We start from the raw sequence: 144179 nt of genomic DNA on the forward strand, positions 1-144179 counted from the left end.
AGGATAGAGGTGGAAAGACTCTTCCCGCTCAAAAAGACAGTAGGACTAGGGGGCACAGCCTCAAGATAAAGGGGGGGCGGTTCAGAACGGAGTTGAGGAGGAACTTCTTCACTCAAAGGGTGGTGAATCTCTGGAATTCTCTGCCCGTTGAAGTGGTGGAGGCTGCCTCGCTAAATATTTTTAAGAAGCGGGGTCGATGGGTTTTTGATAAGAGAAGGGATTAAGGGTTATGGGGAGAGGGCGGGAAAGTGGAACTGAGCCACGACAGATCAGCCATGATCTTATTGAATGGCGGGGCAGGCTCGAAGGGCCAGATGGCCTACTTCTGCTCCTATTTCTTATGTTCTTATGTTCTTATGAAAGCTAGCAGCTTTTGCTACCAAATAAACCTGTTGGACTTTAACCTGGTGTTGTGAGACTTCTCACTGTGTTTACCTCCCCTGTAGCCGGTGAGGATTCAAAGATTTCTCTCAAGGCCCCAGCAATTTCCTCCCTTGCCTCTCTCAGTATTCTGGGATATATCCCATTAGACCCTGGGGACTTGTCTACCTTAATGTTTTTCAAGAACCCCATTACCTCTTCCTTTTTGATCTTAATATGACTCAAACTATCTACACACCCTTTCCCAGACTCATCATCCATCAAGGCCTTCTCTTTGGTGCATACTGATGCAAAGTACTCATTTAATACGTAACCCATTTCCTCTGGCTCCATGCATAGATTCCCTCCCTGTCCTTGAGTGCGCTAACCCTCTCCCTGGCTACCCTCTTGCTCTTTATATATGTATAAAAAGCCTTGCGATTTTCCTTAATCCTGCTGACCAATGATCCTTTTGTGGCCTCCTGGCTCCTTAAGTTTCTTTCTACTTTCCTTGTATTCCACACTTGCTTCATGTGTTCCCAGCCTCCTAGCTTTGATAAATTTCCTTTTTCTCTTTGACTAGGCTCACAATACCTTTCGTTTTCCAAGGTTCCTGAAACTTGCCATACTTATCCTTCATCCTTATAGGAATGTGCCGGTCCTGAATCCCTATCATAGAACCACAGAACATTCCAGCTCAGAAACAGGCCTTTTGGCCCTTCTTATCTGTGCCGAACCATTTTTTGCCTAGTCCCACTGACCTGCTCTTGAACCATATCCCTCCACACCCCTCTCATCCATGAATCTGTCTAAGTTTTTCTTAAAATGTTAAAAGTGACCCCACATTTACCACTTTATCCAGCAGCTCATTCCACACTCCCACCACTCTCTGCATGAAGAATCCCCCCCTATTATTCCCTTTAAACTTTTCTCCTTTCACCCTTAACCCATGCCCTCTGGTTTTATTCTCCCCTAGCCTCAGTGGAAAAAGCCTGCTTGCATTCACTCTATCCATACCCATCAAAATCTTATACACCTCTATCAAATCTCCCCTCATTCTTCTACGCTCCAGGGAATAAAGTCCTAACCTATTCAATCTTTCTCTGTAACTCAGCTTCTCAAGTCCTGGTGACATCCTTGTGAACCTTCTCTGCACTCTTTCAACCTTATTTACATCCTTCCTGTAATTAGGTGACCAAAACTGTACACAATACTCTAAATTCAGCCTCACCAATGCCTTATACAGCCTTACCATAACATTCCAACTCTTATACTCAATACTTTGATTTATAAAGGCCAATGTACCAAAAGCACTCTTTACGACCCTATCCACCTGTGACGCCACTTTTAGGGAATTATGTGCCTATATTCCCAGATCCCTCTGTTCTATCGCACTCTTTAGTGTCCTACCATTTAACTTGTATGTTCTACCTTGGTTTGTCCTTCCAAAGTGCAATACCTCACACTTGTCTGCATTAAATTCCATTTGCCATTTTTCAGCCCATTTTTCTAGTTGGTCCAAATCCCTCTGCAAGCTTTGAAAACCTTCCTCACTGTCCACTACACCTCCAATCTTTGTATCATCAGCAAATTTGCAGATCCAATTTACCACATTATCATCCAGATCATTGATATAGATGACAAACAACAATGGACCCAACACCAATCCCTGTGGCACATCACTCGTCACAGGCCTCCACTCAGAGAAGCAATCCTCCACAACCACTCTCTGGCTTCTTCCATTGAGCCAGTATCTAATCCAACTTACTACCTCCCCATGTATACCAAGCGACTGAACCTTCCTAACTAACCTCCCATGAGGGACCTTATCAAAAGCCTTGCTGAATTCCAGGTAGACAACATCCATCGCCTTCCCTTCATCCACTTTCCTGGTAACCTCCTCGAAAAACTCTTACAGGTTGGTCAAACATGACCTACCATGCACAAAGCCATGTTGACCCTCCCTAATAAGTCCCTGTCTACCCAAATATTTGTAGATCCTATTCCTTATCACACCTTCCAATAACTTGCCAACACCGACGCCAAACTTGCTAGCCTGTAATTTCCCGGATTTTTTTTGGAACCTTTTTTAAACAACGGAACAACATGAGCCACCCTCCAATCACCCAGCACCTCCCCGTGAATACTGACATTTTAAATATGTCTGCCAGGGTCCCTGCAAGTTCAGCACTAGCCTCCCTCAAGGTCCATGGGGATACCCGTCCGGTCCCTGGGGATTTATCCACTCTAATTTGCCTCAATATAGCCAGCACCACTTCCCCTTTAATCTGTAAAGGTTCCATGACCTCTCTATCTGTTTGCCCTATTTCCGTAGACTCCATGTCCGTTTCCTCAGTAAATATGGATGCAAAAAACCTATTTAGTATCTCCCCCATCTCTTTTGGTTCCATACACAGTCTACCACTCTGGTCTTCAAGAGGACCAATTTTATCCCTCACTGTCCTTTCAACTTACACTTGAAAGCCTCCCACATTCCAGATGTTGATTTGCCCTCAAACATCTGCCCCCAATCGACATTCTTCAGTTCCTGTCTAATATTGTTGTAATTAACCTTCCCCCCAGTTTAGCACCTTCACTTGAGGACTACACTTATCTTTATCCATCAGTACCTTAAAGCTTACTGAATGATGAGTGATCCTCCCGAGTGCTCTGGGATTTATTAACAGAGGCGGGTACGAGAGCCAGGAGGTTATTCTGATCTTATAAAAGACACTAGTTAGATCTCAGCTGGAATATTGTGCCCAGTTCTGGGCGACACCATAGGAAAGGAGTGAACACATTGGAGAGAGCGCAGAGAGGGGAACGGCGCAATGTCATTCACAACCCCGCTCGCTCGCCATCCCCCTCCTCCCCCGCTCGCTCGCCATCCCCCTCCTCCCCCGCTCGCTCGCCATCCCCCTCCTCCCCTGCTCGCTCGCCATCCCCCTCCTCCCCCGCTCGCTCGCCATCCCCCTCCTCCCCCGCTCGCTCGCCATCCCCCTCCTCCCCCGCTCGCTTGCCATCCCCCTCCTCCCCCGCTCGCTTGCCATCCCCCTCCTCCCCCGCTCGCTTGCCATCCCCCTCCTCCCCCGCTCGCTCGCCATCCCCCTCCTCCCCGCTCGCTCGCCATCCCCCTCCTCCCCCGCTCGCTCGCCATCCCCCTCCTCCCCCGCTCGCTCGCCATCCCCCTCCTCCCCCGCTCGCTCGCCATCCCCCTCCTCCCCCGCTCGCTCGCCATCCCCCCTCCTCCCCGCTCGCTCGCCATCCCCCTCCTCCCCCGCTCGCTCGCCATCCCCCTCCTCCCCCGCTCGCTCGCCATCCCCTCCTCCCCCGCTCGCTCGCCATCCCCCTCCTCCCCCGCTCGCTCGCCATCCCCCTCCTCCCCCGCTCGCTCGCCATCCCCCTCCTCCCCCGCTCGCTCGCCATCCCCTCCTCCCCGCTCGCTCGCCATCCCCCTCCTCCCCCGCTCGCTCGCCATCCCCTCCTCCCCCGCTCGCTCGCCATCCCCCCTCCTCCCCCGCTCGCTCGCCATCCCCCTCCTCCCCCGCTCGCTCGCCATCCCCCTCCTCCCCCGCTCGCTCGCCATCCCCCTCCTCCCCCGCTCGCTCGCCATCCCCCTCCTCCCCCGCTCGCTCGCCATCCCCTCCTCCCCCGCTCGCTCGCCATCCCCCTCCTCCCCCGCTCGCTCGCCATCCCCCTCCTCCCCGCTCGCTCGCCATCCCCCTCCTCCCCCGCTCGCTCGCCATCCCCTCCTCCCCCGCTCGCTCGCCATCCCCCTCCTCCCCCGCTCGCTCGCCATCCCCCTCCTCCCCCGCTCGCTCGCCATCCCCCTCCTCCCCCGCTCGCTCGCCATCCCCCTCCTCCCCCGCTCGCTCGCCATCCCCCTCCTCCCCCGCTCGCTCGCCATCCCCCTCCTCCCCCGCTCGCTCGCCATCCCCCTCCTCCCCCGCTCGCTCGCCATCCCCCTCCTCCCCCCGCTCGCTCGCCATCCCCCTCCTCCCCCGCTCGCTCGCCATCCCCCTCCTCCCCCGCTCGCTCGCCATCCCCCTCCTCCCCGCTCGCTCGCCATCCCCCTCCTCCCCCGCTCGCTCGCCATCCCCCTCCTCCCCCGCTCGCTCGCCATCCCCCTCCTCCCCCGCTCGCTCGCCATCCCCCTCCTCCCCCGCTCGCTCGCCATCCCCCTCCTCCCCCGCTCGCTCGCCATCCCCCTCCTCCCCCGCTCGCTCGCCATCCCCCTCCTCCCCCGCTCGCTCGCCATCCCCCTCCTCCCCCGCTCGCTCGCCATCCCCCTCCTCCCCCGCTCGCTCGCCATCCCCCTCCTCCCCCGCTCGCTCGCCATCCCCCTCCTCCCCCGCTCGCTCGCCATCCCCTCCTCCCCCGCTCGCTCGCCATCCCCCTCCTCCCCCGCTCGCTCGCCATCCCCCTCCTCCCCCGCTCGCTCGCCATCCCCCTCCTCCCCCGCTCGCTCGCCATCCCCCTCCCCCATTCCCTGGGGGAGAGAGTCGGGCCTCTTAAGGACCAACAAGGTCATTTATGTGCGGATTCACAAGAGATGGGTGATAAATTAATATTTCATAAGAACATAAGAAATAGGAGCAGGAGTAGGCCATCTAGCGCTTCGAGCCTGCCCCGCCATTCAATAAGATCATGGCTGATCTGTCGTGGCTCAGTTCCACTTTCCCGCCCTCTCCCCATAACCCTTAATCCCCTCTCTTATCAAAACCCATCAACCCGCTTCTTGAAAATATTTAGCGAGGCAGCCTCCACCACTTCAACGGGCAGAGAATTCCAGAGATTCACCACCCTTTGAGTGAAGAAGTTCCTCCTCAACTCCGTTCTAAAACACCCCCCCTTTATCTTGAGGCTGTGCCCCCTAGTCCTAGTGTCTTTTTTGAGCGGGAAGAGTATTACTGTCGAGAAAAGCAGTGATGTTAGGGAACTTGGGGAAATAAATAGTGATGTCTTGAGGAGTGTACATATTACAGAGAAGGAGGTGCTGGAAGACTTAAAGCCCATCAAAGTAGATAAATCCCCAGGACCTGATGAAGTGTATCCCAGGACGCTGGGGGAGGCTAGGGAGGAAATTGTGGGTCCCCAAGCAGAGATATTTGAATCATCGATAGTCACGGGTGAGGTGCCTGAAGATCGGAGAGTGGAAAATGTTGTGCCTTTGTTTAAAAAGGCTGCAGGGAAAATCCTGGGAACTAAAGGCCAGTGAGCCTCACATCTGCGGTGGGTAATTTGTTGGAAGGTATTTTGAGAGATAGGATCTACAGGCATTTAGAGACACAAGGACTGATTAGGGACAGTCAGCATGGCTTTGTGAGTGGAAAACCATGTCCCACAAATTTGATTGAGTTTTTTGAAGGGTAACCAAGAAGGTAGATGAGGGCAGTGCAGTTGATGTTGTTGACATGGACTTTAGCAAGGCCTTTGACAAGGTACCACATGGTAGGTTGTTGCATAAGGTTAAATCTCACAGGATCCAGGGTGAGGTATCGAAATGGATACAAATTGGCTTCTTGACAGAAGCCAGAGGGTGGTTGTAGAGAGTTGTTTTTCGAACTGGAGGCCTGTGACCAGCGATGTGCCTCAGGGATCAGTGCTGGGCCCACTGTTATTTCTTATTTATATTAAAGATTTGGGTGAGAATATAGGAAGCATGGTTAGTAAGTTTGCAGATGACACCAAGATTGGTGGCATAGTGGACAGTGAAGAAAGTTATCTCCAATTGCAACGGGATCTTGATCAACTGGGCCAGTGGGCAGACGAATGGCAGATGGAGTTTAATTTAGATAAATTGATAAGGAGTTGATAAGGAGGATGTGCTAGATATTCTTGAGGGTTTGAAATAGATAAGTCCCCTGGGCCGGACGGGATTTGCCCTAGGATTCTCTGGGAGGCAAGAGAGGCGATTGCAGAGCCTCTGGCTCTGATCTTCAGGTCGTCATTGGTCACAGGTATAGTGCCAGAAGATTGGAGGATAGTGAATGTTGTCCCATTGTTTAAGAAGGGGAACAGAGACTTCCCCGGGAATTATAGACCGGTGTGTCTTACTTCTGTTGTGGGCAAGGTTTTAGAAAAAATTATTAGGATAGGATTTACAGTTATTTAGAGAGTAATGAATTGATTGGAGATAGTCAGCATAGTTTTGTGGAGGGTAGGTCGTGCCTTACTAACCTTATTGAGTTTTTTGAGAAAGTGACCAAAGAGGTGGATGGGGGTAAGGCAGTTGACGTGGTATATATGGACTTTAGTAAGGCGTTTGATAAGGTTCACCATGGAAGGCTTCTGCAGAAAATGCAGATGTATGGGATTGAGGGTGATTTAGTTAATTGGATCAGGAATTGGCTAGCAGATAGGAGACAGAGGGTGGTGGTTGATGGTAAATATTCGTCATGGAGTTCGGTTACGAGTGGTGTGCCTCAGGGATCTGTTTTGGGGCCACTGCTGTTTGTAATTTTTATAAATGATCTGGATGAGGGTATAAGAACATAAGAAATAGGAGCAGGAGTAGGCCATCTGGCCCTTCGAGCCTGCCCGCCATTCAATAAGATCATGGCTGATCTGTCGTGGCTCAGTTCCACATTCCCGCCCTCTCCCATAACCCTTAATCCCCTCTCTTATCAAAAACCCGCATCTTAAAAATATTTAGTGAGGTAGCCTCCACCACTTCAACGGGCAGAGAATTCCAGAGATTCACCACCCTTTGAGTGAAGAAGTTCCTCCTCAACTCCGTTCTAAACCGGCCCCCCTTTATCTTGAGGCTGTGCCCTCTAGTCCTACTGTCCTTTCTGAGCGGGAAGAGTCTCTCCACCTCTATCCTATCCATCCCATTCATCATCTTATACGTCTCAATGAGATCTCCCCTCATTCTTCTAAACTCTAACGAGTGCAAGCCTAATTTATTCAGCCTCTCCTCATAGCTCAACCCCCTCAACTCCGGCATCAGCCTAGTACTAGAGAGGCGGTGCTCGACAGACTGGAGGGGCTGATTGTGGACAAGTCCCCAGGACCGGATGGAATGCATCCGAGGGTTCTGAAAGAAATGGCGGAGGTGATAGTGGATGCCTTGGTGGTTATTTTCCAGACGTCGCTGGATTCCGGGGAAGTGCCAGATGATTGGAAAATGGCTAATGTTACGCCGTTGTTTAAGAAGGGTGCCAGGCAAAAGGCGGGGAATTATAGGCCGGTTAGTTTAACGTCTGTGGTAGGTAAAATGTTAGAATCTGTCATTAAGGAGGAAATTGCGAGGCATCTTGAAGGGAATTGCTTGATAGAGCAGAAGCAGCACGGTTTCGTTAAAGGGAAGTCGTGTCTGACAAATTTACTGGAGTTCTATGAGGATGTGTCTTGGGCGGTGGATAAAGGAGAGCAGGTGGATGTGGTCTTTCTAGATTTTCAGAGGGCGTTTGACAAAGTACCTCACAAGAGGTTATTGCAGAAGGTCGAAGGACATGGAGTTGGGGGTAGGGTGTTAGCGTGGATAGAGGATTGGTTGTCAAATAGGAGGCAGAGAGTGGGGGTCAACGGGTGCTATTCGGATTGGCGGATGGTGACTAGTGGAGTGCCCCAGGGGTCGGTGCTGGGGCCTCAGCTTTTTACCATTTATATAGATGATCTGGAGGAGGGAACCGAGTGTAGGGTGTCGAAATTTGCTGATGACACCAAGATTGGGGGAACGGCAAATTGTGCGGAGGGTGTGGAGAGTCTGCAGAAGGATCTAGATAGGCTGGGCGAATGGGCCAGGAACTGGCAAATGGAATTTAATGTTGGCAAGTGTGAGGTGGTCCACTTTGGTAGGAAGAATGGTAGGAAGGACTATTACTTACGTGGCGAAAAACTGCAGCAGGCGACGGTGCAGAGGGACCTCGGGGTCCTTGTGCATGAGTCGCAAAAACCCAGCTTGCAGGTGCAGCAGGTGGTCAGGAAGGCGAATGGGATGCTGGCCTTCATAGCGAGGGGGATTGAATATAAAAGTAGGGAGGTCTTGCTGCAGCAGTATAGGGCATTGGTGAGGCCGCAGCTGGAGTACTGTGTGCAGTTTTGGGCGCCGCACCTGCGCAAAGATATTTTGGCCTTGCGGGGAGTGCAGAGGAGGTTTACTAGGCTGATACCAGAGTTGAGGGGGTTGAGCTATGAGGAGAGGCTGAATAAACTGGGCTTGTACTCGTTAGAGTTTAGAAGAATGAGGGGAGATCTCATTAAGACTTATAAGATAATGAATGGGATGGATAGGATAGAGGTGGAGAGACTCTTCCCGCTCAGAAAGGACAGTAGGACTAGGGGGCACAGCCTCAAGATAAAAGGGAGGCGGTTTAGAACGGAGTTGAGGAGGAACTTCTTCACTCAAAGGGTGGTGAATCTCTGGAATTCTCTGCCCGTTGAAGTGGTGGAGGCTGCCTCGCTAAATATTTTTAAGACGTGGGTTGATGGGTTTTTGATAAGAGAGGGGATTAAGGGTTATGGGGAGAAAGCGGGAAAGTGGAACTGAGCCACGACAGATCAGCCATGATCTTATTGAATGGCGGGGCAGGCTCGAAGGGCTAGATGGCCTACTCCTGCTCCTATTTCTTATGTTCTTATGTAAACCTCCTCTGCACTCCCTCTAAGGCCAAAATATCCTTGCGTAAGTACGGTGCCCAAAACTGCACACAGTACTCCAGCTGTGGCCTCACCAATGCCCTATACAGCCGCAGCAAGACCTCCCTACTTTTATATTCAATCCCCCTCGCTATGAAGGCCAGCATCCCATTTGCCTTCCTGACCACCTGCTGCACCTGCAGGCTCACCTGCAGGCTGGGTTTTTGCGACTCATGCACAAGGACCCCGAGGTCCCTCTGCACCGTCGCCTGCTGCAGTTTTTCTCCACGTAAGTAATAGTCCTTCCTACCGTTACTCCTACCAAAGTGGACCACCTCACACTTGCCAACATTAAATTCCATTTGCCAGTTCCCCGGGTTGAAATGGTCGCTACGAGAGGACACAGATTTAAGGTGCAAGGAGGAAAGTACAGAAGTGATGTTAGGGGTAAGTTTTTCACTCAGAGGGTGGTGAGTGAATGGAATCGGCTGCCGTCAGTGGTGGTGGAGGCGAACTCGCTGGGGTCTTTTAAAAGACTTCTGGATGAGTATATGGGATTTAATGGGATTGGGGGTTATAGATAGGTCTATAGATTGGTAGGTGTTGATGTGATTGGCGCAACTCGTGGGCCGAAGGGCCTGTTTGTGCTGTAGTGTTCTATGTTCTATGTTCCTGGCCCATTCGCCCAGCCTATCTAAATCCTTCTGCAGACTCTCCACACCCTCCGCGCAATTTGCCGTTCCACCAATCTTGGTGTCATCAGCCAATTTCGACACCCTACACTCGGTTCCCTTCTCCAAATCATCTATATAAATGGTAAATAGCTGAGGCCCCAGCACCGACCCCTGAGGCACTCCACTAGTCACCAACCGCCAATCCAAATAGCACCCATTAACCCCCACTCTCTGCCTCCTATTTGACAACCAGTCCTCTATCCACACTAACACCCTACCCCCAACTCCATGTCCCCTGACCTTCTGCAATAACCTCTTGTGAGGTACCTTGTCAAACGCCTTCTGAAAATCAAGAAAGACCACATCCACCGGCTCTCCTCTATCCACCGCCCTAGACACATCCTCGTAGAAGTCCAATAAATTTGTCAGACACGACTTCCCCTTAACGAAACCGTGCTGCGTCTGCTCTATCAAGCAATTCCCCTCAAGATGCCTCACTATTTCCTCCTTGATGACGGATTCTAACATTTTACCTACAACAGACGTTAAACGTATAGTTTAGTTTACATATAGTTTACGTCCAACGTATAGTTGGGTGCATTAGTCAATTTGCTGATGACACCAAAGTCGGAGGTGTGGTAGATAGTGAGGAGGGGTGTCATAGTTTACAGAGAGACTTAGACAGGTTGCAGAGCTGGGCCGCGAGGTGGCGGATGGAGTTTAACGCGGAAAAGTGTGAGGTAATTCACTTTGGCAGGAATAACAGATGTGTAGAGTATAGGGCTAATGGTAGGACTCTGAATAGTGTTGATAAACAGAGGGATCTAGGTGTATGTGTACATAGATCCCTGAAAGTTGGGAATCAAGTAGATAAGGTTGTTAGGAAGGCATACGGTGTCTTGGCGTTTATTGGTAGGGGGATTGAATTTAGGAGTCGCAGCGTCATGTTGCAACTGTACAAAACTCTGGTGCGGCCGCACTTGGAGTATTGTGTGCAGTTCTGGTCCCCACATTACAGGAAGGATGTGGAGGCTTTGGAGAGGGTGCAGAGGAGGTTTACCAGGATGTTGCCTGGTATGGAGGGGAGGTCCTATGAGGAGAGACTGAGGGATTTGAGGTTGTTCTCATTAGAAAGAAGGTGGCTAAGAGGGGACCTTATTGAAACATATAAGATGATTAGAGGTTTGGATAGGGTGGACAGTGATAGCCTTTTTCCTCGGATGGAGAAAGCTAGCACGAGGGGACATAGCTTTAAATTAAGGGGTGGTAGTTATAGGACGGATGTCAGAGGTAGGTTCTTTACCCAGAGGGTGGTGAGGGATTGGAATGCCCTGCCTGCTGCAGTTGTAAATGCGCCTAGTTTGGGGGCGTTTAAGAGATCCGTGGATAGGTTTATGGATGGAAAGGGATTGGTTTAGGTTAGAGGGTCATTGCTTTTTAATTGGTCGGCGCAACATCGTGGGCCGAAGGGCCTGTTCTGCGCTGTAATGTTCTATGTTCTAAATGTGAGGTGATGCATTTTGGTAGATTGAACCAGAGCAGGACTTACTCAGTTAATGGTAGGGCGTTGGGGAGAGTTATAGAACAAAGAGATCTAGGGGTACAGGTTCATAGCTCCTTGAAAGTGGAGTCACAGGTGGACAGAGTGGTGAAGAAGGCATTCGGCATGCTTGGTTTCATTGGTCAGAACATTGAATACAGGAGTTGGGACGTCTTGTTGAAGTTGTATAAGACATTGGTAAGGCCACACTTGGAATACTGTGTGCAATTCTGGTCACCCTATTATAGAAAGGATTCATTAAACTAGAAAGAGTGCAGAAAAGATTTACTAGGATGCTACCAGGACTTGATGGATTGAGTTATAAGGAGAGGCTGGATAGACTGGGACTTTTTTCTCTGGAGCGTAGGAGGCTGAGGGGTGATCTTATAGAGGTCTATAAAATAATGAGGGGCATAGATCAGCTAGATAGTCAATATCTTTTCCCAAAGGTAGGGGAGTCTATAACTAGAGGGCACAGGTTTAAGGTGAGAGGGGAGAGATACAAAAGTGTCCAGAGGGACAATTTTTTCACACAGAGGGTGGTGAGTGTCTGGAACAAGCTGCCAGAGGTAGTAGTAGAGGCGGGTACAATTTTATCTTTTAAAAAGCGTTTAGATAGTTACATGGGTAAGATGGGTATAGAGGGATATGGGCCAAACGTGGGCAATTGGGATTAGCTTAGGGGTTTAAAAAAAAGGGCAACATGGACAGGTTGGGCCGAAGGGCCTGTTTCCATGCTGTAAACCTCGATGAGGGAGTGGGGTAGGGAGATAGTGAGGGAGTGGGGGAGGAGGATTGCGATGGACTGCGGGAGTGAAGTTGTCGGGGAGGGGGATTGCGAGGGCGTGGGGGAGGGAGATTGCGAGGGGGGGATTGGGAGGGAGCGGGGGAGGGGGATTGCGGGGGAGGGGGATTGCGGGGGAGGGGGATTGCGAGGGAGCGGGGGAGGGGGATTGCGGGGGAGGGGGATTGCGAGGGGGGAGGGAAGGTCAGAGGCCACATTGAGAGAAATCTCGGGCTGTGTGAGTGATATTGAGATTGGAAATGAAGAGCTGACTGATTCAGTAACTCTGTGTGTGTGTGTCTCTGTGTAAGTGTGTATGTGTGTCTGTGTCTCTCTCTCTCTCTCTGTGTCTCTCTCTCTGTGTCTGTGTGTGTGTGTGTCACTGTGTCTCTGTCTGTGTGTGTGTGTGTGTCACTGTGTCTCTGTGTCTCTGTGTGTGTGTCACTGTGTCTCTGTGTGTGTGTCACTGTGTCTCTGACTGTGTGTGTCACTGTGTCTCTGTGTGTGTGCGTGTGTGTGTGTGTGTCACTGTGTCTCTGACTGTGTGTGTGTGTCACTGTGTCTCTGTCTGTGTGTGTCACTGTGTCTCTGTGTGTGTGTGTGTGTGTGTCACTGTGTCTCTGTGTCTGTGTGTGTGTCACTGTGTCTCTGTCTGTGTGTGTGTGTGTCACTGTGTCTCTGTGTGTCAGCTTTGGTTTAAAAATCAGACAAAATACCAACAACAAATACAGTCTAACCGATAAGGGAGAGACCCGATTCCATCACAGCTCTGACAGAGAAACAATGTGTGAATAATAGAGAGATCCACAGGATCCGAGAGGATCCAGCCCGGTTCACACGGAATGGACTGGGGCTTCAGGGGATTTCGGGGAGATTCCTGGGGGGGAGGTTTGTGGGGTTCAGAGTGGGATGCAGTGTGTTGGGGGGTGGGGAGTTCAGAGGGGTTTGGGGGGGTTTGTGGGTGTTTTGGGGGATTTGGGGGGTTTGTGGGTGTGGTTGGGTGTGTGGTGGGAGTTTGGGGGGTTTCGGGGGGGGGGGTTTGCAGGTTGGGGACAGTTTTGGTGGGGGCGGTGTGGGGGCGACTCGTGTTGACTGTTTTGGGTGTCCCGCAGCCGCCTCAGTTTAAATTGGACCCTCGGTTGGCGCGGTTACTCGGAATCCACACACAAACCCGATCGGCCATCGTACAGGCTCTCTGGCAATACATCAAAACCAACAAGCTGCAAGATTCACACGACAAAGAGTACGTCAGCTGTGACAAATACTTCCAGCAGGTAGGAGCCCAGAGAACGGAACCGGGGAGGGGCTTTAACACAGAGGGAGGGGGGCAAGAGGGGAAATGTGTGTCATTCACCCAGTGTCGATTCCAGCAGTGGGTAAGAGGCTGTGAGTGCAAACTGACCAAATAACAGCAACTGAACTAAACACACAGACAATCTCTCAGCGCAGGGTTAGATACAGAGTAAAGCTCCCTCTACACTGTCCCCATCAAACACTCCCAGGACAGGTACAGCACGGGGTTAGATACAGAGTAAAGCTCCCTCTACACTGTCCCCCCCATCAAACACTCCCAGGACAGGTACAGCACGGGGTTAGATACAGAGTAAAGCTCCCTCTACACTGTCCCCATCAAACACTCCCAGGACAGGTACAGCACGGGGTTAGATACAGAGTAAAGCTCCCTCTACACTGTCCCCATCAAACACTCCCAGGACAGGTACAGCACGGGGTTAGATACAGAGTAAAGCTCCCTCTACACTGTCCCCATCAAACACTCCCAGGACAGGTACAGCACGGGGTTAGATACAGAGTAAAGCTCCCTCTACACTGTCCCCATCAAACACTCCCAGGACAGGTACAGTACGGGGTTAGATACAGAGTAAATCTCCCTCTACACTGTCGCCCCATCAAACACTCCCAGGACAGGTACAGCACGGGGTTAGATACAGAGTAAAGCTCCCATTACACTGTTCCCCCATCAAATACTCCCAGGACAGGTACAGCACAGGGTTAGATACAGAGTAAAGCTCCCTCTACACTGTCCTTCTGCTGAATTGAGGTAGTTTGGAGTTCCTGGATTTCACTGGGTGGGGGTTGGATGAATCCTTTGATCCTGGGCTGTTTGTCTCTGCTCCTGTTCCAGTTCAGGAGGTAAATCTTCAGTGTGTACTTGTCACTGGAGCAGTCCACACAGGGGATCTGCTGCTCGATTGACCATACAGCATTGAAACAGACCACTCTGTCCATCTAGGAGTATAGTAGCAGGAGGAGGCATTCAGCCCCTCGAGCCTGCTCTGCCATTTAAACCAATTGTGACTGGTTATTTCCCTCTGTCTTTTCCCCACTATCCCATATCCCTTGATGACATTGGTATCCTGAAACCTATCAGTGTTGGTCTTAAACATACTCAGTATCTGAGCCTCCACCATCCTCTGGGATAGAGAATTCCCAACATTCACCACCCTCTGACTCATGAAATTCCTCCTGATTTCAATCCTGAATAGCCGGTCCCTTATTCTGAGACTGTGTCCCCTGGTTCGAGACTCAGCCAGCCCAGGGAACCACCCTGTCCACATCCACAGTAAGGATTAAGGGTGGTACAATGGTTGACACTGCTGCCTCACAGTGCCAAGGACTCAGGTTCGATTCCCGGCCTGGGTCACTGTGTGGACCATGAGACACAGGAGCAGAATGAGGCCACTCGGCCCATTGAGTCTGCTCCGCCATTCAATCATGGCTGATATTTTTCTTATCCCCATTCTCCTGCCTTTTCCCCATAACCCCTAATCCCCTTATTAATCAAGAATCTATCTATCTCTATCTTAAAGACACTCAATGACCTGGCCTCCACAGCCTTCTGCGGCAAAGAGTTCCACAGATTCACCACCCTCTGGTTGAAGAAATTCCTCCTCATCTCTGTTTTAAAGAATCATCCCTTTAGCCTGAGGTTGTGCCCTCTGGTTCTAGTTTTTCCTAAAGGTTGTAACACCCTCTCCATGTCCACTCTATCCATGCCTTGCAGTATCCTGTAAGTTTCAATAAGATTCTCCCCCCCCTCATCCTTCTAAACTCCAACAAGTACAATCCCAGAGTCCTCAACTGTCCCTCATACGAAAGCTCTTCATTCCAGGGATCATTCTTGTGAACTTCCTCCGGACCCTTTCCAAGGCCGCACATCCTTCCTTAGATATGGGGCCCGAAGCTGCTCACAATACTCCAAATGGGGTCTGACCAGAACCTTATACAGCCTCAGAAGTACATCCCTAGTCTTGTATTCTAGTCCTCTCAGCATGAATGCTAACATTGAATTTGTCTTCCTAACTGCCGACCAAATCTGCACGTTAACCTTAAGAGAATCTTGAACAATGATTCCCGAGTCCCTTTGTGTTTCTGATTTCCTAAACATCTTCCCATTTAGAAAGTAGTCTATGCCTCCATTCCTCCTTCCAAAGTGAATAACCTCACACTTTTCCACATTGTATTTCATCTGCCCCTTCTTTGCCCACTCTCCTAACCTGTCCAAGTCCCTCTGCAGCTCCTCTGCTTCCTCAATACTACCTGTCCCTCTACATATCTGTGAATCATCTGCAAACTTAACAACAGTACCTTCAGTTCCTTCCTCCAAATCGTTAATGTATATTGTGAAAGGTTGTGGTCCCAGCACTGAGCCCTGAGGCACACCATTAGTCACCACTAGTCTGCACATTCTCCCCGTGTCTGCATGGGTTTCCTCCGTGTGCTCCAGTTTCCTTCCACAGTCTGAAGGATGTGTGGGTTAGGTGTATTGACCCGAACAGGCACCAGAGTGTGGTGACTAGGGGAATTCCACAGTAACTTCATTGCAGTGTTAATGTAAGCCTTCCCACTAATGTAAGACCAATTAGGGGCAGCATGATAGCAAAGTGATTAGCACTGCTGCTTCACAGCTCCAGGGACCTGGGTTCGATTCCAAACTCGGGTCACTGTCTGTGTGGAGTCTGCACATTCTCCTCGTGTCTGTGTGGGTTTCCTCTGTGTTCTCCGGTTTCCTCCCACAGTAAAAGATGTGCGAGTTAGGTTGATTGGCGGTGCTAAAATTGATCCTAGTGTCAGGGGGATTAGCAGGGTAAATGAGGGTTACGGGAATAAGGCCTGGGTGTGATTGTGGTCGGTGCAGACTCGATGGGCCAAATGGCCGCCTACTGCACGAGGGATTCAATGATCGATGAATAAACTTTAAAAAACTTTAAATGGAGCCTCAGGTACTTTGAGTTTAGTTTTATGACCTGTATTGTTTGGAGGAGAACTGGATAGCAGATCAGGTGACAGCTGCTGTTTCATTTTCAGTTCTGAGCTACAGGTTAGGTTTTAGAAGGGACATCAGGCTGGAAAGAAGTGTTTCTCTCTCTCCCTGTTTTATTTGGAGATTCTGCTGGCTATCTGAAAACAAGCTCTTGCCTTCCTGAAGGGGAGAATCTGCTGTTGTTGGCTTGTCCCAAGTCTACCTGGGGTTCTGGGGAAACTGTTCTGGTTTCAAACTGTTCTGAGTCTATCAACAGAACTGCAGAATTCATCCAAAAAACTCAATTTTAGTATCCCGTGAGCATTAGTTTTTGCTGTGTTGAATTTGGTTAAAGGATTTTGTCTATGGAAAGTTTTGGTTTGTCTGGAACATTCTAGATATCTTTGTTAAAGGTTGGGTGGCACGGTAGCACAGTGCTTAGCACTGCTGCCTCATAGCTCCAGGGTCCTGGGTTCGATTCCCGACTCGGGTCACTGTCTGTGTGGAGTTTGCACATTCTCGTCGTGTCTGCATGGGTTTCCTCCGGGTGCTCCGGTTTCCTCCCATAGTCCAAAGATGTGTAGGTAAGGTGCATTGGCCATGATAAAACTGCCCCTTAGTGTGTCCTGAGATGCGTAGGTTAGAGGGATTAGTGGGTGAAATATGTGGGGATATGGGGGTAGGGCCTGGGTGGGATTGTGGTCGGTGCAGACTCGATGGGCCAAAGGGCCTGTTTCTGCACAGTAGGGTTCTATGGTTATACAGTATCGTGGTTGTTTTGTTGTATGTCATTGGTAAAAGTTATTGCTAATTTTCTTCCTATACATGTTAATGTATTCTTAAACTTTGTTTGATAAAAGCTCCCTTGTGGGTTATTTGAATCATACTCTAGATGGAGCATCTCAAGCTCACCCTAAGCCAAATTCAAGATGCAAAACTCCTGATCCTGTCGAACTTCATAAAACACTTTCGGGTTTCTGTCCTGAACCTTAACACCTATCAAAGGTGATGCTGACTCAATGGGCCAAATGGCCTCCTTCAGCCCTGCAGGAAACTCCTTCCTGGAACCTAGCCAATGAAATCCCCACAGAATCAGATAAGGTATTCAGTAACATCACCGCTCATTCTGCTTTACTCCAGTGGGTACAGGCTTAATATATTCAACCTTACTTCACAGAACAAGCCCCTCGCCCCAGGAATCAGTGGAATGAACCTTCTCTGAACTCCTTCCAACAAATAAGGAGATCAAATTGTATTCCAGATGTGGTCTCTGTACCAAGGCTCTGTACAGCTGCAGTAAAACACTTTTATATTCCATTCCCCTTGCTAACACAAGCTTGAATTATTCTTTTCTACTGAAATACTTGTAGAGATTCTTACCATCTGTCTTTATGGTACTAGCTCATATAAAGACAGATAGTAAGGTAGCTAACTTTCTCTCGTACACTTCGTACTCCCTCTTCCCTGTTTTTAGTCATTCTTCACTGCTTCTTAACATAGAACACTACAGCACAAACAGGCCCTTCGGCCCACAAGTTGCGCCGATCACACCCATACCGACCAAGCCATAGAACTATCTGTAACTCTCAATCCCATTAAATCCCATGTACTCATCCAGAAATCTTTTAAAAGACCCCAGCGAGTTTGCCTCCACCACCACTGACGGCAGCCGATTCCATTCACTCACCACCCTCTGAGTGAAAAACTTTCTCCTAACATCTCCTCTGTACTTGCTTTCCTGCACCTTAAACCTGTGTCCTCTCGTAGCGACCATTTCAGCCCTGGGAAATAGCCTCCGAGAATCCACCCTATCTATTCCTCAACATTTTATAAACCTCTATCAGGTCGCCTCTCAACCTTCGTCTCTCCAGGGGGAAGAGACCTAGCTCCCTCAACCTATCTTCATAAGGCATGCCTCCCAGTCCAGGCAACATCCTTGTAAATCTCCTCTGTACCCTTTCAATAGCTTCCACATCCCTCCTGTAGTGAGGCGACCAGAACTGCGCACAGTACTCCAAGTGGGGTCTGACAAGGGTCTTATAAAGTTGCAGCATTACTTCCCAACTCCTAAACTCAATCCCTTGATTAATGAAGGCCAGTACACCATACGCCTTCTTGACCACATCCTCCACCTGCGAGGCCGATTTAAGAGTCCTGTGGACCCGGACCATAAGGTCATTCTGCTCTTCAACCCAGCTACGACCCTTGATATTGTGCTCCTGCATCCCATTGGTCCTGCCAAAATGGACCACTACACATTTATCCGTTCTTAACATTTATGGTTCTTAACATTTGACAATTGTCTGACCGACCAGCTTACAGTTCCTGCTAAATTACCCAAGTTTTCAAAGATAAGTGAGTAAAACACTCACTAAGCAATCACTTCCCGGTTTTCCTCCTGCCTCACTACGCTGGATCCGGGGGGTTAATGTGTTCAGTGAAAAGCTGCTGTCTTTCTGTTTGCCTGAAACTCTTTTCATGATTGAAGGATCTCTGTCAGGTCACCCCCTCAGTGCTGGATCATAGAGTGAAACCGCACTGGAAAGGCCCTTCAGCCCATCCAGTCTGTACTTTACATGGAGTTTCATTTAGATAACGTGAGGTGATGCATTTTGATAGGTTGAACCAGGATAAGATTTTTCAAAGTTTTTTATTAGATACAAATAAGTCTTACATTAACACTGCAATGAAGTTACTGTGAAATTCCCCCTTACTCACTTAATTGTAGGGCACTGGGGAGAGTTATAGAACAAAGAGATTGGAAGAAGGCACGGTGGCACAGTGGTTAGCCTCAGCGCCAGAGACCCGGGTCCAATTCCAGCCTCACTGCCTGAGTGGAGTCTGCACATTCTCCCCGTGTCTGCGTGGGTTTCCTCCGGGTGCTCCGGTTTCCTCCCACACTCTAAAGATTGGAATTAAGTTGATTGGCCGTGCTGAATTGATCCTAGTGTCAGGGGGATTAGCAGGGTAAATATGTGGGGTTACAGGAATAGGGTGAGATTGTGGTCAGTATAGACCTGATGGGTCAAATGGCCTCCTACTGTATTATAGGGATTTTATGATCCTATCTAGGGGTACAGGATCATAGCTCCTTGAAAGTGGAGTCACAGGTGGACAGAGTGGTGAAGAAGGCATTCGGCATGCTTGGTTTCATTGGTCAGAATATTGAATACAGGAGTTGGGACGTCTTGTTGAAGTTGTACAAGACATTGATAAGGCCACACTTGGAATACTGTGTACAGTTCTGGGCACCCTATTATAGAAAGGATATTATTAAACTAGACAGAGTGCAGAAAAAATTTACTAGGATGCTACCGGGATTTGATGGATTGAGTTATAAGGAGAGTCCTTATAATTTCGGTCCGCCTTGTTGTCCAACAAGGGGCACACGCGATGGGTCATGCGAGGGCTGCTCTTGGATGTTTCGAGAGTAGCCTAGTACTTCACGTTGTTAGTGTACGCTTAAACTGGACCAGCTGATGGGCAACACGACAGCTCAGTGACTATCACTGTTTGCTGTGCAGATACATGGATTTGGGCCAGTGTCTGTGGGAGTTTGCGCATTCTCCCCATGCTTGCGTGGGTTTTCTCCGGGCGCTCCGGTTTCTTCCCACACCCCAAAGATGTGCTTTTAGGCTGATTGATGTAACAAATTGTCCCTAAATTAGTCTCCCCGCAATCTGGTTTCCAATGTAGAGTACCATAAGCATAGACAAAGGTCATGGGTGGAAGAGGGAGCTCACAATGTTAAAATGGAGGTGTGGGCTCATTGGGCCGAAGGGCCTGTTTCCCGTGCTGTGTTGTTCTTTGAGAGGTTGGATAGACTGGGACTTTTTTCTCTGGAGTGTAGGAGGCTGAGGGGTGACCTTATAGAGGTCCATGAAATAATGAGGAGCACAGATCAGCTAGATAGTCAATATCTTTTCCCCAAAGATAGGGGAGTTTAAACTAGAGGCCATAGGTTTAAGGTGAGAAGGGGAGAGATACAAAAATGTCCAGAGGGGCAATTTTTTCACACACAGGGTGGTGAGTGTCTGGAACAAGCTGCCAGAGGTAATAGTAGAGGCGGATACAATTTTAAGAACATAAGAAATAGGAGCAGGAGTAGGCCATCTAGCCCTTCGAGCCTGCCCCACCATTCAATAAGATCATGGCTGATCTGTCATGTCTCAGTTCCACATTCCCGCCCTCTCCCCATAACCCTTAATCCCCTTGCCTATTAAAAACCCATCAACCCGCGTCTTAAAAATATTTAGTGAGGCAGCCTCCACCACTTCAACGGGCAGAGAATTCCAGAGATTCACCACCCTTTGAGTGAAGAAGTTCCTCCTCAACTCCGTTCTAAACCGCCCCCCCTTTATCTTGAGGCTGTGCCCTCTAGTCCTACTGTCCTTTCTGAGCAGGAAGAGCCTCTCCACCTCTATCCTATCCATCCCATTCATCATCTTATACGTCTCAATGAGATCTCCCCTCATTCTTCTAAACTCTAACGAGTACAAGCCTAATTTATTCAGCCTCTCCTCATAGCTCAACCCCCTCAACTCCGGTATCAGCCTAGTGAACCTCCTCTGCACTCCCTCCAAGGCTAAAATATCCTTGCGCAAGTGCGGCGGCCAAAACTGCACACAGTACTCCAGCTGCGGCCTCACCAGTGCCCTGTACAGCCGCAGCAAGACCTCCCTACTTTTATATTCAACCCCCCTCGCTATGAAGGCCAGCATCCCATTCGCCTTCCTGACCACCTGCTGCACCTGCAAGCTGGGTTTTTGCGACTCATGCACAAGGACCCCCAGGTCCTTTTGTCTTTTGAAAAGCATTTAGATAGTTACATGGGTAAGATTGGTATAGAGTTAAAGCTTATTTATTTAGTTAGAGGGATATGGGCCTAATGCGGGCAATTGGGACTAAATGGCAAAAACTGGGAGGCATGGACAAGTTGGGCCGAAGGGCCTGTTTCCCTGCTGTAAACCTCGATGGCTCTGTGATTAATAATAACTCGCACTAACGGCGCACTATTCCATTTCCCAGTATTCGTTTCATATCCTTGAATGTTATAATAGTTGAAGATATTTCAGTCTTGCGTGACAGCTGAAATCTCTGTAAGATTAAGAGTATCTTTACGAGATAGCTTTAATATCATCCCAGCAAAATCATCTTTATTCACATTTCTAGTGGATTTTCACAGTGACTTCATTGCAGTGTTAATAAAGCCTTACTTGTGACACTACTAAATAATGAATAAACTCTGTGTCTGGTTTTTGCTGTTTTTCTCATTTCTGATCCTGAAGATTTTGTTGATCTTGTAGATATTTGACTGCCCGCGGTTAAAGTTTTCCGAGATCCCTCAGCGTCTAACTACCCTGCTGCTGCCGCCAGACCCCATCATCATCAACCACCTCATCAGGTAAGGACCGTGAGCCAGCGATGTGGACCCTCCCACACATGTTCCCCATTGCCGACCGCACGCACACCCCCCCTTTCACACCCAGCCAGAGCGGAGTGAGTTACAGTAACATTGGCTTCTGGTACTGATCTCCTCACATTTAACAGGAGCTTCATTCATTCCATGATTTACCAGGATGCTGCCTGGTTTGGAGGGTAGGTCTTCTGAGGAAAGGATGAGGGAGCTGGGGATTTTCTCTTTAGAGCAGAGGAGGATGAGAGGTGACTGAATGGAGGTTTATAAGATGATGAGGGGGATAGATAGAGTGGATGTTCAGAGACTATTTCCTCGGGTGGATGTAGCCGTTACTGGGGGGCATAACTTTAAGGTTCATGGTGGGAGATATAGGAGGGATGTCCGAGGAAGATTCTTTACTCAGAGAGTGGTTGGGGTGTGGAATGCACTGCCTGCTGTGATAGTGGAGTCGGACACTTTAGGAACTTTCAAGCGGTTATTGGATAGGCACATGGAGCACACCAGAATGATAGGGAGTGGGATAGCTTGATCTTGGGTTTAGACATAGCTCGGCACAACATTGAGGGCCTGTACTGTGCTGTACTGTTCTATGTTCTACGTCTGGCAATAATATTGTCACTATTGTACCTACCAAGTAAAGCAGCGTGTTGAGCTGATAAATCTTTTATCTCTTTGTCCTGACCTGGATCGGTGAGTGGGCAGGAGACAGCGAGTGGAAAATAAGGGGTTCTTTTTCAGGTTGGCGACCTGTAACCAGTGAGTTCCACAGGGATCAGCATCTGTTTACAACATCTATTAATGACTTGGAGGAAGAAAGTGAATGTACTGTAGGCAAAATTGCAGAAGACACAAAGATAGATGGAAAAGGAAGATGTGAGAGGGATATGAACAGCTTACAAAAGGATACTGAACAGTTAAGGTTTTTTTATTCATTCACAGGATGTGGGTGTCGCTGGCTGGGTCAGTATTTGTTACCCATCCCTAATTGCCTTGAACTGATTGCTGAGGGTGCTTCAGACTCACCCTCATTGCTCTGGCCCTGGAGTAACATGTAGGCCAGACCGGGTAAGGATGGCAGATTTCCTTCCCTGAAGGACATTAGTGAACCTGATGGGTTTTTCTAACAATCAGCAATGGTTTCAGGGCCATCTGTGGACCTGTGATTCCAGATTTTTTTAATTGAATTCAAATTTCACCATCTGCTGGGGTGGGATTTAAACCCAGATCCCCAGAACATTACCCTGGATTACTCGCCCAGTGACAATACGGCACTGCGGAACCGCCTGGTAAGAGGGAAAAAGATCGGCATAATGTGGAGTTGTTCATTTTGGAAGGAAAAACAAAAATAACAGATAATTTGATTTGATTTATTATTGTCACCTGTATTAACATAGAGTGAAAAGCATTGTTTCTTGCGCTCTATACAGACAAAGCATACTGTTCATAGAGAAGGAAAGGAGAGAGTACAGAATGTAGTGTTACAGTCATAGCGAGGGTGTAGAGAAAGATCAACTTAATGCAAGATAGGTCCATTCAAAAGTCTGACAGCAGCAGGGAAGAAGCTGTTCTTGAGTAGGTCGGTACGTGACCTCAGACTTTTGTATCCTTTTCCCAATGGAAAAAGGTGGAAGAGAGAATGTCCGGGGTACGTGGGGTCCTTAATTATCCCAGCTGCTTTTCCCGAGGCAGTGGGAAGTGTAGACAGAGTCAATGGATGGGAGGCTGGTTTGCGTGATGGATTGGGCTACAGTCACAACCCTTTGTCATTTTTTGTGATCTTGGGTAGAATAGAAGCCATATCGATCTGTGAAAGAATGCTTCCTATGGGGCATCTGTAAAAGTTGGTGAGAGTCGTAGTGGACGTGCCAAATTTCCTTAGTCTCCTGAGAAAGTAGAGGCGTTGGTGGGGCTTTCTTAACTATAGTGTTGGCAAGGGGGGAACCAGGACAGGTTGTTGGTGATCTGGACACCTAGACACATGAAGATTGGAGTATAACAATAGGGAAGTCTTGCTGTACAAGGCTGTATAAAATACTGGTGAGACCACATCTGCAGCACTGTGAGCAGTTTTGGTTCCCTTATTTAAGACAGGGTATTATTTGATTTGAGGCAGTTCAGAGAAGGTTCACTGCGATGATCCCTGGTACGGAGGGATTGTCTTATGAGGAAAGGTTAAACAGGCTGGAGCTCATTGAGCGAGAGGGGATCTCATTAAAACAGATCGGATTCTTAAGGGGTTTGACAGGTGGGTTTAAAGGGAATATTGGGGGGGATTCTTCATGCAGAGAGTGGTGGGAGTGTGGAACGAGCTGCCGGATGAAGTGGTAAATGTGGGGTCACTTTTAACATTTAAGAAAAACTTGGACGGGTTCATGGATGAGAGGGGTGTGGAGGGATATGGTTCAAGTGCAGGTCAGTGGGACTAGGCAGGAAAATGGTTCAGCACAGACAAGAAGGGCCAAAAGGCCTGTTTCTGAGCTGTAATTTTCTATGGTTTCTCTGATAAATGCTGAGAGGATGTTTCCCCTCATGGGAGAGTCTAGGATCAGAGAGAACAATCCCAGAATAAAGGGACACCAATTTAACACTGAGACGAGGAGAGATTTCTTCTCTCAGAGGGTTGTGAGTCTTTGGAACTCCTTGTTGCTGGGAGGATGGGGGCAGAGGGCTTGGGAATATTTAAGGCTGAGATAGAGAGGTTTTTGATCAGGAAGGGAATCGAGGATTACGGGGAAAGGACAGGAAAATGGATGTGAGGGATGCCGGATCAGCCATGTCCCTATCGAATGGTAGAACAGGCTCGAAGGGCCAAATGGCCTCCTCCTGCTCCTATTTCCTGTTTCGAAGGTATCTTTTTCTCAAAGTCTCCAATGATGTGCAAGGATGTTTTGGCCCTGGAGGGAGTGCAGAGGAGGTTTACTAGGCTGATGCCGGAGTTGAGGGGATTGAGCTATGAGGAGAGGCTGAATAAACTAGGCTTGTACTCGTTAGAGTTTAGAAGAATGAGGGGAGATCTCATTGAGACGTATAAGATGATGAATGGGATGGATAGGATAGAGGTGGAGAGACTCTTCCCGCTCAAAAAAGACAGTAGGACTAGGGGGCACAGCCTCAAGATAAAGGGGAGGCGGTTTAGAACGGAGTTGAGGAGGAACTTCTTCACTCAAAGGGTGGTGAATCTCTGGAATTCTCTGCCCGTTGAAGTGGTGGAGGCTGCCTCACTAAATATTTTTAAGAAGCGGGTTGATGGGTTCTTGATAAGAGAGGGGATTAAGGGTTATGGGGAGAGGGCGGGAAAGTGGAACTGAGCCACAACAGATCAGCCATGATCTTATTGAATGGCGGGGCAGGCTCGAAGGGCTAGATGGCCTACTCCTGCTCCTATTTCTTATGTTCTTATGTTCTTATGTGATTGGTCTGAGCTTGGAGTGGATTTCTGATCCATGGATAAAAACTGAAGTGTAAATTCAGCTTTAAAATCCACAGAATCCCTACAGTGCAGGAGAAGGCCATTCCGCCCATCGAATCTGTAGCTACTCTCTAACAGCACTCTCTACCAAGGCCCACTCTCCCACCTATCCCCATAACCTTGTGTCTTTACCATGGTCCAATCCACCTAACCTGCACATCTTTGGAGTGTGGGAGGAAACCGGAGCACCCGGAGGAAACCCACGCAGACACGGGGAGAATGTACAAATCCTACACAGACAGTGACCCAAGCCGGGAATGGAACTTGGTGCAGTCCGTTCATGGACGTACAATCCATTGCACACATGTGCACTTCATGGCACGGTGACACAGTGGGTTAGCACTGCTGTCTCACAGTGCCAGGGACCCGGGCTCGATTCCCGGGGGGCACGGTGACACAGTGGGTTAGCACTGCTGTCTCACAGTGCCAGGGACCCAGGATCGATTCCCAGGGGCACGGTGACACAGTGGGTTAGCACTGCTGTCTCACAGCGCCAGGGACCCGGGTTCGATTCCTGGGGGGCACGGTGACACAGTGGGTTAGCACTGCTGTCTCACAGCGCCAGGGTTCCGGGTTCGATTCCCGGGGGGCACGGTGACACAGTGGGTTAATGCTGCTGCCTCACAGCGCCAGGGACCCGGGTTCGATTCCCAGGGGCACGGTGACACAGTGGGTTAGCACTGCTGTCTCACAGCGCCAGGGTTCCGGGTTCGATTCCCGGGGGGCACGGTGACACAGTGGGTTAATGCTGCTGCCTCACAGCGCCAGGGACCCGGGTTCGATTCCCGGGGGGCACGGTGACACAGTGGGTTAATGCTGCTGCCTCACAGCGCCAGGGACCCGGGTTCGATTCCCGGGGGGCACGGTGACACAGTGGGTTAGCACTGCTGCCTCACAGCGCCAGGGTTCCGGGTTCGATTCCCGGGGGGCACGGTGACACAGTGGGTTAGCACTGCTGCCTCACAGCGCCAGGGACCCGGGCTCGATTCCCGGGGGCACGGTGACACAGTGGGTTAGCACTGCTGTCTCACAGCGCCAGGGACCCGGGTTCGATTCCCGGGGGCACGGTGACACAGTGGGTTAACACTGCTGCCTCACAGCGCCAGGGACCCGGGTTCGATTCCTGGGGGGCACGGTGACACAGTGGGTTAGCACTGCTGCCTCACAGCGCCAGGGTTCCGGGTTCGATTCCCGGCAGCACGGTGGCACAGTGGGTTAGTGCTGCTGTCTCACAGCGCCAGGGACCCGGGTTCGATTCCCGGGGGCACGGTGACACAGTGGGTTAACACTGCTGCCTCACAGCGCCAGGGACCCGGGTTCGATTCCCGGGGGCACGGTGACACAGTGGGTTAACACTGCTGCCTCACAGCGCCAGGGACCCGGGTTCGATTCCCGGGGGCACGGTGACACAGTGGGTTAATGCTGCTGTCTCACAGCACCAGGGACCCGGGTTCGATTCCCGGGGCACGGTGACACAGTGGGTTAGCACTGCTGCCTCACAGCGCCAGGGTTCCGGGTTCGATTCCCGGGGGGCACAGTGACACAGTGGGTTAGCACTGCTGTCTCACAGCGCCAGGGTTCCGGGTTCGATTCCCGGGGGGCACGGTGACACAGTGGGTTAGCACTGCTGTCTCACAGCGCCAGGGACCCGGGTTCGATTCCCGGGGGCACGGTGACACAGTGGGTTAGCACTGCTGCCTCACAGCGCCAGGGTTCCGGGTTCGTTTCCCGGGGCACGGTGACACAGTGGGTTAGCACTGTTGCCTCACAGTGCCAGGGTTCCAGGTTCAATTCCAACCTCAGGTCACTGTCTGTGTGCAGTTTGCACATTCTCCCCATGTCTGCATGGGTTTCCTTTGGGTGCTCCAGTTTCCTCCCATGGTACAAAGATGTGCGGGTTAGGTTGATTGGCTGGGCTAACTTGACCCTTGTGTCAGGGGGATTAGCGGGGAAATATGTGGGGTTATGGGGGTAGGGTCTGGGTGGGATTGTGGTCAATGTAGACACTTTCTCTTATCCCCAGAGCTGAAATGGTTGCTATGAGAGGACACAGGTTTAAGATGCTGGGGAGTAGGTACAGAGGAGATGTCAGGGATAGGTTTTTCACTCAGAGGGTGGTGGGTGAGTGGAATCGGCTGCCGTCGGTGGTGGTGGAGGCAAATCCGATAAAGAGATTTCTGGATGAGTACATGGGACTTAATGGGATTGAGGGTTATAGGTCAACCTAGTAGGTGGGGATATGATGAGTGCAACTTGTGGGCTGAAGGGCCTGTTTGTGCTGTAGTTTTTCTATGTTCTATGATGGGTCGAATGGCCTCTTTCTGCACTGTAGGGATTCAGTGGCAAGGACGGACCCTCCATGGTTCAGGGTATGATCTCCATGGTCCTCCTGGTACCAGTGACACTGATCCCCAGGGGCACCCCTAATAATGGAGGAGCCTACATCAGGAGAGCGAGCCTGTCCATACAACACTGCCTTGATATCACCCTATTTACTGGGCGTTTGTGAGCTGCGGAGGTTCAAGATGGGGCTGTTTTGTTTGAAGTCTGAGGGATTTCCCGCCCTTGCTGTTTTTAGCAGCTCCCGCGATAACGGAGCCCGAGTTCAGCGTCGAAAACAACGGCTGCTTAGATCGAGAGGCTCCAATTCAGGGTCACAAAAACATCAAATTCTGTCCTTGGCTGGCCCTTAACGCTGATCCTTTCATCCCAATCCTTTCAAATAAATTCATTCACTTCCCTCCCGGAGAGAGACCACAACTCAGGTTTTTCCAATGGAGTTTTCAAATGGCAGTTTCCCTACCCTGAGTTATTTAGAAGTTTCTTGGGGCTTGCTGCATCCTGGATTTTGAAAGGTTTAGCTCACCCCTTGCTGGGGTTCCTCACTCTGGGGCTTGAAACAAATCCATTGCTATTTCCTGCTTCCGGTAAGGAAATTTAAATTTCTGCCTTCAGCTTCCATGCCTTTCTTTGCAGAGATTCCCTTGTGATTTTCCTCTGTGTGTCTGTTCCATGAGTTTCTTCCCAGCTCAGAATGCTGCACCAGTTTTTTCTTTGTTCTTGCATGAATTTAGTCTTTCTGAAAGATTAAAGGTTTTTCCGTTTGCTGCCAGTATATCGCGGGGTGTTGGATACCTTCCAGTGGGTTATATTGAAGACTTTGCAGTGTTAACTCTACGCATGAATTACCTACAAGAACTAATTACAGTTAGAGGTTGAGTTGGTAACTGTCTCCGTGCTTGCTCACGCACACAGCTCTGTCCAATGGGTCACGTGTCCTATTGCATCATAGAGTGGGCGGTGCTGTACTCTGTCCCACTTTAACCCTTCAGGGGCCAAACCTGTGCACCTCGGTGTGTGTGGAAACTGTTAAAGTCAAAACAGGAACCACAGAGCAGCCTCTCACAGAGTCAGTCCACCAAAGTGAATGAAATCACAGTGAGAGTCACAGTCTTAAAGGGCCCAGCACAGCGTTTAAACAAGAGCAGAGATTGGGTACAGTCCCATTTGCTGCCTCTAGATGGGGCCACACGCACTGATTCCCAGCAGCTCAGCAGCGCCATCCACAGATTCTCCACAGCACTGCGGCTGGACATGAGCTGCAAGGGAGCTGACATTGAGACACACACACACACACACACACACACAGACTGTACAGGAGCTGACACTGAGACACACACACACACACACACACACACACACACACACACACAGACCGTACAGGAGCTGACACTGAGACACACAGACAGACTGTACAGGAGCTGACACTGACACACACAGACAGACTGTACAGGAGCTGACACTGAGAGACACAGACAGACTGTACAGGAGCTGACACTGAGACACACAGACAGACTGTACAGGAGCTGACACTGACACACACAGACAGACTGTACAGGAGCTGACACTGAGACACACAGACAGACTGTACAGGAGCTGACACTGAGACACACAGACAGACTGTACAGGAGCTGACACTGACACACACAGACAGACTGTACAGGAGCTGACACTGACACACACAGACTGTACAGGAGCTGACACTGACACACACACATGGACTGTACAGGAGCTGACACACACACACACACACATGGACCATACACGGGCTGACACTGAGACACACACACACACGGACTGTACAGGAGCTGACACTGAGACACACACACACGGACTGTACAGGAGCTGACACTGAGACACACACGGACCGTACAGGAGCTGACACTGAGACACACACACGGACCGTACAGGAACTGACACTGAGACACACACGGATGGACTGTACAGGAGCTGACACTGAGACACACACGGACCGTACAGGAGCTGACACTGAGACACACACGGACCGTACAGGAGCTGACACTGAGACACACACACACGGACTGTACAGGAGCTGACACTGAGACACACACACACACACGGACTGTACAGGAACTGACACTGAGACACACACGGATGGACTGTACAGGAGCTGACACTGAGACACACACGGACCGTACAGGAGCTGACACTGAGACACACACACACACGGACCGTACAGGAGCTGACACTGAGACACACACACACGGACCGTACAGGAGCTGACACTGAGACACACACACACGGACCGTACAGGAACTGACACTGAGACACACACGGATGGACTGTACAGGAGCTGACACTGAGACACACACGGACCGTACAGGAGCTGACACTGAGACACACACGGACCGTACAGGAGCTGACACTGAGACACACACGGACCGTACAGGAGCTGACACTGAGACACACACACACGGACCGTACAGGAGCTGACACTGAGACACACACACACGGACCGTACAGGAGCTGACACTGAGACACACACACACGGACTGTACAGGAGCTGACACTGAGACACACACACACGGACTGTACAGGAGCTGACACTGAGACACACACACACGGACCGTACAGGAACTGACACTGAGACACACACGGATGGACTGTACAGGAGCTGACACTGAGACACACACGGACTGTACAGGAGCTGACACTGAGACACACACGGACTGTACAGGAGCTGACACTGAGACACACACACACGGACTGTACAGGAGCTGACACTGAGACACACACGGACTGTACAGGAGCTGACACTGAGACACACACGGACCGTACAGGAGCTGACACTGAGACACACACGGACCGTACAGGAGCTGACACTGAGACACACACGGACTGTACAGGAGCTGACACTGAGACACACACGGACCGTACAGGAGCTGACACTGAGACACACACACGGACCGTACAGGAACTGACACTGAGACACACACACACGGACTGTACAGGAGCTGACACTGAGACACACACGGATGGACTGTACAGGAGCTGACACTGAGACACACACGGACCGTACAGGAGCTGACACTGAGACACACACGGACCGTACAGGAGCTGACACTGAGACACACACGGACTGTACAGGAGCTGACACTGAGACACACACACACGGACCGTACAGAAGCTGACACTGAGACACACACACGGACTGTACACGGGCTGACACTGAGACACACACACGGACCGTACAGGAGCTGACACTGAGACACACACGGACCGTACAGGAGCTGACACTGAGACACACACGGACCGTACAGGAGCTGACACTGAGACACACACGGACCGTACAGGAGCTGACACTGAGACACACACGGACCGTACAGGAGCTGACACTGAGACACACACGGACCGTACAGGAGCTGACACTGAGACACACACACACGGACCGTACAGGAGCTGACACTGAGACACACACACGGACCGTACAGGAGCTGACACTGAGACACACACACGGACTGTACAGGAGCTGACACTGAGACACACACACGGACTGTACAGGAGCTGACACTGAGACACACACGGACCGTACAGGAGCTGACACTGAGACACACACACACGGACTGTACAGGAGCTGACACTGAGACACACACACACGGACCGTACAGGAACTGACACTGAGACACACACGGATGGACTGTACAGGAGCTGACACTGAGACACACACACACACGGACCGTACAGGAGCTGACACTGAGACACACACGGACCGTACAGGAGCTGACACTGAGACACACACACACGGACTGTACAGGAGCTGACACTGAGACACACACACACGGACTGTACAGGAGCTGACACTGAGACACACACACGGACCGTACAGGAGTTGACACTGAGACACACACGGACTGTACAGGAGCTGACACTGAGACACACACGGACCGTACAGGAGCTGACACTGAGACACACACGGACTGTACAGGAGCTGACACTGAGACACACACGGACTGTACAGGAGCTGACACTGAGACACACACGGACCGTACAGGAGCTGACACTGAGACACACACACAGACTGTACAGGAGCTGACACGGTTGTGATCCGGACTGAATGTTTCCTGCTTCCTGGTGTTTTCTCTTCCCAGTGTGGATCCGAATGATCAGAAGAAGACGGCCTGTTACGATATCGACGTAGAAGTTGACGATCCCCTGAAAGGGCAAATGAGCAGCTTCCTCCTGTCAACAGCCAATCAGCAGGAGATTGCTGCACTGGATAACAAGGTAACAACACGCATAACGCACACAACACGCTCCAGCACGCATAACGCACACAACACGCTCCAACACGCATAACGCACACAACACGCTCCACGCATAACGCACACAACACGCTCCAGCACGCATAACGCACACAACACGCTCCAGCACGCATAACGCAGACAACACGCTCCAACACGCATAACGCAGACAACACGCTCCAACACGCGTAACACACACAACACGCTCCAACACGCGTAACGCAGACAACACGCGTAGCGCGCACAACACGCTCCAACACGCGTAGCGCGCACAACACGCTCCAACACGCGTAGCGCGCACAACACGCTCCAACACGCGTAGCGCGCACAACACGCTCCAACACGCGTAGCGCGCACAACACGCTCCAACACGCGTAGCGCGCACAACACGCTCCAACACGCGTAGCGCGCACAACACGCTCCAACACGCGTAGCGCGCACAACACGCTCCAACACGCGTAGCGCGCACAACACGCTCCAACACGCGTAGCGCGCACAACACGCTCCAACACGCGTAGCGCGCACAACACGCTCCAACACGCGTAGCGCGCACAACACGCTCCAACACGCGTAGCGCGCACAACACGCTCCAACACGCGTAGCGCGCACAACACGCTCCAACACGCGTAGCGCGCACAACACGCTCCAACACGCGTAGCGCGCACAACACGCTCCAACACGCGTAGCGCGCACAACACGCTCCAACACGCGTAGCGCGCACAACACGCTCCAACACGCGTAGCGCGCACAACACGCTCCAACACGCGTAGCGCGCACAACACGCTCCAACACGCGTAGCGCGCACAACACGCTCCAACACGCGTAGCGCGCACAACACGCTCCAACACGCGTAGCGCGCACAACACGCTCCAACACGCGTAGCGCGCACAACACGCTCCAACACGCGTAGCGCGCACAACACGCTCCAACACGCGTAGCGCGCACAACACGCTCCAACACGCGTAGCGCGCACAACACGCTCCAACACGCGTAGCGCGCACAACACGCTCCAACACGCGTAGCGCGCACAACACGCTCCAACACGCGTAGCGCGCACAACACGCTCCAACACGCGTAGCGCGCACAACACGCTCCAACACGCGTAGCGCGCACAACACGCTCCAACACGCGTAGCGCGCACAACACGCTCCAACACGCGTAGCGCGCACAACACGCTCCAACACGCGTAGCGCGCACAACACGCTCCAACACGCGTAGCGCGCACAACACGCTCCAACACGCGTAGCGCGCACAACACGCTCCAACACGCGTAGCGCGCACAACACGCTCCAACACGATTCCAACATGATTCCAACACAGTGGTTAGCACGGCTGCCTCACAGCGTCAGGGACCTGAGTTCGATTCCCAGCTCGGGTCACTGTCTGTGTGGAGTTTGTATGTCCTCCCCGTGTCTGCATGGGTTTCCTCCGGGTGCTCTGGTTTCCCCCCACACTTTAACAGTGTGCGGGTTAGGTGGATTGACCATGTTAAATTCTCCCTCATTGTAGATTGGGGGGATTACTGGGGTAAATGTGTGGGGTAACGATGATAGAGCCGGGGTAAGGTGCTCTGTCGGGGAGTCAGTGCAGACTCGATAGACCAGTGGCCCCTTTTTGCTGCTTTTTTATTCTATAAACATGCTCCAACACGTAGGACACGCTCCAACAGACAACACGCAGCAATTTCAAAAGGAAATTGGATGGAAGCTTCAGGGAAATAAATGTTAACTACCCAGACAGAGCAGCAGCACTGACCCTGACACCAAGAAGCTCGACACCATCCAGGAAAAAGCACCAGATCCACAAACACCCACTCCCTCCAACACACCTGGCAGCCGAGTGTCCCATCTACAAGGTACACGGCAGGAACTCACTGAGGTTCCTTAGGCAGCACCTTCCAAACCCACCACCATTATCGTCTAGAAAGACAGGGACAGCGGATACCTGGGAACGCCACCAGCTAGAGATTCCCCTCCCAGTCACTCACCACCCTGACTTGGAAATATATCACCGTTCCTTCACAGCTGCTGGGTCAAAGGCCCGGTACTCCCTGTCTAACAGCACTGTGGGTGTACCTACACCTCGGGCTGCAGCAGGTTCCATAGAACCATAGAAAATTACAGCTCAGAAACCGGCCTTTTAGAACATAGAACATTACAGCGCAGAACAGGCCCTTCGGCCCACGATGTTGCACCGACCAGTTACAAAACAATGACCCACTAACCTAAACCAAACCCTTTCCATCCATAAACCTATCCACGGATCTCTTAAACGCCCCCAAACTAGGCGCATTTACAACTGCAGCAGGCAGGGCATTCCAATCCCTCACCACCCTCTGGGTAAAGAACCTACCCCTGACATCCGTCCTATAACTACCCCCCCTTAATTTAAAGCTATGCATGTTTTGGCCCTTCTTGTTTGTGCCAAACCACTTTTTTGCCCAGTCCCACTGACCTGCACTTGGACCATATCCCTCCACACCCCTCTCATCCATGAACCTGCCCAAGTTTTTCTTAAATGTTAAAAGTGACCCTGCATTTACCACTTTATCCAGCAGCTCATTCCACACTCCCACCACTCTCTGTGTGAAGAATCCCCCCCTAATATTCCCTTTAAACTTTTCTCCTTTCACCCTGAACCCATGCCCTCTGGTTTTATTCTCCCCTAGCCTCAGTGGAAAAAGCCTGCTTGCATTCACTCTATCTATACCCAACAAAATCTTATACACCTCTATCAAATCTCCCCTCATTCTTCTATGCTCCAGGGAATAAAGTCCTAACCTATTCAATCTCTCTGTAACTCAGCTTCTCAAGTCCCGGTGACATCCTTGTGAACCTTCTCTGCACTCTTTCAACCTTATTTACATCCTTCCTGTAATTAGGTGACCAAAACTGTACACAATACTCTAAATTCAGCCTCACCAATGCCTTATACAACCTCACCATAACACTCCAACTTCCAGACCTTCTCAAAGGGCAACTTGGGAATGGCAACAAATGGTGATCCGGCAACACCCACATTCCATAACGGAATAAAAAAGGGAGGGGCCGGGGATAGGAGAGGGAGGCTGGGGGGGGCACAGGGGAGGGCTGGGGTATTGGAACGGGGGGGGCACAGGGGAGGGCTGGGGTATTGGAACGGGGGGTACAGGGGAGGGCTGGGGTATTGGAATGGGGGGTATAGGGGAGGGCTGGGGTATTGGAACGGGGGGTACAGGGGAGGGCTGGGGTATTGGAACGGGAGGTACAGGGGAGGGCTGGGGTATTGGAACGGGGGGTACAGGGGAGGGCTGGGGTATTGGGGGGTGGGGGATCGGGGGAGGGCTGGGGTATCGAGGGGTGGGGGATCGGGGAGGGCTGGGGTATTGGAACGGGGGGTACAGGGGAAGGCTGGGGTATTGGAACGGGGGGTACAGGGGAAGGCTGGGGTATTGGGGGGTGGGGGATCGGGGGAAGGCTGGGGTATCGGGGGGTGGGGGATCAGGGGGTGGGGTATTGGGGAGGGTGAGAGCGCCTGATGAGCTGGAATGATATGAGGAGTTGGTTAAGAGCGAGAGCAGATTGAAGGAATGCACAGTGACATTGAGGGGATGGGTTTAGAATCTGAGCAGAGATTATCGGGGGGGGAGATGATTTGACTCGAAGCTGATCACAGGATGATTGAAGGGGGGAATCACCCATTCGAGACTGACTGAGCCGCTCCGTGTGACTCTGACCCTTCGTCTCTCCCCCAGATCCACGAAACCATCGAGTCCATCAACCAGCTAAAGATCCAGAGAGATTTTATGCTGAGTTTCTCAAAGGATCCGAAGGGATATATCCAGGACTGGCTGAGATCCCAGAGCCGCGACCTCAAGGTAGGAAGTTTCACCTTGAATTTACTTTCTATCAGGGCAAGGAGGGAGGGTTGAGTTCAGGCATTCCCTAATCCTCCTCGGAGCCAGCGCTGGGGAATCACGGATACTCACATCCTGCTCCAATGGGGAATCACGGATACTCACATCCTGCTCCCCTGGGGAATCACGGATACTCACATCCTGCTCCAATGGGGAATCACGGATACTCACATCCTGCTCCAATGGGGAATCACGGATACTCACATCCTGTTCCAATGGGGAATCACGGATACTCACATCCTGCTCCGCTGGGGAATCACGGATACTCACATCCTGCTCCAATGGGGAATCACGGATACTCACATCCTGCTCCAATGGGGAATCACGGATACTCACATCCTGTTCCAATGGGGAATCACGGATACTCACATCCTGCTCCCCTGGGGAATCACGGATACTCACATCCTGCTCCGCTGGGGAATCACGGATACTCACATCCTGCTCCCCTGGGGAATCACGGATACTCACATCCTGCTCCCCTGGGGAATCACGGATACTCACATCCTGCTCCCCTGGGGAATCACGGATACTCACATCCTGCTCCCCTGGGGAATCACGGATACTCACATCCTGCTCCCCTGGGGAATCACGGACACTCACATCCTGCTCCCCTGGGGAATCACGGACACTCACATCCTGTTCCAATGGGGAATCACGGATACTCACATCCTGCTCCGCTGGGGAATCACGGATACTCACATCCTGCTCCCCTGGGGAATCACGGATACTCACATCCTGCTCCACTGGGGAATCACGGATACTCACATCCTGCTCCAATGGGGAATCACGGATACTCACATCCTGCTCCAATGGGGAATCACGGATACTCACATCCTGTTCCAATGGGGAATCACGGACACTCACATCCTGTTCCAATGGGGAATCACGGATACTCACATCCTGCTCCCCTGGGGAATCACGGATACTCACATCCTGCTCCCCTGGGGAATCACGGATACTCACATCCTGCTCCGCTGGAGATAAACCCCGTCAGCTTAACCTGATTGGTGGGAAAGGTTATTAGAACAATAATTTGGAGCAAGTCACTGAGAGAAAGGTGAAATTATTCAGGAAAATCAGCCAGGATTAGTGAGGGGCAAATCGTGTTGGGGTTTTATTGGTTGCTGAGGGTCAGAGTCATGATGTTACACATTGACCCACACAGTAGGCTGTCAGCAGAGTGGAAGGCCACGGAGTGTGAGTGAGCAGCAGGGTGGATACAGGGCGGGGGCGCGGATACAGGGCGGGGGCGCGGATACAGGGCGGGGGCGCGGATACAGGGCGGGGGCGCGGATACAGGGCGGGGGCGCGGATACAGGGCGGGGGCGCGGATACAGGGCGGGGGCGCGGATACAGGGCGGGGGCGCGGATACAGGGCGGGGGCGCGGATACAGGGTGCCCCCGCTCTGTATCTGTGCCCCCACCCTATATCCGCATCCCCCCGCCGTGTATCCGTGGGTGACAGGAAGCAGAGCGCGGGAGCGAACTGGGTGACGATATACAGTGGGGTTAACTGATTTAGCTGATTTTTATTCATGACCCAGATTTGGATTTACAAAGCTCAGTTTTAGCAATGACACAAAACGTGGAAATATTGTCAACTGTGAGAATTTTAAAAGGACAGAGACAAGTTGTGGGAGTGTTGATAAGTTGATAAAGGAGGGTAGGAGAAACTATGAAGCTGGGCTAGCGCTTAATATAAAAAAGGATAGCAAGAGTTTTTATAAATATATAAAAAGGAAGAGGCTGGCTAGGGTGAACGTTGGACCCTTAGAGGATGAGACGGGGGACTCAGTGGTAGGGGATGGGGATATGGCTCAGGTATTGAATAACTTTTTTGTTTCTGTCTTCACGGAGGAGGACGTGAATAATTTGCCAGGTGTTAGAGATGGAAAGGTGGTCGGACTGGAGGGTCTTAATGACATTACTGTTACTAGAGAGGCGGTGCTCGACAGACTGGAGGGGCTGATTGTGGACAAGTCCCCAGGACCGGATGGAATGCATCCGAGGGTTCTGAAAGAAATGGCGGAGGTGATAGTGGATGCCTTGGTGGTTATTTTCCAAACCTCGCTGGATTCCGGGGAAGTGCCGGAAGATTGGAAAACGGCTAATGTTACGTCGTCATTTAAGAAGGGTGCCAGGCAAAAGGCGGGGAATTATAGGCTGGTTAGTTTAACGTCTGTTGTAGGTAAAATGTTAGAATCCGTCGTCAAGGAGGAAATAGAGAGGCATCTTGAGGGGAATTGCTGGATAGAGCAGACGCAGCACGGTTTCGTTAAGGGGAAGTCATGTCTGACAATTTTACTGGAGTTCTATGAGGATGTGTCTAGGGCGGTGGATAGAGGAGAGCCGGTGGATGTGGTCTTTCTTGATTTTCAGAAGGCGTTTGACAAGGTACCTCACAAGAGGTTATTACAGAAGGTAAGGGGGCATGGAGTTGGGGGTAGGGTGTTAGCGTGGATAGAGGATTGGTTGTCAAATAGGAGGCAGAGAGTGGGGGTTAATGGGTGCTATTCAGATTGGTGGATGGTGACTAGTGGAGTGCCCCAGGGGTCGGTGCTGGGGCCTCAGCTATTTACCATTTATATAGATGATCTGGAGGAGGGAACCGAGTGTATGGTGTCGAAATGTGCTGATGACACCAAGATTGGGGGAAAGGCAAATTGCGCGGAGGGTGTGGAGAGTCTGCAGAAGGATCTAGATAGGCTGGGCGAATGGGCCAGGAACTGGCAAATGGAATTTAATGTTGGCAAGTGTGAGGTGGTCCACTTTGGTAGGAAGAATGGTAGGAAGGACTATTACTTACGGGGCGAAAAACTGCAGCAGGCGACGGTGCAGAGGGACCTCGGGGTCCTTGTGCATGAGTCGCAAAAACCCAGCCTGCAGGTGCAGCAGGTGGTCAGGAAGGCGAATGGGATGCTGGCCTTCATAGCGAGGGGGATTGAATATAAAAGTAGGGAGGTCTTGCTGCAGCTGTATAGGGCATTGGTGAGGCCGCAGCTGGAGTACTGTGTGCAGTTTTGGGCGCCGTACTTACGCAAGGATATTTTGGCCTTGGAGGGAGTGCAGAGGAGGTTTACTAGGCTGATACCGGAGTTGAGGGGGTTGAGCTATGAGGAGAGGCTGAATAAACTAGGCTTGTACTCGTTAGAGTTTAGAAGAATGAGGGGAGATCTCATTGAGACATATAAGATGATTAATGGGATGGATAGGATAGAGGTGGAGAGACTCTTCCCGCTCAGAAAGGACAGTAGGACTAGGGGGCACAGCCTCAAGATAAAAGGGGGTCGGTTTAGAACGGAGTTGAGGAGGAACTTCTTCACTCAAAGGGTGGTGACTCTCTGGAATTCTCTGCCCGTTGAAGTGGTGGAGGCTGCCTCGCTAAATATTTTTAAGACGCGGGTTGATGGGTTTTTGATAAGAGAGGGGATTAAGGGTTATGGGGAGAAAGCGGGAAAGTGGAACTGAGCAGCGACAGATCAGCCATGATCTTATTGAATGGCGGGGCAGGCTCGAAGGGCTAGATGGCCTACTCCTGCTCCTATTTCTTATGTTCTTATGAGTGGGCAGATAGGGTGGGGAAGTGTGAGGTGATGCCTTCCTCCCCATCCCCCCCTCCCTTCCTCCCCATCCCCCCCTCCCTTCCTCCCCATCCCCCCCTCCCTTCCTCCCCATCCCCCCCTCCCTTCCCCCCATCCCCATCCCCCCCTCCCTTCCCCCCATATCCCTCAATCCCTTTAGTGCCAGGAGCTGAGGGGAGGAGATGGCCCAGTGCTATTGTTGTTAATCTAGAAACTCGGCTAATGTTCTGGGGATCCGGGTTCGAATCCCGCTCGGGTAGATGGTGGAATTTAAATTCAATATAAAAAAAAATCTGGAATTAAGAAACCACTGATGACCCTGAAACCATTATCGATTGTTAGAAAAGCCCATCTGGTGCCCTCGTCCTTTAGGGAAGGAAATCTGCTGTCCTTACCCGGCCTGGCCGAGATGTGACTCCAGTCACAGTGATGTGATTGACTCTCGACTGCCCTCTAGTGGATAATGAACGTGTGTAGTGATAGCAGAGCTGGATTGAGGGGCTGAATGGCCTATTCCTGTTTGGAGAAGTTTTGTTTTTGGAATGAACGGTTTGTTTTGTCAGATAATGACGGATGTGGTTGGGAACCCGGAGGATGAACGTCGAGCTGATTTTTACCAGCAGCCGTGGTCACAGGAAGCTGTCAGTCGCTATTTCTACTGTAAGGTAAATATCATAGAACATAGAACACTACAGCACAAACAGGCCCTTCGGCCCACGAGTTGCACCGATCACATCAACACCTACCAATCTATAGACCTATCTATAACCCCCAATCCCATAAAACCCCATATACTCATCCAGAAGTCTTTTAAAAGACCCCAGCGAGTTCGCCTCCACCACCACTGACGGCAGCCGATTCCATTCACTCACCACCCTCTGAGTGAAAAACTTACCCCTAACGTCACTTCTGTACTTTCCTCCCCGCACCTTAAATCTGTGTCCTCTCGTAGCGACCATTTCAAACCGGGGAAATAGCCCCTGAGAATCCACCCTATCTATTCCTCTCAACATTTTATAAACTTCTATCAGGTCGCCTCTCAACCTTCGTCTCTCCAGGGAAAAGAGACCCAGCTCCCTCAACCTATCAGTGAGACAGTCAAACTTCCCGTCTCCATAACACCCACCACCGCCCCCCAGCTCCATAACCGCTCCCCCCCCCCCCACCCCCCACCCCCCCCCACCCCCCGCCCCGGCTCCATAACCCCCCCCACCCTCCCGGTCTCTATAACCCCTGTCCCAGTAACTCCTGCGGTGGGTTCCAGTGTGTGAAGTGTGGTCACTCCACTGAGGAACAGCCCAGGCTGGAGTGGGGGAACGAGGTGCAGAAACCCAACCTCACACCATCTTTACAGTCCGGGAGCCCCTGGGGGAGCGCCCGGTTTAACTGACCAGAGAGAACACGGTCCAGCTGATCGTGGCCTGACCCCCACTTTCATAGAACATAGAACATTACAGCGCAGAACAGGCCCTTCGGCCCACGATGTTAAAAAACAATGACCCTCTAACCTAAACCAATCCCTTTCCATCCATAAACCTATCCACGGATCTCTTAAACGCCCCCAAACTAGGCACATTTACAACTGCAGCAGGTAGGGCATTCCAATCCCTCACCACCCTCTGGGTAAAGAACCTAGCCCTGACATCCGTCCTGTAGCTACCCCCCCTTAATTTAAAGCCATGCCCCCTCGTGCTAGCTTTCTCCATCCGAGGAAAAAGGCTATCACTGTCCACCCTATCCAAACCTCTAATCATCTTATATGTTTCAATAAGGTCCCCTCTTAGCTGCCTTCTTTCTAATGAAAAGAACCTCAAATCCCTCAGTCTCTCCTCATAGGACCTCCCCTCCATACCAGGCAACATCCTGGTAAACCTCCTCTGCACCCTCTCCAAAGCCTCCACATCCTTCCTATAATGTGGGGACCAGAACTGCACACAATACTCCAAGTGCGGCCGCACCAGAGTTGTGTACAGTTGCAACATGACGCTGCGACTCCTAAATTCAATCCCCCTACCAATGAACGCTTTCGTATCTGTCTGACTCCCCCGCCCACACTGCCCACCCTCCCCACCTCCATTCTGCCCTCCCCCACCCCCACCGCTCACCCTCCCCACCCCCACCGCTCACCCTCCCCACCCCCACCGCTCACCCTCCTCACCCTCCCCACCCCCACCGCTCACCCTCCCCACCCCCACCGCTCACCCTCCCCACCCCCACCGCTTATCCTCCCCACCCCCACCCTGCCCTCCCCCTCCACTGCCTGCATTCCCCACTGCCCTCCCCCCTCCACACCCCCACTGCCCTCCCTCCCCCTTCCACCCCCCGACTACCCACCCTTCCTCCCACCATCCTTCTCCCCCACCCCCCTGCCCCACCTCCACACCCCCTCCCCCAGCCCTTGATCCCCTGTTGTTCCGATCTCTGTCTAACTGCTCCCTGTGTATATTCAGTAACTCTGCTGCCGGACGATAAGAATTCCAAACAATCCCGATCTTCCGAGAGGAGACATTTCCTCTCGTTTCCACATTAAAGTTTTAAATTCTGTTCCCTGGTTCCAGTCTCTCTGACGGGGGGGGTGGGGTGGGGGTGGGGGGTGCGGGGGTGGGGGGAGCGCAGTAAGAGGTCTCACAAACACCAGGTTAAAATCCAACAGGTCTATCTGGAATCACCAGCTTTGGGAGCGCTGCTCCTTCAGGTGAGCGGGGCGAAGGGGCAGTGCTCCAAAAGCTGGTGATACCAGATAAACCTGTTGGATTTTAACCTGGTGTTTGTGAGATTCCTTCCTGTCTTGTTAGGGTTTACCCCTTTGTGCTGTGTTTGAAGAACAATGCATGACCAGGGGGATTTCACAGTAACTTCATTGCAGCGTTAATGTAAGCCTTACTTGTGACTAATAAATAAACTTTAAAATGTTTTCTCTCAGTGTGCAAGGTTAATATTTATCTCCAAACCATTTCAATGACCTGTTGCTGATCCCTGTCAGTATCTCGGCGCCAGTCACTGGGATCTTCCTGTGCCCAGTCCATTTTCTTGCAGGAAATGGAGGAGATCCCTGTGACGGCGGGGGGGGGGGAGGTTGCTGGAGGAAATGCAAGTTCTTCCTTTCCTAACGAGTTTCCCCCCTTTTCTCTGTAGATCCAGCAGCGAAGACAGGAACTGGAACAAGCCATGGGAGTGCGCAACACCTAAAGCTCCCACTCAGAGAATCGATCCCACTGGAAAAGACGCGACACTGCCCCCCCATTAAACTGTTACCGTCCCCCCCCCCAAACCCAGTGTCACTCTCGCCCTCCTCGCTCTCGCCCTCCTCGCTCTCGCCCTCCTCGCTCTCGCCCTCCTCGCTCTCGCCTTCACTTTCTCAACTTTTCTCCCTGTATCCCCTCCCCCAATATTCCACTTGCTGCCTCCACATCGGATCTCAGCCCCAGTCACCGGTCAGTGATCTCCGGCCAGTCAGTGATCTCCGGCCGGTCAGTATCTCAGCCCCAGTGACCGGTCCGTGATCTCCGGCCGGTCCGTGATCTCCGGCCGGTCAGTGATCTCCGGCCGGTCAGTATCTCAGCCCCAGTCACCGGTCAGTGATCTCCGGCCGGTCAGTGATCTCCGGCCAGTCAGTGATCTCCGGCCGGTCAGTATCTCAGCCCCAGTGACCGGTCCGTGATCTCCGGCCGGTCAGTGATCTCCGGCCAGTCAGTATCTCAGCCCCAGTCACCGGTCCGTGATCTCCGGCCGGTCCGTGATCTCCGGCCGGTCAGTATCTCAGCCCCAGTGACCGGTCCGTGATCTCCGGCCGGTCCGTGATCTCCGGCCGGTCAGTGATCTCCGGCCAGTCAGTATCTCAGCCCCAGTGACCGGTCAGTGATCTCCGGCCGGTCAGTGATCTCCGGCCAGTCAGTATCTCAGCCCCAGTGACCGGTCAGTGATCTCCGGCCGGTCCGTGATCTCCGGCCGGTCAGTGATCTCCGGCCAGTCAGTATCTCAGCCCCAGTGACCGGTCAGTGATCTCCGGCCGGTCAGTGATCTCCGGCCGGTCAGTGAGCTCCAGCCGGTCAGTTTCTCAGTCCCAGTCACCGGTCAGTGATCTCCGGCCGGTCAGTGATCTCCGGCCGGTCAGTGAGCTCCAGCCGGTCAGTTTCTCAGTCCCAGTCACCGGTCAGTGATCTCCGGCCGGTCAGTATCTCAGCCCCAGTGACTGGTCAGTGATCTCCGGCCGGTCAGTTTCTCAGTCCCAGTCACCGGTCAGTGATCTCCGGCCGGTCAGTATCTCAGCCCCAGTGACCGGTCAGTGATCTCCGGCCGGTCAGTGATCTCCGGCCAGTCAGTATCTCAGCCCCAGTGACCGGTCAGTGATCTCCGGCCGGTCAGTATCTCAGCATTTACCAGTTGTTATAATCAACTTTCTTTTCCCAAAGGTAGGGGAGTCTAAAACCAGAGGGCAAAGGGTTAATGTGAGAGGGGAGAGATACAAGTGTGCAGAGGGGCAATTTTTTCACACAGAGGGTGGTGAGTGTCTGGAACGAGCTGCCAGAGGCAGTAGTAGAGGTGGGTACAATGTTGTCTTTCAGAAGCATTTAGATAGTTACATGGGTAAGATGGGTATAGAGGGATATGGGCCAGAAGTAGGTGATTGGGATTAGTTTAGGGGTTTAAAAAAAAAGATAGCCTGGACTAGTTGGACCGAAGGGCCTGTCTCCCTGCTGTAAACCTCGATAACTCTGAGAGCTGGTGTTTGATCCAATGTTTTTTACTGGTTCCAGCGGCAAAATCCTGGGATCCAGTTCCACAGCTGAGGGCAAACAGGGTGAGAACTGGAAACCTGTACTGACCGGACGGTGCCCTGTACTGACCAGACGGTGCCCTGTACTGACCGGACGGTGCCCTGTACTGACCAGACGGTGCCCTGTACTGACCGGGCGGAGCCCTGTACTGACCAGACAGTGCCCTGTACTGACCAGACAGTGCCCTGTACTGACCGGGCGGAGCCCTGTACTGACCAGACGGTCCCTGTACTGACCATATGGTCCCTGTACTGACCGAGCGGAGCCCTGTACTGACCAGACGGTGCCCTGTACTGACCGGGTGGAGCCCTGTACTGACCAGACGGTCCCTGTACTGACCAGACGGTGCCCTGTACTGACCAGGTCTGGGGGGGGGGGGAGGAGGGGACAGGCAGGGGGAGAGGGGGTGAGGGAGCCTTGCAGTTCTCCCTCCATTCACACTAATCGATTAACACACCCCCCACGAAGCAGTGAGTCGGAGAACAAAAAGGGAACAGATCAGACTTCACACACCGGGTTTTAACTCTGTCAGGTGATGTGGGGGTCACTGGCTACACCAGTAATTACTGCCCATCCCTAATTGCCCATGTGAAGGTGGTGCGGGGGTGGGGGTGGGGGGGGGGGTGGGGGCGGGCTGTCACCTCGAACCTCTGCAGTGTAGGTGCACCCTCAGTGCTGTTAGGGAGGGAGTTCCAGGATATTGACCCAGCGGTCAGGGTGGTGAGTGGGGTAGAGGGGAACCGCCAGGTGCCCCCAGCTATCTGCTGCTCTTCCTGTAGTACAGCTGGTGGGTAAAACACAGACTTTCATCACCTCATCACTGAGTTTAAATAGACACCAACTCCATTCTTCCTGGATCATGTGACCATCAGGATTGTAGAGGGAAAAAGAGAATGAATATTTCACTGACCAAATCCTCTGTATCTAACCCCGTGCTGTACCTGTCCTGGGAGTGTTTGATGGGGACAGTGTAGAAGAAGCTTTACTCTGTATCTAACCCCGTGCTGTACCTGTCCTGGGAGTGTTTGATGGGGACAGTGTAGAGGGAGCTTTACTCTGTATCTAACCCCGTGCTGTACCTGTCCTGGGAGTGTTTGATGGGGGACAGTGTAGAGGGAGCTTTACTCTGTATCTAACCCCGTGCTGTACCTGTCCTGGGAGTGTTTGATGATGGGGGACAGTGTAGAGGGAGCTTTACTCTGTATCTAACCCTGTGCTGTACCTGTCCTGGGAATGTTTGATGGGGGTCAGTGTAGAGGGAGCTTTACTCTGTATCTAACCCCGTGCTGTACCTGTCCTGGGAGTGTTTGATTGGGTCAGTGTAGAGGGAACTTTACTCTGTATCTAACCCCGTGCTGTACCTGTCCTGGGAGTGTTTGATGGGGGACAGTGTAGAGGGAGCTTTACTCTGTATCTAACCCCGTGCTGTACCTGTCCTGGGAGTGTTTGATGGGGACAGTATAGAGGGAGCTTTACTCTGTATCTAACCCTGTGCTGTACCTGTCCTGGGAGTGTTTGATGGGGGACAGTGTAGAGGGAGCTTTACTTTGTATCTAACCCCGTGCTGTACCTGTCCTGGGAGTGTTTGATGGGGACAGTGTAGAGGGAGCTTTACTCTGTATCTAACCCCGTGCTGTACCTGTCCTGGGAGTGTTTGATGGGGGGACAGTGTAGAGGGAGCTTTACTCTGTATCTAATCCCGTGCTGTACCTGTCCTGGGAGTGTTTGATGGGGACAGTGTAGAGAGAGCTTTACTCTGTATCTAACCCCGTGCTGTATCTGTCCTGGGAGTGTTTGATGGGGGGACAGTGTAGAGGGAGCTTTACTCTGTATCTAACCCTGTGCTGTACCTGTCCTGGGAGTGTTTGATGGGGGACAGTGTAGAGGGAGCTTTACTCTGTATCTAACCTCGTGCTGTACCTGTCCTGGGAGTGTTTGATTGGGTCAGTGTAGAGGGAACTTTACTCTGTATCTAACCCTGTGCTGTACCTGTCCTGGGAGTGTTTGATGGGGGACAGTGTAGAGGGAGCTTTACTCTGTATCTAACCCCGTGCTGTCCCTGTCCTGGGAGTGTTTGATGGGGGACAGTGTAGAGGGAGCTTTACTCTGTATCTAACCCCGTGCTGTACCTGTCCTGGGAGTGTTTGATGGGGGACAGTGTAGAGGGAGCTTTACTCTGTATCTAACCCCGTGCTGTACCTGTCCTGGGAGTGTTTGATGGGGACAGTGTAGAGGGAGCTTTACTCTGTATCTAACCCCGTGCTGTCCCTGTCTCTGACACTCTGAGGTCTCAGTTGATGCCACTCTATTTGTGGCTCCACTCTCTGCAGGTACAGAATCCATTTGCTTGCTGAGGAAGTGTTGCCATGGAGACATGGAGAAATGTCTGTAATGTATAGAGCCAACACAAGCCCTGATTTTTGCTGATTTTGGAGATCTGTTGAGGGATTGGTATTGTTCAGGCAGTGTGAGAGTGAATGTGGACACTTTTATGTTAAACACAGGTTACAGTGGGTTATGTAACTCTCCTGATGCTGGTTTGTATGATGGCTGTGTGTGGTGATTCACTGGCTGGGGACTTGCTGAAACAGTGTAGATTCTCTGAAATGGCCTCACAAGCCATTCAGTTCAGGGGCAATTTCAGATGTGCAACAAACACTGACCCAGCCAGGTCCCCCCCCCCCTGTATCCCAGCCAAAACGTACTTGGCCACAGACTGCATCCTGGTTCTGCTCCCTGCAGGTTACCCCAGCACCGACACCAGCTGGTATTTAATTAAATTCATAAGATCTTACAGCACATGAGGACATTCAGCCTATCATATCTGTGCTAGCTCTCTGAACCATCTATCCAGTTAGCTCCTGCTTTTTCCATCTTGCTTTGTCCTGTTTAAAGTATTGGTCCAAATCCCTACTGTTGACTCTGTTACTCTGTTTTCGCTGGCCTGTTGGACGGGGGGTGGGGGGAGACAGTGACATAGTGGTATTGTCATTGGACTAATTACGCAGAGACCCAGGGCACCGCTGCGAGGTCACAGATTCAAACCCCATCACGGCAGATGGGGAAACCTGGAGCCAATAAAAATCTGGAATTAAGAATCTACAGATGACCATGAAACCATCGTCAATTACTGGAAAAACCCAGCTGGTTCACCAATGTCCTTTAGGGAAGGAAATCTGCCGTCCTTATTGGTCTGGCCTACATGTGACTCCGGAGCTACTCTGATCTGCCCCTCCGAGGGCAATTAGGGATGGCCACCAGCTAGCAATGCCCATGTCCCATGAACAAATCCAAAAAAAAGATGAAGGAGCCTAGACCCAGCAAGACATTGGTGGAATGATACAGGGAAGGGTGGGGGGGGTGTCTTTTTAAATTCCACATAATCTCTGAACCCCTTCAGGCATTGTTGGTGAGCTCAGACTTCTGGATGCATTGGGAAATCCCAGAGTGTTTCCGACACATTGCACTAATGGAATGCTGCAGTATAACTCTCAGCCAAAGGTCTTAGACCAGTGCCCGGCAGGGTCACAAATTCAAGTCCAGATAACACAAATTCAACAAAGCTGGGAGCTGCCACCGTGAAAGTGGAGAATCAGTGAGTTATTCTCCCATCTCCTCCCCCCCCCCCCCAACCCCCCGAATGCTCCAATTGAATCTGTCTCCACCACACTCCAGATCCTAACCAATCACTGTTTCCCATGTCCTTTTACCAGTTTATATCTGCCAATGGGAACAGTTACTCTCTGTCTGCTCTATCCGGATTTGTCATGATTTTGAACATCTCGATTAAATTTCCTCTCAACCTTCACTTCTCCGAGGAGAACCATCCCACCTTCTCCAATCTGTCTGTGTAACTGGACATTTCCTCATCCCTGGAACCATTTTCATGAGCTTTCCTGCACTCTCTCTCCAGTGCTCTCACAGTTCTGTGACAGCGCAGTGCCCAGAACGGGATGCGGTACGCCAGCCGAGGGCGAGTGTAACCACCTTGTTCCAATACCTTACACCCCTATTAACGGGGAGGGGGAAGGAGGAGTGAGGAGGACAACAACAGTATATTGGTATTGTTACTGGCCTAAGAGACCCAGATAATGTTCTGGAGACCCACCATGCCACCATGGCAGATAGTGGAATTTGAATTCAATAAAAATCTGGAATTAAAAAAGTGATCACAGAAACACTAATGTCACACAAACGAAAAGCCTCGGATACTATATGTTTTATTGACTGTGCTCTCTACCTGTTCCACCCACTTTCAATGACTTGTGCACATATACACCCTCTGCTCCTGCACGCCCTTAAGAATTTCACTCTTTATTTTATATGGTTTTCCATCCAAAATGAATCATTTGCTGTCGTGAATGTCATCTGCCACTTGTCTGCCCATTTCACCAGCTTGAATACATCTTTCACTCGCCTCCTCTCCGTTAGAAAATAACTCCTCAGGAAATCACTTGGGAAGCTGATATTTATTGCCCATCTCTGGTGCCTGAGAAAGCGCTGGTGAACTGTCCACTTGAACTGTTACACTTCTTACAGAACCATTGATCCCATGATGGTTGTTAGGTCGGGGATCCCAGGATAGCGACCCAGCGACGATGCAAGAAACCTTGCTGAAGGGAATTGGGATCGAGTGGTGCAAGCGCACAGAGCTTTGGGATCTGGGGTCCAGTCCAGCTCCTAACCACGGCAGCTAAACATCAGTGAGTGACCCCAAGCCACACTTGCTAAGTTCCTGTGAGAAACCATGGCTAGCTGATGTAGGAAATGAGATCAGTGTCACAAGGGTTAGATTCTGTGTGCTATTTACAAACTGTAACATCGCCAGAGTACAATATAGCTGTTCTCCTGCTATATTGTCCTCTGCATCCGCCAGGATTCTCCAGCATTGAGATTCCACACCTACAGGTGTTGCATCAAATCCAGACATCTTGCCTTTGGGAACTCCTCATTCCTTCCCACCCTCAGACTGAGCTCTGCACTTGCCCTTCTCCTCACGGAGATCCCTATGCTGGTTCAGCTATTGCTATCATTAAATATCTTTCTGAGAAGCAGTGTGTTGTCTTTGACACGTTTAGTGCCTGAATGTTTTCCTGTCTTGTTTCTAATCTATAAAGCTGTGTTGCTTTTTTTTTAGCTGAGTGCATTGTGCAAGATCCGCAGTGTACAATGTTCGAAATGTAACTGTGAATTTGCTTGACAAACGTTGTTTTGTAATTTGGGGGGGTGGGGGGGGGAAGGGGTACTCTTTTTTTTTGTAGAAGTGGAGATTACGTTCTGTAAACAAGCCGCTGACTTTAATAAAGAAATTCTGATGATATTGAAGACTCTGTGGAAATTGTCAGCCCACCATTCCACTGGCCCCAGTTGTCTGTGAAGCCTCAAAATAACACCTCTGCAAACAGAACTAAGATGACCGTTTGGGGTGAATCATTAACCCAGCCGATCCAGAACGTTGGCCTCATTCACCACTGGAATCGGGAGAATGGGGCTCTGTCTTTCCGGGAGATAGGGATAGGGTCACTCCCAATGGGTGTCAAATAACTCATCAAATCAACACCTTCAGAAAGCTGGAATGGTCCCAGCCTGGCCAAGCTCATCACTCTTCCTCAATGATTAACTGCACAGTTTGCCGTTGATCCAAACCGCAGCTGGAGTCTATGGCAGGGGATTAAATTCAAAGTTAGCACAGAGCAGACACCAGTGAACAGGCTTCCTGTTCCAGACCCTGCCTCGTTCCACAGGAATAAAACATGACATAGCATAAAACAGACTTATGAACATAAGAAATAGGAGCAGGAGTAGGCCATCTAGCCCTTCGAGCCTGCCCCACCATTCAGTAAGATCATGGCTAATCTGAAATGGATCAGTTCCACTTTCCCGCTTTCTCCCCATGACCCTTAATTCCCCTGTCTATCAGAAGGTCGCTTATGGGATACTTGCCTTTATTAACCGAGGCATAGAATGTAAGAGCAGGGAGGTTATAACGGAGTTGTATAAAACACTGGTGAGGCCATAGCTGGAGCACTGTGTGCAGTTCTGGTCACCACATTATAGGAAGGATGTGATTGCACTGGAGGGGGTGCAGAGGAGATTCACCAGGATACTGCCTGGGATGGAGAGTTTCAGCTGTAAAGAGAGGCTGATAGACCACAGTTGACTAACTTAGAGCAGAGAAGGCTGGGGGAGGACCTGATTGTGTACAAAGATTGAGTAGATAGGAAGTTTTCCCCTGAATAGAGAGGACTCAGTGATCAGGGACTTAGATTTAAGAGGCACGAGATTTAGAGGGGATTTGAAGAAATGTTTCTCTCCCGGAGGTTGGGGGGAATCTGGAACACTGCCTGAAATGGGGGCAGAGGCAGGAACCCTCACAATAGTTAACAAGCATTTAAATGAACACTTGAAATACCATAGTATACGAGCTTATGGACCAAATGAAGTGCATTTCATTCAATGCGAGAAGTGTAACAGGTAAGGCAGATGAACTCAGAGCTTGGATTAGTACTTGGAGCTATGATGTTGTTGCCATTACAGAGACTTGGTTAAGGGAAGGACAGGATTGGTGGGATAGAGGGGGGTGTAAAAGAGGAGGCGAAGTTGCAATACTGGCTAAGGAAAATATCACAGCTGTACTCCGGGAGGACACCTCGGAGCGCTCATACAACGAGGCAATACAAGTAGAGCTCAGGAATAGGAAGAGTGCAGTCACAATGTTGAGGGTTTACTACAGGCTGCCCAACTGCCAGCAGGAGATAGAGGAACAGACACGTAGGCAGACTTTGGCATGGTGTAAAAGTAATATGTTTGTTGTGGTAGAAGATTTTAATTTCCCCTAAATTGACTGGGACTCACTTAGTGCGAGGGGCGTGGATGGGGCAGAGTTCATAAGGAGCTTCCAAGGGGACTTCTTGAAACAGTTTGTAGATAGTCCAACTAGGGAAGAGACCGTACTGGACCTGGTATTGGGGAATGGGCTCGGCCAGGGCGTCGATGTTTCAGTAGGGGAGCAGTTCGGGAACAGTGACCATAACTCAGTAAGCTTTAAGGTACTGATGGATAAAGATAAGTGTAGTCCTCAAGTGAAGGTTCTAAATTGAGGGAAGGCTAATTACAACAGTATTAGGCAGGAACTGAAGAATGCAGATTGGGGACAGATGTTTGAGGATACATCAACATCTGGCATGTGGGAGGCTTTTAAGTATAAGTTGATAAGGATTCAGGACCAGCACATTCCTGTAAGGATGAAGGATAAGTATGGCAAGTTTTGGGAACCTTGGATAACGAGAGATATTGACAGCGTGTCAAAGAGAAAAAGGAAGCATTTGTCAAAGCTAGGAGACTGGGAACACATGAAGCAAGTGTGGAATACAAGAAAAGTGGAAAGAAACTTAAGTAAGGAGTAAGAAGGGCTAAAAGAGGTCATGAAAAAGCATTAGCCAGCAAGATTAAGGAAAATCCCAAAGCTTTTTATACATATATAAAGAGCAAGAGGGTAGCCAGGGAGAGGGTTGGCCCACTCAAGGACAAGAGAGGGAATCTATGCATGGAGCCAGAGGAAATGGGTGAGGGATTAAATGAATACTTTACATCAGTATTCACCAAAGAGAAGGATTTGGTAGATGAGGAGTCTTGGGAAGGATGTGTAGGTAATTTGAGTCATGTTGAGATCAAAAAGGAGGTGGTATTGGGGTTCTTGAGAAACATTAAGTGGCCAAGTCCCCAGGGCCTAATAGGATAAATCCCAGAATACTGAGACGCAAGGGAGGAAATCTGCATCCTCACTGGCTACACAGGAGGTCCCAGAGGATTGGAGAATAGCCAACGTTGTTCCTTCATTTAAGAAGGGTAGCAAAAATAATCCAGGTAATTACAGGCCGGTGATCCTGATATCAGTGGTAGGGAAATTATTGGAGAGAGGATTCACGAGACAGGATTTATTCCCACTTGGAAATAAGTGGACGTATTGGTGAGAGGCAACATGGTTTTGTAAAGGGGAGGTCGTGTCTCACTAACTTGATCGAGTTTTTCGAGGAAGTGATGAAGATGATTGATGAGTTTAGGGCAGTGGATGTTGTCTACATGGACTTCAGTAAGGCCTTTGACAAGATCCCTCATGGCAGACTGCTGCAGAGGGTGAAGTCGCAGGGGATCAGAGGTGAGCTGGCAAGGTGGATACAGAACTGGCTCGGTCAAAGACAGAGGGTAGCAGTGGAAGGGTGTGTTTCTGAATGGAGGGCTGTAACAAGTGGCGTTTCTCTGGGATCAGTGCTGGGATCTTTGCTGTTTGTAATATATACATAAATGATTTGGAAGAAAATGGAACTGGATTTATTAGTAAGTTTGCGAACGACACAAAGATTGGTGGATTTGCGGATAGCGATGAGGACCATCAGAGGATACAGCAGGTTATAGATCAGTTGGAGACTTGGCGGAGAGATGGCAGATGGAGTTTAATCCGGACAAATGTGAGGTAATGCATTTTGGAAGGTCTAATACAGATATGAAATACACAGTAAATGTCAGAACCCTGAAGAGTATTGATAGGCAGAGGGATCTGGGTGTACAGGTACACAGGTCACTGAAAGTGGCAATGCAGGTGGAGAAGGTAGTCAAGAACACATACAGCATGCTTGCCTTCATCGGCCGGGGCACTGAGTTTAAAAATTGGCAAGTCATGTTGCAGCTTTATAGAACCTTAGTGAGGCTGCACTTGGAATATAGTGTTCAATTCTGATCGCCACACTACCAGAAGGATGTGGAGGCTTTGGAGAGGGTACAGAAAAGATTTACCAGGATGTTGCCTGGTATGGAGGGCATTAGCTAGAAGGAGAGGTTAGAGAAACTTTGTTTGTTCTCACTGGAACGAAGGAGGTTGAGGGGAGACCTGATAAAATCTACAAGATTATGAAGGGCACGGACAGAGTGGATAGTCAGAAGCTTTTTCCCCAGGTGAAGAGTCAATTCCTAGGGGACACAGGTTTAAGGTGCGAGGGGCAAAGTTTAAAATGGACATATGAGGCAGATTTTTTACACAGAGTAGTGAGTGCCTGGAACTCATTGCCGGGGAGGAAGCGGAAGCGGATACGGTAGTGAGTTTTAAGGGGCATCTTGACAAATACATGAACAGGATGGGAGTAGAGGGATGTGGTCCCTGGAAGGGTAGGGGGTTTTAGTTCAGTCGGGCAGCATGTTTGGTGCAGGCTTGAAGGGCCGAAGGGCCTGTTCCTGTGCAGTAATTTTCTTTGTTCTTTGCTGGAAATTAGGATCACAACAAAAAGGTGCTTGGTGGCCAGCACAGACATGATAGGCTGAAAGGCCTCTTTCCATGGTATAAAGTTCTGTGACTCTATTTCACCTGTTTCCTATCTGTTCAAGATTCCAACTGTTAACTAGGCAGTAATTTCACAGACACTGGGAGCCCTCAACACACAGATTCAGATTGTTAGAATCTGACTGAACCATGGCAGGCGCTGGCTACAGCAGACAGCTCACACAATGTCTCAATCTAGCAGGTGTCGTGAAGGGCGATCCAGAACTTGGAAATCCTAGCTGCTCAATTTTCAGTGAGAGCAGACCATCCCTTAACGTGTTAACCAAAACATTCTTATATTGAATTGTATCTGCAGTCCAGCAGGGTACAGGGGAAAGGAGAGTCTGCAGTCCAGCAGGGTACAGGGGAAAGGAGAGTCTGCAGTCTGGCAGGGTACAGGGGAAAGGAGAGTCTGCAGTCCGGCAGGGTACAGGGGAAAGGAGAGTCTGCAGTCCAGCAGGGTACAGGGGAAAGGAGAGTCTGCAGTCTGGCAGGGTACTGGGGAAAGGAGAGTCTGCAGTCCGGCAGGGTACTGGGGAAAGGAGAGTCTGCAGTCCAGCAGGGTACTGGGGAAAGGAGAGTCTGCAGTCCAGCAGGGTACTGGGGAAAGGAGAGTCTGCAGTCCGGCAGGGTACTGGGGAAAGGAGAGTCTGCAGTCTGGCAGGGTATAGGGGAAAGGAGAGTCTGCAGTCCAGCAGGGTACAGGGGAAACAAGTTTCAGATGACCATTATTAACATACAGCACCTTCAGAGTGTTTTGGAAATTAGTAAAGAATGTTTGCAAAAGAAACCCTCTGATTGTTGCACAGGGTCAACACTAACAGTTTATAGTGGTGTGTCACTGCTCTTAACAGATACAACATATCGTTCATAGAATCCCTACTGTGCAGAAAGAGGCCGTTTGAATCTGCACCGAACATAACCCCACCCAGACTCCATTCCTGCAACCCCTCATATTTACCCAACTAATACCCCTGACAATAGGGTCAATTAAGCAATGGCCAATCAACCTAACCCACACATCTCTGGACCGTGGGAGGAAACTGGAGCACCCGGAGGAAACCCACAGAGACACAGGGAGAACGTGCAAACTCCACACAGACAGTGACCCGAGGCCAGAATTGATCCAGGGTCCTGGCGTGTGAGGCAGCAGTGCTAATCATTGTGCCACCCAGTTACAGCTTTTGAGACAAGATGTCATGGAAAAAAAAGATGGCGCTGGAGTGAAATGACTTCTTGTGAGCTTTCCCCAGTATACCCTCTAAATTCACCATTCTGCGCTTCTAAAACTAAATTCCAAGTCTTTTTAAACTGCCTAATAACGCTCTTTTGAAATCACTTGTAGATTTGGCAACTCTAATTACTGCACCCTCTCCTTTCCTTCTCCCCGATGTACTCTATGAACAGTATGCTTTGTCTGTGTAAGAAACAATGCTTTTCACTGTATACTAACACGTGACAATAATAAATCACACACACAGCCTGTGAGTGGCCCTAAACAACATCTTTTACTAAAGTGACCAGTCATTCTGACACAAGTGCAATACTTTGTTTACAGGAGAGCAGAAAGAATTTCCCAAAGCGTTTCACAGAAATGAAATTATTTCTGTGTGGGTACATGATTCAGGCAGCTTGCATACATATACACACGCTGTTCCAAAACAGCAGTCAGATGAGTGAGCAGCTGAACTGGTTGGTGAGAGACTGAAGCTCACAAAGCCACCCATGGAAATTCCATGGAGTTCCAAGTTCCATGGAATCGTTAACACCCACTTGAAGGGGATAAGAAGGGGCCTCAGTTTAACGTCTCAGAGAGACGGCAACAGTGACAGTGCAGCACTCCCTCAGTACTGCAGCTGTCCACCTAGATGGTGGACTCAAGTCTCTGGACTGGGACCTCAAACTGACAGCGGCGAGAGTCAGAGGTGAGAGAGTGCAAAGTGTTTAAGCTGGAATGCTGAACGGTAAGGAGAGTTCAGATCCTGCTGGAAAGTTGCAGATTTGGATTGTGTCTGGGGAGCTTTGCGTATAATATTTGTACGGAAACCATGGGAATGTTTTGGAATTACGAACAGCACATTAAGGTGCAAACAGCTGGAGAGAGAATCTCCCAATAATACAACAGGCTAGGAAGCAAGGTGCAAATCAAATCTGCGACACAATCTAATCACTGGTCATTACATACAGAAAACAAAACACAGTCTTATCCCCAGCCCTCAATCTTCGATTCACTGGGTCCCACCGCTCCTGAAGGGAACTCATGGGTTATGGATCCAGAGACCAAGCACCTCACTGAGGTGGCTGTTAGCTACACGTAAAGCTAGATAGCCAGGTGTAGACAGGGTTTTTATATGTTGAGTAAGAGGTTGTTATTCTTATTGAATGTCTGTATTCACACACATGGAGATTGCTGTATTCAGCATTTGCTTCAGGAATGGAAACTGTGTTTGAGTCTCTGCTCTTGGGAAGCTGTTGGAAATCACAGTGACAGAGGCCCTGACAGAGGCAGGACTTCATCCTAGGCCATTCCACATGGACAAACACAACAGAATGGGGCAGAGCTCTCAACAGCTGCAGCTACCCCCTCGGGACACCGCCCCTCTCCCTCATGACCCTACCTCTCTCCCTCAGGACGCTGCCTCTCTCCCTCGGGACCCCGCCCCTCCCCTGGGGACCATGCCCCTCCCTCTCCTGACATCTGAACCAATTAAGAAGGAAATGAAACAAATAATGGCCTCACTCTCAGTGTCAAAAGGGAACCGTTAAAATACATTTCTTACAGCAACAGAGACCCACCCAGAGCTCCCGGAAATCTGTAATGTCTGCAGGAGCAGGGTGAGTGCAACAGTCCTTTCAGCCCGAGAAATGGGCTGGAATCCAGTTGACGGTGATCACATGGATCAGAAGACAGACACTCCTTCCCAGTGCTCACCTACTGGCTGGAACTCAATCAATCTGTCACTTCCCCAGTAAACAGAACAAAATGAATTGGAAATCGCACACGAGAGGCCAGTGGATGAAATACCTTGCGTGGTTCATACAGCTTTTCCAAGATCAGTCAAGAACGGAGCTGTAGGGTCTGTAACCCCAGCTAAGAGGGAATTGGCAGCATTGATATCAGTGCCCAGTGGGGGAAGGTGCTTCTCTTATCAGTCCTCACATTCCTCAGCTCGCTGACGCCTTTCCATCTCTCACTGTTCCTATCTAACTCTACAAGGTTTCCTCTATTAGCAAGACAGAAGGTGATCACACAGCCAGACTCTGCCTTCATTCAAAGGTAAAGAATTGGAGCCAACTTTCTGAGAGGTGAAGGCCGTGCAGCAGAGATTTACCAGAATGGAACCAGGGAAGTCAGCCAAGTGGAGAGGCGAGAGAAAGCATGACCTCTCTCTTTAGAGCAGAGAAGGTTAACAGGAGATTTAACAGAGGTGGTCACAGCGGCAAAGGGTTTTGAGAAAATAAAGAAGGAGAACGTGCTCCCTGTGGCAGGAAGGTCAGTATCCAGAGAACACAGGTTGAACAGAGTTGCTGAAGGAAGCAGAGGGAAGGTTTGGAATGTTTTTCACCCTGTCAGCGATTTGGAAGGGACTGTCTGAGAGGGAGTGGGAGATCTTCCAAAAAGAGAATTGGAGAAACAGCTGGAAATGAAAAAACTGCCGGACTAGGGGCAAAGAGCAGAGGGGGAGTGCGACCAAAGAGCCAGAATGAACAAGATAGAGCCGAATGGATTTCAATGCTGTTTCAGTCTTTGGGTACCAGCATTTTCCTTCTGGATAACCGGATCAGGATTAATGGCTGCACTGTCTGCTACTGTTTCCCTGCTCATACAAAGCAGCAAGGGAGTTATTAACACACACAACACCTGAATGCATCAAATCTAGATTCACTTTAGAAATCAAACAAAACTGAACACAGGGTGAAGAGGTGAGGTGTGAGATGGATCAAAATCCCAGGGATTGGAAATTCGGAATGTTTTTGCAGAACTTCGCCGAAGGAAACCAAAAGAGCGGATACTGTCCATAACTGAAGAGCGTGTATGGAGTAAGGGGTAGGAGTGAGCTGGATGGGCAGAGTGGCCTTTACTTCTTGCGTGCTTTTCCAAATTTCTTACTGACTGCAGCGTATCTGTTGAACACTGGGTGTAAGACTCGGTCAGTTTACTGAAAGGGGAAAGAGTCAGCAGCAGATTTTCATCTGCTTCCTCTTACAATCGGTTTATTTTCCAGGAATTCTGTCCGTTCACTGAAGTGAGAGATTTGAGCACCGGACAGCGGCCCCCCCCCCCTCATATCAAATTCAACATCTTTAAGACACTGACGAAAGCTCCGATAACTAAAGCCCTGAATGCAGCACATCACCAAACCCGAGTCAATCACACAAAACGGAAACTGGGCAATTGTGGAAAATTTGGGTGACATAAGTTTGCAGATTGTGGGAGAAGGAAAGACCGAGAGAAAGGAAAGGATATCTTGATGGATTGCAATGGCCCAAAATTCCAAATCTTCATAACGAGCAGAGATTTCCATATGGTTGATCTTGATAGTAATGCCTCTAGCGCCCTGGTTCATAGACTGTAACTCACCTTGCCCAGGGAAATCTAATTAATCTCAATTTTGATCCCTGACCTGGTGGCTGGTTGCTGTGGGTGGGGAAGAGTGTACCAGATTTCCATTACCCCCAGGCAAAGGGGAATGGACTTGATTGAGGATCCCAGAGATTAAATGCCAGTGTCTAACTGACAACTACCATTAGTTCCCAACTTCACATAAAATACTGCAGTCAGTTGAGTGCCATCACAGCCCTCATGTCAATGTCAGGTCTAAGTGCTGTTGGCTTGCTCTTGCTCAAACATGGCCAGTGCCAGCTGGGAGCGTGATGCCAGTCCTTCCAGGTTGCTGAGGACGCAGTGATGGTATACCTCCTCACTCAGCCGAGGGTTACAGGTGCGGTGAGTGTATTTCTGCACCAGAGCAGGTTCCACCGGCCGGAAGACATGCAGGCCTGAGTATTTGATGAACACGTCGTACACCTCCATGCTCTCGAGCAGCTCGTCATTGTCCAGGGCGTCAGCGGCCATCTTGGTCCTGGCTGCCATGTAGTCCGAGTTGAAGAAGCAGGCTTCACTGAAGACTCGCCGGTCAAAGTGACCATCCTTCTGGAACTCGGCAGAGGAGGGGGTTTGCTGCTCTCGGTAAATGATGGCCGGGTTATACTCTTGGAAGTGAATGGGGAAGAAAACCTGCCAGTTATTTATGGTGTTCATTCGGCAGCGGTTTAGGAACTCGCCACTGATCTCAGTCCAGACACTGGCGATGAAAAACAAGGTATCTACTGGGTGCTTCTTGGAGATGATGTCCATGATCTTAATCTGGGAAGGAACATCCGTCTTGACGCTGATCCAGGGGATTTTGACATCAGAGTATCGCTTCTCAATCTCAGCGATGGCGGACTTGACGCCGGCAAATACATCGTTCTGGCTCACACGCTGTGCGTCAAAGGGGTCGTAGATGAAGAGGAAAGTCAGCAACATGTTGTCGTGTACGTCCAAGGCATTCATCGAATAGGCCTCCAGGAAATTGTTCACGTAGCCTTCCTCATGTACCGTCAGAGGCAGGATTACCTGCACCCGGGTAGCCTCGGTCACGTAGGGCATGGGGATGATCTCCACGCTGCCGAGGGGCCGCAGCAGGCTGACCCGCTTTGCAATGGCACGGCTGTAGCCCTTCTGGGTGTGTGCTTCCAGCATCAGGTCAAGTGTGTACTCCATCCCCCGGGTGGGGTCAAAGCGACGGTAACCGTTGAGAAGCTGCCTCTTGCGGAAGCGCAGTGTGGGCTGGTACTTCTCATTTAGCTGCTGCACTGCAGTCTCTATGATATCACTAATATCTGCCTTGTTGATGCCTTGGAGATCACATTTCGGAGCTCCTTCCACACATGAGTAAATCTGCTCCTCTGTGAAATAATCCCAATTTATCACCTCAAAACGGGTTCGGGGTTTGAAGGGAGGGTTGATGCCGATTGGCCAGGAGGCCCCTGCTTCCCCCTCTGGGGTCAGTTTACTCAGGTTCTTTATTTCCACCTGTAACACAAAGAGAGAGAGAGAGATTAGCATCCTGCAATCCCAACTCTCGAGAAACCCAAACAGCCCAGCCAGGAGCTGCAGTGAAGGACGTCAGTGAGGTTGTAGAAAACAGGAGGATGGAAGAAGAGAATTTTGGTGAAACAAGTGCAGGATGCTGATTTTGTATTTTTACATTCTTCCTTAGAGAACAGGGTGATGTAGTGGGAGGATTCATAAAGATTACTAACATGACAATATAACACCTCCTTGTATCTTTGAGAACAATGTGAAGTACTGAGTTAAAGTTTATTTATTAATCACAAGTACACATTAACTTACATTAACACTGCAATGAAGTTACTGTGAAAATCCCCCAGTCGCCACACTCCGGCACCTGTCCAGGTACACTGAGGGAGAATTTAGCACAGTCAATGCACCTAACCAGCATGTCTTTTGAACTGGGGGAGGAAACTGGAGCACCCGGGGGAAACCCACGCAGACATGAGGAGAACGTGCAGACTCCACAGACAGTCACCCAAGCCGGGAATCGAACCAAGTCCCTGGCGCTGTGGGGCAGCAGTGCTAACCACTGTGCCACCCACACGCTAAATGAAAGTTTAGAGGCTGCGGGTTAGGTGGAGTAGACAGGGAGAAATGTTTTTGACAGGCAGCTCAGTAACCAGAGTGCACAGATTCCAGACCTTTCAGAGGAAACAGGAGCAAGGAGGGGACTACTATCCAAGGAGGATAGTAGTGGGAACTTGTGCATGGAGTCAAAGAGATAGGTGAGGCGTTGAATGAATACTTTTCAATGATCATTAAGGAGAGAGGCCATGTTTTTGAGGATGATTGCGTGATACAGGCTGATGTTCTGAGGGAAGATGTATTAGCAATTTTGAAAAACCTCAGGGTCGATAAGTCCCCTGGGCCAGATGGGATACACCCTAGGATATTTTTGGAGGCAAGGGATGAGATTGCGGAGCCTTTAGCTTTGGTCTTTGGGTCCTCACTGTCCATGGGGATAGTGCCAGAGGACTGGAGAGTGGTGAATGTTGTTCCTCTTTTCAAGAAAGGAAATAGGAATGACCATGGCAATTATAGACCAGTTAGTCTTACTTCGGTGGTCGGTAAGTTAATGGAAAAGGTCCTGAGGAATAGGATTTATGACCATTTCGAAAGATACAGTTTAATCCAGGATAGTCAGCACGGTTTTGTGAGGGGTAAGTCCTGCCTCACAAATTTAACTGAATTCTTTGAGGAGGTAACTAAGTGTGTAGATGAAGGTAGAGCAGTTGATGTCGTATACGTGGATTTTAATAAAGCGTTTGATAAGGCTCCCCATGGTAGGCTCGTTAAGAAGATAAGGAGGTGTGGGATAGAAGGAAATTTAGCCGATTGGATAAGTAACTGGCTGTCTCATAGAAGACAGAGCGTGGTGGTGGAGGGAAAATTTTCAGACTGGAGGCCAGTTACCAGCGGTGTACCACAGGGGTCAGTGCTGGATCCTCTGCTATTTATGATTTTTATCAATGACTTGGAAGAGGGGGCTAAAGAGTGAGTTAGTAAATTTGCTGATGACACTAAGATTGGTGGAGTAACGGATAAGGTGGAAGGCTCTTGTAGGCTGCAAAGAGACTTTGATAGGATGCAGAGCTGGGCTGAAAAGTAGCAGATGGGAGTTTAACCCTGATAAGTGAGAGGTGATTCATTTTGGTAGGACAAACTTGAATGCGGATTACAGGGTCAATGGCAGGGTTCTGAGGAATGTAGAGGAACAGAGCGATCTTGGGGTTCATATCCACAGTTCTCTGAAGGTTGCCACTCAAGTGGATAGAGCCATGAAGAAGGCTTATAGTGTGTTAGCGTTTATTAACAGGGGGTTTGAGTTTAAGAGCCATGGGGTTATGCTGCAAATATACTGGACATTGGTGAGATCACATTTGGAATATTGTGTTCAGTTCTGGTCACCTCACTATAAGAAGGATGTGGAAGCATTGGAGAGAGTGCAGGGGAGATTTACCAGGATGCTGCCTGGTTTGGAGGGTAGGTTTTATGAGGAAAGGTTGAGGGAGGAGGAGCTTTTATCTTTAGAGCAAAGGAGGATGACAGATGATTTAATAGTTTATAAGATGATGAGGGGGAGTGATAAAGTGGACGTTCAGAGACTATTTCCTTGGGTGGATGTAGCTGTTACAAGAGGGCATAACTATAAGGTTCATGGTGGGAGATATAGGAGGGATGTCGAAGGTAGGTTCTTCACTCAGTGGTCGGGGTGTGGAATGCACTGCCTGCTGTGATAGTGGAGTCGGACACTTTAGGAACTTTCAAGCAGTTATTGGATAGGCACATGGAGCACACCAGAATGATAGGGAGTGGGATAGCTTGATCTTGAGTTTGGACACAGCTCGGCACAACATCGAGGGCAGAAGGGCCTGTACTGTGCTGTACTGTTCTATGTTCTACAAATAATGACCTGTGGATTTTGTGATAAAGTAGATGGAATTAAAGGACTCAAATTCTCAAAAAAATGTAAAAGCTCCTGGAAATCGAATCAGAATTGAAATCAGTGTCTCCATCAATGGACACGAAGTAGAAAGGGTGGAGAGCTTCAAGCTTTTAGGTGTCCAGATCACCAACAACCTGTCCTGGTCCCTCCATGCCAACACTATAGTTAAGAAAGCCCCACCAACACCTCTACTTTCTTAGAAGACTAAGGAAATTTGGCATGTCCACTACGACTCTTACCAACATTTACAGATATACCATAGAAAGCATTCTTTCTGGTTGTATCACAGTTTGGTATGGCTCCTGCTCTGCCCAAGATTGCAAGGAACTACAAAATGTCATGAATGTAGTCCAATCCATCACTCAAACCAGCCTCCCATCCATTGACTCTGTCTACACTTCCTGCTACATCGGTAAAGCAGCCAGCATAATTAAGGACCCCACACACCCCAGACATTCTCTCTTCCACCTTCTTCCGTCAGGAAAAAGATACAAAAATCTGAGGTCATGTACCAACCAACTCAAGAACAGCTTCTTCCCTGCTGCCATCAGACATTTGAATGGACTTACCTCACACTAAGCTGATCTTTCTCTACACCCTAGCTATGACTGTAACACTACATTCTGCACTCTCTCCTTTCCTTCTCTATGAATAGCATGCTTTGTCTGTATAGCATGCAAGAGGTAATATTTTTCACTGTATGCTAATATATGTGACGATAATAAATCAAATCGGATGATATTTATGCAGAATCTCCGTGAGCTAGAGGCCTTGGAGAATGAGACTATCCGACATTACCTGCAGCCTGCTGATTTCTCGGTAGGTCCTGCCCAGTTCAATCTCACTGAAGCGACGATGGAGTCGGTACATTAGCACGGGGTCTGACACCAAATGAATGGCAACGGCCCTTTTGAACTCTGCACTGTCTTCTTTATCTGGGTCAGTGTTCTTGCTGAGTTGGAAGGAGTGGTAATGTACATCCTGAAACAACAAGTGTATTGAGACATCAGCATAATGTGAACAGAACATTTTGGGTGCCCAGCAATAAGCATGCTCACACACAATGAAGTTCTGCAGCATCTCAGCACTCTACACTTAATGTACTATTGAGACAATCTTCTACATGGTCATCTACCAGTGAAGAATGAGTATTGCTGGAAGACAGACATGTTTCCAGTAATTTCTTCCATTCCCCCATTTGCAATGTCTCTGAGTTAGAGAACCAATACAGTGACACCTGCAGCCAAGTGAGAAGCAGTTTCACTCTGAGCCCATGGCCACATGGACTGAGATTGTCCACACTGCAAAACACTCACAGGCAGACAGAAAGGACCTCCACTGTCACTCTGCATTGGACATGAACACTGCTCCCAGAGGTACAGACCCAGGGTTTGATCCAATCCCTCACTTACACTCCAGTTAAGTCGATAGTATTATTCATCTGGGAATATATAGTTAATCAAAATCAACTCCTTTTCAAACGCTATAAATTTTCAAATGAAGATTCCAAACTGAAATATTAAACAGAATTAGTGACAGTCTACCAGCATCTTAAAACCTGGAACCAAATGGCTTGCAGAACATTCAGCCCAAAATGTCTATGCTGGCCTTTTGCGACAGAAAGACAAAACATTACATGAGCAGTCTCTCACCATAGCACTGTACCAATTCCCAAATAATCCCACTGTCCCACTCTCTCCCCATAGCCCTGTATCAATTCCCAAATAATCCCACTGTCCCACTCTCTCCCCATAGCCCAGTATCAATCCCCAAACTAATCCCACTGCCCACGCTATCCCTACAGCCCTGTATCAATCCCAAACCCCACTGCCCCACATTCTTTCCATAGTCCTGTAGCATCTCATACTACTCCCACTGCCCTGCTCTCTCCCCATAGCCCAGTGACAATCCCCAAATTAATCCCACTACCCCGCTGTCTTCCCATAGTCTTGTATCAATCCCCAAATAATTTCACTACCCCCTCTCTTTCCATAGCCCTGTATCAATCCCAAACTAATTCTACTGCCACACTCTCTTCCCACCACCCTGTATCAATCCCCAAAGTGATCCCTCTGCCCCACAGCCCTGTATCAATCCCCAAACCAATCCCACTGCCCCACTCTCTCCCTCTAGCTCTGTATCAATCCCCCAGCCTCTGACTAAAAAACCTTCAGTGATTTCCATCTCTTGCTCCTTTGTTTACTCCCTTCTCTTCTCCTTGAATAACCCCTTCCTGTTACAAACAGGGAAAGGTTTATGGAACAATGGAGCCCATTTGGTCTCTAATGCCTGTGCTAGCCACAAAATGTTTTCAAGCACAATCCTAACTCCCAACTTTTAGGGTGTAGCCATACAGCTTACAACACAACATACATCTAACAGTCATATTCATTTCAGTCTGACTGCGGGATTAGCATCTACGATAGTCACAACGGACATTCACATCTGAAAGGGCTGAACTTCTGTTACTTGGTTCCAACCTAACGCAGCAAGTGGTTGGAACACGCTGCCTGGGAGTGTGGTGGAGGCGACTTCAATCGAGGCAGTTAGGAGGACATTAGATGAGGCATTGAATAGAAACAATATGTAAGGGGAACGGGGAGAGGCAGGAGAATGACATTCAATCATGATGCTCATTAGGAAAGCCAGTGCAAACATGGGCCAAATGGCCTCCTTCTGCACTGTAAAAATTGTGTGATTCTTAGCTATCGAATTACATCTAGAGATTTTAATTGTTCCACACTGGTGATCATGCTTTCATCTACCAAGAACCTCAGTCCTGGAACTTCCTCCCCAAACCTCTCTGCCTCTCCTAACTGTTCATGATGTGGAGGTGCCGGCATTGAACCACTCACTCACCTGACGAAGGGGCAACGCTCTGAAAGCTCGTGCTACCAAATAAACCTGTTGGACTTTAACCTGGTGTTGTGAGGCTACTTACTCTCCTAACTGCTCTAAGAGCTCTTTAAAACCTAGCTTTCACTGAGCTTCTGCCCATAAAATCATAAAATCCCCACAGTGCAGAAGGAGGCCATTCGGCTCATCGAGTCTGTACCGATCACAATCCCACCCAGGCCTTACTCCCGTAATCCTATGCACTTACCCTGCTAATTTCCCTGACACTAAGGGGCAATTTTAGCATGGTGAATCAATCTAACCCGCACATCTTTGAACTGTAGGAGGAAACCGGACCACCCGGAGGAAACCCATGCAGACACGGGGAGCGCGTGCAAACTCCACACAGACAGCGATCCAAGCCGGGAATCAAACCCGGGACCCTGGTGCTCTGAGGCAGCAGTGCTAACCACTGTGCCACCCCAACACATACCCCACTGTGTCACCTGCCCCGACATCTCCTTACGTGGCTTGGGGTCAAATTTGCTTGATAACCAGTCCTGCAAAACATCTTGAGATGTTCCATAATGTTAAAAGTGCCATACAAATGTACAGTTGTTGTTGTTGCCACCTCAGTCTGATTGTTGTCCAGGTCTGGCTGTTAAGCAGGCACAGACTGTTTCATTATCTGAGGTTGTGGGGTGTCCTACTGGTCCTTTCCCCCAGTACCTTCCGATGGATAACCAGCTGTTTCAGCTCTGAGGCAGCATTCTGTGGCAAACTAGCTGGGGTGGCTGCGCTCAACATTAAGTCCCACTTTGAACTTGAAAGCATCCCGGGGTGTCTGTTTCAGATCAGAGACATCTGTGAAATTACACATCAGACAACACAACCCTTTAATAAAAACCCTGCCTCAGCACAATCCCTCAGAACTATCTGAAAACAAGAGCTGTGGTGAAGGTTGATGCAGACTCTCACTGAGGGTGCTGACAGCAGGAATCACAGAATCCCTACAGCGCAGGAGCCTAACTGACATGTGGCTCCAGTCTCAGATAAATTTACTGAAGTGGAATACTGTGAACAACTTTGCTCTCCTTATCTAAGGAAAGATATACCGCCATTGGAGGCAGTCCAGAGAAGAGTCATTAGGTTGATCCTGAGAATGGAGAGATTTTCTTGATGAGAAATGGTTGAGTAGGTTGAGACTACACTCACTAGAACTTAGAAGAATGAGATGTGACCTTATTAGTGCATTAGAAAGCTTTAGATTGGCTAGGAGGGAGTTGAAGAGTGAGTTAAGAAGGGCTAAAAGAGGACATGAGAAGACTTTGGCTGATAGGATTAAGGAGAATCCTAAGGCGTTCTATAGGTATGTCAAGAACAGAAGGATGGTTAGGGCAAGATTAGGGCCGGAAGAGATTGGTGAGGCACTGAACCAATATTTCTCTTCGGTATTCACGCAGGGGGACATGAATATAGCTGAGGAGGACACTGGGTTGCAGGGGTGTAAAATAGACAGTATTGCAGTTGATAAGGGGGATGTGCTGGATATTCTTGAGGGTTTGAAAATAGATAAGTCCCCTGGTCCGGAAGGGATTTACCCTAGGATTCTCTGGGAGGCAAGAGAGGTGATTGCAGAGCCTCTGGCTCTGATCTTCAGGTCGTCGTTGGTCTCTGGTATAGTACCGGAAGATTGGAGGATAGCGAATGTTGTCCCATTGTTTAAGAAAGGGAACAGAGACTTCCCCGGGAATTATAGACCGGTGAGTCTTACTTCTGTTGTGGGCAACGTTTTAGAAAAAATTATTAGGAATAGGATTTATAGTTATTTGGAGAGTAATGAATTGATTGGAGATAGTCAGCATGGTTTTGTAGCGGGTAGGTCGTGCCTTACTAACCTTATTGAGTTTTTTGAGAAAGTGACCAAAGAGGTGGATGGGGGTAAGGCAGTTGACGTGGTATATATGGATTTTAGTAAGGTGTTTGATAAGGTTCATCATGGTAGGCTTCTGCAGAAAATGCAGATGTATGGGATTGAGGGTAGTCTAGGAAATTGGATCAGGAATTGGCTAGCAGATAGGAGACAGAGGGTGGTGGTTGACGGTAAATATTCGTCATGGAGTTTGGTTACGAGTGGTGTGCCTCAGGGATCTGTTTTGGGGCCACTGCTGTTTGTAATTTTTATTAATGATCTGGATGAGGGTATAGCTGGGTGGATTAGTAAATTTGCTGATGACACCAAAGTCGGAGGTGTGGTAGATTGTGAGGAAGGGTGTCATAGTTTGCAGGGAGACTTAGGCAGGTTGCAGAGCTGGGCCGAGAGGTGGCGGATGGAGTTTAATGCGGAGAAGTGTGAGGTGATTCGCTTTGGTAGGAATAACAGATGTGTTGAGTATAGGGCTAACGGGAGGACTTTGAATAGTGTGGATGAACAGAGGGATCTAGGTGTATGTGTACATAGATCCCTGAAAGTTGGGAATCAAGTAGATAAGGTTGTTAAGAAGGCATACGGTGTCTTGGCGTTTATTGGTAGGGGGATTGAATTTAGGAGTCGCAGCGTCATGTTGTAACTGTACACAACTCTGGTGCGGCCGCACTTGGAGTACTGTGTGTAGTTCTGGTCCCCACATTACAGGAAGGATGTGGAGGCTTTGGAGAGGGTGCAGAGGAGGTTTACCAGGATGTTGCCTGGTATGGAGGGGAGGTCCTATGAGGAGAGACTGAGGGATTTGGGGTTGTTTTTGCTAGAAAGAAGGCGGCTAAGAGGGGATCTTATTGAAACATGTAAGAACATAAGAAATAGGAGCAGGAGTAGGCCATCTAGCCCCTCGAGCCTGCCCCGCCATTCAATAAGATCATGGCTGATCTGTCGTGGCTCAGTTCCACCTTCCCGCCCTCTCCCCATAACCCTTAATCCCCTCTCTTGTCAAAAACCCATCAACCCCCGTCTTAAAAATATTTAGCGAGGCAGCCTCCACCACTTCAACGGGCAGAGAATTCCAGAGATTCACCACCCTTTGAGTGAAGAAGTTCCTCCTCAACTCCGTTCTAAACCGCCCCCCTTTTATCTTGAAGCTGTGCCCCCTAGTCCTACTGTCTTTTTTGAGCGGGAAGAGTCTCTCCACCTCTATCCTATCCATCTCATTCATCATCTTATACGTCTCAATGAGATCTCCCCTCATTCTTCTAAACTCCAACGAGTACAAGCCTAGTTTATTCAGCCTCTCCTCATAGCTCAACCCCCTCAACTCCGGTATCAGCCTAGTAAACCTCCTCTGCACTCCCTCCAAGGCCAAAATATCTTTGCGCAGGTGCGGCGCCCAAAACTGCACACAGTATTCCAGCTGCGGCCTCACCAATGCCCTATACAGCTGCAGCAAGACCTCCCTACTTTTATATTCAATCCCCCTCGCTATGAAGGCCAGCATCCCATTCGCCTTCCTGACCACCTGCTGCACCTGCAAGCTGGGTTTTTGCGACTCATGCACAAGGACCCCGAGGTCCCTCTGCACCGTCGCCTGCTGCAGTTTTTCGCCACGTAAGTAATAGTCCTTCCTACCATTATTCCTACCAAAGTGGACCACCTCACACTTGCCAACATTAAATTCCATTTGCCAGTTCCTGGCCCATTCGCCCAGCATATCTAGATCCTTCTGCAGACTCTCCACACCCTCCGCACAATTTGCCGTTCCCCCAATCTTGGTGTCATCAGCAAATTTCGACACCCTACACTCGGTTCCCTCCTCCAGATCATCTATATAAATGGTAAAAAGCTGAGGCCCCAGCACCGACCCCTGGGACACTCCACTAGTCACCATCCGCCAATCCGAATAGCACCCGTTGACCCCCACTCTCTGCCTCCTATTTGACAACCAATCCTCTATCCACGCTAACACCCTACCCCCAACTCCATGTCCCTCAACCTTCTGCAATAACCTCTTGTGAGGTACTTTGTCAAACATAGAACATAGAACATAGAACATTACAGCGCGGAACAGGCCCTTCGGCCCACAATGTTGCGCCGACCAGTCTTATTTTTAAAAAAACATTGACCCACTAATCTAAACCAATCCCTTTTCGTCCATAAACCTATCCACCAATCTCTTAAACGCCCCCAAACTAGGCGCATTTACAACTGCAGCAGGCAGGGCATTCCAGTCCCTCACCACCCTCTGGGTAAAGAACCTGCCCCTGACATCCGTCCTATAACTACCCCCCCTTAATTTAAAGCCATGCCCCCTCGTGCTAGCTTTCTCCATCCGAGGAAACAGGCTATCACCATCCACCCTATCTAAACCTCTAATCATCTTATATGTTTCTATAAGATCCCCTCTTAGCCGCCTTCTTTCCAGTGAAAACAACCCCAAATCCCTCAGTCTCTCCTCATAGGACCTCCCCTGCATACCAGGCAACATCCTGGTAAACCTCCTCTGCACCCTCTCCAAAGCCTCCACATCCTTCCTGTAATGTGGGGACCAGAACTGCACACAGTACTCCAAGTGCGGCCGCACCAGAGTTGTGTACAGTTGCAACATGACGCTGCGACTCCTAAATTCAATCCCCCTACCAATAAACGCCAAGACACCGTATGCCTTCTTAACAACCTTATCTACTTGATTCCCAACTTTCAGGGATCTATGTACACATACACCTAGATCCCTCTGCTCCTCCACTCTATTCAAAGTCCTCCCGTTAGCCCTATACTCAACACATCTGTTATTCCTACCGAAATGGATTACCTCACACTTCTCCGCATTAAACTCCATCCGCCACCTCGCGGCCCAGCTCTGCAACCTGTCCAAGTCACCCTGCAAACTTCGACACCCTTCCTCACAATCTACCACACCTCCGACTTTGGTGTCATCAGCAAACTTACTAATCCACCCAACTATACCCTCATCCAGATCATTAATAAAGATTACAAACAGCAGTGGCCCCAAAACAGATCCCTGAGGCACACCACTCGTAACCGAACTCCATGATGAATAATTACCATCAACCACCACCCTCTGTCTCCTATCTGCTAACCAATTCCTGATCCAAGTACCTAAATTACCACCAATCCCATACATCTGCATTTTCTGCAGAAGCATACCATGGTGAACCTTATCAAACGCCTTACTAAAATCCATATATACCACGTCTACTGCCTTACCCCTATCCACCTCTTTGGTCACCTTCTCAAAAAACTCAATAAGGTTAGTAAGGCACGACCTTCCCGCTACAAAACCATGCTGACTATCTCTAATCAATTCATTACTCTCCAAATAACTATAAATCCTATCCCTAATAATTCTTTCTAAAACCTTGCCCACTACAGAAGTAAGACTCACTGGTCTATAATTCCCAGGGAAGTCTCTGTTCCCCTTCTTAAACAATGGGACAACATTCGCTGTCCTCCAATCTTCCGGTACTATACCAGAGACCAACGACAACCTGAAGATCAGAGCCAGTGGCTCTGCAATCACCTCTCTTGCCTCCCATAGAATCCTAGGGTAAATCCCGTCTGGACCAGGGGACTTATCTATTTTCAACCCTTCTAGAATATCCAACACATCCTCTGTATCAACTGCAATACTTTCTGTTTTACACCCCTTCACCCCAGTGACCCCCTCAGCTACATTCATATCGTCCTGCGTGAACACCGAAGAGAAATAATGGTTCAATGCCTCTCCAATCTCTTCCGGTTCCACACACAACTTCCCCCTACTGTCTGTAACTGGCCCTAATCTTGCCCTAACCAACCTTCTGTTCTTGACATACCTATAGAACGCCTTAGGATTCTCCTTAATCCTATCAGCCAAAGTCATCTCATGCCCTCTTCTAGCCCTTCTTAACTCCCTCTTCAACTCCCTCCTAGCCAATCTAAAGCTTTCTACTGCACTACCCGAGCCCTCAAGCCTCATCCGAACATAAGCCTCCTTCTTCTTCCTAACCAACAAATCAACTTTTTTTGTGCACCATGGTTCCCTAGCCCTACCAATTCCTCCTTGCCTGACAGGGACATACCTATCACAGACCCGCAGTAGCTGCTCCTTGAAAAAACTCCACATTTCAGACGTTCCTAGTCCCTGTAATCTCCTAGTCCAACCAATGCTTCCTAATTCTCTCCTAATGGCCTCATAATTACCCTTCCCCCAGCTAAAACTACTGACCCAAGGTTCATGCCTATCCCTTTCCATCACTAAGGTGAACGTAGCCGAATTGTGGTCACTATCACCAAAAAGCACACCAACTTCCAAGTCTAGCACCTGGTCTGGCTCATTTCCCAGCACCAAGTCCAATATAGCCTCACCTCTAGTTGGCCTATCTACATATTGAGTCAAAAAACCTTCCTGCACACTTTGAACAAAAACTGACCCCTCTAACGAGCTAGAGCTATAGCAATTCCAATCAATGTTAGTAAAGTTAAAATCCCCCATAACAATTACCCTATTACTTTCACTCCTAACCTAACGCCTTCTGAAAATCAAGAAAGACCACATCCACCGGCTCTCCTCTATCCACCGCCCTAGACACATCCTCATAGAACTCCAGTAAATTTGTCAGACACGACTTCCCTTTAATGAAACCATGCTGCGTCCGCTCTATCAAGCAATTGCCTTCAAGATGACTCGCAATTTCCTCCTTAATGACGGATTCTAACATTTTACCTACAACAGACGTTAAACTAACCGGCCTATAATTCCCCGCCTTTTGCCTGGCACCCTTCTTAAACAACGGCGTAACATTAGCCGTTTTCCAATCTTCCGGCACTTCCCCGGAATCCAGCGACGTCTGGAAAATAACCACCAAGGCACCCACTATCACCTCCGCCATTTCTTTCAGAACCCTCAGATGCATTCCATCTGGTCCTGGGGACTTGTCCACAATCAGCCCCTCCAGTCTGTCGAGCACCGCCTCTCTAGTAACAGTAATGTCATTAAGACCCTCCAGTCCTACCACCTTTCCATCACTAACACCCGGCAAATTATTCACGTCCTCCTCCGTGAAGACAGAAACAAAAAAGTTATTCAATACCTTAGCCATATCCCCATCCCCTACCACTAGGTCCCCTTTCTCATCCTCTAAAGGACCAACGTTCACCCTTGCCAGCCTCTTCCTTTTTATATATTTATAAAAACTCTTGCTATCCTTTTTTATATTAAGCGCTAGCCCAGCTTCATAGTTTCTCCTGCCTTTCTTTAGGTTTAGATAGGGTGGACAGTGATAGCCTTTTTCCTCGGATGGAGAAAGCTAGCACGAGGGGGCATGGCTTTAAATTAAGGGGGGGTAGTTATAGGACGGATGTCAGGGGTAGGTTCTTTACCCAGAGGGTGGTGAGGGATTGGAATGCCCTGCCTGCTGCGGTTGTAAATGCGCCTAATTTGGGGGCGTTTAAGGGATCCGTGGATAGGTTTATGGATGAAAAGGGATTGGTTTAGGTTAGTGGGTCATTGTTTTTTAACTGGTCGGCGCAACATCGTGGGTCGAAGGGCCTGTTCTGCGCTGTAATGTTCTATGTTCTATGCTGCGGTTGTAAATGCGCCTAGTTCGGGGGCGTTTAAGAGATCCGCGGATAGGTTTATGGACGAAAAGGGATTGGTTTAGATTAGTGGGTCATTGTTTTTTTTTAACTGGTCGGCGCAACATCGTGGGCCAAAGGGCCTGTTCTGCGCTGTAATGTTCTATGTTTATTAAGGCATATAGGATTCTCAGGGGGTTTGACAGGGTAGATGCTGAGAGGTTGTTTCCCCTTTCGGGAGAGTCCGGGACGAGAGGGCATAATCTCAGAGTAAGGGGTTGCCTGTTTAAGACAGACGTGAGGAGAAATTTCTTATTCATGCCTCCCTGAGAATCCTGTCTGTCTCAACAAGGTCGCTTCTCATTCTTCTAAACTCTAATGAGTACAGGCCCAACCTACTCAACCTCTCCTCATAAGAAAATCCCTCCATAATCAGGATCAACCCAGTGAACCTTCTCTGGACTGCCTTCAATGCCAGAAGTGAATCTGTGGAACTCTTTACCGCAGAGTTACAGTTTATTTATTAGTGTCACAAGTAGGCTTATATTCACACCGTAATGAAGTTACTGTGAAGATCCCCTAGTCACCACACTCCGGCACCTGTTTGGGTAACACTGAGGGAGAATTCAGCACGGCCAATTCACCTAACCAGCATGTCTTTCAGACTGTGGGAGGAAACCGGAGCACCCAGAGGAAACCCATGCAGACACGGGGAGAATGTGCAGACTCCGCACAAATAGTGACCCAAGCTGGGAATTGAACCTGGGTCCCTGGCGCTGTGAGGCAGCAGCGCTAACCATTGCGCCACCTTGCTGCCCCAAGAGCACAGAGGGCTATATGTTCAAGGCTGAGATAGACAGATATTTAATCAGTAAGGGAATCTAGGGTTATGGGGATAAGGTGGGAAAGTGGAGTTGAGGATTATCATATCAGATCAGTCATGATCTCATTGAATGGCAGAGCAGACTCAATGGGCCAAATGGCCTACTTTAGCTCCTACTTCTTATGGACTCTTCCCTCTGAGAATGGGCAGAAAATGTTGAGACATGTGACAGCCACACCGCAGAAATATTTTAGGAATGACAAGTTGGGAAACTGAATTGAATAAATCCAGTGATTTTGGCACCAGGAAATCTGCCAGGTTTCCTACACAAACAGTAAGAGTTACCCATGTCAATCAGCGGTCTACGGCAGCACAGTGGTTAGCACTGCTGCATCATAGCACCAGAGTTAAATTACAGCTTTGGGCCACTGTCTGTGTGGAGTTTACATGCTCTCCCCGTGTCTGCGTGGGTTTCCTCTGGGTGTACCGGTTTCCTCTCACATTCCAAGGATGTGCAGGTTAGGTGGATTGGCCATGGTAAATGTGTGGGATTACAAGGATAGGGACTGGTTAAAATGCTCTTTCAGAGGATCAGTGCAGACTCGATAGTCTCTTCTGCTCTGTAGGGATTCAATGCAGTTGATGGTGAATACAGGTTCCTAAAACTCATAGAGACACAAGGACTGATTAGGGACAGTCAGCATGATTTTGCGAGTGGAAAATCATATATTACAAATTTGATTGAGTTTTTTGAAAGGGTAACTAAGAAGGTAGATGAGGACATACAGTTGATGTTGTCTACATGGACTTTAGCAAGGCCTTTGACAAGGTACTGGCAGGATAGCACAGAGGTTAGCACTGCTGCTTCACAGCTCCAGGGATCTGCGTTCAATTCCTGGCTTGGGTTAGTGTCTGTGTGGAGTTTGCACATTCTCCTCATGTCTACGTGGGTTTCCTCTGGATGCTCCGGTTTCCTCCCACAGTCCAAAGACGTGCGGGTTAGGTGGATTGACCATGCTAAAATTGCTCTTAGTGTCCTGAGATGCAGAGGTTAGAGGGATTAGTGGGTAAATATGTAGGGATATGGGGGAAGGGCCTGGGTGCGATTGTGGTCTGTGCAGACTCGATGGGCCGAAATGGCCTCTTTCTGTACTGTAGGGATTCTATGGTAGGTTGTTGCATGAGGTTAAATCTCACAGGGTCCAGGACGAGGTGGCCAAATGGACGTAGAAGGTTGCAGAGGGTTGTATTTCAAACTGGAGGCCTCAGGGATCAGTGCTGGGTCCACTGTTATTTGTCATTTATATTAATGAATTGGATGAGAACTTAGAAGGCATTGGTAGTAAGTTTGCAGATGACACCAAGATTGGTGGCTCTTATTGGGCCAGTGGGCTGACGAATGGCAGCTGGAGTTTAATTTAGATAAATGTGAGGTGATGCATTTTGGTAGATTGAACCAGGGCAGGACTTGCTCAATGAATCATAGAGTGTTGGGGAGAGTTATAGAACAAAGAGATCTAGGGTTACAGGTTCATAGCTCCTTGAAAACAGAGTCACAGATAGACAGAGCGGTGAAGAAGGCATTCGGCATGCTTGGTTTCATTGGTCAGAACATTGAATACAGGAGTTGGGACGTCTTGTTGAAGTTGTACAGGCAGTGGTAAGGCCAAACTTGGAATACTGTGTACAGTTCTGGTCACCCTATTATAGGAAGGATATTATTAAACTAGAAAGAATCTAGAGAAGATTTACTAGGATGCTACTGGGACTTGATGGAATGAGTTATAAGGAGAGGCTGGATAGACTGGGACTTTTTTCTCTGGAGGCTGAGGGGTGATCTTATAGAGGTCGACAAAATAATGAGGGGCACAGATCAGTTAGATAGTCAATATCTTTTCCCAAAGGTAAAGGAGTCTAAAACTAGACGGCATAGGTTTAAGATGAGAGGGGAGAGATACAAAAGGATCCAGAGGGGTACTTCTTTCACACAAATGGCGGTGAGTGTCTGGAACAAGCTGCCAGAGGTAGTAGTAGAGGCGGGTACAATTTTGTCTTTTAAAAAGCATTTAGACATTTACATGGGTAAGATAGGTATAGAGGGATATGGGTCAAACGCAGGCAATTGGCACTGGCTTAAGGGTTAAAAAGGGTAGCATGGACAAGTTGGGTCGAAGGGCCTGTTTCCATGCTATAAACCTCTATGACTCTTCCAGAGTTTAGATGACACAGATCAGAGGGTTGATGCAGTTTGATGGACACATTTGTCTCCATTCTGAACAATGGGGAACAAGCTCCTCCCACTCATTGACAACATTGCTCCCAACAAACATGGCAGCCAGGGAGACACGCACTGTGCCCCCAATAAAGATGGTGGCCATCCACCTGGGCTGATCATTAGACTTTGTGGTCCTCCTCGGTATGGACAAGAAAGTTCTCTTCAGTGTTTGGGCTTGAACAACATGTTTACAAAAACTCTCCATCCACTGCCTGATCCATCGCTCCCCAATTTTCCGCATACTGTTTGTGGATCGGGCAAGGCAAGTTATGGGGAAAAGGCAGGAGAATGGGGATGAGAAAAATATCAGCCATGATTGAATGGCAAAGCAGACTCGATGGGCCGAGTGGCCTAATTCTGCTCCTATGTCTTGTTGTCTTTAGCCAAATGGCTCTCTTTCTTGCATCTTGAAATAGCACCATCTGGATGAACTATCCACGGGACAAGGCCAGGCAAACATTTGAACACTTTTGTGATACTTTTATGCTCCTTTTATGCTCCTTTGTAGTTTTATATAAAGGAAGTTTGGGGAGAGTTACGGTTTGAGTTCATTCTGACCACTTCCCGATTATACAAAGGTGCTGATGAGAAAGATGGTTATAAAGTGGGTCTTTGTGAAAGGTCTTCATGAAATTAGAATTCCCCTCGTGATTTTCGCAACAAACTGTTCCTGCTTTGCTGGGGAATTTCTCTGGTCAGAGTTGAGCTCCTCACAGGGAGTTTGGGACCCTTTTCCGAGTATACTGGATTGGAGGGGCAGGAGGCGAGAATGCCCGAACGTTAGTTCAGCTGGTTATTCTGCAGCAGACACAAAACACATTCAAGGAACTTGTTTCTCTTCAATAATAACTCTTCCCTAAAATGTGTGACCTGCTTTTATTGCATTCACAGAATATAGAACAGTACACCACAGTACAGGCCCTTTGACCCTCAATGTTGTGCTGAGCTATGTCCCAAACCAAAATCAAGCTATCCCACTCCCTATCATTCTGGTGTGCTCCATGTGCCTATCCAATAACCGTCAAAACAACTGAATTCATTCAACTCCAGGATGTGGTGCCAGTAAGCACATCATTTCATCGAACATAAGAAATAGGAGCAGGAGTAGGCCATCTAGCCCTTCGAGCCTGCCCCGCCATTCAATAAGATCATGGCTGATCTGTCGTGGCTCAGTTCCACATTCTCGCCCTCTCCCCATAACCCTTAATCCCCTCTCTTATCAAAAACCCATCAACCCGCGTCTTAAAAATATTTAGCGAGGCAGCCTCCACCACTTCCTTGGAACCTTGGAAGATTATTGGGTCTCTGACTCTGGGGAAGAGATATCTTTCATATTCCCACATCCCTGCTGCTTCATCTTTCCCGAAGGTGAGTTCCCAGCACAGCCCACAAAACTGAAGGAAGACCAGGGATTTCCTGTCCGACCCCATAGCCTTGTGGAAATGGTAAGTGACCTCCTGGAGCCACTGAGGAGGACATAGTGTAGAAAGACCCCCAGTGTCTGAGGGTCACCTGCTCCACTGAGGGCATTCCCTTCACCATAAGATTCATTTGAATTTGCTGATGACTACACAGTGTTCAGTTCCAACTGCGACGCTTCAGCTACTGAGGCAGTTGGTGTCTGCACATAGCAAGACCTGGACAACATTCAGGGATGATACGTACCAAGCAATATTTGTATCACACAAGTGCCAGGCAATGCCCATCGCCGACACTATCCTTCTGACTGCAGGGTTCACCCTCAGCACTGCCCCTCCAACAGCAGGGACCCCTCCCCCAATCTCAACACTATCCTTCTGACTGCAGGGTTCACCCTCAGCACTGCCCCTCCAACAGCAGGGACCCCTCCCCCAATCTCAACACTATCCCTCCGACTGCAGGGTCCCCTCTTGACACTGGTTGACAGTGCACTTCCCCACTCAACACTGCTTCTCCAACAGCTCAATCCTCCCTCAACGCTATCCCACCAACAGCCATTGCCTAATCAACTCTCCCCTCCAACAGTGAGGTTCCCTTCTCCCTCAACACTGCCCCTCCACTCTATCAACAGGGTGGCCCTCCCTTACCAACACCTCCTCCAGAAAGTGGGGCTTTCCCTCAACTCAGTCCCTGTTTTTCTGGGCAGGACAGCCCTCCGTCATCGCCTCCCCCGAAGTGGGCTATCCCCCAGTGAAGCACTGGAGTGTCAGCCTGGATTGTGTGTTGAAAATGAAGTTTTGTTTCTCTGGCCACAGGATCTCTCCCCCGTACAGCTCAGGGTCCTTGGATGTCCTTGTACAACAGTTTCAGAACATTCTGTAAGAGTGTGAGGGCGTGTAACTATTTTGTTTCCTCTCCTTGAAAATTAGTTGTTTTCCCATGAAATTTCCAGTTCTTTCCAAATCTCACAGAACTACCTCCCAGGTGTGTGTGTGTGAATGTGCAGAGGCAGAGACAGGTTGATATTAGATGAAAGTTACTTCACATCTGGATGAGGAGAGAAGTGTTCACAATGTAGAAGAGTCAATTACTCGGGGGGCATAGGTTTAAGGTGCGAGGTTTAAAGGAAATGTATGAAGCAGATTTTTTAACACAGAGGGTGTAGGTGCCTGGAACTCATTGCCAGGGGAGGTAGTGGAAGCAGATACGATAGTGACTTTTAAAGGGCATCTTGACAAGTACATGAATAGGATGGGAATAGAGGGATATGGCCCCCGAAAGGGTAGGGGGTTTTAGTTAAGTCAGTGCAAGCTTGGAGGGCCGAAGGGCCTGTTGCTTTACTGTAATTTTCTTTGTTCTTTGTGAATTCTCTGCTCGTTCCATCTCAAACAGGACATACAGGCACTTGAGGAGGTGCAAAAAAACCTTACAAGAATGATACTAGAACTGAGGAGTTATAACCAGCAAGAAAGGTTGAACAAGCTGGAGCCCTATCTTTCGAATCAAAAGACTGAGGACTGATCTGATAGAAGTTTGTAAAGTTATGAAGGAGTTTGATAGGGTAGGTCTGGAGAAGGTGCTGTCAAGGAGCTGTTTAATCGAGGGGCCATCGTATAAAAGAGGCACTGGTAAATCCACGCAGAATCAGGAGGAACTTTAACATGTGGTTACGTGTGGTTAGTTCAGTCTTCAACACCATTATTCCCACAAACCTCAGCTCCAATCTCTGTGGGGCTCGACTCCTCCCTCTGCGTTTGGGCATCCTAGCCCCCAAGCCACAATCAGTAAGGACAGGCACAGTCCCTGGCACCGTGAGGAAGCAGTGCTAACCAATGTGCCACTGTGTCTTTAAGAAGAAACTGGACAAGTATAGAAAGGAGAAAGGAATTTGAGAATTACTGATGGGGTGAGATGAAGAGGAGGTGGTGATGGGAGTTATACCTCAGCTATACAAAGCCCTGGAGTTACCGTGAGCAGCTCTGAGCACCATACCTTAGTAAAGATCCACTGTTAATGTAGGAAGTGCAGTGTACATTGACCAGAACTGCTCCATTACAAGGAAATATGTGTTCCAGGGAATTACAAGATTTAATACAAGTTCACCAGATAATATGTGGAACTGAAAGGATAGATAGTGAGAAACTACTTACACTGGCTAAGTGATAAAACTAAATGCTTCAGGAATCAAATTGGAAAACACTTCTACAAAGTGGCAGAATTCTGAAACTCTCTTTTTAAGTCAGTGATTGCAAGATTGTCATTAGCTGAAAGAATGAAGGAACATGAAGCAAGGTTAGGCCAATCTCACCAAGTGGTGATAGGACAGGCTCGGGATGGGGGTGGGGGGAAACTAAAAGCTTTCCTAAACACCAGTTCAGCTGATAGACTGGGTTGTGTGGTGGAAATTTTAAGGACTCTTGCACATTTTTTTAAAGTGCGCCCCTGTCACAATGGATCATTTGTCTGCACAAATTTTGTATCAAATGGAGTTTCCGAACAGGAGCCTGAGAGTAGATAGCAGGCCACGTAGTCCTCAGGCCTCTACACAGCGGAATAGTGGTTAGCATGGCTGCCTCACAGCGCCAGGGACTCAGGTTCGAGTCCCAGCTTGGGTTATGGTCTGTGCGGAGTTTGCACATTCTCCCTGTGTCTGTGTGGGTTGCCTCCGGGTGCTCTGGTTTCCTCTCTCAGTCTGAAAGGCATGCTGGTTAGGTGCATTGGCCATGCTAAATCCTCCCTCAGTGTACCCAAACAGGCGCCGGAGTGTGGCGACTAGGGGATTTTCAGTATTACTTGTACTACAAGCTTATGTTCTTACTTGTGACTAATAAATAAACATTACTTTTTCACCTTATTGCAAATGCTCCTCTCACTGAGACACAGAGCCTTCAGGCTTTTTTTTGGCATTTATTGCCTCTTAGAATTATGATGTACTGTGATTTCTGATTTTGGTCTTTGGTTTCTCTGCCTTCTACTTTTCCCCTTCCTGCCTTTTGTTTCTGACCCACTTTCCTTCCCTCCAGCTTCCTGTATCAGTTCCCATCCCCCTGCCACATTAGTTTAAGCACTAATAAACTAAACTAAAACATTCAGGAGCTGAGGTAAGCAAGTAATTCTAAGAACAATTCTACAGAGCGTTGGACATTCATGGCAAAGAATGAAGACCGTAACACTATCAATCGTCGCCAACCATCTGTTTCACTAATGCCCTTAAGAAATCAAAGGGTAACCAAGAAGGTAGATAAGGGCAGTGCAGTTGATGTTGTCCACATTTGTCTGCACAGATTTAAAGGACTTTAGCCAGGCCTTTGACAAGGTACCACATGGTAGGTTGTTGCATAAGGTTAAATCTGAAGGGATCCAGGGTGAGGTATCTAAATGGATACAAAATTGGCTTTTTGACAGAAGCCAAAGGGTGGTTGTAGAGAGTTTTTCAAACTGGAGGCCTGTGACCAGCGATATGCCTGAGGGATCGGTGCTGGGTCCACTGTTATTTGTCACTGATATTAATGATTTGGATGAGAATATAGGGGGCATGGTTAGTAAGTTTGCAGATGACACCAAGATTGGTGGCATAGTGGACAGTGAAGAAAGTTATCTCCAATTGTAACAGGATTTTGATCAATTGGGCCAGTGGGCTGATGAATGGTTGATGGAGTTTAATTTAGACAAATGTGAGGTGATGCATTTTGATAGATTGAACAAGGACAGGACTTACTCAGTTAATGGTAGGGCGCTGGGGAGAGTTACAGAACAAAGAAATCTAGGGGTACATGTTCATAGCTCCTTGAAAGTGGAGTCATAGGCGGACAGAGTGATGAAGAAGGCATTCGGCATGCTTGGTTTCATCGGTTAGAACACTGAATACAGGAGTTGGGATGTCTTGTTGAAGACATTGGTAAGGCCACACTTGGAATACTGTGTACAGTTCTGGTCACCCTATTATAGAAAGGATAATTTTAAACTAGAAAAAGTGTAGAAAAGATTCACTAGGATGTTGCCTGGTATGGAGGCTTTGGAGAGAGTACAGAAAGGGTTTACCAGGATGTTGCCTGGTATGGAGGGTCTTAGCTATGAGGAGAGATTGGGTAAACTGGGGTTATTCTCCCTGGAAAGATGGAGGATGAGGGGCAACCTAATAGAGGTATATAAAATTATAAAGGGAATAGATGGGGTGAACAGTGGGAAGCATTTTCCCAGGTTGGAGGTGACAAACACAAGGGGTCACAGGTTCAAGGTTCAACACAAATTTCAGGGGAATGTTTTTTACACAGAGGGTGATGGGGGCCTGGAATGCACTGCCAAGCAAGGTGGTTGAGGCGGACACGCTGGGATCGTTTAAGACTTAAGATAGCCACATGAACAGACTGAGAATAGAGGGATACAAACGAATGGTCTAGTTGGGATCATGAGCGGCATAGGCTTGGAGGGCTGAAGGGCCTGTTCCTGTACTGTATTGTTCCTTGTATGCTACCGGGACTTGATATATTGAGTTAAAAGGCAAGGCTGAATAGACTGGGACTTTGGGCTGCATGGTAGCACAGTGGTTAGCACTGTGGCTTTACAGTTGCAGGGACCTGGGTTCAATTTCTGGCCCAGGTCACTGTCTGTGTGGAGTTTGCACATTCTCCTCATGGCTATGTGGGTTTCCTCCAAGTGTTCTGGTTTTCTCCCACAGTCCAAAGGTTCGGTTGATTGGCCATGCTAAAATTGCCCCTTAGTGTCCTGAGAAGTGTAGATTAGAGGGATTAGCGGGTAAATGTGTAGGGATATGGGGATAGGGCCTGGGTAGGACTGTGGTCAGTGCAGACTCCATGGGCCAAATGGCCTCTTTCTGCACTGTAGGGATCTATAATTTCTCTCTGGAGTGGAGGAGGCTGAGGGGTGACCTTATAGAGGTCTTTAAAATAATGAGGGGCATAAACAAGGTAGGGGATTCTAAAACTAGAGATCATAGGTTTAAGGTGAGAGGAGAGAGATATAAAAGTGTCCAGAGGGGCAATTTTTTCACACAGGTGGTGAGTGTCTGGAGCAAGCTGCCAGAGGTAGTAGTAGAGGTGGGTACAATTTTATCTTTTAAAAAGCATTTAGATAGTTATATGGGTAAGATGGCTATCGAGAGATATGGGCCAAATGCGGGCAATTAGGATTAATTTAGGGGTTTTAAAAAAAAGGGTGGCATGGACAAGTTGGGCCAAAGGGCCTGTTTCCAAGCTGTAAATCTCTATGAGTCTAAATCTGCCATCTTTACCTGACCTGACCGACACGTGGCTCCAGACCCACAATAATGTGGTTGATTCTAAACAACCCTCTGAAATGGCCAAGCGAGGCACTCAGTTCAAGGGCAATTAGGGGCGGGTAATAAATGTTGGCTGTGCCAGTGATGCCCATATCCCACGGAAGAATAAAGAGGAACACAGATGTCACTGGCATGAGGCGAACCCTCAGCTGTCAGTAACAGCCCGCTGGGTGAATGAAGGACTGAACACTGAATGATGTTCTCACTGTAAGTAACAACGGACTGCTTTGTTAACGCATCAGTCACAACAAAATTCCAAACTATTTTCTGCTTTAAATTGAAGGTCAGTCGTTCTCAAAAATTAAACGGTGCCAATAATTAGAGAAACAAGCAAACCCTTTCAGAAAGTAAAATGACATAATATCCACTTTCAATATCTGACACAGAATTTTTCTTGAAGCAACCCAAGTACACAAGCTTCAGCCTCCCACTCACCGCAGGCCCCCCCCGACCACGGGCCCTCCCACTTGCCTCGTGGTGCACCCCCCCCCCCCCCCCCCCCGGGCTGTGGGCTCTCCCTCAGTGAGGCCCCCCCCCAACTCAGTGCAGGCCACCCTCCCTCCCCACCCCAGTGCAGCCCCCCCTCCCCCCCCAGTGCAGATCCAGTTCAGACAAACCAAGCACAGGAACTCACTTCAACCGCCTTGCAAGCATTTAAATCAACGGAAATAATTTTAAATGGCTGCAGAAATCCCCAGCAAAGCAACACTGCAGACTGCAGGGACAATATCTTGAAGGCAGCACGGTGGCACAGTGGGTTAGTGCTGCTGCCTCACAGCGCCAGGGACCCAGGTTTGACTCCTGGCTTGGGTCACTGTCTGTGTGGAGTCTACATGTTCTCCTCATGTCTGCGCGGGTTTCCTCCAGGAGCTCTGGTTTCCTCCCATAGTGCAAATTTATCATGCTAAATTGCCCCTTAGAGTCCCATGGGAGTCAACATGGGGTTGTCAGGATGGGGTCTGAGTGGGATTGTGGTCGGTGCAGGCTCGAAGGGCCGAATGGCCTCTTTCTGTAATGTTGGACTCTATAACTCCATAACTAAAAACCTCTCATTTCTATAGACCCTCACCAGTTCATAACATGCTGAAGGATTTATCACCAATGAAAGATTGGGCAGTGCTGGAATTGAAACAAGGGCCTCAATTTCTACACAGCATGATCCCAAACAGCAGCAGGATGAATATTGTTGATGGAGGAATGATTATTGGCCGAGCTGACACTGCTCTTTGAAACTCTGATCAGCTGGACAGAGCAGATAGAGACTCGGTTCAGCATTTTATCTGAAAGGCGGCACCCCCTCAGCACTGACCCTCTGACAGTGCGGCGCTCCCTCAGCACTGGCCCTCTGACAGCGCGGCGCTCCCTCAGCACTGGCCCTCTGACAGCGCGGCGCTCCCTCAGCACTGGCCCTCTGACAGCGCGGCGCTCCCTCAGCACTGGCCCTCTGACAGCGCGGCGCTCCCTCAGCACTGGCCCTCTGACAGCGCGGCACTCCCTCAGCACTGGCCCTCTGACAGCGCGGCACTCCCTCAGCACTGGCCCTCTGACAGCGCGGCACTCCCTCAGCACTGGCCCTCTGACAGCGCGGCACTCCCTCAGCACTGGCCCTCTGACAGCGCGGCACTCCCTCAGCACTGGCCCTCTGACAGCGCGGCACTCCCTCAGCACTGGCCCTCTGACAGCGCGGCACTCCCTCAGCACTGGCCCTCTGACAGCGCGGCACTCCCTCAGCACTGGCCCTCTGACAGCGCGGCACTCCCTCAGCACTGGCCCTCTGACAGCGCGGCACTCCCTCAGCACTGGCCCTCTGACAGCGCGGCACTCCCTCAGCACTGGCCCTCTGACAGCGCGGCACTCCCTCAGCACTGGCCCTCTGACAGCGCGGCACTCCCTCAGCACTGGCCCTCTGACAGCGCGGCACTCCCTCAGCACTGGCCCTCTGACAGCGCGGCACTCCCTCAGCACTGGCCCTCTGACAGCGCGGCACTCCCTCAGCACTGGCCCTCTGACAGCGCGGCACTCCCTCAGCACTGGCCCTCTGACAGCGCGGCACTCCCTCAGCACTGGCCCTCTGACAGCGCGGCACTCCCTCAGCACTGGCCCTCTGACAGCGCGGCACTCCCTCAGCACTGGCCCTCTGACAGCGCGGCACTCCCTCAGCACTGGCCCTCTGACAGCGCGGCACTCCCTCAGCACTGGCCCTCTGACAGCGCGGCACTCCCTCAGCACTGGCCCTCTGACAGCGCGGCACTCCCTCAGCACTGGCCCTCTGACAGCGCGGCACTCCCTCAGCACTGGCCCTCTGACAGCGCGGCACTCCCTCAGCACTGGCCCTCTGACAGCGCGGCACTCCCTCAGCACTGGCCCTCTGACAGTGCGGCACTCCCTCAGCACTGGCCCTCTGACAGTGCGGCACTCCCTCAGCACTGGCCCTCTGACAGTGCGGCACTCCCTCAGCACTGGCCCTCTGACAGTGCGGCACTCCCTCAGCACTGGCCCTCTGACAGTGCGGCACTCCCTCAGCACTGGCCCTCTGACAGTGCGGCACTCCCTCAGCACCAGCCCTGACAGTGCGGCACTCCCTCAGCACCAGCCCTCTGACAGTGCGGCACTCCCTCAGTACTGACCCTCTGACAGTGTGGCACTCCCTCAGCACTGACTGACAGTGTGGCACTCCCTCAGCACCGACCCTCTGATCCTTCAACGTATGTCACCTCCCCAATCCATCTCCAGTTTCCTGTGGCTCCACATTGGAAACCTTCACTTCAGGTTTCTGACTCTGCCACCCACACTGGAATGTCTCTTATCAAGATTACAATAACATCCTGTGTGAAACCTTCCTTCACCATGCTTTCCGAGCTGCCTGTAGCTTTGAATACAATGGCCGCCCCATCCTCCTCCAACACCTCTCCAAGCCCGCCCATCTGCTTGGAGGAATCCCGGGTGCCAGTACTGGTCTTAAGGCAGCAGCTAGGGTGGCAAGATAAGGCTTGGAAGACACTAATGTACCACTCTGGGACGTCTTTGGGTGCATCAGTGCAATTGTCCATGGATCCTGTCAAAAGTCTTTTTGAGATCGGTGAATTTGATAAGTGGTTTTTGCAGGTTCTGCTCTGTGATCTTTCTGAGTGTAAAGGTCTGCTCACAGCGAGATCTGCCATCCTGGAAACCTGTGCTTCATGAGTTTATGTTTCAAGTTTATTTATTAGTGCCCCAAGTAGGCTTACATTTACACTACGGTGAAGTTACTGTGAAAATCCCCTAGTCGCCACACTCCGGTGGCTGTTCAGGTACACTAAGGGACAATTTAGTATGGCCAATGCACCTCACCAGCATGTCTTTCAGACTGTGGGAGGAAACCACAGCACCAGAGGAAACCCACACACTCATGGGGAGAATATGCAGGCTCTGCACAGACAGTGACCCAAGCCAGGAATTGAACCCAGATCCCTGGCGCTGCGAGGAAACAGTGCTAACCACTGTGCCATCGTGTTCAGTGAAGAGTAACACTCACAAAGAGTATTGTCGACTTTAGCTTTCAACCATTCTGTAATATTTTGACTGTGAAGCCTTGGAATGAACCCCGGGGTTAGGGAATCAGATAGGGAATATACCTGACATTTATGGGTGAAAGAATACAGGATTTGCAAACAGGGCAGATACATGGGATGAGGATACAGCTTGTGTGGAGGAACAACATCAACACAGCCTGGGTAGGCTGGAAGACCTGGGTTCATGTTGTAATTTTGATGTAATTTCATAACAGTGACAAAGTGACAGAGCTGGGGGCAAAATCAGAACGCACTGAACCCTCAGCCTGCTCACATTCTCAGCAAAGACATAGAAAGGATTGTAAATGAAGGATCCCCAATTAAAACTCTGCCACAGCTTGCTGGGGTTATCAAACCACTTGGTATTTTTAAAAATACATCCAATCTAATCAAAGAAACATGCTCAGTGGGTTACAACAACAGGCCCTGCTCTGTGTAAAAATTACCATCTGCTACTCATTACATTCAGAGTACAAGACAGGAACTAAAGAAACATTCAAATTAATGCCTTCTGTTAAAACCACTTCCCGGTAATGAACACTCAGTGCCCGTCTCTCTGCTGCCGGCTTTATTACCCAGTCATTGTCCTCCTTTCCCAAAGGCACAGATTCTCACTGGAGATACAACAACGCTGATCTCTGACCATCTCCCTCCTTGGCCAAGTGGCCACTCTTCACCTGGGGACCTGGAACGTTACATCAGTGAGCTATTCACCACTGGAGGCCATCTCAAACCTGCCCTATCCTGAACACGATGGAAATCTCTATTCATGGGGGGGTCAAGAGTCACTAGGAATAGTCGTAAAAAAAGGCCCTGGCTGTTATTTTGTTATTTCTTTAGGGAAACAGAAAGTAATTGCAACACCTTGCTCTCCTGCTCCTTTTGAAAGACCAACTAAGATGGCACAGTCTGTCCAGAATGGAACTCAGCTGGTGTGAGTCGCTAACACACCATCCGCCCAGGGCAGGAATCTACTCAAACTGGATTACCTGAACGTTAGCTAGCACCATTCCCAGCACCATCGGATAGGGCCCTACCCCATACTCACCACAACCCCCACATTCAATCCAGATGGATATTGGTCAATCTCAATGGGGCAGATGAAGCAGTTCCATGCCAGAGAATCAGCACTGAATCCAGCTCGATTCTCCCAGAGCTGCACTAAGCAAATGGCAAAGTGCCATCATTTTACAAAAATTAATTTTACAGGGCCAGCATTTATTGCCGATCCCTACTGGCCCTCGAGAAAGTTGGGGGGGGTGAACCGCCTTACTGAATTGCTGCAGTCCCTGAGGGGTAGGTACACCCACAGTGCTGTTAGGGAGGGAGTTCCAGGATTTTGATCCAGTGACACTGAAGAAACGGCGATATATTTCCAAGCCAGGATGGTGAGTGACTTGGAGGGGAACCTCCAGGTGGTGCTGTTTCCAAGTGTCTGTTGTTCTTGTCCTTCTAAATCGAAGTAGACGTGGGGGTTTGGAAGGTGCTGTCTAAAGAATCTTGGTAAGCTGTTGCAGTGCATCTTGTAGATCGTACACACTGCTATCACTGTTCGTCAGTGGAAGGGGTAGCAATCAAGCAGGCTGCTTTGTCCTGGATGGTGTCAAGCTACTTGAGTGTTGTTGGAACTGCACCCATCCAGGCAAGAGGGTATTCCTTCACACACTTAACCATAGGTGGTGGACAGGCTTTGGGGAGTCAGGAGGTGAATTATTCACTGTAGGATTCCTAACCTTTGATCTGCTCTGGTAGCCGCAGCATTTATATGGCTAGTCTAATTCAGTTTCTGGTCAATTGTATCCCCCAGGTTGTTGACAGTGAGGGATTCAGCAATGATAATGCCGTTGAATGTCAACAGGTGATGGTTAGATTCTCTCTTGTTGGAGGTGGTCATTGCCTGGCACTTGTGTGGCACAAATGTTACTTGCCATTTGTCAGCCCAAGCCTGGATCTGATGTCCAGATCTTGCCGAATTTGGAGGACAACTGCTTTAGTATCTGAGGAGTGGCGAATGATGCTGAACATCGTGCAATCATTGGCGAATATTCCCACTTCTGACCCTACAATGGAGGGTCGTTGATTGAGAACAGTGTGTACATTTCAAGATATATTTTATTGGCTGTGAAAGTGTTTTGGTTTGGCCTGAGGTCACTCTGTAAACAATTCTTTGTGACTGGCCGAGTTTCCTGGGTTCCAGTGAGCAGACAGTAAGATCACCATGAACTGTTGCTGACACACGCACACCAGGCAAGAAGCACACTGGACTCACCTTCAACCTTCCCTGCTGGCACAATATACATTCATGTATGAAGGATGGGGATGGACCACCCCAGGAGCTGCTGACATGTAACGTACAGACGTACAAACATCCAAATCAAGAGGAGGAGTAGGCTATTCTGCCCCTCAAGCCTGTGCCACCATTCAATAAGATTGCGGCTGATTTAATTGTAATCTCCACTCCACAATCCTGCCTACCTCCATAACCTTTCACCTCCTTGTTAATCGAGAATTTATCGCATTCTGCCTTAAAAATATTCAAGGGTTCAGCTTCCACTGACATTTCATGAAGAGAGTTCCAGAGACACAACACTCTCCGAGAAAATATCCCTCACTCTTTCTTAAATGAATAACCCCTTATTTTAAACAGTGACCCTGTGTTCTAGACTCTCCCACAAGGGGCAACATCCTCTTCACATCTACCCCGTCAATAACCTTCAGGATCTTAATCAAGTCACCTCAATCTTCCAAACTCCAGTGGATACGATGCCTCAGTCTTAAAAATATTCAATCACCCTGCATCCAACATTCCCTGGGGAAGAACACAGCAGCATCGGAAACAGGAACAGGAGTAGGCCATTTGGCCCAGTGGATGCATCTTTCAAAATTCGACAGATTCTACCATGCCCAAGATTGCCATTACAATTTAATGTGTCAGTGTGGACTCGATGGGCCGAAGGGCCTCTTCTGCACCGTATGATTCTATGACTAGCCTCTAAACAATTCCCACCAATGTTTGTGCTCGTTTCTGCTTCATAGCTGCATCCAAACTGATCCTACACTGTGACTCTTTGACTTCAGATTCTCTTTCTCTACTGTATTGATCCTTTATTAACAAATGTCTATACATCCTAAATGACGAATATCTCTGAATGTTCAGGTCCAGGTTCTGGTCTCCCTGTAGCCACATCCCCATAACCATTTACCTCTAAAACTGCACCTTCAAATCACCTATCTTATTGCAAGCACTGTGTATTCACAGACTGCCTTTAACTTCATTTTTTTGACATAATCCCGCCTTCTGATCTTATTTGGTGCTTGCCTTTATTTCATCTGCCTTCTAATATCGCTGATTTTCCACTTCCTGTTACCAATGTTGCTTCCGTCCAATCTGACCTCTCTCACGCCCTCAGCGAACAAAATTCTCATCTCCATTTCAACTGGAACCATAGGATTTATAACACAGAAACAGGTCATTCAACCCAGCCATTCAGTGCTGCCGTTTCTGCTCCACACCAGCCTTCTCCCTCTTCAACTACCCCCACCAATATTTTTTTTTCAAGACCAGGAACAGGAGGCCTTAAGCCTCTTGAGCCCTTTCTGTCATTCAGTAAGACCATGACTGGTCCATATCTTAACTACATCCACACTCCTTGGCTTCACATCTATCTATGGTGGCACGGTGGCTAGCACAGGGAACCGAGTTCAATTCCGAGGTTGGGTCACTGTCTATGTGGAGTCTGTACATTCTCCCCATGTCTGCGTGGGTTTCTGCCGCATGCTCCGGTTTCCTCCCACACACTAAAGACGTGCAGGTTAGTGGATTGGCCATGCTAAATTGCCCCTTAATGACAAAGAACAAAGAAAATTACAGCAGAGGAACAGGCCCTTCGACCCTCCAAGCCTGCACCGACAATGCTGCCCAACTTTACTAAAACCCCCTACCCTCCCAGGGACCATATCCCTCTATTCCCAACCTATTCATGTATTTATCAAGACACCCCTTAAAAGTCACTATCATATCTGCTTCCACTACCTCCCCCAACAGCTAGTTCCAGGCACCCACCACCCTCTGTGTTAAAAAACTTGCCTCATCCATCTCCTTTAAACCTTGCCCCTCACACCTTAAACCCACACTTCCTGATAACTGACTCTTCCACCCTGGGAAAAAGCTTCTGACTATCCACTCTGTCCATGCCTCCCATAATCTTGTAGACTTCTATCAGGTCACCCCTTAATCTCCGTTGTTCCAGTGAGAACAAATCAAGTTACTCCAACTTCTCCTCATAGCTAATGCCCTCCATACCAGGCAAATCTTTTCTGTACCCTCTCCAAAGCCTCCACATCCTTCTGGTAGTGTGATGGCCAGAATTGAACACTATCTTCCAAGTGCAGCCAAACTAAGGTTCTATAAAGCTGCAACATGATTTGCCAATTTTTAAACTCAATGACCCGGGCGATGAAGGCAAGCATGCTGTATGTATGCATGCTGTATGTATGAAGGCAAGCATGCCATATGCCCTCTTGACTACCTTCTCCACCTGCATTGCCACTTTTGGTGACCTGTGTACCTGTACACCCAGATCCCTCTGCCTATCAATACTCTTTAGGGTTCTGCCATTTACTATGTATTTCCTATCTGTATTAGACCTTCCAAAATGCATTACCTCACATTTGTCCGGATTAAACTCCATCTGCATCCCTCTGCCCAAGTCTCCAGCTGATCTATATCCTGCTGTATCCTCTGATGGTCCTCATCGCTATCCACAAATCCACCAACCTTTGTGTCACCTATAGGGGGACTAGGAGCATAAGTATGAGGAGTTATGGGATAGGGCCTGGGTGGGACTGTTGTCAGTGCAGACTTGATGGGCCGAATGGCCTCCCTCTGTACTGTAGGGATTCTGTGACTTCTATCTCTATCTTTTCGTGCCCTCATTGAGCAAAACTTTACTGATTGCAAATCTGAAAGAGGTGAAATGGGCACTCAGTAGAGCACATTCCTCCCCAACGCCATGCTAACTCAATATTAACAACACAAAGCTCTTCCTTGAGGCCTTTCCCTGCCTGGCTGTACAACTACAAAGCTGAAAGAAGAAACCTTTTGATGAAGTGTTCTTATCTCACTGAGGAAGCTTCAGGTCTATCTACATCCAACAACCTGCAGTGAAAACTGCTCACTTTCTGATAGCTGTGACATATTGCACCACAGCAGCTGACACACTGCTTAAAAAGTCAATTTGATCTATCTCCCAATTTTAACAGATTCTTAAAAGAATTCCAGGATCCAGTTCCACACCTGCATCTTCAGCCATAGAATCCTACAGTACAGAAGGGGGCCATTCAGCCCATTGTGTCTGAACCGACCACAAACCCACCCAGATCCTATCACTATAACACCATGCATTTACCCTGTCAGTCCCCCTGACACTAAGGGGCAATTTAGCCTGGCCAATCCACCTAACCCACACATTTTTGGACTGCGGGAGGAAACTAGAACACCTGGAGGAAATCCACACAGACACAGGTAGAACTCCACACAGACAGTGACCAAAGCCGGGAATCCTGGCGCTGTGAGGCAGCAGTGCGAACCACAGTGCCACCGTGCTGCCCACGAGCCACACCATATCTTTGCACTAAGTTTTGTTCAAATTCATCTATTAATTTCTGAGATATAGTGTTTACAAACAGACTAAAACACAACAGCAGAGGTAACGATAGAGTAAGAATCTGCTGCTCTTGGGAGAGTTCCACATTTGTCCTGTGTGTGAAGTGCCTCTCCATCACGTCCTTATGTAGCTTTTCCCCTAAATCTCTCTGACCTGACCATTCCCTGTGGTCGCTAGCTGCATATTCTCACCACTGTCTGGATAAAGAAGCAGTTGTCTATGGCAGGGGAGGGGACACTGACCTTGTGTTTATCAACACAGCTGATGCCGATATAGTCGATGATGCAGCGGCCCAGCCACTCGTCCGCTCGGACACTCAGGATGTCGTTGCGACAGTTGTCCAGATACCGCTGAAGCTTGACAAGGACACTCCGTGACATCACGTAGCCATAGCCACCGTGGCAGTACCGGGAGTCTGGGTCACCACCGATGAACTCTTCTGCTCGGCCCAGGTACAGGTCCTCGTCAATGCTGAGGTGAGAAACGAGAGACTTGATGCGTTCGGCCTCTGTGTACGTGTTGTCCTGCGCCAGGTAGAACCAGTCGTACTCATTGCCGAAATGTTCGTAGATGTACTGGATGGTCCGGTACATCAGCCACACTGGCCGGTCATCTCCGTGAGAGACTATCTGCATCCCGTGTGGGAACTTGGTATTACGAAATCCAGTGAAGTAAGTCAGCCTGCTGAAATGGTGGGCCACTGTCCGATTAACAGAGACAGCCAATGAGTTCAGAGTAGCCTTAGACGTCAGGATACCAACAAATAGTTGATCGCGGATTCCCAGCTCCGTATGAATGTAACGTGTCCTGGTGGAGGGAAAACAAACAGCCTCAGGCATTAGCACTTGTGTTTGAACTTCTTTTCCCTCCCTCAGTAACATCTGCCCTCCTCTTCTGAACATACCAGTACCTGACAGCTCAGGTGACTGTCAAAGATCACATAGCGCTTTTTTCTTACAAAAGAAGTGTGGCAGGAGAGTGAGAACGGGGTTCACCTTGACGTACTGGCCAACGTTTATGTCACAATCAATATCACCCCAGAAAACATATGTGAGCACACTGTTATATGTGGGATCTTGCTGTGTACAAACTGGCTGCCTGATGATCTACATTACGAAAGTGCTACATTGGCTTTGGGATGTCCTGAGGTGGCGAAAGGTGCTACAGAAATGCAAATCTTACTTTTGCTCTTTCCTGGAGAATGGCCAATGCCACAAAGGGATCAAGTTGCTCCCATAACTGCTTCACTTGTGACTTTAGTTTAAGAACATAAAGAACATAAGAAATAGGAGCAGGAGTAGGCCATCTAGCCCCTCGAGCCTGCCCCGCCATTCAATAAGATCATGGCTGATCTGTCTTGTCTCAGTTCCACAGTCCCGCCCTCTCCCCATAACCCTTAATCCCCTTGCCTATCAAAAACCTATCAACCCGCGTCTTAAATATATTTAGCGAGGTAGCCTCCACCACTTCAACGGGCAGAGAATTCCAGAGATTCACCACCCTTTGAGTGAAGAAGTTCCTCCTCAACTCCGTTCTAAACCACCCCCCCCCCTTTATCTTGAGGCTGTGCCCCCTAGTCCTACTGTCCTTTCTGAGCGGGAAGAGCCTCTCCACCTCTATCCTATCCATCCCATTCACCATCTTATATGTCTCAATGAGATCTCCCCTCATTCTTCTAAACTATAACGAGTACAAGCCTAGTTTATTCAGCCTCTCCACATAGTTCAACCCCCTCAACTCCGGTATCAGCCTAGTAAACCTCCTCTGCACTCCCTCCAAGGCCAAAATATCCTTGCGTAAGTGCGGCGACCAAAACTGCGCACAGTACTCCAGCTGCGGCCTCACCAGTGCCCTATGCAGCTGCAGCAAGGCCTCCCTACTTTTATATTAAATCCCCCTCGCTATGAAGGCCAGCATCCCATTCGCCTTCCTGACCACCTGCTGCACCTGCAGGCTGGGTTTTTGCGACTCATGCACAAGGACCCCGCGGTCCCTCTGCACCGTCGCATGCTGCAGTTTTTCACCATGTAAGCAATAGTCCTTCCTACTATTATTCCTACCAAAGTGGACAACTTCACATTTGCCAACATTAAATTCCATTTGCCAGTTCCTGGCCCATTCGCCCAGCCTACCTAGATCCTTCTGCAGACTCTCCACAGCCTCCGCACAATTTGCCGTTCCACCAATCTTGGTGTCATCAGCAAATTTCGACACCATACACTCGGTTCCCTTCTCCAGATCATCTATATAAATGGTAAATAGCTGAGGCCCCAGCACCGATCCCTGGGGCACTCCACTAGTCACCAACCGCCAATCTGAATAGCACCCACTGACCCCCACTCTCTGCCTCCTATTTGACAGCCAATCCCCTATCCACACTAACACCCTACCCCCAACTCCATGCCCCCTGACCTTCTGTAATAACCTCTTGTGAGGCACCTTATCAAACGCCTTCTGAAAATCAAGAAACAATAAACCAGCACATTGCTAACAAGTTGTTGCAGCACTCGCTGTTTTTGAGGCCAAACTGTCATTGTCTCGTTGTTGTTTGTGGGATCTTACTGTGCAAAAGTTGGCTGCTATATTACATAGTGACCACACTTCATAAGTACTTCGCTGACGTGAGAAACACTGATAATGTTACTGGACAAAAACATAAAGAATCCTTGGTTTCAGAAGCTGACTGTACAAACACAAAGAGGTGACACTAAACCTGAAATAACACTGGAGAGGTCTCTGCTGGAGACTGTCCAATTCATGAGAGATATTGTGAGCATATTCAAAGAGGAAAAAGAACCATTTGTCAAAGCTAAGAGACTGGGAACACACGATGCAAGTGTGGAATACAAGGAAAGTGGAAAGAAACTTACACAAAGAATAAGAAGGGCTAAAAGGGGTCATGAAAAAGCATTGGCCCGCAGGATTAAGGAAAATCCCAAGGCTTTTTATACATATATAAAGAGCAAGAGGGTAGCCAAGGAGAAGGTTGGTCCACTCAAGGACAAGGGAGGGAATTTATGTGTGGAGCCAGAGGAAATGGGCAAGGTATTAAATGAATACTTTGCGTCAGCGTTCACCATGGTGGATGAGGTGTCTGGGAAAAGACATGTAGATAGTTTGAGTCATGTTGAGATCAAAAAGGAGTTGGTATTGGGGTTCTTAAGAAACATTAAGATAGACAAGTCTCCAGGGCCAATGGCATATACTCCAGAATACTGAGAGAAGCAAGAGAGGAAATTGCTGGGGCCTTGACAGAAATCTTTAAGAACATAAGAAATAGGAGCAGGAGTAGGCCATCTAGCCCTTCGAGCCCTGCCCCGCCATTCAATAAGACCATGGCTGATCTGAAGTGGCTCAGTTCCATTTTCCCGCTTTCTCCCCATAACCCTTAATTCCCTTGCCTACCAAAAACCTATCTACCCGTGTCTTAAATATATTTAGTGAGGTAGCCTCCACCACTTCAACGAGTGAAGAAGTTCCTCCTCAACTCCGTTCTAAACTGCTCCCCCCTTATCTTGAGGCTGTGCCCTCTAGTCCTGCTGTCCTTTCTGAGCGGGAAGAATCTCTCTACCTCTACCCTATCCATCCCTTTCATTATCTTATACGTCTCTACAAGATCCCCCCTCATCCTTCTAAACTCCAACGAGTACAGACCCAGTCTATTCAGCCTCTCTTCGTAGTCCAACCCCCTCATCTCCGGTATCAGCCTAGTGAACCTCCTCTGCACTCCCTCGAAGGCCAAAATATCCTTGCGCAAGTGCGGCGACCAAAACTGCACACAGTACTCCAGCTGCGGCCTCACCAGTACCCTGTACAGTTGCAGCAAGACCTCCCTACTTTTATATTCTATCCCCCTCGCTTATGAAGGCTAGCATTCCATTCGCCTTCTTGATCACCTGCTGCATCTGCAGACTGGGTTTTTGCGACTCATGCATAAGGACCCCCAGGTCCCTCTGCACCGTGGCATGCTGTAGCTTTTCGCCCTTTAAATAGTAATCCCTCCTACTATTATTCCTGCCAAAGTGAATAACGTCACACTTGCTGACATTGTAAAATCTTCTAACTTGCTAAAATCTTTGTATCCTCACTGGTTACAGGGAAGGTCTCAGAAGACTGGAGAATAGTCAATGTTGTTCCTTTGTTTAAGAAGGGTAGCAAGAATAATCCAGGTAATTACAGGTCGGTGAGTCTTACAGTGGGACGGAAATTATTGGAGAGGATTCTTCCAGACAGGATTTATTCCCACTTGGAAATAAGCAGACGTATTAGTGAGAGGCAACATGGTTTTGTGAAAGGGAGGTTGTGTCTCATTAACTTGATCGAGTTTTTCGAGGAAGTGATGAAGATGATTGATGAGGGTAGGGCAGTAAATGTTGTCTACATGGACTTCAGTAAGGCCTTTGACAACCTCCCTCATGGCAGACTGGTGCAGAAGGTGAAGTCGCATGGGATCAGAGGTGAGCTGGCAAGGTGGATACAGGACTGGCTCGGTCAAAGAAGTCATGATGTGGAGATGCTGGTGTTGGACTGGGGTAAACACAGTAAGAAGTCTCACAACACCAGGTTAAAGTCCAACAGGTTTATGTGGTAGCAAAAGCCGCTAGCTTTCGAAGTGCTGCTCCTTCATCAGGTAAGTAGGAGTTGTGTTCACAAAGACTTGATTACCTGTAAAGACTCACATTCCAACCATTATTCTGTAAATTGAGTTTGTGTCTTTATATGCCCTGTTTGTGAACACAACTCCCACTCACCTGATGAAGGAGCAGCGCTCCGAAAGCTAGTGGATTTTGCTACCAAATAAACCTGTTGGACTTTAACCTGGTGTTGTGAGACTTTTTACTCGGTCAAAGAAGACAGAGGGTTGCAGTGGAAGGGTGCATTTCTGAATGGAGGGCTGTAACAAGTGGTGTTAGTCAGGGATCAGTGCTGGGACCTTTGACGTTTGTAATATATATATAAATGATTTGGAGGAAAATGTAACTGGATTGATTAGTTAGTTTGCGGACAACACAAAGGTTGGTGGATTTGTGGATAGCGATGAGGACCATCAGAGGATACAGCAGGATATAGATCAGTTGGAGACTTGGGCAGAGAGATGGCAGATGGAGTTTAATCTGGACAAATGTGAGATAATGCATTTTGGAAGGTCTAATACAGATAGGAAATATACAGTAAATGGCAGAACACAAAGAATATTGATAGGCAAAGGGATCTGGGTGTACAGGTACACAGGTCACTGAAAGTGGCAAGACAGGTGGAGAAGGTAGTCAAGAAGGCACACGGCATGCTTGCCTTCATAAGAACATAAGAAATAGGAGCAGGAGTAGGCCATCTAGCCCCTCGAGCCTGCCCCGCCATTCAATAAGATCATGGCTGATCTGTCGTGTCTCAGTTCCACATTCCCGCCCTCTCCCCATAACCCTTAATGCCCTTGCCTATCAAAAACCTATCGACCCGCGTCTTAAAAATATTTAGCGAGGCAGCCTCCACCACCTCAACGGGCAGAGAATTCCAGAGATTCACCACCCTTTGAGTGAAGAAGTTCCTCCTCAACTCCGTTCTAAACCACCCCCCCCCCTTTATCTTGAGGCTGTGCCCTCTAGTCCTACTGTCCTTTCTGAGCGGGAAGAGTCTCTCCACCTCTATCCTATCCATCCCATTCATCATCTTATATGTCTCAATGAGATCTCCCCTCATTCTTCTAAACTCTAACGAGTACAAGCCTAGTTTATTCAGCCTCTCCTCATAGTTCAACCCCTCAACTCCGGTATCAGCCTAGTAAAGCTCCTCTGCACTCCCTCCAAGGCCAAAATATCCTTGCGTAAGAGCGGCGACCGGGGTATTGAGTTTAAAAATTGGCAAGTCATGTTGCAGCTTTATAGAACCTTAGTTAGGCCGCACTTGGAATATAGTGTTCAATTCTGGTCGCCACACTACCAGAAGAGTGTGGAGGTTTTAGAGAGGGTACAGAAAAGATTTACCAAGATGTTGCCTGGTATGGAGGGCATTAGCTATGAGGAGAGGTTGGAGAAACTTGGTTTGTTCTCACTGAAGCAACAGAGATTGAGGGGAGACCTGATAGAAGTCTACAAGATTATGAGAGGCATGGACAAAATGGATAGTCAGAAGCTATCTGTACTTGTTGGAGTTTAGAAGGATGAGGGGGGATCTTATAGAGACGTATAAGATAATGAAGGGGATGGATAGGGTAGAGGTAGAGAGATTCTTCCTGCTTAGAAAGGATAGCAGGACTAGAGGGCACAGCCTCAAGATAAGGGGGAGAGGGGGGTGCAGTTTAGATCAGAGTTGAGGAGGAACTCCAACTCCAACTCAACTCCATTGTTTAAGAAGGGGAACAGAGACTTCCCCGGGAATTATAGACCGGTGAGCATTACTTCTGTTGTGGGCAAGGTTTTAGAAAAATTAGGGATAGGATTTATAGTTATTTGGAGAGTAATGAATTGATTGGAGATAGTCAGCATGGTTTTGTAGCGGGTAGGTCATGCCTTACTAACCTTATTGAGTTTTTTGAGAAAGTGACCAAAGAGGTGGATGGGGGTAAGGCAGTTGACGTGGTATATATGGACTTTAGTAAGGCGTTTGATAAGGTTCACCATGGTAGGCTTCTGCAGAAAATGCAGATGTATGGGATTGAGGGTAATCTAGGAAATTGGATCAGGAATTGGCTAGCAGATAGGAGACAGAGGGTGGTGGTTGATGGTAAATATTCGTCATGGAGTTCGGTTACGAGTGGTGTGCCTCAGGGATCTGTTTTGGGGCCACTGCTGTTTGTAATTTTTATTAATGATCTGGATGAGGGTATAGTTGGGTGGATTAGTAAATTTGCTGATGACACCAAAGTCGGAGGTGTGGTAGATTGTGAGGAAGGGTGTCATAGTTTGCAGGGAGACTTAGACAGGTTGCAGAGCTGGGCCGAGAGGTAGCTGATGGAGTTTAATGCGGAGAAGTGTGAGGTAATTCACTTTGGTAGGAATAACAGATATGTCGAGTATAGGGCTAACGGGAGGACTTTGAATAGTGAGGATGAACAGAGGGATCTAGGTGTATGTGTACATAGATCCCTGAAAGTAGGGACTCAAGTAGATAAGGTTGTTAAGAAGGCATACGGTGTCTTGGCGTTTATTGGTAGGGGATTGAATTTAGGAGTCGCAGCGTCATGTTGCAACTGTACACAACTCTGGTGCGGCCGCACTTGGAGTACTGTGTGCAGTTCTGGTCCCCACATTACAGGAAGGATGTGGAGGCTTTGGAGAGGGTGCAGAGAAGGTTTACCAGGATGTTGCCTGGTATGGAGGGGAGGTCCTATGAGGAGAGACTGAGGGATTTGGGGTTGTTTTCACTAGAAAGAAGGCGGCTAAGAGGGGATCTTATTGAAACATATAAGATGATTAGAGGTTTAGATAGGGTGGATAGTGATAGCCTTTTTCCTCGGATGGAGAAAGCTAGCACGAGGGGGCATGGCTTTAAATTAAGGAGGGGTAGTTATAGGACGGATGTCAGGGGTAGGTTCTTTACCCAGAGGGTGGTGAGGGATTGGAATGCCCTGCCTGCTGCAGTTGTAAACACGCCTAGTTTGGGGGCGTTTAAGAGATCCGTGGATAGGTTTATGGACAAAAAGGGATTGGTTTAGGTTAGTGGGTCATTGTTTTTTAACCGGTCGGCGCAACATCGTGGGCCGAAGGGCCTGTTCTGTGCTGTAGTGTTCTATGTTCTATGAACTTCTTCACTCCAAGGGTGGTGAATCTCTGGAATTCTCTGCCCGTTGAAGTGGTGGAGGCTACCTCGCTAAATATATTTAAGTCGCGGGTAGATAGGTTTCTGATAGACAGGGGAATTAAGGGTTATGGGGAGAAAGCGGGAAAGTGGAACTGATCCACTTCAGATCAGCCATGATCTTACTGAAGGGCTAGATGGCCTACTCCTCCTCCTATTTCTTATGTGCTTAAGCTTTTTCCCAGGGTGGAAGAGAATTACTAGGGGGCATAGGTTTAATATGTGAGGGGCAAGGTTTAAAGGAGCTATATGGGACAGAATTTTTACACAGAGAGGAGTGGGTGCCTGGAACTTGTTGCCAGGGGGAGGTAGTGGAAGCAGATACGGTAGTCTTTAAAGGGCGTCTTGACAAGTACACAAATAGGATGGGAATAGAGAGATATGGTCCCTGGAAGGTTAGGGGGTTTTAGTTAAGTTAGGCAGCATGGTTGGTATAGGCTTGGAGGGCTGAAGGGCCTGTTCCTGTGCCGTAATTTTCTCTGTTCTGGGAATCACACTTTAGGAAGAATGTCAAGGTTTTGGAGAAGGTGCAGCAGAGATTTATTAGAGTGGTAACTGGGATGCAGCACTTCTGTTACATGGAGAGAGTACAGATGGAGAATTAGAGATGGGCAACATATACTGGCCTTGCCAACAACGCCCACAGTCTCCTGAAAGAATAAAACAGTGGCTGGACCTGCTCTGCTCTCCTTGGAGCAGAGAAACTTAAGGGAAGATTTCAGAGCTTTCAAAATTACAGCGTTTTGAAGAGGAGAGGCTGGTGACACGAGGGTCAGTAATACTCACAGAGAATTGACAAATGAGCCAATGGCAATGAGGAAACTTTCCCTCCTTACCCAGGCAGTTGCAGTGAATTTGAAATCACAGTTTGTAAACACGGTGGAAACAGGTCCAATTCTAACTTTCAAGAAAGAGTTGTGTAACTACTCGAATGGAAAATATTCAAAAAGCACTGGGGAGTGGAATTAATTGGATAACGCTCAAAGAACACAAACATAGAGTTATAGAGGGTTACAGCACGGAAGCAGGCCCTTCAGGCCAACTTGTCCATGCTGCCCTTTCTTTTAAACCATTAAGCTAGTCCCAATTGCCTGCATTTGGACAACATCTTTCTGTTTCCATCTTACCCATGTAACCGTCTAAATGCTTTTTAAAAGACAAAATTGTACCCGCCTCTACTATTACCTCTGGCAGCTTGTTCCAGACACTCACCACCCTCTGTGTGAAAATATTGCCTCTGGACATTTTTGTATCTCTCCCCTCTCACCTTAAACCTATGCCCTCTAGTGGTAGACTCTCCTACCTTTGGGAAAAGATATTGACTGTCTAGCTGATCTGTGCCCCTCATTATTTTATAGACCTCTATAAGGTCACCCCTCAGCCTCCTACACTCCAGAGAAAAAAGTCCCAGTCTATTCAGCCTCTCCACAGTCCTGGTGGGCTGCTGAATGGCCACTTTTGGACTGCATCATTCTGTGATGCTGAGGCTGAAAAAGGCCCTGGAGAAATAGAAGTGACATGAGCACTCTGGTGTTTTACAATAAGCCCAGGTCCCTGCAGGATTCATCACCTCGCGGAGCCTGGTTAAGGTCCCAGTCCTCAACTTGCCTGAAGCTGACTAGGCCTGTGTGCGGTCTGAGAGCGGGTGCTGCAATACAATCAGGAATCGGAGCTTTCTGTGTCTCTTTTGCTGAGAATCATTACAGTAAAAAGTCTGACAACACCAGGTTTAAGTCCAACCAAACTTAAACCTGGTGTTGTCAGACTTTTTACTGTGTTTACCCCAAACCAACGCCGGTATATCCACATCATGAGAATCATTACAGCAGATTACAGAGCTGCTCACCCAGCTGAGAGGTAAACAAATTCAGCAACTGCAGCTGCCATTCTACTCAAAGCAAACTCTCACCTACAGCAAAGTGATAACCAGCAGAAAAACTGATAAAACTCTGCTAATGCTGCAAATTTAAAAACTATAACAAAAAGGGCTGGAAAACCACAGCAGGTCTGGCAGCCTCTGTGGAGAGAGATACAAGAGTTACTGTTTCAAGTTCAATATGACTTTTCTTGGAACTCTTTTTATTGATTTCAGTTAGGCATTTGACCAGGTGCCACATGGCAGACTGGTGAGAAAAGTGAGATCTCGGATACAGGGGAAGGTGACAGGTTGGATCTAAAATTGGCTGAGTGACAGGGAACAAAGGGTAATGGCTGATGGATGTTTTTGCAAATGGAAAATGGTTTCCAGTGGATTTCACAGAGTTCAGTGTTGGGGTCCTTGCTGTTTGTTGTATATATTAATGACTTAGACTTAAATGTGATTGGGAATTTGTAGATGACACAGAAATTGGCCGTGTAGTTGATAGTGAAGGCGAAAGCTGTGAACTCAGAGTGATATCAATGGTTTGGTGAGTGGGCAGGGAAGTAGCAAATAAAATTCAATCTGGAAAAGTGCGAGGTAATACATTTGGGGAGTACAAACAAAGCAAGGGAACACACAAAATATGGAAATAGGTGAGAGACCTTGGAGTTAATGTCCACAGGTCCCTGAAGGTGGCAGGACAGGTGGACAAGGTAGTCAAGAAAGCATATGGAATGTTTTCCTTTATCGGGTGAGGTATTGAATACAAAGGCAGAAATGTAATCATGAGACTGTATAAAATGCAGGTTAGGCCACAGCTGGAGCTTTGTGTACAGTGTTGGTCATATTACAGGAAGAACATATTTGCTCTGGAGAGAGAACAAAGGAGATTCACAAGAATGTTGCCAGGACTTGAAAATTATGGCTACGAGGAGTGATTGGATAGGCTAGGATTATTTTCCTTACAATGGAGGAGGCCAAGAGGTGACCTAATTGAGGTGTATAAAATCACGAGGGGCCTAGACAGGGTAGACTCGTTTCCCTAAGCTGAGGAATCAGTTACGGGGGGCACAGATTTAAAGTGATTGGTAGAAAGATTCGGAGAAAAGCTTTTCCACCCAAACGGCACTGGGTGTCTGAAATTCACTGTCCAAGTTGGTGTTTGAGGTTGAAATGCTTAACTCATGGAAAAGGTCCTCAGATCTGATCTTAAAAGCTGTAACCTGCAGGGGTATGGAGCCAGTGCTGCAAAGTGGGATTAAAATGAGTGGTTAGTTTGTTATTTTCTCTTTTTCAACCTGCACGAACCCGATGGACCAAATGGTCTTTTTCTGTGCTGTAACCGCTCTCTGATTCTATTCCGTTAGAACTGTTTTATGCTGTTGGTTGGAGAATAAATGTTGGCCAAGAGATCCAGGAGAATTCCTCTGCTCTTTCCAATGGCCTTGAGATCATTTATGCCCATTGCAGGGGCAGGCCAGAGGCTGGGTTTAATACTGAAGCAGTACTGGACAAACCCCATGTCCTGCTGAGTCAGAGGCAGCAGATCACTCACTAACCCATGACTGCCATTAGCTGAGACTTCCCATCACTGAGCTAATGAGTGGGTCAAATGAACAGCCCTCCATCTCAGTCGCTGCAAGATTGAAAGCAGGCTTGTTCACTCAACTATGACCCCACGAATAAAATTAAATATATTTAATACATGCTGAATAATTCATAACGAGTTATAGAAAATGCTTCATTATTTATACATTACTAGAACTGTCACCAACTTCAAACAGTAAAAACTGAAGGAATATTGACACTTTGGACACAGAGGGAGCGCAACAGTTCTCACAGTCAATATTGTGAGCAATCAGCACATACCTCACTGGCCCTTACTGTACATACAAATCACTTCAGTCACACCAGTAGGGAAAAGACTATATGGGTATAAATCAGTGAAATGTGGCAACCCTGAACACAGACAACGGTCCACAAAATGTCTCGTGGGCTGCACTCAGAACCCTGATGGCCACGTACGGTCCCTGGGCTGCAGGCTGGATTATGTACTGGAAGACAGCTGTTTCCCTCACTGATTGAGTAATTAACCAACGCTCCTAATCTTCATAGAAATCATAGAAACTCTTTAGTACAGAAAGAGGCCATTCGGCCCAGCGAGACCATCCACAATCCTACCCAGGCCCTACCCCCATATCCCTACATATTTACCCATTAATCCCTCTAACCTACACATCTCAGTTTGATTGCAATCAGGGGTGTACCTGCACAGGAACGTACCTGTTTGAATGTCAGGCAAATCAGCCAGATTGCTTGTGCCTTCTGCAGGTGAATAACTTGTCTCCATTCTCTGCCAGAATTTCCACGTGGAAAATGGGCACTTGGGCTAGACCTTGCAGAGCAACAAGTACACAATGGACCCAATGAGAGTAAGAAGTCTCACAGCACCAGGTTAAAATCCAATGGGTTGATTTGGAATCACGAGCTTTTGGGGCACTGCTCCTTCATCAGGTGAGTGGAGACTTGGGTTCAGAAATACGGACATATACATGCAAAGACACAATTACAAGCTAATTACAGATTGAAATGTGAAGAATGGTTAGAATTTGAGTCTTTACAGGCAATCAAGGCTTCCAAATAAACCTGTTTACTTTAACCTAGTTTTGTGAGACTTCTTACTGTGCCCACCCCAGTCTAATGCCGGCAACTCCACATCCTGGCCAATAAGAGTGGCAGGGCTGGGGAGAATAACTAAATTAAGAAAGCCTCACCTTTGGAGAATAAATTAAATAGAACATAGAACATTACAGTGCAGTACAGGCCCTTCGGCCCTCGAAGTTGCGCCGACCTGTGAAACCAATCTGAAGCCCATCTAACCTACACTATTCCAATATCATCCATATGTTTATCCAATGACCATTTAAATGCTCATGTTGGCAAATCCATGACTGCTGCAGGCAGGGCATTCCACGCCCTTACTACTCTGAGCAAAGCACCTACCTCTGACGTCTGTCCTGTATCTATCACCCCTCAATTTAAAGCTATGTCCCCTCATGCTAGCCATCTCCATCTGAGGAAAAAGGCTCTCACTATCCACCCTATCTAATCCTCTGATCATCTTATATGCCTCTATTAAGTCACCTCTAAACCTTCTTCTCTCTAACAAAAACAGCCTCAAGTCCCTCAGCCTTTCCTCATAAGACCTTCCCACCATTCCAGGCAACATCCTGGTAAACCTCCTCTGCACCCTTTCCAATGCTTCCACATCCTTCCTATAACGCGGCAAACAAAACCGTACACAATACTCCAAATGCGGCCGCACCAGAGTTTTGTACAGTTGCAACATGATCTCATTGCTCCTAAATTCAATCCCTCTACCAATAAAAGCTAACACACCATATGCCTTCTTACCAATACGCCAAATACACTTGCTATTAAAGTTCCCCAAAATGCATTTCTATGTTAAATCCTTACCTCAGCACCTTCTTGTGTGGTTTGTTGGGATCCTTGTAATAAGGCACAATCCTGGGCTCATACTCCTTGTTGTCACTGAAGTCTCTGGTGTCTGATCCTGGTTCCAGGTGCCTGCTGTCATGGGGCAGACCCCTGCTGTCCCCTGCATCCATGCACGATTCGTCCCCATCTCCCTGAGTCCAGGAGACACGCAGCAAACTCAGGCTGCAGCCCAAGGATAGCCCCAGGATGAGGGGCAGAGCAGGGCGGAAGAGCAGTATCAGCGAAGTCAAACGCATGGTAATGACTGGGCAGCAGAGAGAGAGTGCGAAGAGGACACACAAACAAAATAAAGATCTGATACAGATACTGTCATGGAAATCACTCTGATTTAAAATATCAAACTGTTTTGTCTCAAACGCAGATAGGTATGAAACACACACAAACACTGACAGGTTTGGAGTGGTGATTCTCAGCTCCTGTACTGTTTGAAGCTAACTGTCCCCAGTCACAAGACAGGCGGCATATGATAGCGGCAGCAAAAAGGCATCAACTCAGCCTCGCATGAAGCTTAAATCCCGATGCAAACAGAAATCCAAAGAGGATCAATAAAACTCAGTAACAATCAAGAGCAAACTCAACTCAAACCATCCGCACTTCCAGCAGCGACTGAGCAGGTACAACCTTGTAAACTGGAGCAGAATGTGGAAGAAATACTAACAGTACTGGATAAACATCCTCAGACGAAAAATATTTTCAATCCTATAGCCTGATGCTAGAATGTTTCACAGTTGCCATAAACTTGTTAAACCCCTGTTGCGGTGACATTTACTCTCTCTCCCAACTTCATTTTCTGCATATTTTGGAAGGGGTTAACACCCCAGAGAGAGATGTTTTCCCCACACCATCTGAAATTCCGTTTCCTTGCGGGGGAGGGGGATAATATCTCAGTGCGGGTATGGCCCATGTATGGAGAAATTAAACAGGGTGTCCAACACACACTGCAGAGTGTCCCTGCTGAGATCCAATCCTTGCTCCAGTCAGATTCCAGCTTTCAAGCTTCAATGGGTGCATTGATGAATAAATTGCTGTCAGGACGATGGGGGAAACTGGCAGACAGAATTCGCTCCACCTTCAATCCATATTCCCTCAGCACAAAAACAAATCCTCTGGTAAATGCTTCTGGATGCTGGCGAGGAATTTACCACACTGAGGAAGAGAATCTGACAAAGCAGCTTCAGGTAGAATCAGCTTAAATCTTCTTTCAGACACACCAGGTGGACTGTCATCACCGAGAGCTGGCACTGAGCTCCAGACAGATCCCAGGACACACACTTCTCACCGGGGGGGGGGGGGGGGGACGGTCTCCTCACTCTGAGGGGGGGGTCTCCTCACTCTGAGGGGGGGGTCTCCTCACTCTGAGGGGGGGGTCTCCTCACTCTGAGGGGGGGGTCTCCTCACTCTGAGGGGGGGGTCTCCTCACTCTGAGGGGGGGGGTCTCCTCACTCTGAGGGGGGGGTCTCCTCACTCTGAGGGGGGGGTCTCCTCACTCTGAGGGGGGGGGTCTCCTCACTCGGAGGGGGTGGTCTCCTCACTCGGAGGGGGTGGTCTCCTCACTCTGAGGGGGGGGTGTCTCCTCACTCTGAGGGGGGGGGGTCTCCTCACTCTGAGGGGGGGGGGTCTCCTCACTCTGAGGGGGGGGGGTCTCCTCACTCTGAGGGGGGGGGGTCTCCTCACTCTGAGGGGGGGGTCTCCTCACTCTGAGGGGAGGGGTCTCCTGTCCAGGTAATACTCTGCCTTTCTCTGATGTAGAGAGCTCCTGCTCCCTTAGTCTCGGAGCTCCTGGGCTGAGGCCTCGATGCTCAGTGTGCTTCCCGGCCTCGGCCTCGGCCTCTCCCGCCGGGGCCAGGGACTGCTAGGGGCGCATGCGCTGAACCTCCACCGTTAGGTTCCGGACATCCCACGTCTGCGCATGCGCGGGCCTGCGGCAGTGGTGGGTGCGCGTGCGCCAGGGTTGCAGAAATGCGCATGTGCAGATTGTAAAGCGAGAGACAGGACTGCGCATGTGCTAGGTCCGCAGTGGCAGGCACAACTGCGCAGGTGCGGATTGTACTGGGCTCAGAACTGCGCAGGTGCGGGTTGTACCGGAATCAGAACTGCGCAGGTGCGGATTGTGCTAGGATCAGAACTGCGCAGGTGCGGACCATGCAGTTGGCGGGAAACCGTCAATGTTGGAGGAGGCCATTCAGCCCATCGAGTCTGCACCGAGTACAGTCCCACCCAGGGCCCTATCCCCATAACACCATGTACTTACCCTGCTAATCCCCCTGATACTACAGTCAATATAGCATGATGTGGAGATGTCTCACAACACCAGTCTAAAGTCCAACAGGTTTATTTGGCAGCAAAAGCCACTAGCTTTCGGAACACTGCTCCTTCATCAGGTAAGTGAGAGTTCTGTTCACAATCAGGGCATATAAAGACACAAACCCAATTTACAAGATAATGGTTAGAATGCAAGTCTTTACAGTCTCCGAGGTACAGACATTGTGAGTGGAGAGAGGGTTAAGCATATGTTAAAGAGATGTGTATTGTCTCCAGACAGGACAGTTAGTGAGCCCAGGCGAGTCATGGGGGTGACACGAACCCAAGATCCCGGTCATGGGGGTACACAATTGGGGGTACACAATTTAGCATGGCCTGTCCAGCTAACCTGCACATCTTTGGGATATTTGCGCTGCAAGGGCGGGCAGGAGGGGGATGCGCGTGAGCGAGAACGATCGTGCGGTCGCGTGCTGAGGAAAAAGAGCGGGAAAAAGCAACAAAATGGTGGCAGCTGAGATATCCTCAGAGAAGAAGAGAGAACAAGAGACCAAACAGACCTTCTGGGAATAGATTAACGGATGACTTTGAGCAGCAGAGTAAGAAGTATCACAACATCAGGTTAAAGTCCAACAGATTTATTTGGAATCACAAGCTTTCGGAGCACTGCTCCTTCCTCAGCTGAGTGGGTGTCAATATGTGTGATCTTCTTGGACATCCTCTCTACTCACCTGATGAAGGAGCAGCACTCCAAAAGCTCATGATTCCAAATAAACCTGTTGGACTTTAATCTGGTGTTGTGAGACTTCTTACTGTGCCCACCCCAGTCCAACGCCGGCATCTTCATGTCTTGAGCAGCAGACACAGTGTTGAGGCAGGCACCTCACTGGAAACATTGAGGTAACCAGCCACAACAAAGAGAGGCACAGCTCAGCAAAACCATCAATTCATTGGTAAGAAACTGCTATTTGTGCCATTTGAATTGCTGTAATTTTAAAAAGCAGGCTATTTTTTAAAGCAGTAACTATATTTGGATTTAACTGAGAAAAAACAGGAAAAACTGAAAGTCAGGGCCAGCATTATAATGTCTGATAATATTTTCTTTAAATCTTTTCTTGCTCTACACTCTATCTGTAACTGCAACACTATATTCTGTACCTTCTTTCCTTCTCTCCTCTGTATTCTATCAATGATATGTTTTGCATAGTGTGCAAGAATCAAAACTTTTTACTGCATACCGATACATGTGAGAATGAATGAAATCAAATCATCTGCAGAATATTTAGCATCACTGCCAAGAAGCAAAATGCAGGTTTCAGGATGATGGTTTCAGTCCAAAGATGTGCGGGTTTAGTTGATTGGCCATGCTAAGAAAAAGTTGCCTCTTCGAGTCCTGAGATGAGTAGGTTAGAGGGATAGGGGGGTAGGGCCTGGGTGGGATTGTGCCCGGTGCAGACTAATGGGCTGAATGGCCTCCTTCTGCACTGTAGGATTTCTATGATTCTGTGATTTCTATGATTGGATTGCAGAGAAAACAACTTTTCAACAAAAGACAGATCCAAGGAAGAAGAACGTCAACCACTGGGACTAGAAGAGAAGAGCTTAGGACATTCCAAGGAACTTGATGCTCCCTTGAAGCTCCCAGGGAAAGATTGTCAGGAGAAGGATGATCTTCAACTCCATGGAAGACTGTCACAGTCATGTCATCCAAGGGTTGTATCAAACTTTTTATAAATATATAAAAAGGAAGAGGCTGGCTAGGGTGAACGTTGGTCCTTTAGAGGATGAGAAAGGGGACCTAGTGGTAGGGGATGGGGAAATGGCTAAGGTCTTGAATAACTTTTTTGTTTCTGTCTTCACGGAGGAGGACGTGAATAATTTGCCGGGTGTTAGCGATGGAAAGGTGGTAGGACTGGAGGGTCTTAATGACATTACTGTTACTAGAGAGGTGGTGCTCGACAGACTGGAGGGGGCTGATTGTGGACAAGTCCCCAGGACCGGATGGAATGCATCCGAGGGTTCTGAAAGAAATGGCGGAGGTTATAGTGGATGCCTTGGTGGTTATTTTCCAGACGTCGCTGGATTCCGGGGAAGTGCCGGAAGATTGGAAAACGGCTAATGTTACGCCGTTGTTTAAGAAGGGTGCCAGGCAAAAGGCGGGGAATTATAGGCCGGTTAGTTTAACGTCTGTGGTAGGTAAAATGTTAGAATCTGTCATTAAGGAGGAAATTGCGAGGCATCTTGAAGGGAATTGCTTGATAGGGCAGACGCAACACGGTTTCATTAAAGGGAAGTCGTGTCTGACAAATTTACTGGAGTTCTATGAGGATGCGTCTAGGGCAGTGGATAGAGGAGAGCCGGTGGATGTGGTCTTTCTGGATTTTCAGAAGGCGTTTGACAAGGTACCTCACAAGAGGCTATTGCAGAAGGTCAGGGGACATGGAGTTGGGGGTAGGGTGTTAGCGTGGATAGAGGATTGGTTGTCAAATAGGAGGCAGAGAGTGGGGGTCAATGGGTGCTATTCGGATTGGCGGTTGGTGACTAGTGGAGTGCCCCAGGGGTCGGTGCTGGGGCCTCAGCTATTTACCATTTATATAGATGATCTGGAGGAGGGAACCGAGTGCAGGGTGTCGAAATTTGCTGATGACACCAAGATTGGGGGAAAGGCAAATTGTGCAGAGGGTGTGGAGAGTCTGCAGAAGGATCTAGATAGGCTGGGTGAATGGGCCAGGAAATGGCAAATGGAATTTAATGTTGGCAAGTGTGAGGTGGTCCACTTTGGTAGGAAGAATGGTAGGAAGGACTATTACTTACGTGGCGAAAAACTGCAGCAGGCGACGGTGCAGAGGGACCTCGGGGTCCTTGTGCATGAGTCGCAAAAACCCAGCTTGCAGGTGCAGCAGGTGGTCAGGAAGGCGAATGGGATGCTGGCCTTCATAGCGAGGGGGATTGAATATAAAAGTAGGGAGGTCTTGCTGCAGCTGTATAGGGCATTGGTGAGGCCGCAGCTGGAGTACTGTGTGCAGTTTTGGGCGCCGCACCTGCGCAAGGATATTTTGGCCCTGGAGGGAGTGCAGAGGAGGTTTACTAGGCTGATACCGGAGTTGAGGGGATTGAGCTATGAGGAGAGGCTGAATAAACTAGGCTTGTACTCGTTAGAGTTTAGAAGAATGAGGGGAGATCTCATTGAGACGTATAAGATGATGAATGGGATGGATAGGATAGAGGTGGAGAGACTCTTCCCGCTCAAAAAAGACAGTAGGACTAGGGGGCACAGCCTCAAGATAAGGGGGAGGCGGTTTAGAACGGAGTTGAGGAGGAACTTCTTCACTCAAAGGGTGGTGAATCTCTGGAATTCTCTGCCCGTTGAAGTGGTGGAGGCTACCTTGCTAAATATTTTTAAGAAGCGGGTTGATGGGTTCTTGATAAGAGAGGGGATTAAGGGTTATGGGGAGAGGGCGGGAAAGTGGAACTGAGCCACGACAGATCAGCCATGATCTTATTGAATGGCGGGGCAGGCTCGAAGGGCTAGATGGCCTACTCCTGCTCCTATTTCTTATGTTCTTATGTTCAAACTACTGAAAAGGCATTGAAGATCCAGGATTCCAGTAAATTTAAATGACAAAGGGAAAGAATAAATTCTTGTTAGGCATTCTGTGGCACCTAAACCACCTTCTGATGCCCGCCACCCCCACCCCCAAGAAAAACCTGTCCGCCACCATCTACAAGGCACAAGTCAGGAATCTTCCCACATGCCTTCTTAACCATCTTATAGAGTCATAGATGTTTACAGCATGGAAACAGGCCCTTCGGCCCACTTGTCCATGCTGCCCTTTTTTATAAAACCCCTAAGCTAATCCCAATTGTCCGCATTTGGCCCATATCCTTCTACACCCATCTTACCATGTAACTGTCTAAATGCTTTTTAAACAACAAAATTGTACCCACCTCTACTACTACCCCTGGCATTTTGTTCCAAACACTCACCGTCCTCTGTGTGAAAAAATTGCCCCTCTGGACACTTTTATATCTCTTCCCTCTCACCTTAAACCTCTGCCCTCTAGTTTTAGACTTCCCTACCTTTGGGAAAAGATATTGACTATCTAGCTGATCTGTGCCCCTCATTATTTTATAGACCTCTATAAGATCACCCCTCAGCCTCCTACACTCCAGAGAAAAAAGTCCCAGTCTATCCAGCCTCTCCCTATAACTCAATCCAGTCTGCCTGTCTTGCTGCCTTCAGGGATCTATGGACATGCACCCCAATGTACCTCTGTACTTCCCAGCATCCTACCATTTGTTGTGTATTCCCTTGCCTAGGTCGTTCCCAAAATACCATTCAGCAGTTACAGATTGCAGGTCAGCCCCACATCTTTCAACTGCTGGCCTGAGTGGAGCCAGCTGGTTTGAAATCCCCTGCTGCTCCTCCCCTATTGTGTCATCCTCCACTCGCCTAATCATGGAGTTTGTATTCTGTGAGGTCCGTGCGGAGATCTGTTGACAATCTCCAGTGGCCATTATAACATCCCCCAACTCGAAACACCCCCCAAGAGGTTTGAGGATGTTACCAGCCCCTTGGGAACTGAATCTTTGATGGCGACTCGTCTCTGCTGCTTCAGGATGCTCCAGCACATGTGATTCGAGACCACGTGCAACCCTTGATCACCATTATGGACAGCCATCCTCCTCAGTGCCCCATTCAACGTCATGCCCTCTCAGTACTCACCTGTACCCAGGGCAGAAGATCGTTGAAACTTTGCTGACACTGGATCCAGGTTCTCCTTACTGACCTCTGCCATCACCGTGGCCCATGACTTTGTGAAGTGAGGTGGCTTCCTCCTCCTCCCATTGCTCAGCATAAGGACATCCCTCCTTTGTGTGACTGCCTCCACCAACCAATCATCGGGAAAGCAGAGCATCCCAAGTCCCCTCCTGTCTGCGCTGGCCTCCTGATGTGGCCACTGCTCTAACAGGGATTCTTCCGCAGCCAGTGGAGGCTTTTAAATTCACAACAGGCTCCCATTTCCCACAACACCTGCTGCCCGCTCGCCCTGCTATTGCAAGTTTTAATTAGATTCAGGCGCCCCTGGGTTTGTGGCCGCTTCCAGTTCCACCCCAGAGCGTACATGCCAAGACTGAAATTCTATCCCTAATATCTAACAAATCTGATAGTAAAAGAAGCAGCACCACTCCTCCCAAAAATGAAGACTTAAATACTGTGTTGAATAAGATCACTTTTTAATCAAAATAAATGTACACATATCAAATAGAGAAAAGACTTTTACATTTTTTTTATGTTTGTACCTATTGTGCAAAAGCAGTCAATTTTGTGATTTAACTTTTCAACATAGTTCTGTCAGTACTCTTGGGAGATCAAAAGATTGGCAAACTCCACATTAGATATTGCAAACTTGCAATCCATTCTTCTCAAATTACTCACAAATGGGGTGGCACAGTGGTTCGCGCTGCTGCCTCACAGCGACAGGGACCCGGGTTTGATTCTCGGCGTGGGTCACCGCCTGCGGAGTCTGCAGTTCTCCCTGTGTCTGTGAAGGGTTTCTTCCAGGTGCTCCAGTTTCCTCCCACAGTACGAAAGACATGCTGGTTAAGTGTATTGGCTGTGCTGAATTCTCCCTCAGTGTACCTGAACAGGCACCGGAGTATGGCAACTAGGGGATTTTCACAGTAAAATGAAAGCAAATTACTGTGGGTGCTGGAATCTGAAACCAGAAGAGAAAATGCTGGAAAATCTCAGCAGGTCTGGTAACATCTGTAAGGAGAGAAAGGAGCTGACGTTTCGAGTCCAGATGACTCTTTGTCAAAGTTGAAAGGCACAGAAAGTAGGAGCTATTTATACTGCAGGGGGAGGGTAATGAAAGATGAGTCATAGCCACAGAAACCAGGCGAAAGGCTACTAATAGCTGTCCGCAGAGAGAATTAATGGTGTGAACGGCCAAATGGCAGAGAAGCTGTAAGCTGTGACAGATGGGGATGTGGGGGGAGGGGGGACAGCGGTAGAATGTAGAAAAGGGGAAAAACAGGGGAGAAAAGATAAGGGAAGGTGGATAAAATAGGAGGAAGGAAAGAATGGAGTGAAGAAAAATGAAGAAAGACCAAAAAATAAATAAAAGGTAGAGAACAGTAAAAAATTAAATAAAATAGAATGAAGACAAAGGGGCCGAGGTGGAGTGGATCAAATCATCTGAAGTTGTTGAATTTGATGTTGAGACGGGAAGGCTGTAAAGTGCCTCGCTGGAAGATGAGATGCTGTTCCTCCAGTTTGCATTGAGCTTCACTGGAACATTGCAACAGGCCAAGGACGTGGGCATGGGAGCAGGATTGTGTTAAAATGGCAAGCATCGGGAAGGTCAGGGTCCTGGTTGTGCACAGACCGAAGGTGCTCAGTAAAATGATCACCCAATCTACACTTGGTCTCTCCGATATAGGGGAGACCATGTTGGGAGCAGCAAATGCAACACACCAAGTCGAAAGGTGCAAGTGAAACTCTCCTTAACCTGGAATGACTGTTTTGGATCTTTGATGGTAAGCATAGGAGAGGCAAAGGGACAGGTGTTACACCTTCTGCGACTGTGTGGGAAGGTGCGATGAGTGACAGGAGAGGTGTTGGATATAGTGGAGGAATGGACTAGGTTATCCTGGATGGAACAGTCTCTGCGGAATGCTGACAGGGAGTGAAGGGAAGATGCTGTTGGTGGTGACATCACGCTAGAGTTGGTGAAAATGACGAAGGATTATGTTTTGCTGGTGGGGTGAAATGTGAGAAAAGAGGGGACTCTATTATTGTTCTGGGAGGGAGGGGAGGAGCGGGGGTGAGGGTTGTGGCATGGGAGACGGACTGCACACTGTTGAGGGCCCTGTTGACAACTGTAGTTAGGAATCCATGGTTGACGAAAAAGGAGCACGAATTAGAAGTATCATCTTGGAAAGTAGCATCATCGGAACAAATGTGACAGGGCGTGAAGGAGCTGAGAGAAAGGGATGGGGTCCTTACGGTATGTGCAGTGCGAAGAGCTGTAGTCCAGATAGCTGTGAGAGTCAGTAAGCTTGTAATAGATATTGAGAGCCTATTGCGGAAATGGAGACAGAAAGGTCAAGGAAGGGAAGGGTTTGAGATGGACCAGGTGAACATAGAACATTACAGTGCAGAACAGGCCCTTTGGCCCACGATGTTGCGCCGACCAATTAAAAAGCAATGACCCTCTAACCTAAACCAATCCCTTTCCATCCATAAACCTATCCACGGATCTCTTAAACGCCCCCAAACTAGGCGCATTTACAACTGCAGCAGGCAGGGCATTCCAATCCCTCACCACCCTCTGGGTAAAGAACCTACCTCTGACATCCGTCCTATAACTACCACCCCTTAATTTAAAGCTATGCCCTCTCGTGCTAGCTTTCTCCATCCGAGGAAAAAGGCTATCACTGTCCACCCTATCTAAACCTCTAATCATCTTATATGTTTCAATAAGGTCCCCTCTTAGCCGCCTTCTTTCTAACGAAAACAACCTCAAATCCCTCAGTCTCTCCTGATAGGACCTTCCCTCCATACCAGGCAACTCCTCTGCACCCTCTCCAAAGCCTCCACATCCTTCCTATAATGTGGGGACCAGAACTGCACACAATACTCCCAAGTGCGGCCGCACCAGAGTTTTGTACAGTTGCAACATGACGCTGCGACTCCTAAATTCAATCCCCCTACCAATAAACTCCAAGACACCGTATGCCTTCCTAACAACCTTATCTACTTGATTCCCAACTTTCAGGGATCTATGTACACATACACCTAGATCCCTCTGTTCATCCACACTATTCAGAATCCTACCGTTAGCCCTATACTCTACACATCTGTTATTCCTACCAAAGTGAATTACCTCACACTTTTCCGCATTAAACTCCATCTGCCACCTCTTGACCCAGCTCTGCAACTTGTCCAAGTCTCTCTGTAAACTATGACACCCTTCCTCACTATCTACCACACCTCCGACTTTGGTGTCATCAGCAAATTTACTAATCCACCCAACTATACCCTCATCCAGATCGTTAATAAAAATTACAAACAGCAGTGGCCCCAAAACAGATCCCTGAGGCACACCACTTGTAACTGAACTCCATGACGAATACTTACCATCAACCACCACCCTTTGTCTCCTATCTGCTAGCCAATTCCTGATCCAATTACCTAAATCACCCTCAATCCCATACATCTGCATTTTCTGCAGAAGCCTTCCATGGTGAACCTTATCAAACGCCTTACTAAAGTCCATATATACCATATGAAGGCGATGGACGAGTGGAAACTTTTGGTACCTTGGCCTTTGTAAATGGGAATATCAAGTATAAAAGTTGGAGTGTTATGGTAAGGTAATATAAGGTATTGGTGAGGCCAAATTTAGAGTATTGTGTACAGTTTTGGTCACCTAGTTACAGGAAGGATGTAAATAAGGTTGAAAGAGTGCAGAGAAGGTTCACAAGGATGTTGCCGGGACTTGAGAACCTGAGTTACAGAGAGAGATTGAATAGGTTAGGATTTTATTCCCTGGAGCGTAGAAGAATGAGAGGAGATTTGATAGAGGTGTATAAGATTTTGATGGGTATAGATAGAGTGAATGCAAGCAGGCTTTTTTCACTGAGGCTAGAGGAGAATAAAACCGGAGGGCATGGGTTAAGGGTGAAAGGAGAAAAGTTTAAAGGGAATATTAGGGGGGGGGCTTCTTCGCGCAGAGAGTGGTGGGAGTGTGGAATGAGCTGCCAGATAAAGTGGTAAATGTGGGGTCACTTTTAACATTTTAAGAAAAGCTTGGGCAGGTTCATGGATGAGAGGGGTGTGGAGGGATATGGTCCAAGTGCAGGTCAGTGGGACTAGGCAGAAAAATGGTTTGGCACAGACAAGAAGGGCCAAAAGGCCTGTTTCTGAGCTGTAATTTTCTATGGTTCTAAGGAAGTAATGTTGATGAATTTTTTGAAGTCTGGATGAGAGCATGAAACGGCACTAAAATACTCATCGGTGTACTGATAAAGCAGTTGTGGGAGGGGACCTGGATAGGTCTGGAACAAGGAATATTCCACATATCCCATAAAAAGACAAGCATAGCTAGGACCCATGTAGGTATTCATTGCTATTCCTTTGATTTGGAGAAAGTGGGATGAGTTAAAGGAGAAGTCGTTAAGAGATAGTATAGGACAGCTTTAAGCAGCTTTTTTTCCCTGGTTTCTATGGCTATGACTCATCTTTCATTCCCTCTCCCTGCAGTATAAATATCTCCCACTTCCTCTGTCTTTTAGCTTTGACAAAGGGTCATCTGGATTCGAAACATCAGCTTTTTTCTCTTCTGACAGTTGCTGCCAGACCTGCTGAGATTTCCCAGCGTTTTGGCTTTTGATTTTCACAGTAACTTCGTTGCAGTGTTAATGTAAGCCTACTGGCAGCAATAATAAATAAATACATTTCCATTCTCCTGTTACAGCCCTCTCCCCACCCTCATAGTATAAATCTCTTATTTTCTTTGCTCTTAGCTCTGACAGTGGATCATCCAGATTCAATATTTGTTCTATTCTCTTTCCACAGATGCTGAGATTTTCCAGCATTTTCTGTTTATGCTGCACAAAATCCGAATTATCTGTATTATTTAATAATTCATTGTTTGACCCACTCCCACTTTTTATGTTCCAATGCCATTTTGCCTCATTTTTATCCTATTCTACAGAAATTGCAAAGTTGGGAAGAGTAATTGTAGATTGGGAGGTAGGAAGTTAAAAGGTGGTGCTTTTTCTGTGCTTAGAGATTCAAAAAAACTACAAGTACACAGAGAGCCCAAACTGAAACATCAGTATCGAAAGGCCAAGTTTTTATCATGACAACAGGTTTTTGAATTTAGCCAATCATATTGGATCAGGCATTTAGATACCAAAAACCTATTAAATTTAAATCGGATGGTTTTGACAACCTATGACCAATCCTACTGTGGGAAATATTGATATGTCATCACTAATATAAAAGAAGGAGGCAGTGGGACAAGGAGAGAGCAACTGCCACCTGCCAGAAATAACAGCTCTCAGTCTCCCATCCATTGACTCTGTCGGCACTTTCTGTTGCCTCGGCAAAGCAGCAGCATAATTAAGGACCCCATGTACCCCGGACATTCTCACTTCCATCTCCTTCCTTCAGGAAAAAGATACAAAAGTCTGAGGTCACATACCAACTGACTCAAGAACAGCTTCTTCACTGCTGCCATCAGACTTTTGAATGGACCTACCTTGCATTAAGTTGATCTTTCTCTACACCCTAGTTATGGCTACAACACTACATTCTGCAGTCGCTCGTTTCCTTCTCTATGTACTGTATGCTTTGTCTGTATAGCGCGCAAGAAACAGTACTTTTCACTGTATGTTAATACACGTGACAATAATAAATCAAATCAAATCAAATCTGCTCTCCCTTGCTTTCTGTCTCGATCATCGCTGGCCCTTATAGCTTCACCTGTGTCTTAGAGAAAGCACCATCTAGATAACAAAGGTACCAAAGAAAGAAGTTCCAGACAGAAGAATCAACAGAGAAGGCCCAGAATATTCCAGATGACACAAAACCTGGTTGTAATTTAGAGCGTGACTAAATTCTATTTTTGTTAATGATTGGGAATTGTATTTATTGGAATAGCATTCCTTTAGAATCTTGTGTATTCAGGAATAGTTAATAGAAGGGATTTATTCGGTTTGTTAATAGTTTAGTTAATTTGCTCAATGTTAGATAAATATATTATGTGTTGATTTTACAGAGAGTATCAGGGAGTTATTTTGTATTTAACCACTAGGAGTTGCTGAAGAGCAGGTCACACCACTTCACACACACTTTTTACAGATTATAGGGCAAGGTGTCTCTTTGGGTGTCTCCGTGTTAGCTCGCAGTGGGGGGTGGAGGGAAATCAACCTCCGCTTTATAACACATATACTGAATTTTGTTGGGACATAGTTCCAGGCACAAAGCACTCTAGCATCTCAAGCAAATAGAGATTCTTTGTAAATAAGCTTTGGTAATGAATGAGTTGAAATACAATGGTTTAAGGTTGTTCAGATTTAAGTGCTTCAGCTGACACAATGTAAAATTGCCAAATCACAACAAAAACTGTTAACTCTTGTTCGTAAGAAGCTCAGGAATGCAATTAACCGCCTCTGTCAGACGTTGTTTAAAATTTAATAAATCTGAAATAGATCAAATACTTTATTCTGCCAGCCATATAGCACAAATCTCCAGGGATTGTAAGCACAATGCAGTTTACACAAGTCTTCTTTCTTTCTTCTCACTTATCCATCAACAAAGCCCCTTGTTTCACCTGTAACTTTATCTCCCATATTATCTGGCTGTCTTCCCAGGCCTCGACTGTAACATTATCAGGATTGTAAGTTCTAATACCGTGACACTTACTACAGACAGTTCTTCACATCAAGAAATCAAATCTGCTTAAATCCAGCATCTTAAAACCTTGGCTGTGAGTTTCCGTAGGATTCTCCTGATCTTCCTCTGTAATTTAAGTAGAACCACCCGGAGTAACTCCATTAGCAGCCATGGCAGTGGGTGATCAAGGGGGTCATGCAGCCTGACTGATTTGGTTCATTATTGTCACATGTATTAACATACAGTGAAAAGTATTGTTTCTTGCGCACAATACAGACAAAGCGTACTGTTCATAGAGAAGGAAAGGAGAGGGTGCAAAATGTAGTGTTACAGTCATAGCTAGGGTGTAGAGAAAGATCAACTTAATGCAAGGTAAGTCCATTCAAAAGTCTGACAGCAGCAGGGAAGAAGCTGTTCTTGAGTCGGTTGGTATGTGACCTCAGACTTTTGTACCTTTTTTCCAAAGGAAGAAGGTGGAAGAGAGAATGTCCGGGGTGTATGGGGTCCTTAATTATGCTCGCTGCTTTTCCCGAGGCAGTGGGAAGTGTTGATAGTGTCAGTGAATGGGAGGCTGGTTTGTGCAATGGATTGGGCTACATTCATAACCTTTTGCAGTTTCTTGCGGTCTTGGACAGAGCAGGAGCCCATACCAAGCTGTGATACAACCAGAAAGAATACTTTCTATGGTGCATCTGTAAAAGCTGATGACAGTTGTACTGACATGCCAAATTTCCTTGGTCTCCTGAGAAAGTAGAAGTGTTGGTGGGCTTTCTTAACAATAGTGTCAGCGTGAGGTTATCAACCAATCCTATCTCACTGCACAATGCAGGTCCAGAATAACCTACCCTCAGGTTGGCTCCAAAACATGCTGTTCCAAAGAAGTATCTCAAAAACATTCTGTGTACGATTCATCTATGCTGTCCATCTGATTTTTCCAATCTACGTGTAAATTAAAATCACCCATAATTATTACTGGTCTTTATTTAAAAAGGTTGCATTAAGAGCTGATCACATGATTTGATGGTGATGTCATTGGGGTGTTTGCAGAGGCTGCTGTTTTACTTTCAGTTTTATGTTCTGTGCATCGCAGAGAGCAACTCTTCAGTAAACTTGTTATTTTGAATCCATGTGTGCAAGCCATTTTCTTCCCTTTCTGTTAATATTCACAACCTTAACATTGTTAGGACATTCAAGAAAGAAAATTGATGATAAGAATGGGATTTTATTTAATTGAGAAAAGTAGAGGAATGAAAATCATGATGAGTCCTCACACTTTGAATATTAGAAGGCTGGGGAGAAGCAACAACAGGATTAAAGATCGAAGTACTCTCTGTCCTTTCCTGCCACGGTGTGTTTGTCATTTCCCATTTCAGTGTCTTTCTTTCTTGCCTTGTCTCTATGCTTTGGTATACCACATCTTTCCAATTCAATCACATGCCCCACCTATTCAGTTTCAATCTCCCTCTACTTTCCTGGTTACAGCTCTCAAGAACATCAGCCCCAGCATATTACAGGTGCAGTTACAGGATACGGTGGGATTGTTGTTGGTGCAGGAGTGATGGACCAAATGGCCTCTTTCTGTACTGTAGTGATTCTGCAATTCTCTATATATTCGGGTGTAGACCATTGCAACTTTCCCCAGTACTGGTGTCAGTGCCCTAAACCAGAACCCACTTTGCCCACAACAGTGTTTGAGCCTTGCATTCATTTCCCTAATCTTATTTGTACAATGCCAATTTGCACGTGATCTAGAATTTATCACCTTTGAGATTCTGCCTCTTATTTTAGTAGCAAGATCCTCAAACTGATACAAAGATACCCTTTGGCTCATCGTGCTTGCACCAGCCATCAAGCACCTATCTATTCTAATTCCATGTTCCAGCACTTGATCCATAACCTTGTGTGTTATAGCATTTCAAGTACTCCTGTAAATGCTTCTTAAATGTTCTGAGGGTTCCTGCCGCTTCCCCCCTTCCAGGCAGTGAGTTCCAGATTCCCATCAACCTTTGGGTGAAAATATTTCCCTCATATCCTTTCTAAATCTCCTGCTCCTTACTGTAAATCTGTGCCTCCTGATTAGTGACCCCTTTACCAAGGGGGAACATTTCTCCCACCCTATTCTATCCGTGTCCATCATAATTTTGTACATCTCAATCAAGGTTCCCCCCCCTCAGCCTTCTCTGCTCTAAGGAAAACAACCCCAGCCTAACCAGTCTCTAGCTGAAACACTCCAGCCTGGGCAACATCCTGATGAAGCTCTTCTCAGGTTCTTTCCTGTTATCACATCCTCCTAAAGTAGGGAAAAGGTGAATGCATTTTGTACCTGAAGAGAAAGGGTTAATGGATTTTATACCTAGAATATGTCACAAACATAACCCTTTATCATGACTGATCTTCTTTAGTTTATACTGCCCCAGGCATTAGATATTTGTTCATGTCTTACGTGCTTTAACTCTCATTTGTATAAAGACAGAGTGTAATCTGACTGTGGGACATTGTTACGCAGACGGTAGTTTATGAAACTGGCTTTTGATAGCTGCTGATGGCAGATCGCGATACCTGCTTTTAACAGGAAGAGTCCTGCTGGGACAGCCACAATCGCACAAGTAACTTCAAAGACAGGGATTCCGGTACTGCTGCAGAAGGAATTTCCTGTGTCCCGACTGCAGGACTGTAATTCCTGATTAACCCTGGGGCTGCATCACGACCCAGGAAGGAAGAACTGGAGGTCTGGCAGGAATTGGAACTTTGAATCGTGATTCCTGCTGGAGCTCATAATGTATAAATACCCACTTTGTGTTTGTGTTCTAGGAGAAACCTGGTAGAGCTTCTCCCAAAGCTCTTGAATGAACACCAGAGCTTTGAAATAAAAACCCACTGTATTTTGACTCACTGAATCAGGTATTATTTTACCTACAACACTTCCTACAGTGTGACAAACTGCACATAATATTTTAACTGTGGTCTAACAAGCAGTGTATCTATCATTGCCTCCTTGCTCTTGTATTCTATGCCTCGGCTAATAAAGGCAAGTATCCTATTTTTTAAAAATTCATTTTATGGGATGTGGGCATCGTTGGCTGGACCAGCATTTATTGCCCATCCCTAGTTGCCCATGAGAAGGTGGCAGTGAGCTATAGTCCCTGAAGTGTCGGTATACCCACCGTGCTGCTAGAGAGAAAATTCCAGGATTTTGGCACAGCAACAGTGAAGGAACAGTAACATACTTCCAAGTCAGGATGTGGAGTGACTTAGAGGGGAACCTCGAGGTGGTGGTGTTCCCATGTGTCTGCTGCCCTTGTCCTTCTAAATGGTAGCAATCACGGATTTGGAAGGTGCTGCCAAAGGAACCTTGATGAATTCCTGCAGTGCTTCTTGTAGATGGTACAAATGGAAGCCACTATACATCAGTGGTGGAATGTTTGTGGAAGGAGTAGCAATTAAGTGGCCTGCTTTGTCCTGGATGACGTTGAACTTCTTGAGTTTAGTTGGAGCTGCATTATCTGAGAAAGTGGTAGATAAGGTTGTAAAGAGTGCTTTTGGTACATTGGCTTTTATAAATCAACGTATTGAGTATAAGAGTTGGAATGTTATGGTGAGGTTGTATAAGACATTGGTGAGGCCGAATTTAGAGTATTGTGTGCAGTTTTGGTCACCTAGTTACAGGAAGGATATTAATAAGGTTGAAAGAGAAAATTCACAAGGACGTTGCCAGGACTTGAGAAGCTGAGTTACAGAGAGAGATTGAATAGGTTAGGATTTTATTCCCTGGAGTGCAGAAGAATGAGAGGAGATTTGATAGAGGTGTATAAAATTATGATGGGTATCGATAGAGTGAATGCAAGCAGGCTTTTTCCACTGAGACTAGAGGGGGAAAAAACCAGAGGGCATGGGTTAAGAGTGAAGGGGGAAAAGTTTTAAAGGGAATATTGGGGGGGGCTTTTTCACACAGAGAGTGGTGGGAGTGTGAAATGAGCTGCCGGATAAAGTGGTGAAAGTGGGGTCACTTTTAACATTTAAGAAAAACTTGGACAGGTACATGGATGAGAGGGGTGCAGAGGGATATGGTCCAGGTCCAGGTGCAGGTCAGTGGGACTAGGCAGAAAAATGGTTCGGCACAGACAAGAAGGGCCAAAAGGCCTGTTTCTGAGCTGTAATTTTCTGTTGTTCTAATATTCTATTACACTCCTGACTTGTGTCTTGTAAATGGTGAACAGGAGTCAGGAGGTGAATTATTCACCATAGGATTCCTAGCCTTTAATCTGCTCTGGTAGCCATACTGTTTAAATGGCTAGTCCAGTTCAGTTTCTGGTCAATGGTTAACCACCATCCCTCCCGCCCCATCCTCCCCCAGGATGGTTTGTAATATATATAAATGATTTGGAGAAAAATATAATTGGATTGATTAGTAAGTTTGCAGACGACAAAAAGGTTGTTGGATTTGCAGATAGCGATGAGGACCATCAGACGATACAGCAGGATATAGATCAGTTGGAGACTTGGCGGAGAGATGGCAGATGGAGTTTAATCTGGACAAATGTGAGGTAATGCATTTGGAAGGTCTAATCCAGATAGGAAATGTACAGTAAATGGCAGAACACAAAGAATATTGATAGGCAGAGGGATCTGGGTGTACAGGTGTACAGGCCAGTGAAAGAGGCAATGCAGGTGGAGAAGGTAGTCAAGAAGGCATACGGCACGCTTGCCTTCATCGGCTGGGGCACTGAGTTTAAAAATTGGCAAGTCATGTTGCAGCTTTATAGAACCTTGGTTAGGCTGCACTTGGAATATAGTGTTCAATTCTGGTCGCCACACTACCAGAAGGATGTTGAGGCTTTGGAGAGGGTACAGAAAAGATTTACCAGGATGTTGCCTGGTATGGAGGACATTAGCTATGAGGAGAGATTGGAGAAACTTGGTTTGTTCTCACTGGAGTGACGGAGGCTGATAGAAGTCTACAAGATTATGAGAGGCATGGACAGAGTGGATAGTCAGAAACTTTTTCCCAGGGTGGAAGAGTCAATCACTAGGGGACACAGGTTTAAGGTGCGAGGGACAAGGTTTAAAGGAGATATACGAAGCAGATGTTTTATACAGAGGGTAGTGGGTGCCTAGAACTCGCTGCCAAGGGAGGTAGTGGAAACGGATACGGTAGTGATTGTTAAGGGGTGCCTTGACAAATACATGAATAGGTTAGGAATAGAGGGATGTGGTCCCTGGAAGGATTGGAGGTTTTAGCATGGCCAGTGCAGGCTTGGAAGTTCCTATTCCTATGCTGTAATTTTCTTTGTTCTTTGATTTTGATAGTGGAGGTTTCAGAATGGTAATGCCATTAAATGTCAAAAAGTGATGGTTAGATCCTTTCTTGTTGGAGATGGTCATTGCCTGGCACTTGTGTAGCGTGATTATAGTGCCTTCGTAACCATCTTATCTACCTGTCCTGCTACCTACAGGGATCTATGAATATGCACCTCAAGGTCCCTGTGGTCCTCTCTAGCATCATACTGTTTATTGTTTATTCCCTTGTATTGTTAGTCCCCCAAAAATATATCACCTACACTTTTTCTGCCTATCTGACCAGCCCATTTATATCGTCCTGTAATCCAAAGCTTTCCTACTCACTATTTATCACACCACCAATTTTCGTGTCATTTGCAAACTTGTTGATCATACCTCTCCTTTAATGTCTAGAACATTAATGGACTGTACAAACAGCAAGGAACCCAGCAGCAATCCCTGGATACAGACTTCCAATCACAAAAACAACCTCCACCGTCACTTCCTGCCACTAAACTAATTTTGGCTCAAATTTGCCAATTTGTCCTGGACTCAATGGATTCTTAGCTCCTTGATCAATCTTCCATGTGGGACCTTGTCAAAAGCCTTACTGATGTCCATGTAGATGTCATCAGCTGCATTGCGTTCATCAGCATATCCAGTCATCTCAAAAAAAATCAAATCTGTTAGACACAATCTCTCCCTGACAGCCATGCCGACTATCCCTGCCTCTCCAAGTGGGGATTAATTCTATCCCTCAGAATTTTGTTCCAATGATGGAAGAATATAGATACTAAATGTGAAATTCTTAAGGCAAAAATTGGGAGAACTTATTTTACACAGAGTTGTGAGGCCACATAGAAGCAGAGATCACTGAAAAACAGGTTATCCAGGAAGGTAAAGGGATCCAGGAACCTGGCAATCGCTTATGATGAAGGTACCGTTGATGTTGAGGACTTTAAAGTTCATTTATTAATGTCATAAGTAAGGCTTACATTAACACTGCAATGAAGTTACTGTGAAAATCCCCCAGTTGCCACACTCTGGCACCTGTTCGGGTACACTGAGGGAGAATTTAGCATGGCCAATGCACCTATCCGGTACGTCTTTCGGACTGTGGGAGAAAACCGGAGCACCTGGAGGAAACCCACGCAGACACGGGGAGAACGTGGAAACTCCACACAAACAGTGACCCAAGCTGGAAATCGAACCCAATCCATGGTGCTGTGAGGCAGCAGCGCTAACCACTGTGTCACCGCCTGCAATTTCTGTGTGACGCTAGGTATTAAGTCAATTATATCCTTTTACCCCTGAGCTGAACTCTTAAAATCGCCTTTGAAAATTTATACAATGAAAAACAAGATGATTAATTGTGCACTATTCCCTTGTTGAAAATAAGATGCAATTATTGCTGATAATGTAAACAAATATAAATAACCGCCTTCAAATCTCAGCAAATCCTATTAGACTCAGCACATTGCATGTCAGCAACTAGCGTAACACCTACCATCAGAACAGAAAACTGATCCAAATAAACCCCATCCCCCCCTAAATCTGAAACAGTTTGTACCCCCACCTTCATTTCCTACTCAAACACACCTGTTTGAACTTTTGAGTTGATTTGATTTATTATTGTCCCATATATTAGCATACAGTGAACAGTATTGTTTCTTGCACATTATACAGACAAAGCATACCATTCATGGAGAAGGAAAGGAGAGAGTGCAGAATGTAGTGTTACAGTCATAGCTAGGGTGTAGAGAAAGATCAACTTAGTGCGAGGTAAGTCCATTCAAAAGTCTGATGGCAGCAGGAAGAAACTTTTTGTATTGGTTGGTATGTGACTTCAAACTTTTGTAACTTTTTCCTGGTGGAAGAGAGAATGTCGGGGTACATGGGGGTCCTTGATTATGCTGGCTGCTTTGCTGAGGCAACGGGAAGTGTAGACAGAGTCAATGGATGGGAAGCTGGTTTGCATGATGGACTGGGCTACATTCACGATCTTTTGTAGTTCCTTGTGAAGTAGGGCAGGGCAGGAGCCCATACCAAGCAGTAATACAACCAGAAAGAATGCTTTCTATGGTGCACCTGTAAAAGTTGGTGAGAGTTGGTGACATGCTTTCAGTCACACATTCTTGTTTCCTAATGGTTCAGCCTCCACCAGGGTGGCACAGTGGGTTAGCACTGCTGCCTCACAGCACCAGGGACCCGGGCTCAATTCCAATCTTGGGTCACTGTCTGTGAGGAGTTTGCACGTTCTCCCTGTGACTGCGTGGATTTCCTCTGGGTGCTCTGTTTTGTCCCACAGTATGAAGGGTGTGCTGGTTAGGGTGCATTGGCAATGCTAAATTCTCCCTCAGTTTACCTGAACAGGTGTCCGAGTGTGGCGACTTGGGGATTTTCACAGTAACTTCATTGCAGTGTTAATGTAAGCCTACTTGTGACACCAATAAATAAATATTAACATTTTTATTTGAGACCTTGTGAAGTGCTTTGGATCATTTTTCCATATTAGTGATTCCTCTCAGTCAATGATGCATAATGTTGATTCCTGGATCAGCTGTCCATTATACGGAGTATCTGGTATCCAGTGCATCGATAGCAATGGAACTGAATATCTGGTGCTGCATGGTCAAAATTGTCTGTTTTGTTGTACTGCCCCAAGACAAATTTCTGCTGTGACGGTTGAATTTTATTGTCTAAGCCCCTGCACTCCCTTGCACCACCCCATGATTGAATGCATGGAACCAAACCGAATCGTAAAATATTCTTTATTACACGCAACACCTTGGTGACAGACAGTGAATATGACAGGCATGGAAAATGTGACGCACAATCACTTTGTGTTTGTACAATGCATATTTCTTCACAATAGAATTCATGACAGGCTTACTTAATGTAATTAAAGATTTGCAAGTCACATTTTAGTACCTATAATTACGCCCCATCTAAGAAAAAGAAAAGACAAACATGAGGGTGTGGTGTTTAAAACATCCATGTTGATAAACTCTGAACATGATGTTTGTGCTGAAAACAATGCACTGCTTTTGCCAAAACGCACCACCCAGCCTAAGAAGCAGTTGGCTGAATATAAATAAAAAATGCAATTCCAGTAATGTATTCATCAAAATCATTGTAAATGCAATATAATTCATTCTCCTCTTAGTTCTTCCATGTTAACACCAAGGACCCTTTAGGATTCTTCGCCTGGTATATTTTTATTGTCACCCTCGGCAATCTCTTCCATTGTGGGGACTAAGTGGCACAACACAATTGGTTCATAATTTTTGGAATGTGTGGTTGACGCAGGATTGAATGCAGGAAATACTGGTTTGCGGAACTTTGTTTTAAAGGAGTGAATGTGTGTGCCTCGGTAAACATTGTAGAAAGACAAGCGCCCCTCTTCGTAATCTAAAAATACTCCCAGTTGCTCACAGTTGTGATCTCTGCTGTTTGTATCAAGCAAGATGGACTCATCAGCGTGGAGTGCATAAAATTCCTTGTCAACCATCCGGAGGGACCATGAATATTTGTTCTTTCCCAGAACTGTTTCTTTACCTTTCCCTTTTCTGGCGATTAAGGCATAGGTGACACCAATGTTCCACCCATCCTTGTTCCTCACTTTCACCTCCCAGTAGTGTTTGCCCGATGAGAAACTCTCATTTGCTAGAACATTGGAAGAACCTTCAAACCGCATTGGATTGTTTTGGACACCTGAGGGTAAGGGGCTGTATTGCACAGAACGCAGATCAGCTGACAAAGTCAAATTCTTGTGTGCTGTGTTCTCATCGAAGGTAATATTTCTCGAATCTATAACATATTAATAAAATGCTTTTACTAAAACTTGAAAATTATTACCATTAACACTGCTCAACATCTAAAAGTTTAAATTTATACAATACCATGAGGTAAGACATGTGATTTCAAGAACGTTCCCCCTGGTCCTGGCTGTGATATGATACTAAACTAATAATCAAGCAGTTATTAGTAACTTTTACCAACGCCACAGTCTCTCATGTCTCTGCGCTCCTCCAATTTTGACTTCTTGCATAAGCCCAGTTTTAATTGTTTCTCTTCTCCTTCCCCTATATTGACTGGGACTGATTTAGTACTGGGGGTGTGGATGGGGCAGAGTTTGTAAGGAGCATCCAGTAGGGCTTCCTGAAACAGTTTGTAGATAGTCCAACTAGGGAAGGGGCCGTGTTGGACCTGGTATTGGGGAATGAGCCTGGCCAGGTGGTCAATGTTTCACTAAGGGAGCAGTTGGGGAACAGTGACCACAATTCAGTAAGCTTTAAGGTACTGATGGATAAAGATAAATGTAGTCCTCACGTGAAGATGCGAAATTGGGGGAAGGGTAATTACAACAATATTAGGCAGGAACTGAAGAATGAAGATTGGTGGCAGATGTTTGAGGGCAAATCAACATCTGGCATGTGGGAGTCTTTCAAGTGTAAATTGATAGGGATTCAGGACTGGCACATTCTTGTAAGGATGAAGGATAAGTATGGCAAGTTTTGGGAATCTTGGATAACGAGAGATTTTGTGAGCCTAGTCAAAGAGAAAAAGGAAGCATTTGTTGAGGCTGGGAACAAGTGTGGTATACAAGGAAGGTAGAAAGAAACTTTAGCAAGGAGTAAGGAGGACTAAAAGAAAAATCATTGGCCAGCAGGATTAAGGAAAATTGCAAGGCTTTTTATACATATAAAAGAATAAATACATAAAGGGCAAAAGAGTAACAAGAGAGAGTAGGGCCTCTTAAGGATCAACAAGATCATCTATGTGCAGATCCACAAGGGATGGGTGAGATCCTAAATGAATATTTCTCATCAGTGTTTTCTGTTGAGAAAAGCATGGATGTTAGGGAACTTGGGGAAATAAATATTGATGTCTTGAGGAGTGTACATATTACAGAGAAGGAGGTGCTGGAAGTCTTAAAGCGCATCAAGGTAGATAAATCCCTGGGACCTGATGAAGTGTATCCCAGGACATTGTGGGAGACTAGGAAGGAAATTGCGGGTCCTCCAGCAGCGATATTTGAATCATCGATAGTCACGGGTGAGGTGCCTGAAGATTGGAGGGTGGCAAATGTTGTGCCTTTGTTTAAAAAGGGCTGCAGGGAAAAGCCTGGGAACTACAGGCCAGTGAGCCTCACATCTGTGGTGGGTAAGTTGTTGGAAGGTATTTTGAGAGACAGGATTTACAGGCATTTAGAGATGCATGGACTGATTAGGGACAGTCAGCGTGGCTTTGTGAGTGAAAAATCATATCTCACAAATTTGATTGAGTTTTTTGAAGGGGTAACCAAGAAGGTAGATGAGGGCAGTGCAGTTGATGTTGTCTACATGGACTTTAGCAAGGCCTTTGACGAGATACAACATGGTAGATTGTTGCATAAGGTTAAATCTCACAGGATCCAGGGCAAGGTAGCCAAATGGATACAAAATTAGCTTGATGACAGAAGCCAGAGGGTGGTTGTAGAGAATTGTTTTTCAAACTGGAGGCCTGTGACCAGTGGTGTGCCTCAGGGATCAGTGCTGGGCCCACTGTTATTTGTCATTTATATTAATGATTTGGGTGAGAATATAGGAGGCATGGTTAGTAAGTTTGCAGATGACACCAAGATTGGTGGCATCGTGGACAGTGAAGAAAGTTATCTCCAACTGCAACGGGATCTTGATCAATTGGGCCAGTGGGCTGACGAATGGCAGATGGAGTTTAATTTAGACAAATGCGAGGTGATGCATTTTGGTAGATTGAACCAGGGCAGGACTTACTCAGTTAATGGTAGGGCATTGGGGAGAGTTACAGAACAAAGAAATCTAGGGGTACATGTTCATAGTTCCTTGAAACTGGGGTCACAGGCGGACAGAGTGTTGAAGAAAGCATTCGGCATGCTTGGTTTCATTGGTCAGAACATTGAATACAGGAGTTGGGATGTCTTGTTGAAGTTGTACAAGACATTGGTAAGGCCACACTTGGAATACCGTGTGCAATTCTGGTCACCCTATTATAGAAAGGATATTATTAAACTAGAAAGAATGCAGAAGAGATTTACTAGGATGCTACTGGGACTTGTTGGTTTGAATTATAAGGAGACGCTGGATAGACTGGGACTTTTTCTCTGGAGTGTAGAAGGCGGAGGGGTGACCCTCTCATGCTGCCGTGATGTTTTTCCCAATCAAAAATGCAACTCCTTCTTTTACCTCCTGTTCTATCTTTCTTATAGCATCCGTACCCTGGAACATTGAGCTGCCAGTCCTGTCCCTCCCTTAGCCATGTTTCAGTAATTGCTTTAATATCCCAGTCCCACGTACCCATCCATGCCCTGAGTTCATCTGCCTTGCCCGTCAGGCCTCTTGCATTGAAATAAATGCAGTTTAATCTGGACTTCTCTTGCTCTCTGTCTTGCTTTTGCCTGATCTGTCTGGTACTAGGATTACTGACACTGTCTTTACTATTTAATGTGCCCTCTTTAACTTCTCTTCATTAGAGCAAGCTTTATGTTGTGGTTGGGGCAGACTCAGTCTATTTAAACAGGGAATGATCTGATTAGTACACTCAATGTTATTAATCCACAGCCTCTTTCCGCACTCACATTCCCACATTCGTGGAAGCAATTTCTTCACAGCCTGGAACAGCTCCTGTACAGATCGTGTGAGTGATTTCAGTCTCCCATTCTCCACTGGCATTTCTTTACCAATTGATCTTTGCAAATCTTCAAAAGCTTCGAGACTGAACAGTGTGAAAAAAGTGAAGATAACGAATGCACTGTTACAACTTTATATGTTTGTGATAACTTCATTAAAATGTACCACTGTAAGCATTTTAAGACCCATGCCCTACTTTAGAGGCTCGTAAAATCCCACCCAAAGCCAACGGAGAATTCCGTTCTGTAAGCCTCGCCCACCCTGATTCCGGGGTGGGTGAGGTGGTACAGTTCCAACCTGTCTGTCAGCCTTGTTAGCTTTTGGATGAGATGTTAAATTGAGACATTGTCTGCCCACCCAAATCAATAGGAAGGTTTCATTGCTTTATTTAAAGCAGAGCAGGGAATTCTCCAGGTCAAAATAGTTCCTTCAACTAAAAATAGATTATCTGTCACAGTATTGTTTGTGGGACCTTGCTCTGTGTAAGTTAATTATTATGGAAAGAATTTGATATGTTCCAGCGGGCTTATTTCCCACAGGCCCGGCACATAAAATAGGGTGGGTTTACAAACTACCACTTTCCTACCCATCCCTGACCTCCCCCCAGACTCTCACCACCCTCTGGGTAAAAGTCTTTCCTCACATCCCCCCTAAACCTCCTGCCCCTTGCCTTGAACCTCTGTCCCCTCGTGACTGACCCTTCAACTAAGAGGAACAGCTGCCCCCTATCCACTCTGTCCGTGTCTCTCATAATCTCGTACACCTCGATCAGATCAGATCACCCCTCAGTCTTCTCCGCTCCAATGAAAACAACCCAAGCCTCTCCAACCTCTCTCCATAACTGAAATGCTCCCCCAGGCAGCATCTCCTCTGCACCCCCTCCAGTGCAATCACATCCTTTCTGCATAGAAACATAGAAAAACTACAGCACAAACAGGCCTTCGGCCCACAAGTTGCGCCGAACATGTCCCTACCTACTAGGCTTACCTATAACCCCCCATCTTACTAAGTTCCATGTACTTATCCAAAAGTCTCTTAAAAGTCCCTATCGAAACCGCCTCCACCACTATAATGTGGTGACCAGAACTGCACACAGTACTCCAGCTGTGACCTCACCAAAGTTCCATACAACTCCAACATGATTTCCCTGCTTCTGTAATTTATGCCTCGATTGATAAAGGCTAAGTACCTGTATGCTATAAGCTTTTTTCACCACTCTATTAACATGCCTTCACTAGGCTGATACCGGAGATGAGGGGGTTGGACTATGAAGAGAGGCTGAATAGACTGGGTCTGTACTCGTTGGAGTTTAGAAGGATGAGGGGGGATCTTATGGAGACATATAAGATATTGAAGGGGATGTATAGGGTAGAGGTAGAGAGATTCTTCCCGCTTAGAAAGGATAGCAGGACTAGAGGACACAGCCTCAAGATAAGAGGGGGGCAGTTTAGATCAGAGTTGAGGAGGAACTTCTTCACTCAAAGGGTGGTGAACCTCTGGAATTCTCTGCCCGTTGAAGTGGTGGAGGCTACCTCGCTGAATATATTTAAGTCACGGGTAGATAGGTTTCTGGTAGGCAAGGGAATTAAGGGTTATGGGGAGAAAGCGGGAAAGTGGAACTGATCCACTTCAGATCAGCCATGATCTTATTGAATGGCGGGGCAGGCTCGAAGGGCTAGATGGCCTACTCCTGCTCCTATTTCTTATGTTCTTATGCCCTTCCATCTTCAGAGATCTTTGGACAAACACACCAAAGCCATTTTGTTCCTCAGAACTTCCTAGTTTCATTTTGTTCATAGAATACTTTCTTGTCAAATTTTTCTTTCCAAAGTATATCACCTCATACCTTTCAATCAGAGACTTATTTAACCATTCCATCTATATCTTATTGTAACCCAAGACACTCAACGTCATTGTTAACCAATCATTGTGTCATCCACAAACTTACTAATTCTATCCACCACGTAGTCGTTTATATAAATAATAAATAATAGGGGGCTTATTCCTGTGGTACATCAATGGACACTGGTTTGCTGTCACTTATCCAGCCTTAGTCAACACCCTCTGTCTCCTACAACTGAGCCAATTTTGAATCCAGTTGATCAAATTACCCTGTATCCCAAATGCATTTACTTTCTTTATAAGTCTCCCATGTGGGACCTTTCAAAGACTTGCTGAAATCCATATAAACTGCATCATTGAAAACAGGAGTTGGAATAGTCATTGAAGTTGTACAAGACATTGGTAAGGCCACACTTGGAATACTGTGTGCAATTCTGGTCACCCTATTATAGAAAGGATATTATTAAACTAGAAAGAGTGCAGAAAAGATTTACTAGGATGCTATTGGGACTTGATGGATTGAGTTGTAAGGAGAGGTTGGATAGACTGGGACTTTTTTCTCTGGAGCATCGTAGGCTAAGGGGTGATCTTATAGAGGTCTATAACATAATGGGGGGCACAGATCAGCTAGATAGCCAATATCTTTTCCTAAAGGTAGGGGAGTCTAAAACTAGAGGGCATAGGTTTAAGTGAGAGGAGAGAGATACAAAAGTGCCCAGAGAGGCAATTTCTTCACACAGAGGGTGGTGAGTGTCTGGAACAAGCTACCAGAGGTAGTAGTAGAGGCAGGTATAATTTTGTCTTTAAAAACATTTAGATAGTTACATGGGTAAGATGGGTATAGAGGGATATGGGCCAAATGCGGGCAATCGGGATTAGCTTAGGTGTTTTAAAAAAAAGGGTGGCATGGACAAGTTGGGCCGAAGGGCCTGTTTCCATGCTGTAAACCTCTATGACTCTATAACTGCACTACCCTCATCTACACACCTGCTCATCCCCTCAAAAAATTCAATCAAATTTGTTAGACATGACCTCCCTTTGACGAAGCCATGCTCTCTATCCCTGATCAAGCCTTACCAAGTGGAGGTCAACGCTGTCCTTAAGAATTTTCACCAGTAGTTTGCCTACCACTGACATGAGACTCACAGGTCTGTAGTTCCCTGGTTTATCTACACAACCCTTCCTAAATAACTGAACCACATTAGCTGTTCTCCTGTTCTCTGTCACTTCCCCATGAGGTCAGAACCCTGCAGTCTCCTCTGTTGTCTCCTACAGCAGCCTGGGACATAATTCATCCAGACCTGGAGATTTTCTACTTTTAAGCCTACTAAACCTCCAATACACCTCCAAATGGGTTAGCACCATGGTTGGCGCTGCTGCTTCACAGTGCCAGGGACCTGGGTTTGATTCCAGCCTTGGTGACTGCGGAGTTTGCAGTTGCCCCTTTGTCTATGTGGGTTTCTTCTGGGTGCTCTGGTTTCCTCCCACAGTCCAAACATAAGCAGGTTAGGTCAATTGGCCATGCTGAATTGCCTGTTAATGTCCTAAAATGTGTAGATCAGGGAGGTTAGCCATGGTAAATGTGTGGGGTCACGGGGATAGGACTTGGAGTGGGTCTGAATAAGATACTCTGTCAGAGGGTCAGTGCAGACCCAATGGGCCTAATGGCCTCCTTCTGAACCATAGGGATTCTTTGAATACCAAAACGTAAATAAATAATCAAGGGTCAATTTGGCTTGCTTTCAGGACAATAACATGTTGTTCACACCGTAAAGTTTTGGTGTGGGCAACGGTGCAGGAGCTGGCAGCTTGATTTTTTCACTCAGATGTTCAAAGGGTAGGAAGGAAGGGAAGGTCACTGTTAGGGGGTTGCCCTTAGTCAATCACGGGGGCCTCCCGCTTAAGGTTAAAATTCCCCTTCCTGAGTTTTATATTTTAAAACTGGACACGAACCTCAAGATTGGTTGAGAATGTACGGTTAACTGCAGGGTGTTAACTAGGGAAAGAGTAGGGTCCATTAAGGACCACAGTAGTAATTGTGTGTGGAGCCGGAGAACATTGATAGGGTTCTAAATGAATACTTTGTGAAGTTCACTAGTGAGAGAGATGCTGTGGGCCTAGAAATCGGGTGGAAGGACCTTATACTATTGAAGAAATTAACACAGGCAGAGAGGAGGCTGTGAGTGGTCTGGCAGGCTTAGAGGTAGATAAATCCCCAGGGTCGGATGAAATGTATCCCAGGCTGTTGAGTGAAGCAGGGAGGAAATAACAGGGGCACTGGCAATAATTTTCAATTCCTGTCAGGCCACAGAAGACATGCCGGAGGACTGGACAACAGTCAGTGTGGGACCATTATTCAAGGAGCAGTTAGGAGTCTCACACACCAGGTTAAAATCCAACAGGTTTATTTGGTTTCATTGATACCAATTAAACCTGTTGGACTTTAACCCGGTGTTGTGAGACTTCTTACTGTGTCCACCCCAGTCCAACGCCGGCATCTCCACATTGTTCAAGAAAGGCAGGAAGAAAACTACAGGTCAGTCAGTCTAACCTCAGCGGTGAGGAAACTATTGAAAGCAAATCTGAGAAACAGAATTAATCTGCATTTGGAGGGATTAATGAAGAACAGTCAGTGTGGATTTGTTCAGTGAAGGTCATATCTGACCAACGTGATTGCATTTTTGAAAGAGGTGACCAGGTGTATAAAATTTAAAGTTTATTGATTAGTGTCACAAGTAGATTTACATTAACACTTCAATGAAGTTACTGTGAAAATCCCCGAGTCGCCACACTCCGGTGCCTGTTCGGGTGCACTGAGGGAGAATTTAGCATGGCCAGTGCACCCAACCAGCACATCTTTCAGACTGTGGGAGATAACTAGAGCACCCAGAGGAAACCCACAGGGAGAACGTGCAGACTCCACACAGACAGTGACCCAAGCTGGGTCCCTGGCACTGTGAGGCAGCAGTGCTGACCACCTTGTCACCATGTAGATGAGGTCAATGTATTTGATGTAGTCTACTTGGACTTCAGCAAAACTTATGACAAGATCCCACATGGGAGACTGATAGTAAAGGTGAGAGCCTGTGGGATCCAAGGAAATTTGTCCAATTGGATCCAGAATTGGCTGAGTGCCCAGAGGCTGAGGGTGTTTTGTTGGACTGTAAACTGTGTCCAGTGGGTCTCCCAGTGTTGCTGTTTGTAGTTTGTATAGATGATTTAGATTTGAATGTAGGAGGGTTGATCAGTAAGTTCGTGGACGATATGAAAATTGGCAGGGTGGTAAATAGTGAGGAGGATAGCCTTAGATTACAGGAGGATATGGACGGGCTGATCAGATGGACCGATTAGTGGCAAATGGAATTCAATCCGGATGAGTGTGAGATGATGCACTTGGGCAGAACAAACAAGACAAGGGAATAGCGGGATCTTGGGAAGCCCCGAGGATCAGAAGGATCCTGGTGTACATGTACACTGATCCCTTAAGGTAACAGAACAGATAGGCATATGGTATAGAACTATAGAATCATTACCATGCAGAAGGAGGCCATTTGGTTCATCAAGTCTCCAGTGACTGTCCAAAAGAGCACCTTACCCAGGCCTACCTCCCTACCCTACCTCCGTAACCCCGTGCATTTACCGTGGCTAATCCACCTAACCTACACATCTAGTTATGCTAAATTTTGTGTAAAACTTTGGTTAGATCACACTTGGAGTACCGTGTACAGATCTGCTTGTCATATTCTGAAAAAGAGACAGAGACACTGGAGAGAGTGAGTTGTTGATGCATATCAGAGAGAAGAGAGAGGGCTGTGCTGTTATGAGGAAGGATGAGTGGAGGCTTGGACAGAATGTCAGATGCCCTGATGTAAATGTGAGATAACCTCTCTCTCCAACACTTTCTCCATTTTAATTTTCAAATATGAACACAATTTTAAAAAGCATGATGGACTGTACTTCCCCCACTGAAGGGGCATTCCATGTTGTAACAACCCTCTGAATTAAAATAAAATTTCCAGATATTTCTGTTGTTTATAAATTCATAGCGCCTCGATACCAAATGACTCACAATTTTTCTCAATTAGCTTCATCAGAACTTCTCAGAATTTTCACACCTTTATCAGGTATCCTTTTATTTTCTATATTCTCGTAAAAGGCCCCAGTCTGGACCAATTCCTTCTGTTTTTAGTTTTTCTCTAGAAATGTCCAAGTTGGGATTTCGACTTATCTGTATAATTCTGACATTGCCGAAGCAACTATCCGCTCTAGAAAACATCATCTTTTGTTATCCATTAAAATCAATATGAAGTGGGCAGCCAACCAGCAACACCCGTTCTATACCGGCAGCAAATAGAAACTGCGATCTATCCTGGAAACATTCCCACAAATCACTCAGGAGATCATCAAAAATATAGTGATCCTTACCGTGTCTTCCAACTTATGACTTCCTGTAATTCAAAAGAATGGATAAATTAATTAAATTTATCAATCAAAGCCAAAACTAAATATATCTAATCCGTGCTGTTCCTGCTCTGAGAATGTTCGATGGGGTCGGTGTAGAGGGAGCTTTACTCTGTATCTAACCCCATGCTATACCTGTCCTGGGAGTGTTTGATGGGGACAGTGTAGAAGAAACTTTACTCTGTATCTAACCCCGTGCTGTACCTGTCCTGGGAGTGTTTGATGGGGACAGTGTAGAGGGAGCTTTACTCTGTATCTAACCCCATGCTGTACCTGTCCTGGGAGTGTTTGATGGGGTCGGTGTAGAGGGAGCTTTACTCTGTATCTAACCCCATGCTGTACCTGTCCTGGGAGTGTTTGATGGGGAACAGTGTAGAGGGAGCTTTCTCTGTATCTAACCCCGTGCTGTACCTGTCCTGGGAGTGTTTGATGGGGGGACAGTGTAGAGGGAGCTTTCTCTGTATCTAACCCCGTGCTGTACCTGTCCTGGGAGTGTTTGATGGGGGACAGTGTAGAGGGAGCTTTACTCTGTATCTAACTCCGTGCTGTACCTGTCCTGGGAGTGTTTGATGGGGGGACAGTGTAGAGGGAGCTTTACTCTGTATCTAACCCCGTGCTGTCCCTAGTTGATGACGTTGGATGAGAGTGTGCCTGCAATGGAAAGTGATCCTTTTCCAGCAGTAACATGCCTCACTCCGTGATCACAAAAAATTAATAATGATGACAGTTGAATGTAAAATGATGGAATTGGTTACCAGGTTTGAGAGAGAGCTATGGTTCTTGGTTTGCACGTGAAGTTAAGAATTATGTCCTGACCTAATTAAATATTCACCTGTAATGCCTGTATACTCTCAGAGTCTCGATCTGCATTCATCTCATCGACTCTCTCCATTATGGAAGTGATGGCATCACTATAAGCCTCCTTGTCCACTTGTTGTCCTGTAATAATGGCTTCCATCGCCAAGCTTTCTGCTTCAATCAGGTTCATTGTCGTTTTCATGTCATTCTCCAGGAGCTCCTTAATTATGTTGTATTTCTCTTCAACGGACTCTTTTGTTTTTGAGATGATAATCTGCGCGAAAAGCAATTCGGAGCATTTAACCCAAAGGGGTAGGGAGCCTGAGAGTGTGAAGGAATTGGTGACTCCAGTAGGTGATTAATTAGTGAGAACGCGTTACAATTTGCCTGAGACGGATTATCAGAATTTGGATTTGAGTTAAAGTGGGGAGGTCTGAACAGTGGAAGGACAGTAGCAACTCACAAAATGCTGGTTACAACAGGTTTGAATACAGGGCATTGGCCAGGACAAGCAATATCATTTATCTATCTTGTGTTATCTTGATCCCCCTGTTCCCTTTGTGATATTAATTGCTTATTAATATGGCCATTATGCCATCTCTGGTGGTTAGGTGAGGGGGAATTCAGTTTATGTTCTTAGCATCATAAGAACATAAGAACATAAGAAATAGGAGCAGGAGTAGGCCATCTAGCCCTTCGAGCCTGCCCCGCCATTCAATTAGATCATGGCTGATCTGTCGTGGCTCAGTTCCACTTTCCCGCCCTCTCCCCATAACCCTTAATGCCCTTGCCTATCAAAAACCTATCAACCCGCGTCTTAAAAATATTGAGCGAGGCAGCCTCCACCACTTCAACGGGCAGAGAATTCCAGAGATTCACCACCCTTTGAGTGAAGAAGTTCCTCCTCAACTCCGTTCTAAACCGCCTCCCCTTTATCTTGAGGCTGTGCCCCCTAGTCCTACTGTCTTTTTTGAGCGGGAAGAGTCTCTCCACCTCTATCCTATCCATCCCATTCATCATCCTATATGTCTCAATGAGATCTCCCCTCATTCTTCTAAACTCTAACAAGTACAAGCCTAGTTTATTCAGCCTCTCCTCATAGCTCAATCCCCTCAACTCCGGTATCAGCCTAGTAAACCTCCTCTGCACTCCCTCCAGGGCCAAAATATCCTTGCGCAGGTGCGGCGTCCAAAACTGCACACAGTACTCCAGCTGCGGCCTCACCAATGCCCTATACAGCCGCAGCAAGACCTCCCTACTTTTATATTCAATCCCCCTCGCTATGAAGGCCATGTGATATCATGTGATATAACTGACAAGGAAAGGATAGACGGATTGGATTTTCCAGCTCATCATCAGTGGGCATTGTGTGGGGCTGTACAGGAAAATTTGGAGAGCCGTTGACTTTTGACAGTTCCCCAGGTTTTCCGACCCTGCCCACAACGATGCCTGTTGGGGCTGGAAAATCTCACCCATTAACTCATGTTCCTCTCCACAGGTACCACCTGAACAGCCGAGAAAGTTGATCGGAATGTGCTTACTTCAATGTCCTGTAACGTGAGGGGAATCCTGCCCATCTCCTTTTTCATTCGGTCATGACCCTTCTTCAGATCCTTCACTTTCCTCGTAATCTGTAACTAGGATGGGTTGAACAATAAGCAAAATGAAATGAGAACAAAAATGTGCTCAAGACACTCAGTAGCCCCAGCAGCATGGAGAGTGTGAGGAAGGTGGGGTTACCAACACAGCTCAACAACTTTGAAAATTACATTCCTCCCCCAACATATGGCCTGATTTACTGTGCGTTTCCAGCACTGTATAAAGTGAAGAGTTACTGTATACGTTTCAGAAAAGAACTAGACCAACCATTAAGTGTTGTGGCTCCCAAGAGCGTGCCTGAGGCTGGGCGTTCCCCAAAGTCATAGAGCCAGACTCATAGAGGTTTACAGCATGGAAACAGGCCCTTCGGCCCAACTTGTCCATGCCGCCCCTTTTTTTAAACCCCTAAGCTAATCCCAATTGCCCACATTTGGCCCATATCCCTTTATACCATCTTATCCCCATGTAACTATCTAAATGCTTTTTAAAAGACAGAATTGTACCCATCTCTATTATTACCTCTGGCAGCTTGTTCCAGACACTCACCACCCTCTGTGTGAAAAAATTGTCCCTCTGGACACTTTTTTACCTCTCACCTTAAACCTATGCCCTCAAGTTTTAGATTCCCCTACCTATGGGAAAAGGTATTGACTATCTAGCTGATCTGTGCCTCTCAATATTTTATAGACCTCTATAACAGCCTTCTATGCTCCAGAGAAAAGAGTCCCAATCTATCCAGCAAGTCCCGGTAGCATCCTAGTAAATCTTTTTGGTGCTCTTTCTAGTTTAATAATATCCTTTCTATAATAGGGTGACCAGAACTGTACATAGCACTCCAAGTGTGGCCTTACCAATGTCTTGTACAACTGGTCACCTCACTATAAGAAGGATGTGGAAGCATTGGAGAGAGTGCAGAGGAGATTTACCAGGATGCTGCCTGGTTTGGAGGGTAGGTCTTACGAGAAAAGGATGAGGGAGCTGGGGCTTTTCTCTTTGGAGCGGAGGAGGATGAGAGGCGACTTAATAGAGGTTTATAAGATGATGAGGGGGATTGATAGAGTGGATGTTCAGAGACTATTTCCTTGGGTGGATGTAGCTGTTACTAGGGGGCATAACTATACGGTTCACGGTGGGAGATACAGGAGGGATGTCCGAGGTAGATTCTTTACTCAGAGAGTGGTTGGGGTGTGGAATGCACTGCCTGCTGTGATAGTGGAGTCGGACACTTTGGGAACTTTCAAGCGTTTATTGGATAGGCACATGGAGCACTCCAGAATGATAGGGAGTGGGATAGCTTGATCTTGGTTTTGGACAAAGCTTAGCACAACATCGAGGGTCGAAGGGCCTGTACTGTGCTGTACTGTTCTATGTTCTATGTTCTGTCCATCATCTACAAGGCACAAGTCAGGAATTCTCCCCATGTTCCTGGATGAGTGCAGCTCCAACGACACTCAAGAACAAAGAACAGTCCGGCGCAGGGACAGGCCCTTCGGCCCTCCAGGCCCATGCTGATCATGATGCCCTAACTACACTAAACAAAACCTTCTGCCCTTTCTCCATCCGTATCCCTCTATTCCCTCCATATTCATGTATCCACCCAGATGCCTCCTAAATGTTGCTAATATGTCTGTTTCCAGCACCTCCTCTAGCAGCGCATTCCAGGCACCCGCCACCCTGTGTGAAAAACATTCCCCCCCACATCCCCCTTAAACTTTCCCCCTCTCACCTTGAACCCGTACCCATCTGTAATTGACACTTCCACCCTGGGGAAAAAGCCTCTGACTCTCCACCCTATCTATGCCTTCCATCATTTTGTAGACCTCTATCAGGTCTCCCCTCAGCCTCCAGTGAAAATGTTTGACACCATCCTGGACAAGGCAGTCTCACCTCAACCATCAACTTAAACTTTTGTCCCCTCCACCACCAATGCACAGCATCGATGTGCCAAGTCTTATTCAATAGCACCTTCCAAACCCGTGACCTCTACCACCTAGAAGGACAAGGGCAGCAGATATGTAGGAATAAGATCAACTGCGAGTTCCCCTCCAAGACACACACCATCCTGACTTGGAATGATATCACCATCCCTTCACTGTCATTGAGTTAAAATCCTGGCATTGTAAGTGTACTTACACCGTAGATTGCAATAGTTCCAGAAAGTGGTTCACCACCACCTTCTCGAGGGCAATTAAGGAGTGTAACAAATGCTGGCCTAGCCAGCGGCATCCACATCTCATTAACTAATTTCAAAAAATATTCAGTAAGGCACGTAGGAACGTATATATATATCTATGAATTAGGAACAGCAATAGGCCACTCAGTCCCATACAGCATGCCACACTCTCTGGTAAGATTATGGCTGCTCTGAATGTGGCCTCAACTTCACACTTATGACTAACCATCCCTCCGATAACCTTGGACTCACTTGTTCATCAAGGACCCATCTACCTCTGCCTCAAAAATATCCAGCGACTCGGCCTTCACTGCTTTCTGGGGAAGAGAGCTCCATAGACAAGACCTTATCAGACCATTTTTTTCCTCCTCTACATTTTACATGGAAGACCCCTTATCTTTAAACTGTGTCCCCTGTTTCTAGTCTCTCCCACAAGGGGAAACATCGCCTCAGCATCCACCCTGTCAAGTGCCCTCAGATTCTCCAGCCTTCCAATAAGATCACTTCTTATTCTTCTCAATTCCCATTGGTGTAGGCCCAGCCTATCAGACCTTTCCTCATAAGATAACTTCCCCATCCCCTGTCAGGTGAACTTTGCTCTGAACTGTTTCTAACACTTTTATATCCTTGCTTAAATAAGGGAACCAAAACTATACACAATACTCCAGCTGGACAGCAAAACATCCCTACTTCCAGTTTCCATTCCTCGCAAAAAAATGCCAACATTCCATTTGCCTTTATAATCACTTACTCTAACCTGCAAACTAACTTTTTGTGATTAATGTACCAGAATACCCAGACGTCTCTATACCAGAGTTCTGTAATCTCTCTCCATTTAAATAATATTCTGCTTTTCTATTCTCCCTGCCAAAGTGGACAAGTTCACATTTTCCCACATTATGCTCCATCTGCCAGTGCTTTTCATAAGAACATAAGAAATAGGAGCAGGAGTAGGCCATCCAGCCCTTCGAGCCTGCCCCGCCATTCAATAAGATCATGGCTGATCTGTCGTGGCTCAGTTCCACTTTCCCACCCTCTCCCCATAACCCTTAATCCCCTCTCTTATCAAAAACCCATCAACCCGCGTCTTAAAAATATTTAGCGAGGCAGCCTCCACCACTTCAACGGGCAGAGAATTCCAGAGATTCACCACCCTTTGAGTGAAGAAGTTCCTCCTCAACTCCGTTCTAAACCGCCTCCCTTTTATCTTGAGGCTGTGCCCCCTAGTCCTACTGTCTTTTTTGAGCGGGAAGAGTCTTTCCACCTCTATCCTATCTATCCCATTCATCATCTTATACGTCTCAATGAGATCTCCCCTCATTCTTCTAAACTCTAACGAGTACAAGCCCAGTTTATTCAGCCTCTCCTCATAGCTCAACCCCCTCAACTCCAGTATCAGCCTAGTAAACCTCCTCTGCACTCCCTCCAAGGCCAAAATATCTTTGCGCAGGTGCGGCGCCCAAAACTGCACACAGTACTCCAGCTGCGGCCTCACCAATGCCCTATACAGCTGCAGCAAGACCTCCCTACTTTTATATTCAATCCCCCTCGCTATGAAGGCCAGCATCCCATTCGCCTTCCTGACCACCCGCTGCACCTGCAAGCTGGGTTTTTGCGACTCATGCACAAGGACCCCGAGGTCCCTCTGCACCGTCGCCTGCTGCAGTTTTTCGCCCCGTAAGTAATAGTCCTTCCTACCATTCTTCCTACCAAAGTGGACCACCTCACACTTGCCAACATTAAATTCCATTTGCCATTTCCTGGCCCATTCGGCCAGCCTATCTAGATCCTTCTGCAGACTCTCCACACCCTCCGCACAATTTGCCGTTCCCCCAATCTTGGTGTCATCAGCAAATTTCGACACCCTACACTCGGTTCCCTCCTCCAGATCATCTATATAAATGGTAAAAAGCTGAGGCCCCAGCACCGACCCCTGGGGCACTCCACTAGTCACCATCCGCCAATCCGAATAGCACCCATTGACCCCCACTCTCTGCCTCCTATTTGACAACCAATCCTCTATCCACGCTAACACCCTACCCCCAACTCCATGTCCCTCAACCTTCTGCAATAACCTCTTGTGAGGTACCTTGTCAAACGCCTTCTGAAAATCTAGAAAGACCACATCCACCGGCTCTCCTCTATCCACCACCCTAGACACATCCTCATAGAACTCCAGTAAATTTGTCAGACACGACTTCCCTTTAATGAAACCGTGCTGCGTCTGCTCTATCAAGCAATTCCCTTCAAGATGCTTTTCCTGTTTATTAACCTGTCTAACTCGCTTTGCAGATTCCTTAAGTTCTCATCACAACCTTCCTTTGTGTCATAAGAACATAAGAACTAGGAGCAGGAATTTGAGAACTCTGGAGGAGTCAACCCTTTGGGGATGGGAAGGAGGCAAGGGTGGGGTGGGGGGGTGGAGCGTGCGGTGTGGGGGGGTTGTGGGCACTCTAGAACAGTGACCGGTGATGGAGCTGTCCACTGCCTAGCATACCCCCCAACCTTCCCCACCTGAAGCCCAATCAAGATGATCTGCCAAGTTTTGACCCCCTCTCTCCCCGTCTCTCAACCCCTCCTGCTGTCCTGTTTTTTTAATTCACTCCTGGGACATGGGCATTGCTGGCTGGCCGGCATTTATTGCCCATCCCTAATTGCCCTTGGAGGGCAGTTGAGTCAACCACCTTGTTGTGGCTCTGGAGTAACAGGTCGGCCAGACCAGGTAAGGATGGCAGATTTCCTTCCCTAAAGGACATTAGTGAACCAGATGGGTTTTTCCAACAATCAACGGTTTCATGGCCATCAGTAGATTCCTAATTCCCAATATATCTTTTGTTGAGTTATTGAAACACAGACTTTAGGAGGCCAATTAAGGAACTGAGAGTGGGAATACCGCCCGAGACCCTGTCCAACACCTTTCTCCCACCTCCTGTTACATTGTAAACAGGTTCGGGGGGGGGTGTTAGAGTTGGGATTCATTCAATAACTATTAAACCAATATGCTTTACATTCATCTGCAGCACTCAAAGAAAATAAAATGACATTAAAGAAAAGTTGAGGATTGGAGTGGCACAATAGTGATCTGAACTCATGAACCTGATGGCTACATGCTTAATGACAAGAGGGAGTTCAAAGAAAGTACAGTAGGCAACACCCTCATTACACAAGGAAATTTATACTTGCTGCAATTTTCAGTGCGATTATTAAATCCGCAGGGTGAAAGCAAACCTGTTTTCTTGCTTCTGTTTGAAAGAAAATAGCTGATGGCAATGGCTCAAAATTCTAATTTATTTTGAACTAATAAATTTTTAATTTGATTTATTATTGTCACACACAGT

General features: G+C 47.9%; 3 protein-coding genes across 3 annotated transcripts in view; 1 reads left to right on the forward strand and 2 right to left on the reverse strand.

Annotated features, from left to right (window-relative positions):
- The first annotated feature begins 11957 nt into the window (after positions 1 to 11957).
- Positions 11958 to 42620, forward strand: smarcd3a (SWI/SNF related BAF chromatin remodeling complex subunit D3a). The gene is made up of 7 exons (XM_080193558.1): positions 11958 to 12002; positions 13054 to 13215; positions 21509 to 21606; positions 31540 to 31675; positions 35426 to 35548; positions 39732 to 39833; positions 42304 to 42620. The coding sequence occupies exons 1-7, from the start codon at positions 11958 to 11960 to the stop codon at positions 42355 to 42357; spliced, it is 720 nt and encodes a 239-aa protein (XP_080049684.1). The 3' UTR covers positions 42358 to 42620.
- A 12128-nt stretch (positions 42621 to 54748) lies between these two features.
- On the reverse strand, positions 54749 to 105651 carry LOC145346904 (chondroitin sulfate glucuronyltransferase-like). The gene is made up of 4 exons (XM_080194780.1): positions 104331 to 105651; positions 91441 to 92005; positions 62625 to 62807; positions 54749 to 59338 (listed from the first exon to the last, which is right to left on the reverse strand). The coding sequence occupies exons 1-4, from the start codon at positions 104606 to 104608 to the stop codon at positions 58079 to 58081; spliced, it is 2286 nt and encodes a 761-aa protein (XP_080050906.1). The 5' UTR covers positions 104609 to 105651; the 3' UTR covers positions 54749 to 58078.
- A 20473-nt stretch (positions 105652 to 126124) lies between these two features.
- Positions 126125 to 144179, reverse strand: part of LOC145347104 (E3 ubiquitin-protein ligase TRIM21-like) — a 28785-nt gene continuing 10730 nt past the window's right edge. The window contains exons 2-6 of the mRNA XM_080195019.1: positions 138611 to 138706; positions 137104 to 137343; positions 136236 to 136258; positions 129917 to 130053; positions 126125 to 127128 (exon numbers count right to left, since the gene is read on the reverse strand). Coding sequence (XP_080051145.1) covers positions 126512 to 127128; positions 129917 to 130053; positions 136236 to 136258; positions 137104 to 137343; positions 138611 to 138706 — 1113 coding nt within the window. The 3' untranslated portion in view covers positions 126125 to 126511. The remainder of the gene's footprint in view (positions 127129 to 129916; positions 130054 to 136235; positions 136259 to 137103; positions 137344 to 138610; positions 138707 to 144179) is intronic.

This window comes from Carcharhinus amblyrhynchos, chromosome 8, assembly GCF_965287045.1.
Source record: "Carcharhinus amblyrhynchos chromosome 8, sCarAmb.v2.hapA, whole genome shotgun sequence".
Classification (NCBI taxonomy): Eukaryota; Metazoa; Chordata; class Chondrichthyes; order Carcharhiniformes; family Carcharhinidae; genus Carcharhinus; species Carcharhinus amblyrhynchos.

Coding starts and splice junctions, on each gene's coding strand:
- smarcd3a (XM_080193558.1), top strand. CDS start 11,958: ATGGACTGCGGGAGTGAAGTTGTCGGGGAGGGGGATTGCGAGGGC. Junction 12,003..13,053: donor GGGAGGGGGATTGCGAGGGC/GTGGGGGAGGGA, acceptor GGTGTCCCGCAG/CCGCCTCAGTTTAAATTGGA. Junction 13,216..21,508: donor GTGACAAATACTTCCAGCAG/GTAGGAGCCCAG, acceptor TTGATCTTGTAG/ATATTTGACTGCCCGCGGTT.
- LOC145346904 (XM_080194780.1), bottom strand. CDS start 104,608: ATGCGTTTGACTTCGCTGATACTGCTCTTCCGCCCTGCTCTGCCCCTC. Junction 92,006..104,330: donor CCACACAAGAAGGTGCTGAG/GTAAGGATTTAA, acceptor TCCCTCCACCAG/GACACGTTACATTCATACGG. Junction 62,808..91,440: donor GCTGTGTTGATAAACACAAG/GTCAGTGTCCCC, acceptor TTGTTGTTTCAG/GATGTACATTACCACTCCTT.